Source organism: Schistocerca nitens, unplaced genomic scaffold, assembly GCF_023898315.1.
Source record: "Schistocerca nitens isolate TAMUIC-IGC-003100 unplaced genomic scaffold, iqSchNite1.1 HiC_scaffold_376, whole genome shotgun sequence".
Classification (NCBI taxonomy): Eukaryota; Metazoa; Arthropoda; class Insecta; order Orthoptera; family Acrididae; genus Schistocerca; species Schistocerca nitens.
This window is the reverse complement of record NW_026045910.1, coordinates 3183166-3323099: the sequence shown is the minus strand read 5'-3', so window position 1 is coordinate 3323099 and position 139934 is coordinate 3183166. Positions and strand designations below refer to the sequence as shown.

Sequence of the window (139934 nt, the reverse complement as noted above, 5' to 3'; positions counted from 1 at the left end):
CATCGTCACCGGACTTAAAGAAGAATCAAGAACGGATTTTTATTCTTATTTGAGTTAATATATATATATGTTTATGTGGTTGATAGGTTAAGAGACAGTGAGATTACTCCTGTGATAGTTTAGTATAATCTTTAGAATAGGTATCAGATTGTAGCATTTGCTAGTGTGTGTATGTATTGACTATAAGTAACAGCCATAAGGAGTGTTAATGTGTAGTTAAAGTGCACCTATATTCTCTCAAGACATAACAATCATATGAACATGGCGTGTGAAACTTTAAATGTAGTAATTATGTATGGAAGTACGTTGAAGGCAGGATGTGTGTTGTTCGCGGTAAAAACAAGTGAAGTGTGAAGTGAAACTACAGTCAATTATATCACGAACAGTTAAAGACACTCACTGGTCGTGCGAGAGAAAATTTGCTATATTTAAAAGTTCTCATTATGCATTCTTTTTCAGTTGAATTAATTTAATAGTTTTAATTGAATTTTTAAGAGTTGGGTTTCTTGCGTTTTCATATTATTAACATGATAGTTGAAAATATGTTTTCCATTAATGTTCATGAGAGAATGACAAAGATTCTGTGAGTGGATGATGAGCCAAATGAGCATACATTACCATTAATGCTATTTAATTGCCAGTGGATTTGCAGGTCAAATAACGATAGTAACAAAGATCAAAATTTTTAGATATTTGTACTGGAAGAATATAATTTTATGTGTATTCGATGTCACATGCCTATATTTTAAAATTTTCTTCATGTATGAACTTGAATTTTATCCGTAATTTCGTACTTGAAAAGAAAATTCGGACAGTTTCAGTGCCTTACTTCCACCTGAACTATATCAAATCAAAGATTAGATTAAGAAAATTTTTGGGAGGAATACATTCAGTATGTGCTACAGCAAAATTAAATTAACAGTTTCTTTTGCCATACTTTGGATGATCTGCAGTTGTGATTCTGAACAACTTCAGAATTGAGGACGACAATAAAATTCGCGATTTTCAGGACTGATGGATATTCCAGTCTAGTACAGATGGAAGAGTAAATGAATCAATTTAACTTCGAATTCAGCGATGAAATATGGACTTCAGAGCCTTAATCCACTCTATTCCAGGGATTTATGCAGTCAGAACCTTTTCTCATTCTACTTTAAAACTGTTCCATGTTCACGTCCCTGACCATCTGTTCCTAAGACCATCTTGCTGTTTCTTCGGCACATTACCAGCTTCTTTCCTGTACCGCTAGTCATAGCCTGTCCTCCGTACCACCACCACCAAATGCTGTACGTCGCCTACCCGCTGTCCGTATCCAGTGTTCCTGTTTCATCAGCTCCCTTACGAGATCTCCGCCTACACCATCGAAAGAAGAAATTTAAAAAAAATTTTTTGAAACACTGTTGTAAAGATTTTTTTTGGCTATAAGGCACTTTTCTATCTACCTCATCTATCAAGTTTTTATAAGTTTCAGAATCACTTTGTTTAGGCTTTCCTATCGTATTTAGTACCTGAGCTGGGGTCTATTCTTCCATTCTACCGGGTTCTCCAGGGTTTCCCTGTGAAGGCCAGCTCCCAAATGGGTAGACCTTTTCTGCAATCATACTGATTTATATCTTCCCTGGTTATGTATGTGGGATGCGGATGTACCGCGGTGCATGTAAAAGTCACAGCCTAGGTATTCTGGTAACATACAGTCTTAACATGTTACCCATACACTCTATGGTAGATTTCTAAAAAACTAATCTTCAAAATATTTCTCTTTTGAATAAAGCTGTGAGGGGCAATTGTAATATCTCTTTATATTCTACTAATTATCCCTGCACAATTCTATGAGTGAATTACGTTTCCTACTTGACCATCTATATACTTGCATAATCGATGCGAAGAGTAGTACGGTACTATTACTATTCCATGAGTGCATAATTACTCTTGTAATATTCTCTCTGGTGTGAGTTGAGAGGACTTCTAGGATTTTCTCCATGGTGAATAGCTGCATTGAATGATTGTGATCCTGCTATAGAGATTACTGGAAGAAAGAGATTGGAAATATATTGTATACTAATCAAGAGAATATATACTGAGCATTTACATCACAGGTGTGTAAGGAAATTAATTATATATGTATTCTCTAATTGGAAATTTGCATGGAGGTGTCGTTTCGTTGGTAATCAGAAGGGAACTTCTGATGAATTGGAAACGAACCTGCAATTATTAGATCCAAGAGCTCCATTATTTCATCAGATAATTAAACTCTATCAAAGCAAACTTTCCGCTTGATCTGAGGTTTCCCAACTGACTACGCAACGCAAGAAAACCAGGACATTTTATTTACACAGAATTGCAGATCGCTTCGAATCATTGAGACTGCGGACATGGAGAGTCATCGTCCGATTCTGATTAAACAAGTAAAGCTTAATTATAACTTTCTTGAGTGCCTGTGATGGATGTGATATGGCTGCTTATGAATAGATCATCTATAAAATAATAATAACCAAATTTCCTCCTCACCAGCAATTAGTATAAGCACAATATTAATTAAAATTATAAGTTGTTTATGATTTTATTAATTGCATAAGGAGAAAATACTAGATAAAGTAAAGAGGCTCTATTTTTTCCATATAAAGTTTGGTTTATGTGTTTGGATCAATAGTGTTTCCCAAGCAAACAAATATTGAAGGTCTGAAACGTTTTCTCACTTCTCAGCACTTTACCGTACAAAACCGATCAAGAACATTGTTTGAAGAAGATCACTATTGAGCTTTAACAGCGTTTTTTGGTAGTTCCTTAGTTCAGATACTATACATCGACTTTTTGTATCATGGATAATAATGCATAACCTCACTTTCACCTTTCAGTACTGAGCAAACTGATGTGATGTGACGTGGCAGACAAAAAAATGGTTCAAATGGCTCTGAGCACTATGGGACTCAACATCTTAGGTCATAAGTCCCCTAGAACTTAGAACTACTTAAACCTAACTAACCTAAGGACATCACACACACCAATGCCCGAGGCAGGATTCGAACCTGCGACCGTAGCAGTCCCGCGGTTCCGGACTGCAGCGCCAGAACCGATAGATCACCGCGGCCGGCGTGGCAGACAGTGTGAATAAACCCTTACATGATGATGTCGTGACATGAGAGCCAGTGTCAATTGCCCTTAATAGTGTAGTATCTTGTCAAATTTCGACTTTCCATATTATGTGTGTCTATAAATAGGCACGCTGCATAAAGTCTCAGTCAGCCAGTAACCAGTAATGGAAATAGCAACTACTACACTATGTGATCGAAAGTATCCGGACACCCCCCAAAACATACTTTTTTCATATTAGGTACATTGTGCTGCCACCTACTACCAGGTACTCCACATCAGCGACCTCAGTAGTCATTAGACATCTTGAGAGAGCAGACTGTGGCGCTCCGCAGGACTCATGGACTTCGAACGTGATCAGGTGAGTGGGTGTCACTTGTGTCAAACGTCCATACACGAGATTTCCACACTCCTAAACATCCCGAGGTCCACTGTTTCCGATGTGACAATGGTGTGGCAACGTGAAGGGACATTTACAACACAAAAGTGTACACACTGACTTCGTATGTTGACTGATAGAGAGCGCCGACAGTTGAAGAGGGTCATAATGTGTAATAGGCAGACATCTATCCAGACCATCACACAGGAATTCCAAACTGCATCAGAGTCCACTGCAAGTACTATGAGAGTTAGGGGGGAGGTGAGAAAAACTTGGATATCATGGTCGAGCGACTGTTCATAAGCTACACATCACGCCGGTAAATGCCAAACGACGCCTCCCTTGGTGTAAGGAGCATAAACATTGGAGGGATTCAGGTAGTGCCAAACTGTTAGCATGTGAAGCCTCTGTGTTTCTGAGAGTTGGATAATTAATTTGTCACTAGTGAACTTAGTGAATGTTTGCTAATTGATGCATCTTACTGATCTGTTTTCAATACTGAGACTACTGCTCGCTACAATGATCATACAAAAGAGAACATTATGTGTCAATGAATGTGCTACTGTGTTGTGTATTTTCCTTATCAAATGTTTATCAACTCGATTAATAGCAGGAGATCGATTTAAAGAAGACTTGTTATGAGAGGTTCAAGGTGGACTTCCAGGCCGATTAGCTACATTTGTTGTCCTGGACTGACGATGATGTGTACAGTAAAAGAACTTATGTTTTTTAAAGAAATGAAGACAGTCTAACTAGTAGAATATTATACAAAGAGGCGACGTAAGAAAAAGGTGAGACTGAATGGTCAGTTCCTACAAATAGTGGCAGAAATTGGAATTCGATGAATAGAACACAAGCCAGAGGGGAGCCAATGGAAAACCAGGGATGTCTGCCCCATGTTGGAGAGGTGTCAGCCAGTAGGAAGCTTTTGAGGTGGTCACTGTATTCAATAGGCAAAAACAGTTGGGGCCCTGTTAAACGTAAGCATATTAACTTGATGAACTTAGAGATACAAAAACTTCAAAGATAGAAATCAACACAAACAGAACTAACAGGAAGATAAAAGAGTTTATTTTGTTATATGTCTAACAGCGAAGGCTAAAATGCATGACAAGAAAGTTCAGAATCGTACGTAGAGCAATGAAGAATTTGAATTAATTGGTATTATATATATGGACAAGAGTCTGGCCATGATGGTAGTCTTATAATAATACAAAAATTTGTGGAAAAGGTACTTAATAATATTAAAAGTGACATGTTTAAATAAAAAATTAGACACATTTAGCAGTGACATCGACAGTTTCAGCACATAAACGAAAGAAACCAATCACAAAAGGGTTAATGATCTTAAAAGGGATATCAAAGGTTTAAATATAGAATTGGATCTAACTAGCACTGACAGTAGTAAATTAGAATATGATTGGAGCAATTGTCTTCATGACTTAAGAATTGAATTGCTTCCAAAAATGAATTTATTTCATCGCAAAATAGATGGTAACATAGATTCAGTTTGTTTAGGAAGTTTGATTAGGAAGCGAAATATGATATGTAAAATAAAATTTGTAATCTAAATTTTCAGAACTGATATGGTGTACAGAGGAGAGGAAATCATAAAACAATTTTAACTAGCAGATGACCCTTGTTGGTCATTCCTGTCAGAGTAAATCAGAGATGGTAGTAGGACAATCATATTCTGGTAATAATAATAATGAAATGATGTACCAAACAGAGCAGTTAGAGAATGACTGTAAGGAAAGTGAAAGAAAGTGAAGGAACTGTAAATGCAAGTATTGCTACAGACAGATCAACATGTTACAGACGAATGTAAAATTTTCAAAACTGACACTAAAATAAATCAATCACAGCTAGATGAGACATGTAAACAGGGTTGAAAGAGCGCACATGCAGGCAGGGTATTAAGTTTTGCAAGGTTCACAGAAGAGCTTCTGTAAAATTTGGAACGTAGGAGACGAGGTACTGGCAGAAGTTAAGCTGTGAGGACGGATTGTAAGTCGTGCTTGGGTAGCTTAGTTGGTGGAGCTCTTGCCCGCGAAAGGCAAAGGTCCCGAGGTCGAATCTCGGTCCAGCACACAGTTTTAATCTGCCAGGAAGTTTCATAGCAGCGCACAATCCGCTGCAGAGTGAAAATCTCATTCAGGGGATTAAGAGGCTGAAAAACTAGAAGCTGTCAAAGTAAATGAAACTGTTACCAAATTTCCTTTAGTAAATATACAAAAAATTTTCGAAATTGACAGTAGAGTAACCGTTGCGCAAAAGATACTTTCAGTGTGAATACCGTATATGGAATGGTATTTGTAATTGTAAAATGTTCAAAGATTTTGTTGTATGTGCAATTGATTTGGAAAACGAAAGTAGGATATCAACCAACAACCACAGACTAGGTTGGAAAGTAGAGTGTCAGATGAATCTTAAGTAAATTGATAAGTAGGGGTTCAATGAAGTTTATTGAACACACTATCTGGTAATTAGTGCTTCTCCAGCTGGGTGAATCCTTTCTTAATTTCCTATTTCATTTGCTTCTCCCACTGTCCTGCCTGTAGATTATAAGTGACTGTAATTATCTTCTACTGTTTTCAGCTACTCTCAGTGTTATAACGTAAATGGACTTTTTGAGTGCCAGTGAGTACTGTCATTGCCTTTTCCAGCCTTGCACTTTGGTTTTTGATAACTCGATGAAGCAGATTAGGACTTTTTTCGGAATGGGCCCGTCATTTATTTCCATTATAACAGCACTCTTAGAACTTTGTGGTACGATACAAATTTGTAACTTACCACGCAACCACGAAATAACAATTAACAAGGAGTAGGCTATTCAGCTCGAATGATTTCTGGGCGGTACTTATGAGTAATGACAAGCCACAATACAAAACAAAATACAACAAAACAAACTTTTGCATGTTCACCCCCACACAAATTTCGTGCTGTAACCTTGCCTTGTCAGAACTTTCTTTCAATCGCTGGGCTTCTACAGTACCTCATAGCAGAATCTGACTGACAGTAGCTCAGCCAGCCAACTGCCTTCTCAGGTAAACAAACATGAAAGTGTAAACCGATTGAAAATAACCAACAAGTGAACATTTTTGACTGCAATGTTTTCCTAATGCTCTAAAAGGCAAAAATAGCTTTGAAATTATGAAAGGCATGAAGTATCAAATATAAAAATTCTACTGTATATTCAATTAATTAAACTTTTTGTATATTTTACATTTTTATTTGAAGGTAAAGTAAAACATACCCAACACAAAAATCGTTTTAAACACTTGTCTCTGTTACTAATGGATATGCTTTGAATTATTATAGTATTATACTATGAAAATAAACAAGAAACGTTTGAAACTTACCAAAATGAGTGAAATAGCTCACCCAGTATGCAAAACAAAAAGTTGGTGAGGGGTCTGGAGTTTAAAATTTGTACTTGGATATGTGTACATATCATGGAACATGCATGTTTGATGTGGCTAAAATAGACTTATTTGCTAATTAAAACATTGGTCTCACTTTGATTTAAATTTTTTAATTATACTTCCATCAAAATTCTGTATCTGTTGATAGAAATTAAAATACATTCATAAATACTGAGAGACACCTGGTGGATCTCTCTCATTACTTTATGTTACATTTAGTGTACCTCCTGACTAATTCTGACAGTTTGAGAATATAAACAAATTCGAGGAAGGGAAAAGTTGTCATCTATCCAATTATTTTTTAATAAGGTATAGCCAACTTCATTCTCCTGTAGTACTCCTTGTAACCACAGTGTCTGTGGTGTTTGGGATACTCTGCATAGCAAAGACATCTCTGGTGGTAGGCTGTAGCACCTCCTATGGAGGTGTGCCAAAAGTGAGTGGAGCACTGCTCCAAAGAGGCTGACAGGTGCCACAGGAAACTATTCGCTGGTCAATTCATGGTGAATTAGGTTGGTAAGACAAACAGCACTTTGGAAGGAAGCCAGGTTTGACAGACGTCCATGGCGCACAAAGGAGAGTAATGGTCAGCTGTGTTTCCAGCATTCAAGGCGTAGCAGCTAATGATAGGCGACTTGGTTGCAATGCACAACCCAAGGTACAGTGAGATACCTCGATCCACCTTCAGTGAACCATTGGTAGGAATTAGCATGTTAAGTAATAGTGGGATTTAAAACATGTGTGTGTGGAAAAATTATGGATGTTAAATCTTAAGTTCATTTTCATGAAAAACTTTATGTTAGATCATGCTCACAATCACGCTGAACAATGGCACAAAAGGATTGTAAATTATGATGTCTCACAGGTGGAGATTGTTAGCTTCAATTGCAATAAAATCCACATGTGAAATAAGTAAACATGTTGTTGATTAAGACCGATTTTACGTGTGAAGCTTTGGGTGAGTCCATGATCTCACTGGTGCCGAGCGAGGTCACAAAAGGTCTGTAAATTATGGTCTCTTTCAGGTGGAATATATTAAGCTCTACTGCTATAACACGTGTGTGTGTGATAATATTTTGCATGTGGTAACTTTAGAAAGGATCTCGTGTAACTTATAATCAAATACAGCAAGGATGAGTTCAGAAAGTGATTTCTAAGTCAAAAAGTGGGGTACTGGATATTGAAAGGTGAATTTCTGTTGTAGGCGGACCGCTTTGTAAGACTTGATATGCCACTTGGTATGTGATAGAAAAGTGTTCTCTTGATGGACCTCCCTCTAAATTTGGTGTCATGCTGGTGCATTCCCTCAGGAAAATCAAACTGAGATGACATGGTAGAACTTCTGTCGATAATGTGTGGAAGGTGGCACATAGACAAATACTTGTAGACTGCACTGTGGAAAACCATCCAGCACAATAGAGCTTAGTCAGTTAAGGGGCTCCGGAACGCCCTATACTTGCAATGTTAAAATAACGCTTATAAATTACATCTTTCCTCACAAAGTATTTGAGGTAGGAAGTTGAACTTTTTACAGATTATTTATTGGAATATGGGCTACAACTTAACACAGGGATTTTACAAAATTTTAGTTCAGTTATTAAAGATGATTTTTTTTCAATTGTAATAAACATTCACAACATTTTTTTGCAATTTTTTATTTATATATTCAAAAATATACAGTTTTTTGGAAAAAGGCTGTGTTAAATTATGCAGAAGGTACTGTGTAACATCTACTGAAAGTTTGAAACAAATATGTTTGGAAGATCCTTAGAAAACATGTAATTAGTATGAGAAAATAAAAGTTTTGGGAATCGAGCGACAAAGATTGGATTAACTTTTTAGTGCATTCCAGGTCCATAGGATGGATTATCTTCATCCTCTGCAAACTCCTCCTCCAGCTTCCTCTTGTTCCTCCTCCTGTTTACTCTTGCTTGTATTTCTAGACTCTTTACAGCCCTGTCTGCAGCCTGAAGGCGTTCCTTGTCTAAAGCAAGCATTGCTCATACCATGTTACAACCTATCTTCATTCCCATATTTCTAAATACCTTGCACTTTACAATGTTGCCATCATTGAAAGTCGCAACAGCATCATACACACCAAAGTGAAGTGTTTCTATTCCAACAAATACAGTCTTGGGGATTCTCGACCATATAACACTATTTACACTTTCATTGGGGTTTTGAGTTTTTCCGTGAATACACTTTTTCAACAGTTCAGGTGCTGCTAAGTCTCTGAAAATAGGTTTTATCACCTCCATTATTGCATGAGGCAGACTGTGCTTATGAGTGTACACTTCACCAGTTAGCAATCCTTTGTTATATTTACACCAACTGTCTTCTTCTTTGGGACACAAGCTATGTTGGGGATTGTTAAAGAAGTATGAAAAAAAAAAGAGCCCAAACAGCCTTCTTCATTTCATCGACACTTTGTGTATTTTGCCTAATAGCCATTCCATAATAGTTCTGTATTTTGTCAATTACACTGTCAGTTAACCTTCCCTTCCCATCCAACCCTTTACCATCACTGAGTTTTTGTTTTTTGTACGAAGCTTTCAGTCGCCGAAGTCTTGTTCCCATTCGCTTCTGTACGTGTCCAATACACTCAAATTTCTGCACTACAACATCATCACCATAGGGCTTCAGTCCTTGAACATGTTTGAAACTTTTAGAATCACCGTCACCAAGGTAATTAACATATCGCACTTTATCACATGCCTCAGAACGCTGGAATATTCTGGCAACACCAGCCACTTCCATTCCTCCACTACTGCCACTATAGTTAGCTTTGCAATTATTTTCATGTGTACCTTTATATTTTTGTGGACATCTACAATACTTTGATATTACTGCTACATCTAAAACTTTCCCTGTATACATACTGGTGGCAGATACTACACCATGAAGAGATGTGTGTCCCCGTTTATGCCAGGTACCATCGAACGCTGCAGTTAAATCTCGGTTACAATTATTTTCCATTACTGCCTCTTCCACAGCGTTCTTCATAGATTCTATACAGACATCTTCTACTTTAGACCCTATTAATTTACTATAGGTCGTAAACTTGGTTGGGGGATTTGGAAGATTCATGATGCCACAGAAAATTGCACCTGCAGTAGCAACCTTACCAACTGAATGCAAGGAATAAACAAATCTAATGTTGTGTTCGTAGATTTTGCTACCATTTTCTTCAGTTGCAGTTATTGCAACACTGTTCCAAAAGGTGGTCATGTATGAACACTTATCACATTTCAGTTGTATTTCACTAGCAAGTCCTACGTGCTTTATTATGGAGAGTTCCAGACCAACTTCACTACAATGAATACATCTTACACAGTTTGAAAAAATTCCTTTGAGAACCGACATATCAAATATTTCATTCACATCCGATTCGCCCATAAAACATTCATAGTTTTCACTCATTGAACCAAGCTTCTTCTGTGAAGTATTTTCTTTCCCACTTTGACTGCTATGGGCAGGTGTACTTGAGAGGTTAGGTTCACTCACTTGGTTATCGTCTTTATTGTTTACAGTAATAACACATACCTTTGGCTTTCCAACATTTCTCCTTTTCTTAAAAGCATTCAGAGGATTTCTAATAACTTTACTTTTACTCATTATTATACTTCAACAAAACAGAGACTCAAGAAACAGATTTAATTACGAATATTTTCGAGATAACGACAGAGTAAATAAACATGAAACAATCGACAATCACACCAGCGATATATATTGAACCATCACAGGTTAGCCACAACACATACTTTATCTCACATCACTAAAATGTACCTGATGAACATGGACGTTAATAATAACACCATTTGACAGCAGTTTAACAGCGCCACAGTGGGTCACGCCCATGTAGAACACATTTCAAAAAAAATTTAAAAATAGTTGTAGTCTTCGGAATTGAATAAATTATATATCTATTAAAAGGTAATAGTCTGCAGATTCAGAAAACGCAAAAAAGTAATAATTGAACTTTTCATGATTTTGAGCCTTTCTGGAGCCCCTTAACCTGTTTCTGGTCTAAATTACGTTAACAGTAGTACTCTCTTCTGGAAATTGTGTTTAAACGACGTGTAAAGAAACAAAGCACTGTCCCTTTTCGTGAAATCTGTTCAAATTTAGTATCCATGTGCAGATTCTCTGTACTGGACGTATTTGTATCTAGTGTTCTTTTCTTGTAAATTAATTCACAGTAGAAATATTTCCAGCGAAGTTAAGAAAAACTAGGAACTTTGCTGGCACATTCTCCTCTTTATCCACTTCCCAGTTCTTGGTTTTCAGTGAGAATGCTCTGTTGATTTGCCAGTAGAGTATCCATTGCATCTGGACACTGTCTTTAAATGTGCAAGCTGTTTAGGAAAACTATCTGCATCTGACACTGTATAGGCTCTATGTACAGGGTTTTAAGCACACTCATTGTTTGGGATGTGTGATGGAAATTTGATGAGTGTAGGTACAAATCAGTATGAGTGGACTTACAACATTTCCTTCAAAATAGCAGGAATCCTTAGTAATTTTCAGGTGAAAGTGATTTTCCGCGCACCATCTAAAGTGTCAGACCTTCTGAGATTGGTGAAGGTTAATTTGTTATTGTGGGAGACTGGAATTTACAAAATACCTTGCCTGTCTGGTATGGCCTATATAGGATAAACCACATGCACAGTGGAAGAATGTTACACACAACACCAACGCTACACTCGCCTTTTGCAACCCTGCAAGTCTGCAATTGTTGAACATTGTGTGCCCAACAGACATTCAATGGAGTATGACAAAACATTAATTTTGGCCACAGCAACATCTTTTTGGGACTCCATTATAAATGAATTCGTTGAAGTAAACATCGTGTAAAATCTAATGAACCTTCACAGCGACTACCAGCTGGATAATGCGTGGAATTCCGTCATCTCCGAAATTTGTCCAGACGAAGACGCCAGAATACCCCAGTGGCTGCAGCGAGTGGCAATGTCGAAGACAGCTGATCTTCGCAGATCCACCAGAGATGGCGCTGCTGCCTGGAGGTGTGGTGTATCTGTCATCGTGACTGACGCATGTGAGGCAATACTATCAGCACGCTATATAGGGAGAGCGTAGAACGTCTTCATCAGTCGTTGATGGCTCACCTGAAGATGACTGGCGAGTGTTCAGTCGAAATACCGTGGAGTGAAGTTTACGGCGAAACGTTTCAATCCCGAAATCTCTTCGAACATGTACTTTGCTGTGAAAATTTTAAATTTCACAAGAAATAGATGATTTTACAGGAAGAAGTTAAAAGAGCATCGCTCCTTCATTTATTCTTTGTGGCTTTGTATTCAGACCTTTACAACTTCTGTAAGTTTTGCTGTGTTAAATATAGTCTTTGCACATTTTTGAAATACGTTTATCACCCATTGGCTTTTTACAAATGCGTCACACTTTTCTTATTATGCATCATTACCTTATGAATTATGAGAATAGAAATTAGAGCACAAAAAGAAGTAATGATATGAAATGCTTTAAAGGTCATATACACAAATCTGCTCCAACACTGTAGCCAGCTCTTGCACTAGAACGTCGGCCAATTCCACATTATATGTTGCAGTCACAGAATGTCTATATTTGTCTGAAATGATATTCAACGCTTCCGCGCCGATGTCTTCCAATATTTGTCTTGTCATCACATTGTCTTTCCCATACAGGAGAAACGGTAGCTTTGCCTTGACACCATGTCTCACAGTGACGAACTTGGAGAATTTACTACATGGATAATACTTAAATTAACCACGCATCTCCTTCTTTAACATTACTGACCGTATTTTTTTTATTCACTTCTGACAGTCCACTTGACCACACATTTTAGCTAGTGTAATGTTTTTGCAAATCGTTTCTGTGTTGGTGTAAGCTCATTTAAATTCTTCTGGCAAAGAATCATATCATTTTCGGTGTAATTTATGCAGCCAGTGTTACTAACAACATTGCCCAAGCTATTCAGTAATAATTACAACCAAAGCATTTGTCGGTTGGTCCCGTCTTCCTCCCTACTAGGTGAGGGATGTTCATTAATTTGGAGGAGTCCATGTCGACACATTCCACTACCACAGAAGACATTGCTTGCAGCTGTAATGTATCATTTTATTCTCTAAACAGCCAAGATGGCGGCACTCTGGTGACTTACACCATGCCACAGCTGTTCCATACGTTATTTGTTAACTGATACTGCATAGAAGTGAACGGTGCAGAACACAGCGGAGCGCAATGTAAATACTGATTGTTAGCGTTTAGTACACTTCAACAGTGCTGCAAACGGACAATTACATGATCCATTCTGTTCCTAGCTATAATATTCTATTGCGGCGTAAACTTGTAGTCACTCATTCACTTAATAAAGTGTTACTTCTATACATACGAATATAGGGAGAAGAAAGATTGCTGACATGCACTCTATCCACTTACCTCGACCTGTGTTCTTACTAGTACACTATGAGTTCTAAGATACTCTTTATTTGGGTTCTAAATGCTGTGGAGCGTGAGGCGCCTGTGTATGTGTGCCGGTCGTGTGGCTGCCTGCTTCAAGAATAACCACATTGTAATTTGTTATTACTGCTTCCACATAATAATGCCCACACAGGTTAAAAGTTAAGCCGGATGTTATTAAAAGTACACCGAGCAAAAAGAAAGGAGGAGTCGTTTCTGTGTGCATAAATCTATAGGTAAAATTTAATAAAGACATTGGCACAAAAATATTTTTTATTGTATACTCTACCTTACCAAAAAATCTTAAAAAATCTCCTATTTACAATGAGCTGCATGTATGAAACTGGGTAGTTGGATGATCTTGAAAAGTAGTTGCAACTAGGTAGCTGAACTTACGATATAACGCTAGTGTCTATCCTGTGTAAATACTTAATGATAGACTCCTTCTTCCGAGCTGACCTCTGGTGCCACTGCTGCTGATTCAGACAGAGGCGCTTCGTACTGGTGACATATACAGATGGTAAATGACTGCATTCAGTCAATAATGCTTTCCCAGAAAATTATATTGAACAATTAGTTCATGAGCCCACTCGAAGTGTAAATGATGCGAAAGCATACTTGACCTCTTAGCAACAAATTATCCTGGGCAAATAGTGAGTATCGTGACGAATACAGGGATTAGCAACCACAAGGCAGTTGCTGCTAGGCTGACTACGGTAACACCTACAACCATCAAAAAGAAACGCAAAAACATGTCTCTAAAATGCATATAAAAATGCTCTTAACGCATTTTTGGGAGACAGTTTTCACTCCTTCCGATCTGATCACGTAAACGTAGAAAGGTTGTGGAATTATTTAAAAGAGATTGTATCGACAGCAATTGAGAGATAAAAATGGCTCTGAGCACTATGGGACTTAACTGCTGAGGTCATCAGGCCCCTAGAACTTAGAACTACTTAAACCTAACTAACCTAAGGACATCACACACATCCATGCCCGAGGCAGGATTCGAACCTGCGACCGTAGCGAGCGCGCGGTTCCAAACTGCAGCGCCTAGAACCGCTCGGCCACTCTGGCCGGCAATTGAGAGATACATACCACATAACTTAATAAGTGATGGTACTGATCCCCCATGGTACACAAAACTGGTCAGATCGCTGTTGCAGGAGCAGCGAAAAAAGCATGTCAAATTTACAAGAACGCAAAATCACCAAGACCGGCATAGTTTTGCAGAAGTTCGAAAGAGAGAGCGTACTTCAATGCGAGATGCTTTTAATAGTTTCCACATTGAAAATCTGTCTCGAAATCTAGCAGAAAACTCAAAGAGATTCTGGTCGTACATAAAGCACACCAGTGGCAAGACGCAATCAATACCTTCAATGCGCGATCACAAGGGTGAAGTCACTGATTACAGTGCCACTAAAGCAGAGTTATTAAACACGGTTTTTCGAAACTACTTCACCAAATAAGACGAAGTAAATATCCCTGAATTCCAATCAATTACAACTGCCAAGACGAGAAACATGGAAGTAAATATCATCGGCGTAACAAAGCAGCTTAAATCACTTAATAAAGACAAGGCTTCCGGTCGAGATTGCATACCAATCAGGTTCCTCTCAGAGTATGCTGATACAATAGCTCCATATTTAGCTATTATATACAGCCGCTCGTCCACAGAAAGTTCCGTGCCTAAAGACTAGAAAATTGCTCAAGTCATACCAATACACAAAAAGGGAAATAAGAGTAATCCGCTGAATTACAGGCTCACATCACTGACGTCGATTTGCAGTAGGGTTTTGGAACATATACTGTATTCGAAAGTTATGAATTAGCTCGAAGAAAACGATTTATTGATTCATAGTTAACACTGATTCAGAAAATATCGTTCTTGCGAAACACAACTGGCTCTCTATACTCATGAAGTAATGAGCGCTATCGACAGGGGATGTCAAATTGATTCCATATTTTTAGATTTCCAGAAGGCTTTCGACACCGTTCGTCACAAGCGTCTTCTAATCAAACTGCATGCCTATAGAATGTCGCCTCAGTTGTGCGACTGGATTCGTGATTTCCTGTCAGAAAGGTCACAGTTCGTAGTAATAGACAGAAAATCATCGAGTACAACAAAAGTAATATCCGGTGTTCCCCAAGGAACACTGTTGAAGTCCTGATCTATATTAACGACCTAGGAGACAATCTGAGTAGCCATCTTAGATTGTTTGCAGATGATGCTGTCATCTACCGCCTTTTAAAGTTATCAGATGACCAAAACGAATTGCAAAATGATTTTGAAAAGATATCTGTATGGTGCGAAAAGTGGAAATTGACCTTGTATGAAGAAACGTGTAACGTTGTTCGCACGAGTACTAAAAGAAATCCGCAAAATTTAGATTATGCAATAAACCATACAAATCTGAATGCTGTAAATTCAACTAAATACTTAGGGATTACGCCGGCCGGTGTGGCCGTGCGGTTCTAGGCGCTTCAGTCTGGAACCGCGTGACCGCTACGGTCGCAGGTTCGAATCCTGCCTCGGGCATGGATGTGTGTGATGTCCTTAGGTTAATCAGGTTTAAGTAGTTCTAAGTTCTAGGGGACTGATGACCACAGATGTTAAGTCCCATAGTGCTCAGAGCCATTTGAACCAGCCAACTTATGGATTACAATTACAAATAACCTAAATTGGAACGATCACATAGACAATGTTGTGAGTAGAGCAAATCAAAGACTGCGGTTCATTAGCAGAACACTTAGAAGGTGCAACAGGTCTACTAAAGAGAATGCTTACACCACGCTTGTCCATCCTATTCTGGAGTATCGATGTGCAGTGTGGGATCCACATCTGGTGGGACTGACAGATGACATCGAAAAAGTGCAAAGAAGGGCAGGTCGTTTTGTATTATCGTGGAGATAGTGCCACGATACGTGAATTGGAGTGGCAATCATTAAAACAAAGGCATTTGGTTGTGATGGGATCTTCTCATGAAATTTTAAACACCAGTTTTCTCCTCTGATTGCGAAAACATTCTGTTGGCATCCACCTACAGAGGGAGAAATGATCATCACGATAAAATAAGAGAAATCAGGGCTCGCACAGAAAAATTTAAGTGCTCGTTTTTCCCGTGCTCCGTTCAAGAGAGGAACGGTAGAGAGACAGCTTGAAGGTGTGATCGGAGGCTTTCCCAGCGTATGTGTTGTTTCCAGGGCTCTTGGGTGTCCAGCCGGATGCGACTGTTGAAGTCCCACAATATTTTGGCGAAGAATTCCATCAGAACCACCTGATGATGGCGAAAAGGTTATTCCCCGAAATATCGTGGGACTTCAACGATCGCATCCGGTTGGACACCCGAGAGCCCTGGAAACAAGAAACAGCTTGAAAGTGGCTCATTGAACCCTCGGTCAGACACTTTATTGTTAATACCAGAGTAATCACGTAGATGTAGATGAATCATACTATCAAGATTAAAATTTCTCGAAAGGGGGTGGGGTGGGGGTGGGGGAGGGGGAGAGTATGCACACCATTGGTGCCGCAAGGGCCCATCAGACTAACCCCAATGTCTACAGGGAGAGGGGGAGGGATTTTGTGAACATGAATTATTATGAAGATATTTGTAATGGTATCATTGAGAACCTTCACTAACATTACTAAGATCAACTGTTTGTTTCGTATAAATGGGTTTACTGACAGTTTCCTGCAAGTGTCTATAAATTTCATTGGAGTACTAGGTCGCAAAATATTCTGAATTTGCTGATACATTAACGAACTATCAAGAATTACTTTTGTGACACACACGTGTAATCAACCACTATGGTATGTACAGTACAACAGATTATTTTACAGAAGAAGTTTCAGAGAATGCAGGAGTGTATTTTTGAGCTTCCGGTACATTATTCGAATCTCGCCTTGTTGCCTCTTAATCATAACATTCAGATGCAGTCTGTTTCACTGTGGATGCGGAATGGTTGCAGTGTATGTACCATCAAACGTTGAATGACCAACGTAAACTTTATTGTGCTCTGGTTGGCCATTAGTGACTATACAAATGCAGCATACACATTTTATTTTGTAATGCACCATGTGCAGGTATAGGCAATGTGGTCAAATATAGCAACAAAACAAAGTACCGATACACAATTAAGTATGAGAGATGATCACAACATGTGCTCATCACATTGCTGTATATCTCATAATGAGGATGATTTACAATTTCTTAGAGCAAATCTAAGAAATGATATATATTGTACAAGTTTTAATTTGAATAAAGATGCAAAAATATACTTTATCTTACCTTGTATCCATCACATAATAGTGTACAGCAAATTAAAAGCCCAGGGAATTTCATTACTTTAGGATCCCGTTAACCTCTGATAAGCCAGAAAATTTGAAACAGAACCATGAATTTAAGGGGCAAACCAATATTACTCTTGTCTTAAGATAGTTCTGAAAAGCAAATTACTTGCTTGGAAATCGAAACTGTACATTTTCAAATAATTAACTGCACCAATTTTAACCTATGAATCCAAAACTTGAACTTTCAGGAGAAAGAAGACAACAAATTAAGGATATTTTAACCAAATATCTTAAGAAAGATATTTAGACCCATATGAGACAGTGCTAATAACGAATGCAGAATATTATATAATGATAAAATTTACAACATACAAAGAAGCATGTACAATAGCCAATATTAAATCCAAAAGATTGTAATTGATAGAGCACAGAACCATCAAGTAAAACCATAATGAATGTGACAGAAGAATTTGTAATTGGAAGTTGACATTTTTTAAGATGCATGTACAAGATTCTAGGACAATATTCAAAGTGGTGAAAAATACTGGAAAATTATTTTCAGGAGAAAGCAAAATGGCTTAACATTATTCATAGCAAAGGAACTTCAGGTCTCGTGAAGCTTAATAATAATAATAATGATAATAATAATAGTAATGAATACCTGTATTCTGTATTATATATTTAGTGTAGTGTGGTCTCATTTGTGTCCTAATTATTTTAAATACTTGCTGTGATACAACAGAGACAACCCTTATATTTTTCTGTTTTAATGTGTCCATTACTTCTGTATAATGTTCTTAGTGAATAGACCATTGTCATTTGCTAATGACACCAGAAATTGCACTAATAGATTTTAAGGAGTTACATTTCAACACCATTTCCAAATATTAAAAACTCATTTATTAAGTCTGCTGTGAATATACAATATAAGAAATAAAATACATTACTGTCTTCATTGTTGAAGTTGAAGTCAAAACTGCATTGTGGCTACTAAATCCAGTAGGCTTACAAAAGTGAGAAAATAACAACTCATAATGATGTTGGGCTCTTAAGATCTTTGCTGATGAACTACAGTCTGATGTCCTCAGCCAAAGGTGAAGGTTGTCCTATAAGACTCATAGAGATTACTTGAATTTAAAGTTTACGTTATCTCAGTACATGCTAGGGATAGCGTGTATAGGAGACAAATAGGGTGTAGCAAAATTAATTTCTTTTTCCAAGAATGGAAAGAGAAATGATACTAATACTGGTAAAAGTATTAACGTACTTTTTCAAATACCGATTGCAACATGCATTGGAAAAATTACTGAAGAACAAACAGGTTTCTGAAAAGGAGAATTCATAGTGACAATATTTTTACTGTTGAATTCAGCTCTACTTCTGGCTAACCAACGTTTGCTTGACGTGTTTGTAGCGACTAAGTGAACGACGCTTCAACTGATTCTTTGTAACATTATTAGGAGCGCACGTCAGACATCCCTCTTAAATGTAGACAGAACAGAAATGCCATAATTCTAACTCTAATCATTGTCATAAAAAGGAGTTGATTACAGCCTACAACTCGGTACTATGTAACAGAAAGTTGGCAAGGAGCATATACGACCAACAAGTTCACAAAAACAGAGAATAAACAGAACGCATAGAAAACATATAAAGGCATAAAGAACACAGCACGCCTGGCGGCTGGGCGTGGAACTGCTCAGAGAGCTGTGATTTGCATGTTAAGAACACTGCACCATACCATACACTACACAACACTGAACTTCGCGTTGGCGCATGGCAGCTAATGAGCAGGTCACAACACTATAATGAAACAGGTAATTTAAAGAAAAGAGATTTCAACGTGGAGACATACCCAGAACATCGACAGACACGTATGTTCCTTTGGGAAGCAATGATACACGAGCAATTAATGCTGAAGACTAAGTAATCATTCAAGAAAGTGAAGACAAACTGAAGAGGGCCAAATGTAAGCTACATGCCTTACCTCTACGTATAATTAAAAGATCTGAACAAATGAAATTAAGTTTATGGCATTCGTAGGCAGAAAATTAGTGAGATCAAAAACCTGCATCAAGAGGCAGAATATTGGAACATATGTATGATTTCCAGTACTTCGGCTGCGACATAACCAATGAAGAGGAAAAATCAAACAAACACCTATCAGATAATACGAGAAACAATTGCAAGAATCCTCAAAGGGAAAGGTAAGAACGAGATACGAATGAAATTTTTTAAAGTAATAGCAGTTTGCACCCTGTATGGAGCAAAATGTTGGGCTCCAAGAAAAGAAAGTTTGCAATTGGAAATATCAGAAATGATATTCCTTAGATCAGGAGTTGGTTGTAGCAGAGAAGGTAAATTATTTACTTAGGGGCAGAATTAGATGTAGAATTTACAATAGGGAAAGCTGCACAGCACAAAAACTAAGGAAGCGAGGTGTTTTGCGTTAGTCGGAGAGCAGGATTCCAATGAGTTGCATACTATACAGCTTTGGGAAGACGATCAGTGTGTAGGATGAAGATGTATTAATAATACCAAAATCTCCTAAACCTAAAAAGCATAAGTTTAGAATAATGTGAAAGACACAGATTACACAAATACCACTACATCTAAAGTACCCTTGACACTCTTCTGTCAGACAGAATACTGAACAGTAAAGTGTTCTCTAGCCGAGCCCGCCTAGGCACCTTGGTGCCTTTGTTCGTCAGTTTTCACGGCGTGCGCTACCAACACGCTGAAATTCCATCGATGCAGGTCTGCTTCCCCGGTACCTATCCCAGGTTTGACGCTGAGTGACCCGTTGGCGTAGCAAGCACTGACTATCCCCTGGAGGTAGTTCTCTCGTACTGCTGCAGGCATTCTCACCGTGAACGGGATCACCGCCTTCAAGGAGTCTGTCAACATAAACGGCATACTGTCATCACACCGAGAGCCTCTGTGGCCAAGGCACGTAAGTCGTGCTAGTCTTAGATGTATATGCGCGGGTATACAGGGCGACTTTCTAACATGCGCAGAAAATTAGATATCATACAGATAATGTGACTGTAGGCTTACTAAGCCTAATAATTGTTGGTAGTCTCGTAAAGTTTGCTGTCGGACCCTAGAAACAACATGACTCGATATTCCGACGCTCCATGTGTCCGCCATCTGCGACGTCTATTCTGAACGTCACATGCTGCCAATGACTTCGATTTTGTGTCTGCTAGAATCGGTCTGTCAGTTATGCCTCTGTCTAGTACATACACCAATATTCAAGGTAGTAGGAGTAAGCCACTAAATTACAGGCCCATATCATTAACGTCAATAAGCAGCAGAAATTCCGGAACAAACATTGTTTTTGAACATTATGAATTACCTCGAAGAAAATGGTCTGTTGACATACGGTCAACACGATTCAGAAAACATTGTCCTTGTGAAACACAAGCTCTTCACTCGCACGAAATGTTGAGTGTTACTGACAAGGGATTTTAAATGGATTCCGTAGTTCTGGATTTCCGAAAGGATTTTGACACTGTACCACACAAGAGGCTTGTAGTGAAATTGCGTGCTTATGAAATATCGTCTCAGTTATGTGAATGGATTCGTGATTTCCTATCAGACAGGTCGCAGTTGGTAGTAACTGACGGAAAGTCATCGAGTAAAACAGAAGTGATTTCTGGCGTTCCCCAAGGTAGTGTTATAGGCCCTTTGATGTTCCTTATCTATATAAACAATTTGGGAGACAATCTGAGCAGCCGTCTTAGGCTGTTTGCAGATGACACTGTCGTTTACCGACTAGTAAAGTCATCAGAAGATCAAAACAAATTGCAAAACCATTTAAAAAAGGTATCTGTATGGAGCGAAAATTGGCAATTGACTCTAAATAACGGAAAGTGTGAGGCCATCCACATGGGTGCTAAAAGGAACCCGCTAAACTAAATCTAAAGGACGCAAATTTAACCAAATATCTCGGAACTACAATTACAAACACCTTAAATTGGAAGGAAGACATAGGCAATGTTGACCAAAGACTGCGTTTTATTGGCAGGGCACTTAGAAAATGTGACAGATCTATTAAAGAGGCTGTCTACATTAAGCTTGTTCATTCCTTTTTTAGAACACTGCTGTGCGGTGTGGGGTTCTTACTAGATAGGACTGATGGGGTATATCGGTAAAGTTCAAAGAAGGGCAACACGTTTTGTATTATCGCGAAATAGGGGAGAAAGTGTCACTGAAATGATACGGGGTTTGTACATCTACATCATCGTGATTACTCTGCTATTCACAACAAAGTGCCTGGCAGAAGGTTTAATGAACCACCTTCAAGCTGTCTCTCTGCCGTTCCACTCTCGAACGGCGCGCGGGAAAAACGAGCACTTATATTTTTCTGTGCGAGCCCTGATTTCTCTTATTTTATCGTGCTTATCATTTCTCCCTTCGTAGGTGGGTGCCAACAGAATGTTTTCGCAATCGGAGGAGAAAACTGGTGATTGTAATTTCATGACAAGATCCCGTCCCAACGAAAAACGCCTTTGTTTTAATGATTACCACTCAAGTTCACATATCATGTCTCCCATATTTCGCGATAATAGAATACGAGGACATCATTAAAACAAAGGCGTTTTTCATTGAGGAGGAACCTTCTCACCAAATTTCAGTCACCAACCAACATTTTGTTGACGCCGGCCTATATAGGGAGAAACGGTCACTATTATAAAATAAGAGAAATCAGAGCTCGCACGGAAGGATATAGATGTTTGTTCCTTCCGCGCGCTATACGAGATTGGAATAATAGAGAACTGTGAAGGTGGTTCGAAGAACCCTCTGCCAGGCACTTAAATGTGACTTGTAGAGTATCCATGTAGATGCAGATGTAGATATAGATATAGTCTGCTCACTCTATGGTGTGAAAGTTGTTACTGTTTGACGGCTGGGCGCCACTAGCGCTCCAGGCGATGGGAAAACAGTCATATGCGCCGTAATATAATGTTTGTTTATAATTATTTTTTACTTAATTAACGAATTAGTTCTTATATTTATGTGTCCCATGCGTTAGTAAATTACGAAGAGACATGGATTATCACGAAATACATTTAAAAACAGCCGAACCACACTGATTCAATGTCAAAAGCTGCAACTTATTCGTGAAAAAATACTTTCGAATATGTATTTGCTGTTTATTCCGCTGAAAGCAAGAGAATATAAACATGTATTTTAAGCACGAGGAGCATATATTTCTGTTGTTGTCTGTTGTTATTAACATAGGTACTTTCCTTAACACTTAAAATTTTTATGGAGTCTAATAATTCGCCCTTTCTTACATTTTACTCGACCATCTAATTCTCCAGTATTTTCGTATATGATATGACCTCTGCTTCAAAAGCGAAGGTGTTGAAGATTCTTGCCGTTTGTGGTCAGATTCAGCAACAATTGTGGAATTGATTTCTTATGTGCTAGGAAACAGTTTTATTCCCTTTGGCAATTTATTATCTCGTCTGCGTGATTTTTCCTTAAGATACATCTGTGGAGGCTTGTTTGGTACGTTAAATAAGGTTCCACATGCACTGTTTTGGCTGAAAGGGCAGCGAACAAAACACCGCTTTGTTTGGTAGATATTCGGCACGTTTCTGCAAATGGTCGGGTCCTCTTGTAATTACTAGAAATTTTTTCTTATTAAAGGAAAACAGCATTATTCAGCAAATGTCTGTACGTTATAAGAGAATCCTAAGTAAGCTGTCCTCTAACGTGTCGTTTTGTATCTCCCAGGATCCTGAAGAAACTAAATAATGACAATTGTGGTTTAATTTTTTACTTATTTTAGTTTTCCATGGCATTACACACACTCCTTGTTGTAAATACAACGTTACAATTCAATTTAAATGTTAGTGTTCGCACTCATCCGATATCCTATTTAGAATTGTCATTTTCTGGCAGCTTGGGGCGCTACTATCGCTGTGTGTAACAAAAAAGACAGAAAGTACCGGACTGTTATGGTTTATAAGAACGAAATTAAGAATAATTATTTTGAGTATCCGTCAACCTAGTATGTGAACTTGTTATTTACTTGCTTTCGTTTTTTCGTAAGCAAGTTCTAAAGTAAAGAAATACCTAAAGGAAAAGGCATTGAAAGGTGTATGGGAAATTCCATCAACTACGTCACAAGCTGAAATTTTCAGGATCATAGATCTATAGATCGTTTACGAATACAAGTGCATTGATTTGTTGCATTTGCCGCATCTGGTATGAATTTAAAGAAATTCCTTAAGATCGTGGGTACTTGTTGGGAATGTTAGTAGTGGCAGAATCGGATCCGCAGCTCGATCGTCCAAATTTCGTGAGTCCAACCACCACGTTGTAAATTTTCATCTCAGTTACTCTGTATGATCATTTTCCAATATAGCTTTAAGTTTATTTTCTTCCTGTCCTTTCTTGGAATAATTTAAAAAGACTGTTTGGTTTAATGTCAGACGAACTAAAGTCAAAACAAAGATATCTTTTTCAGTTACATGTTTCAACAAATATACCTTTTGTTATGAGGGTAGTCAACTGTGTTATAATAAATACAGTGTGAGTCCGGAGGAAAGGTACATGCTTCGAGGGGTGATAGTATAAGATTAGTGATTGTGAACAAAGAACTTCATATGGACCTATGCCCTATTCCGAATGGTTTTAGAGACAGAACACATTTTATATAACTTTTTTACGTTTTCCTTGAATAACTGTAAAATCACACCCTCCAGTGAAAACTATATTAAATTTCTTACAAAAAAGATCCTATTCATTTTTTTCTCTAGATCTAATGGTTTGTGCGAAGAGAGCTCGAGAATGTTGAAAAACTCGCTCGGCGCGCAAATGCTGTAGTTTACGTAGTTTTTGTAGGCCAATTTGAGATAGCTTCCCGACTCACGTATCAAACTGTTCGTCTCAACTTGCTCTACACTACTGTGGTACATTGTAAACAGTGACAAAGGTTTGATAGTAGAGAAAATAAATAACAATGAATATTAAGTGAGTTCTATCTCGGAAACCATTCGGAGTGTAGCTTAAGTTCATATGAAGCTTTTGATTCAGTATCACTAATACTATCACCCCTCAAAGCATGAACTTTTCCTCCTGACTCACCCTGTATATTTCAGACTATCTTTTCTTTGCTTAATCCGTTATCCTATTTCTGTGTTATCGTGTGTATCAACAGACACACGTTAAAAGTTGTTGTTTAACGTGAGAACAGATCATTACACATCTGTAATATGTACTCAAAATTGCGCCATTGTTAAGGAACACCGCAGAATTATCACATTCAGCCGCGATATTCCATCTCTTTTTTGTTACCCATTACGCCAGGAAGTTTATCATTGAGTTCGGCGAGATCTTGTGAAAGCGAAAGCGAATCGTAATTGTTTATATTGGTTCGTAGAATGGTTTTTACAAACAGGAGCGTCTGTAGCGCAATAAACTGCAGCATCAAGAAGAAGAAGGCACTACGTTTGCTTTTTTTAGGTTTCCTAACGACACTAAGATAGTTTATCTACTATTTTCTTGTAACCTACAGATATTTACTGGAGAATGTCATGTTCTTTAAGAACAAAAAATGTGCTAATAAACAGGAGAGGACCTGACCTTTTGCAGAAAGGCGTCGTGGATCCACTCAAAACCGTGAAATTTCCTTCGCTACGCTTCCAGCCAAATCAGTGAATATGGAATATAGGTAACGTGTATGGAATGCAATACCTACATTATTTAACGTAGCCGGCCGGAGTGGCCGTGCGGTTCTAGGCGCTACAGTCTGGAGCCGAGCGACCGCTACGGTCGCAGGTTCGAATCCTGCCTCGGGCATGGATGTGTGTGATGTCCTTAGGTTAGTTAGGTTTAATTAGTTCTAAGTTGTAGGCGACTGATGACCACAGAAGTTAAGTCGCATAGTGCTCAGAGCCAGCCATTTACTATAACTGTAGCTGAAGAAAAAAGCCACAGTCGTGATAATAAAAGAACAAAAGCAATAAAACTATTTCCCAACGCAGAAGAAACCATTTCCCCAATTTTTGGTGCATTTGAGCGACAAAAGGCAAGAATCTTCAACACATTCGCTTTTGAAACAAAAGTAATAACATTTACAAAAATATTTATGTATTAGAAAGTCGAGTGAAGTGCAAGACTGTGCGAAACGCCACCTCCCAAAAAGTTATTGCATGTCAAGGAAAATGCCTGTCATACTGAGAACAGACAACAAAAGAAATATATTCCTGTCACGCGTGAAATATGTTTTTTATATTTTTTGTTGTCAGTGGAGTAAGCTGCAGTTATACACATATTCGAAAGTATTGCTTCATAATTAAGTTGTTGCTAACATCACTGAGTCAGGGATATTAGGCTGTCTTTACATGTATTTCGTGATCATTCATGTCTCTTGATAATTTAATAATGCTTGGAACGAAAAAATTTAATAACTATTTCACTCATTCACTAGAAAAATGATTAAGAACAAACTTTAATTTTATGGCTGCTTTCTCGCCGCTTGGGGCGCTAGTGTCGCATCAACTGTCAGATGAAAACAATTTTCACAGCAGTGGCGCAACAGTATATGTTACACTGTGTTGCTACCGTGGAGGTACCTCAAACACGGAAGTAAAGAAAGAAGGGAGATGACACTATAGACTTACGTTGCATGTTGTTTTTAAGTCAGAGTGGGCGAGGCCTACCACCATTTTAAGTATCCCTAAACATTAGCAGATTACTATTTATGTTCACCTCTTGTTCATTATTTTTGTCGTTTACGTGCAACAACTGTTTTAAATCCTAAAAATTGCTGTGGTTTCATGAATAGGATAGCGTCAGAAAGGCGATTTCGAACGTCTTTCTGTTCTTGAATGCCTCTTTGTACTGGTAATACGACACATTTGGCCTCGTTATTGTAACTTGTTTTTGGTTGATACATTGATATATTTCGAAAAACCAAGAACAGAAGGAAGTGATGTAAGAAGATACTTTCGTAATGCATTTAATTCCGCTTCTGCCGTATCTGTACTGTCTTCAAATAAAGGTGAACTCCGAAAACAATGCTTGTCTGCTTACTGGTACTGCTTCTTCTTTGTTACATTTTCAGCTTTCAACTCTAGTGCACAACATTTTTAATGTCCACGTTTGCAAAAAACTTACCAACGTGTGTTTTGTTAGCCTATAAACGAGTGAAATGAGGAAAGAAACAAGGGACGCAATCGTACCTTGTGCATGTCATCAAACTGAACGATTATTGAAATGTGAAAGAAACAGAACCTCCAAGCAGAATATTTTTATTTTATTAGATTGTCACTGCATTAGTCTCAATTTGAAATCTTACCCATAACGAGTCATTCAAGACGTGGCCAATAAAAGCAGTTTACAGGGTAAAAAAAAGATATAATTTTTTAAACTTCTTTCAGCTTTGTGATTAAGGAAATGGTCTCAAACGCTTAAGACCCCGTAAAATGGGTATTTTGTTTTCATATCTATGTAAGTATTTTTTTGGTAATGATAGCCTAACCTTTGTAAGATGTAGGCCTACCTTCCAACAGTAACTCTGTCAGTTTTTCAGGAGTAACCAGATGTAGCGCAATTGGAATGTATGTCTACTATGATCATCTGGTTGATTTTACATTTGAACTGCATTTTGAGGTTTCCAAAGTATATAAGCCTATACCATGCTTTTTGGTATACCAGTAGTTAGTTAGTTATTTAGTTAGTTTTATGTTTCATGTATCATATACACGCTGAATCGTAATGATGGCTCGTTATATACTGACATCAATTTCTTTTGTAAACATGCCTCCAGGTTGGTCATTTATCGTTTTTTTCGTTTTTTAATTAAAGACAGACAGATATTAGTCAGTAATTACTAGCCACCACCACTTACACATTACTGTAATAGATGACCTTCTGCAGAAGAAAAGGTTTTTAATTTCAAATTTTACTTTGCTGTCTGTCTGGCATTTTATATCAATGGGTAAGTGATCATAACTTTTGATTGCAGCGTGTCGAACCTCTGTTTGTGCTGCAGAAAATCTTGATGTGGTGTAATGAATGTCATTTTGTCTTCTTCTGCTGTTGTAATTATGTACTTCATTGTTACTGTTGAAGTGTAGTGGAGTTACAACAAACTACATGAGTGAATAACTGAACTTTGAAATGGGTAGACTTCTACTCACATGCGGAGTAGATTGCAGGCACGTCGAAAAGAATGCTTACATAAGTTTCCAGCAAAGTCTTCTTCAGCACACATACACGTTCACACAATCATAGACACAAAACTTACACACACATGAACGCTGTCTCCTGACGTTCTAGCCAGACTCTTTTCTAAAGGGGGAGGAAAGGTGAACAACGAAGAGTTATCAAAAATGGTTCAAATGGCTCTGAGCACTATGGGACTTAACATCTATGGTCATCAGTCCCCTAGAACTTAGAACTACTTAAACCTAACTAACCTAAGGACAACACACAACACCCAGTCATCTCGAGGCAGAGAAAATCCCTGACCCCGCCGGGAATCGAACCCGGGCGTGGGAAGCGAGAACGCTACCGCACGACCACGAGCTGCGGACGAAGAGTTATCGGCTGGAGGACTTTAGGGTATGAGATACTGCCCCGACAATCAACACGGTTACGTAGCCGTGCAGGGACGAGACCGTTGATATTATGCAGTGTGGTTCGGACGTCGGAGGGTTTGCGATTTGGAAGACGATGAAAAACACAGAGCAGAAGAGAAAGAATGGACACTGAGTAAAGGAATGCAAAGCTAAGGTCAAATTTCAGAAATAAAACCACTACAGTAAAAGTAAAGAGAGCAGCTACAATTCATGAACACAAAAGAAAATATTGCTTGAACGGCTCCACTTACTTAAATTTTAGATTACAATCGGATCGGTTAGTACAAAGGTAAACAACGCAAGGTGGCAATTTTGATGAAGCAACTACGTTTCCATACATTCAAAGCCCCCAACACGGTCGAAACTGGGCTGGGCACGTTAGAGTACCGTCACGGAGAAGTATCACCGCCGTGAACTTAATGTTTTGGTCTACTCAAGATGGCGGACGTTGGCTTCACGTTTGTGACGTAATGACAACTCCCTTCTTTTTTTACCTCCATGAGTATCGTCTATGAATATTATCTTTGGCGTGTGAATTTCACTTGTCCAGAATCACACGGAAGTAGCCAGTAATAAAGAAGCCACAAACCATTTACTGCAAGACTTACCAACTGGATTAAGATTAAGATTTAACAGTCATTATTCGTTATGCTGGTTCTGACGCTGCTATTAATGTACCTTCCTACACACGATTATGAGGAATGATGTACATACCGATATAAATGTCTTGTGTATTCACTATTATTAGAGCTAAAGACGGAGACATAATAAAAATTCATCACTTAAGGCTACTTCATTCATATTTCTACCAAAGATACGCATGAAATAGTCCCCAGAAAATAAGTAATAGAATTTTTTATTAACCTGGCACTTCCACATTCTCAGAAGAGACGCTGTTACTGACAAGTCCCGCCGAGAACTGATACCACAGAACACCATATTATGGGAAGTCCAAGGGCTATGTTAAGATGTGGAAACGGAACAACAGCTGCGCTCGTAGTGGGCCGGCAGTGAACTTTGAATAGAGGAAAAAAGGTGCGAAAATCTGTATTCTTGCTTTGCGAAATTGGAGTATTAGATGACAATATTTTCCACTTATACTTTGTGGATGGGGCTGGTAGTCAGGCGCTAACGTGTGTTCCTAGAAACGTACTTGTTACCTTGCAAAGTAATAGCTTCGAGAAATATTAATCAAAAAATGAAATTAACTTTTCTTAGCTGGGGTTAACAGTGGCGTAAAATTTTGTAAATGAAATCGTGGGCACATTTCGACTGAAGAAATTATTTATTTGTAAAACTCAGTATTCAGTTTCGCACATGTGGCCATTATCATGTGAAAATAATTGTGCTTTTCCATACGTCAAAACTTAAAATTCATCTGACAAGCCGTGACGCCGAAGTTGCTTTCATTGCATTGTGTTCCCGATGACAGCCTTTTTACGTACATTGGACCCTTTGATTATTTGCATTGCAAATTTTGCTCGTATTGTGCCTAATTTTTGCTTACACCCGTAATATTGCGTGGGGTAAAATATTCCATATTTGTTTTTGTTCCATATAAAGTAGCTGCTGTTTTCGTCGCATGGTAGTCTGCGGACTCATGCATATTTGTTATTGCTTTCGAATACGTATGTGAACTGCTAGATTTAAATGCATTATAAGTATGTTGCTCATATTGTACGTTATTTTTATTCGAATCTGTTTTCATACTTAATCATATTTCTGCAGCTATATACAATATCTGCAAGCCACTGTATAGTGTATGGCGGAGGGTGCCCTGTACAACTACTATTCATTTCCTTTCCTGTTCCACTCACACAATGAGGAAGGATAAAATGACTGTCTGTATGACTCCCTATAGTCCCTAATTTCTCTTATGTTCGTGGTCATTTCGCGAAACGTACATTGGCGGCAGTAGGATATTTGTGTAGCAATTTTAAAATGGCAATTCCTAAATTTTTTCAACAGTGTTTCACAAAAAGAACGTCGTTTTCCCTCTACTGATTCCCATTTGAATTCACAAAGCATCTCCGTAATACTCGTGTGTCGATCGAAGCTACCAGTACCGAATCTAGCACCCCGCCTCTGAATTGCTTCGATGTCTTCCTTCAACCTGACCTGCTGGAAATCCCAAACACTTCCATTTGGCTTTGTAATGTTACGTCTAGATATTTAATCGATGGCATTGTGTCAAGCAGCATACATCTAATGCTGTATTCGAATATTACGAGATTTTTTCTCCTACTCATCTGCATTGACGTACATTTGTCTTCATTTAAAGCAAGCTGCCATTCATTACAGAACTAGAAATTCTGCCTAAGTCATCTTGTATCCTCCCACAGTCACTATATGTCGACCTCTTCCCGTATACCACAGCGTGATAAGAAGACTGCTGCTCACATGGTCCGCCAGATGATTTATGTACCAGGTGCAGAAGTATGAACCTGAAATTTGGTTGCAATAATTACACATCTGCTGTTTGAAACTGACAAACAATATTTTATTCAAAATAATCTCCAGTGCTATTTATACATTTATACATTTCTCCCACCTCTCCGGCAGGCTATGAATGCCACGCCAAGAAAACAGTTCTTCTTTTGCAGCGAACAAGTCCGCGAGCCATTTTCATACATTTTCATACTATTGAAGCGTTGTTCAGCGAGAGCGTGTCCCAGCGGTGCAAATAGATGATAATCGGACGGAGTCTGGAGAATAAGCCGCATGCCTTAGTACTTCCCAATCTAACGCCTCGATCTATATCTGACGCGTTTTGCTGTGTGTGATGGCTCGTTGTCATGGTGCAATATGGCTTTGTGTTGCCTTTTTCCTTATTCCGGTCGTTTTTCACGAAATGCTCGATTTAAATCGATTATTATTTGCTGTTGGAAGAGATCAGTGTTAACGATTTCACCAAATTTTAGCAGCTCATAATAGATGACGTCCTTCTGATACCACCAAACACAGAGCATATTCTTCTTTCCAAAGTGATTTGGTCTTGCAGTAGATATCGATGGTTTTCCTGGATTCGCCCATAATTTACCACGCTTAGGCTCCTCAAAAGATTTTCATCATCTGTCATTATTCGATGGAGAAACGACTTTTTTTTTTGTATCTGGCGAGCAGCATTTCACAAGTGGTCTTTCGATTTCAAAAATGGTTCAAATGGCTCTGAGCACTATGCGACTTAACTTCTGTGGTCATCAGTCGCCTAGAACTTAGAACTAATTAAACCTAACTAACCTAAGGACATCACACACACCCATGCCCGAGGCAGGATTCGAACCTGCGACCGTAGCGGTCACGCGGTTCCAGACTGAAGCGCCTTTAACCGCACGGCCACACCGGCCGGCAGGTCTTTCGATTTGCTAGCTGTCCTTCATTCAGTTCTTGTGGAGCCCATTTTCTCACTTTCTGCACCTTTCCCATAGGTTTCAACCGAAGAGAAACGGCTTTCTGCGCCACATTCAATTGTTCCGCGAGTTCCTATTGAGTTTGAGTATCATCTTCATCCAATAAAGCCTGCAATTCGTTGTCTTCGAACTTCGGCAGTTTCCCGCGCTCTTCGTTTCTCACATTAAAATCACCATTTTTGAATTTTTTGAACCACTCGAAACACTATGTTATCCCAAGAGCATGTTCGCCGAAAGCTTCGACAAGCATTCGATGGGTTTCTGCAGTGTTTTTCTTCAGATGATAACAGAAGACTAATGCTGTCTACAAATCGTAGTTCATAGGTACAAAACTCGACGTGTTTACGGGCTTGAAACAGATATTGATATGTGGAACTTGGGTTACTGTGTGTTGACATTCGTCGTCAGCCGTTACAGGAAGCAGATGGCGCTGCAGACGCGGTCTCACGGACCCTACACCAGGGCCGGCCAGAAATTCTGCACGCGTGCGGTGCTCCTGCACATGTGCAACTTCCGGGTCACAGCGTGCACGCCGCAGCCGTCAGCGTTCATGTAGTGCATGTTTCTACGCACAGATGTCGCTTTATCCACTTGCTGAGGTACTCTGTACCGGCGCATTCTAGTCCTCTTTCCACAGCTTGCAAGCCAACCATGGGAAGGTATTTCGCTTATTAAACATTTAAAATACTGTCACAGTCTACTCCTTGAGGCGTCTACTTTTATGTTAACAGTTTAACCCAGTAAGACAGTTAACAACCGTGGGTTTTTATTAAGGCAGCTTGACTGACGGCACGTAAATACGCGTAATGTTTTTGATCTAGTATTTAAGAAGGAGCGCACTTAGCGACTTCCAACGAACCTTAGTCATGATTTCAAATAACATTAAACCAATGCAATTACACCCACATAATTTCTGTCTCGCTGACCTCTGAACAGAATGACAACCGCAGACCTCTCGATGATCACCTGTACCATTATTGCTATATCTTTCATCAGTTCCGTCTGAAATCTGCGTAATAACCGACAATTAGATGAATGTTGTTTTATCGACTTCAACTGAGCGTAGCCCTTCACACATTTAAAAAAAAAACCCTAAATGTATGTATACAACAATCGGTTTAATGACCAATTTTCCTGATAATAATGTAACATGGAGCAGAATGAGGCAATAATGCACAGTTAGTAAACACTAATTTTTAATTATGAAAGGAATAAATCCAAACACGTTTATCACTGATCATGCGAAATGATATAGTTAATGTCGGGCACAAAAGCGCGGCTCATTGACAAACGCAAGTAATTGCGGGAGATTTTCATCACTGATGCTTGATTGAAACGACCGAGAGCATAGATCCGCCGTCCTTTGCTTTTTCACAGTACCTGCCATTTCTCAGTTCTTCTCTGTTAAGGTTACGGTCACCAGGGGTAAACGAGACTGGGTATGTTGCGCTCGTGCTTGTACCACATAAACAGGGATGAGGAGCCGACGACGTTCATTTAGGACACATGTCTAATAACAGATGTCGCTGTCGCTCGCTGTCGCACACGTGCGCACATGTGCAGCACTTCTGCACGTCTGCACACTGTGCAGCGTTTGGCCGGCCCTGCCCTACACTAACGGCTAGCACCGTCTATAGGGAAATTCCGGATTCACACCTCTACAATTGTTACACATAGATTAATAGCACTCCTGACGATACTCTTGTCTCTCATTGATACTTGCTGTCGAGGACAACGTACTGGGTTCCATTACTTAACGAGTCTTCGATCCGGTAACATATCTGGGAGCCTATTCCGTATGCTCGTACCTTTGTTAACAGTCTGCTATGGGGCACTATGTCAAACGCTTCTCTGAAATCTATGAATATGCTATCTTCTTGTTGCCCTTCATCCAAGCTTCGCAGGATATCCCGTGAGAAAAGGACAAACTGAGTTTCTCAATTGAAGACATAAAGTCTGCAAATGAGTCCGCAATCATTTTATTGCACTTTATTTGTAAAGGTCCGTGTTGGCCACATAACTTTTATAATTCACAGTACCGGTTTCGGCAAGTACTATCTTTAAATCATAAAATATTCTGATCTAGGTATCAATGTCAAAATCTATACATGTAGGTACACAGTAAGTGTTCCTACTATATGCCTACATACACTGATTTTGACGTCCATACCTACATCAGAATATTTTATGATCTGAAGATGTCAGTACCTGACACCGGCAATTGTGAGCTGTAAAAGTTGTGCGATCAAGACAGACCTTCACAAATAAAGCTGAGTTTCACTCGATTGATGCTTTGACAGTCCGTGCTCATTTGTGGACAGGAACTTTTCTGTGTCAAGGGTATTTATTATATTAAGACTGAAGATGTGTTCAACAATTCTGCAGCAAAACCATGTTAAAGATATTGGTCAGTAATTTTGCAGGTCTGTTCTTTTACCATTCTATTATACAGGAGTCACCTGACTATTCCCTAGTTGGTTGGGTCTTGCAATGAGCGATTGATTCACGATAAAAACACTGTGCAACCCAGTTAAAATATCACTTTTTGTGTCCCGTTGCGACGCATACGTTTGGCATTTGGCTCAAAAGTGACAATAGCCTTCTTCTGTGATGGTGGACGAGTTACACTATTGGAAGGTCGTCATACCCCTCCTACCCACATTTCACCCCTTCTTTTGAGGCATCTGCGATGGAGGTGAGAATAGCGACACCCAGGGTTGAAATCAGTCGCTTTTCTTGTGGGTAGACGAGAAAAACATTTCAGACACACTGCCGCTCAGAATCCACACGAAAAGGCCCCAGGAGGTGGCACCAGTGTTTAAGAAGGGTAGCAGGAGTAATCCATCTAACTACAGACCTATATCATTGACGTCGGTTTGCAGTAGGGTTTTGGAGCATATACTGTATTCAAACATTATGAATCACCTCGAAGGGAACGATCTATTGATACGTAATCAGCATGGTTTCAGAAAACATCGTTCTTGTGCAACGCAGTTAGCTCTTTATTCGCACGAAGTAATGGCCGCTATCGACAGGGGATCTCAAGTTGATTCCGTATTTCTAGATTTCCGGAAAGCTTTTGACACCGTTCCTCACAAGCGACTTCTAATCAAGCTGAGGGCCTATGGGGTATCGTCTCAGTTGTGCGACTGGATTCGTGATTTCCTGTCAGGGAGGTCGCAGTTCGTAGTAATAGACGGCAAATCATCGAGTAAAACTGAAGTGATATCAAGTGTTCCCCAGGGAAGCGTCCTGGGACCTCTGCTGTTCTTGATCTATATAAATGACCTGGGTGACAATCTGAGCAGTTCTCTTAGGTTGTTCGCAGATGATGCTGTAATTTACCGTCTAGTAAGGTCATCCGAAGACCAGTATCAGTTGCAAAGCGATTTAGAAAAGATTGCTGTATGGTGTGGCAGGTGGCAGTTGACGCTAAATAACGAAAAGTGTGAGGTGATCCACATGAGTTCCAAAAGAAATCCGTTGGAATTCGATTACTCGATAAATAGTACAATTCTCAAGGCTGTCAATTCAACTAAGTACCTGGGTGTTAAAATTACGAACAACTTCAGTTGGAAAGACCACATAGATAATATTGTGGGGAAGGCGAGCCAAAGGTTGCGTTTCATTGGCAGGACACTTAGAAGATGCAACAAGTCCACTAAAGAGACAGCTTACACTACACTCGTTCGTCCTCTGTTAGAATATTGCTGCGCGGTGTGGGATTCTTACCAGGTGAGATTGACGGAGGACATCAAAAGGGTGCAGAAAAGGGCAGCTCGTTTTGTATTATCACGTAGTAGGGGAGAGAGTGTGGCAAATATGATACGCGAATTGGGATGGAAGTCATTACAGCAAAGACGTTTCTCGTCGCGGCGAGATCTATTTACGAAATTTCAGTCACCAACTTTCTCTTCCGAATGCGAAAATATTTTGTTGAGCCCAACCTACACAGGTAGGAATGATCATCAAAATAAAATAAGAGAAATCAGAGCTCGAACAGAAAGGTTTAGGTGTTCGTTTTTCCCGCGCGCTGTTCGGGAGTGGAATGGTAGAGAGATAGTATGATTGTGGTTCGACGAACCCTCTGCCAAGCACTTAAATGTGAATTGCAGAGTATTCATGTAGATGTAGATGTAGATAGTATGATTGTGGTTCGATGAACCCTCTGCCAAGCACTTAAATGTGAATTGCAGAGTAGTCATGTAGATGTAGATGTAGATGTAGATGTAGAGGTGGCATACAGGGCATCAGTGAAACACCTGTTCACTCGAGGCATTGACTCCCAGAGATATCGCGGTCGAAAACGACAGTTTGCAGTGTGATGAGCAACAGAAGGGTGTTCTTGACAAATTTGACATTGCTGACCATCCCTGCCCTCCCCCCAGGATGATTCAATCCTACTCTAAGGACATCTTGGGGGCTGCAACCCCATTGAACGTCATCTAACTGCTTTGGAGTGTAGTGCGATTGCAGTGTTTGCTCTGGCATACAGGATGGAACCACTAGGGACAGTTCAAAACAATTCAACGAAATTCGGACATGATCCGAAGCAGTGTAGGGTGTTTAAGCTTTTTCAGACGTATTTCGAGACCTCCAGCGGCGTTATCACAGGGGGATGCAGTATCAACAAATGCGTGAATAAAGCAGCAAAGACTCCCTCAAAGACGCCCCCCCCCCCTCCAATTCAGAACAGAAACACCCTCAGTAACACCCATACACATTTGTTGAGTGTTTTAAAAATGTACCTGTCAGAGCCTTCGACCACTGTTCAGCAGAGTGGTGCTGCTTTGCTGTTCTATCGCCTGAGGGCAGACAACCCTTTCGTCACATCTCAGGTGGGGTTGCCGGCCCCCAGGCGCTAAAACAGCAGTGTAGCACCACTCTGCTGAATGGTTGTCGACCAACCGAGGTGGCAGAGTGGTTAGCACACTGTACTCGTATTTGGGAAGATGACAGTTCAAACCTGGGTTCAGCCATCCTGATTTAGGATTGCCATGACTTCCCTAAATCGCTTCAGGCAAATGCCGGCATGGTTCCTTTGAAAGTTTCATAGCGGCCCCTTATCAGTTAGATGGTCCGCACAACAGACAAGCAAGGTGGGCTGCTGACCTCCCTTCAAGATGGTTCAAATGGCTCTGAGCACTATGGGACTTAACATCTGCGGTCATCAGTCCCCTAGAACTTAGAACTACTTAAGGGGCTCCGGAAAGGCTCAAAATCATGAAAAGTTCAATTTTTACTTTTTTGCGTTTTCTGAATCTGCAGACTATTACCTTTTAATAGATATATAATTTATTCAATTCCGAAGACTACAACTATTTTTAAATTTTTTTTGAAATGTGTTCTACATGGGCGGACCCACTGTGGCGCTGTTAAACTGCTGTCAAATGGTTTTATTATTAACGTCCGTGTTCATCAGGTACATTTTAGTGATGTGAGATAAAGTATGTGTTTTGGCTAACCTGTGATGGTTCAATATATATCGCTGGTGTGATTGTCGATTGTTTCATGTTTATTTACTCTGTCGTTATCTCGAAAATATTCGTAATTAAATCTGTTTCTTGAGTCTCTGTTTTGTTGAAGTATAATAATGAGTAAAAGTAAAGTTATTAGAAATCCTCTGAAGGCTTTTAAGAAAAGGAGAAATGTTGGAAAGCCAAAGGTATGTGTTATTACTGTAAACAATAAAGACGATAACCAAGTGAGTGAACCTAACATGGTACGAGCGATGCTTGCTTTAGACAAGGAACGCCTTCGGGCTGCAGACAGGGCTGTAAAGAGTCTAGAAATACAAGCAAGAGTAAACAGGAGGAGGAACAAGAGGAAGCTGGAGGAGGAGTTTGCAGAGGATGAAGATAATCCATCCTATGGACCTGGAATGCACTAAAAAGTTAATCCAATCTTTGTAGCTCGATTCCCAAAACTTTTATTTTCTCATACTAATCACACGTTTTCTAAGGATCTTCCAAACATATTTGTTTCAAACTTTCAGTAAATGTTACACAGTACCTTCCGCATAATTTAACACAGCCTTTTTCCAAAAAACTGTATATTTTTGAATATATAAATAAAAAATTGCAAAAAAATGTTGTGAATTTTCATTACAATTGAAAAAAAATCATCTTTAATAACTGAACTAAAATTTTGTAAAATCCCTGTGTTAAGTTGTAGCCCATATTCCAATAAATAATCTGTAAAAAGTTCAACTTCCTACCTCAAATACTTTGTGAGGAAAGATGTAATTTATAAGCGTTATTTTAACATTGCAAGTATAGGGCGTTCCGGAGCCCCTTAAACCTAACTAACATAAGGACATCACACACATACATGCCCGAGGTAGGATTCGAACCTGCGACCGTAGCAGTCGCGCATTTCCGGACTGAAGCGCCTAGAACCGCTCGGCCACCACTACCGGCTCCCTTCAAGAGCTCAGATCAGAATATCACCAGTGGATGTAAACCTCAACAGACTTTCCGCATAAACATGGCACTACTTCGTGCAAAGGCATGTGACAGAGATCAACCAATTGGAACTAATGTGAATAAGTGTAGCACTCCGCAGAATCGGTGATGTAAGCACGCCAGCAGAGTCAGATCGGCAGTGTGTACATAGAGTTAGAACAGCTACGGTCAATAACTACGCCAGCTCTAGCTCAGTAGACACTCACCACAGTGTTCCGTAGAAAGTTGTATCTTGTTGGGCGTAACGCTACTCTGTAAATTGTTTAGCGTAGTATTGTGGTTATTATTTCTTTTCATTGCTCTTAGTTGGCTTTTACCACCACCAGAATTATTGTGTTTCTTGCTGTTCTTGAGTTTGGAAATTAGTGCTCGCCCAGAAGGCGTTTTAGTTAAATAAAGTGTCCTCAAACTTGATCGTTAGTTCCTTCCTGCTGACCGAGGACACTACAGAAAGGGCACAGCTGACTTCCTTCCCCATCCTTCTCTAATCCGAAGGAACCAATTGAGGCGTAGCGCCTTCGCATCGCTCGTGTCACTTGTTAGGACGATATCGTTATAGGCATGAGTCATCGACAGATGTCACCAGCTGACATGACCTGAGTTACAGAGCTGCACATAGTTGTTGTACTAGTAGGCGGCAGAGGTCAGCAGTTGACGGACAGTGCTAGCAGTCGTAGTCAAAACAATGTTGTAAAGTTATGTTTGATTAATATTTAATGTATTTGCATAATTATAATTGTTTTATATGCGTAGTAATTAGCAGTGTGAGTGTTGTATGAGAAAAGAAGAAGAGAAGTAAGTGAAAATTGTTTTGTTTATTCACGAAGTACCAGTTAAACTATACAGGGGATTTACTATAACTGAATGTGTAGTCAGTTTATGGTACTAATAAATCGTGAGTAGAACACAAATTAATCGGTAATTTCAGTAGGAGTAATTTTATATTTGATACTTTTCTACATTTATTTATTTAGCAATTGCCATAGAAGGAAATGTTTTACTATGATTGGTCATTGAAGTAAAGCGCGGGTTAGCCCGGAATAATACTGCAACCTGATTTGCTGTTTATATCAGCCAATCAGAAAAATGCAGGCTCGCGCCAATCTATGCTGGGAACAAAGCCTTTGGTGTGATCTGGGGGGGAGGGGGTGGGGGTCGTGGCTGAGGGTTCGAACTAGTAACATCTCATTGAAAGTACTGTAAAATCGCGGAAAAATGCTAATTACGAGTTCACGAAGTAGTACAAAGTGTATTTAAGTGAATGGTATAGTGGAAGTCGTGTGGAATTTCGGATGGAATATCAAAATTATTGCTTTTGACTGTTAGTTAAAACCGCGTGGCGTGTTGTGCGATCTAAGACTGGAACAGGTATTACGTATAGAGCAGAGTGCACAACATTTGAGCGAGCATTTTCATAACTAAACGATCTGGTGGACTCTATTAACTTCAGTAACGGGTGTAAATACCATAAACTGGCTACGTGTGTGATTGTGGTGTGTGTGTGAACTTTACATTGTGTTGCCACTTAGTGCGGACATGGCAGTATTAACTGTGATCTTTATCGTAAAAATACACCTGAAAATTTACATCGCCAAGTTAAAACTTTTATTTCAGTAGCTAGCCACATCCCGTTTACTGGACAATTCTATGTATGTTGCGACCTGCAATAGACAGTAGTGGTCTAGTATTTTCTACTACAGCTTTTAGCTAGACAAATGAACATTGCTGGACACTGGCAGGGCGGTAAAAAGTAACATGCCGCACTGCACAATGACCTCGCTGTCTGGTCGCCTCCCCCAGATCAACTAACCAACGAACGGTTGTCGAAGACTGACTGGTAGATTTTCAAAGCGCTCAGCAAAGATACTAGAGTGATACCGAGGTTGTTGCCAAACTCGCGGTTCTTAGACGGACCCTTTGATGATTTATTCACGCATGTGTCAGATCGGGCCGGAGGAGGGTGCGCGCGATAAGGGAGGGCCGAAAAATCATAAACATCCGTTGTCGCTGTGTTCATGTTCCAATTTCGTCGAATGCTTTCGAACTGTCTCTAGTGGTTACACCCACTACTGTCGCATGTTCGAATCCTGCGTCGGGCGTGGATGTGTTTGATGTCCTTAGGTTAGTTAGACAGCTGCCACCACCCTTCACAGAGGAATGGGGTACTTAAAACTCTAGTACATAGGGCGCGCACTATCTCTGACGCAGAGAGTCTACCCCAGGAATTGGAACATCTGAGAACTGTTTTTCGAAAAAATGGGTACTCAGAGTGGCAGATTCAACGTGCTCTCCGCCCAACCACTGCAGCACAACCTGTTGAGATGGATGAAGTCACGAGGGAGGAGGTAGGCACTGCATTTATTCCATACACAGGCGCACTCTCGGGGAAAATCGCCCGCATTCTGAAGAAATACCGGGTCGGAACTGTGTTTTGTCCTCCAAATAAAACTCGTGCACTGGTGGGGAGCGCCAAGGATGACCTCGGTTTGAGGAAGGCCGGCGTGTACCACATTCCGTGTCAATGTGGCAAGTCGTATATTGGTCAGACGATGCGTACCGTCGAGGATCGATGCCGTGAACACCAGAGGCACACTCGACTGATGTATCCGAGCAAGTCGGCGGTCGCTGAACATTGTTTGTCGGAAAATCACGCCATGGAGTATGACCGCACGAGGATTCTGGTACAGACGTCGAGATACTGGGACAGCGTTGTTAGAGAGGCCATCGAAATTCGCACCAATGACGACCTCATAAACCGCGACTGTGGCTATAATCTTAGCAAGGCTTGGGAACCAGCGATCGGGTTAATCAAGAGTACATCGAGCAAACGTATAGTTGTGACGACCACGGCGGACAGAGCCATCACACCGACGTCATCTCAGACGCCGTCGCAATCTGTTCCACCGCGCGACCGTGGCGCGGGGCGCGGACGGCGGAGGGAGCGCGCCACGGGGGCGGAGGGTATTGAAATCGGCCGCCGCCGCGACCGAACCCAGTTCCCTCTGAGAAGCCTTAGCGTACGGATCTCCGTGCCGGCACGTTCACAGGAGCTCAGTCCGTCAGTTCAACTGATGATGGCGACATGTATGATCGCCGAAATATTGTGCCCGTTGGACACTATAGACCGGCAGCACACCCGTGGATATTTTGATTAGGTTTAAGTAGTTCTAAGTTCTAGGGGACTGATGACCTCAGATGTTAAGCCCCATAGTGCTCAGAGCCATTTGAAGCATTTGTAGATGAAGACTCGTGCAGTGCAATTGTCTTTGCGGTTTGTGCGATCTGAATCTAAGTATCGAAGTAAATGAATTTTTAAACCCTAAAAATCATCGGTGAAATTACACAGATGGCCGATCTGTAGTCGTTGCTGCCGGCAGAACTACTTTCAGAAACCAGCTGCAACAGCAGTACTTAGCGTGGAGCTGAAAATATTACGTAGCACAAAGCGTAGTGAGTGGCGGTAAAAAAGAGCGCACATTACGTGTGGCAAATGTAGCAAGAAAGCCGTCAATTGGAACAAAGTGTCATGAGTTACTCACTACTGATTCGAGAATAAGCAAAACCACATTGTTTCATGCTCGCACAAAGGGTACCTTAAACATAGTGAGTAGACAAATGCTGACATTTCCTATAAAGACGATCTAATATGCAAGTATTTTGGTCACATGCAAGGCAAATCTCAATCAATGAGTGCAAACTTCAGAAGTTACTCAAAATCCATCAAGTTAGTAATTTTACTGCACTAGCAAAGAAATAGTATGAGCAAGATAATTTGGTTATTAACAGCTGAGAGAGAAAGAGGGACTGATTTGCACAGGGGCTCACGTATGTGAGATCCACAGCTGGGTATCTTTATCCACGTGGGCCCATTTTTCCGATCCTAAGACAAAGGAATACTGTGGTCCATTGGAATTTAAATAAACATGCAAGGCTAGAAATTGCTCCAAGTGAAACATAATTCAAAATTAATATATTCTGCAAGAAATGTAAGCTAAGTTTGAGTCGAAAACGTGGTTCAAGCAAGGAGCATGTAGCCACGTCACCTAAATAAGTGCAACACCAGACCAATGTCCGTAAAACACAAAAAGTTAGCTCAGAATGGCGTCCCTTCGACACACTAATCTCTCTCAAACTGTAATCTGCGCTAAGGTCCCTGATTGACTCTGAGGAGGCAAAGTCCTCGTCCTCCGAGAGACATACTATGTGCGGCTACACAGAATTAATGTGGCAAAGAGCTAGGCAGAGTCCTTTTAAAAGTACATTTTGAAAGAAAATAGAAGACTGGCGAGTTGAACGTTTGCACACTTCTGAAACAAGTTGGCACAGATAACTGATGGGTTGCATTGTCGTGGTACAACGGTAAGTACCATCCAGAATCCACACAAAAAGAAACTGGAATGTAAGATGTGATTATGACTGTGAGCAGCATGTAGTGAGGCGAGTTATGGTAGGCAGACCAAGGTTAATCATGCTTAATTGCAAGATCTACAAAAATTCCGATGTGAAAACCTAATCGAAGGCGAATAGATGACATCAGAAAAAATGCAGGAGTGACGTTATGCGCTAGCAGACGAAGATTGTGATGTGTGGGTAACCCTAGAGTAGCCCGCCATTCAGCTGTAGGTCTCAGATGGTTGCTGTTAGGAATTCATTTTCAAAAAAAAAAAATTAGTTGGAAGTAAACTTTTTGGGTGAGAAAAGCAAGGGCAGGCCAGGAAAGAAAATACTTGATGATCGACTAGCGTTAATGCAATGTCACAGCTATCAAGAAATGAAGAGGAAAAAACAATATAGAGAAGAGTGCATGCAGCGCCAAGGAAAAACGTTTAGAAATAGACTGATCGACACAAGCAGGTGTAGATGGTACCTATAATCTCGTGCTGGTGTGGGGAAGAGAAGGCGAAGTCATTCTCCTCACGACACGTCTTCACTGTGAGGCCGCTCTCAACCAGCAAGCTCCTCAGGTGTTGCACGCGGTCGAGCTGGAGATGGTACGGCGACACGAAATTCTTGTAGTCCTGCAAACGTAACGAAACAGGCGTGTTGAAAAAGCGCTGTTTGTAACCGGGCTTTCAGTAAGTCCACGCACTAGTCACGTCTTCGTCATGAAACTGTCTTACTTACAGCTGGTAGAAGTCACGCATCTTCACATTGTGGCTGGTGGTGGGGGTTTACGAAGGTCAATGAACAATGATTGAGTAATTAATTTGGTTGTCCGTTTTTCTTATGCCCCTCTGAACTGGCGAAATTAAATCTCACCTGTGATTCTTCTGTTGTCCCGGCCGCGGCCGCTGTCAGGCTCCATCACGTCTGGCTTGGTTTTAGTGATTAACTGATCAAGAAAGAGACAACAGGGGAAGCCACAAACCAAGAAAACAAAGAGGCAAATCTGATACGCTGTTGCACATAGTGTTTGAAGGCAACACGTTAAATGACAGGTAGGCTGTTACACGTGAATAACGGTTACTCCTCGCCGAAAAAGTTAAGAAACTAAGTTAAGAAACTGCGAAGACTCGTCTTGCTGCAGATCAAGACACAATAATAATCAAATACACTATTGGCCATTAAAATTGCTACTCCAAGAAGAAATGCAGATGATAAACGCGTATTCACTGGACAAATATATTGTACTAGAACTGACATGTGATTACATTTTCACGCAATTTGGGTGCATAGATCCTGAGAAATCAGTACCCGGAACAACCACCTCTGGCCGTAATAACGGCCTTGATACGCCTGGGCATTGAGGCAAACAGAGCTTGGATGGCGTGTACAAGTACAGCTGCCCATGCTGCTTCAACACGATACCACAGTTCATCAAGAGTAGTGACTGGCGTATTGTGACGAGCCAGTTGCTCCTCCACCATTGACCACACGTTTTCAATTGGTGAGAGATCTGGAGAATGTGCTGGCCAGGGCAGCAGTTGAACATTTTCTGTAGCCAGAAAGGTCCGTACAGGATCTGCAACATGCGGTCGTGCATTATCCTGCTGAAATGTAGGGTTTCGCAGGGATCGAATGAAGGGTAAAGCCACGGGTCGTAACACATCTGAAATGTAGCGTCTACTGTTCAAAGTGCCGTCAATGCGAACAAGAGGTGACCGAGAAGTGTAACCAATGGCACCCCATTCCATCAGGCCAAGTGATACGCCAGTATGGCGATGACGAATACACGCTCCCAATGTGCGTTCACCGCGATGTCGCCAAACACGGATGCGACCATCATGATGGTGTAAACAGAACCTGGATTCATCCGAAAAAAATGACCTTTTGCCATTCGTGCACCTGGGTTTGTCGCTGAGTACACCATCGCAGGCGCTCCTGTGTGTGATGCAGCGTCAAGGGTAACCGCAGCCATGGTCTCCGAGCTGATAGTCCATGCTGCTGCAAAAGTCATCGAACTGTTCGTGCAGATGGTTGTTGTCTTGCAAACGTCCCCATCTGTTGACTCAGGGATCGAGACGTGGCTGCACGATCCGTTACAGGTATGCGGACAAGATGCCTGTCATCTCGACTGCTAGTGATACGAGGCCGTTGGGATCCAGCACGGCGTTCCGTATTACCCTCCTGAACCCACCGATTCCATATTCTACTAACAGTCATTGGATCTCGACCAACGCGAGCAACAATGTCGCGATACGATAAACCGCAATCGCGATAGGATACAATCCGACCTTTATCAAAGTCGGAGTCGTGATGGTACGCATTTCTCCTCCTTACACGAGGCATCACAACAACGTTTCACCAGGCAACGCCGGTCAACTGGTGTTTGTGTTTGAGAAATCTGTTGGAAACTTTCCTCATGTCAGCACGTTATAGGTGTCGCCACCGGCGCCAGCCTTGTGTGAATGCTGTGAAAAGCTAATCATTTTCATATCACAGCATCTTCTTCCTGTCGGTTAAATTTCGCGTCTGTAGCACGTCATCTTCGTGGTGTAGCAATTGTAATGGCCAGTAGTGTAATACAAATTACAGAGAAAGTATTGAATGTTCCAACTCCTGAATTAAGACAGAGTGGACCGAGATGTGGCTGAATTACTAATAGTCATGAGAATTGATGAGACCAGCCTGCGCTGGGGTCACTGAAATTGCTTTCAAGGAAACATGATATGATTTCTGCAACAGTCGTTTGGTGTACACGTTATCGTGTCGCGTCGAAATTACTACCGATTAGCACGCGGGAACTGTTCACTGACTGTGCTGGACTGTGTCGCGCGATCAATGGCGCTTATGGATGTAAGCAACATGTATATTTGTACATTATGACGGCAATACGCTCGCGGACGGTGGTCACGAACTTCCACCTACTAACAAGGTACCGCCTGAGTGCGAGGTTGCAAAAGGCCAACGATATTTACGGCATTCGACGCCCCACATATTGTCTACCACGCAACAGCAACAATGGTTGGTATTGGAAGCAGGGGGCAGGACTGGAGGTACCCAGTGGAGAGCACAGCATGAGACTATGGAGCTTCGTTGAACTGCTTAATCGACAAGTAGCTCACAGCAGTGCTAATCGTGTTGATACAAAGCAGAGCAATGGCAACGGTAAACAAAGAAGAGGAATGGCAACGATAAACAAAGCAAACGTTGCATTATATCTACAACAACGGTTGCCGAAGTTGAAATTTCGTGAGAAAGGAAGCCCAGGAATTTTGCAGAACGAGAAAGAAGTGGCACATGAAATATTAGCGTTTCTGCGTGATCAGTCAGTGGAATGTTTGGTATCGTATATACTCGACAGTGCGTACATGTACATGGGGAGTACAATGATGACGACACGTCCTGAGCAAGTGGAAGTGGTACTGAAACAGGTTTCGAGTCATGTAATTCGTCATCCTTGTCCGACAGGGATCCACAAATACCGTCCGCAGTGAAACGTAGTAAAGGACAATCGTTGTCCAACGAGCAGGTACTAAACATAATTATATGCATGGAAGATCACCCGCAGCATAGTAAAGGAACAATTATGAACAGATTTCGATTAAGTCTGCAGCAACACGATAGTGTAGTGCATAAGAAAAACTACGGGTAGTCAAGAAACGACAAGGCGCACTTGTTACAGAAACTGGTGTTTGTGCGTTTCGAGTGTCCTCGACACAATTTACAGGATGTGTATGACAGTGACCTACTACGTTATGCACTTCAAAAAAATTGGAAGACGTAAGATAACGAAATTCCAAACAAAGCGCCAACTTGACGATGCACAGGAAACTGTGAAATCGGTCAGAAAATTTGTAGATGTGATAAACTTATCGTATCGCCCAGTAACGAATTTGTTTTAAACTCCGATCAATTGGGATTTGAAGAGGAAAGTTGTATCAAAGGAACCCTGGAAATTAGAGGTACCATGAGTTGTATGATGATCAAGTACCCTCAGTGCCTTAACGCATTCGCATACAATTATGCCGACTGTTAAACTGGATGGTAAATTGGCTGCAAATTATTTACTGTGCTGCGAGAAGTCTGAACATTATCGCACTACCTGCAGCTACGCCTTAAAGGATAGCCAGTTTCATGATAACCTTCACGACATACTGTTTTTCATTCGGCTGCATGCCAACACATTCCGTATTTTGTGACGGGCTTCGTAGCGACAACACTTCGCTGTAGAAACGGCCTACGAAGTCACCGCCACACTTTTAATAGCGGGCCGACCGGTCCGCTGGAACAGTGAACAGAAAGATGAAAACCCAAACACTCGGATTAAACGAAAGTCGGTACTTATCTTTATTAACGACGATACAGAACACAGTGGTGAACATGGTCTACAGAAATCTGTCTAGTTCGAGTCGGAGCGGCTTGGTCAGCGTCGGCTGACGACAAACAACAACTCTGCTGCGATGAACACACAACTGACTAGCAGGTACACAATTCGGTGGCGAGTATACAACTGAGCGGCGAATCCAGAACTGTCCTAGCGCTCGCGACTCCAGCGCTTAAGAAGCCAGAAGCCAGCGGTGGCGCGCGCAGACTTGCGGCGATTTCCTGAATCGCTGGCGCTGCTTATGCGGACGGCGTCCGGACTTTGATGCTGCCAACCTTTTTGGCAGCGGGCTCGGTTGGCATTACTGGCTAGGATATAACACTCCTCCCCCCCAAATCGCCGCACCGTCGTTGAATAATGACGTGGTGAGCGTCGACGGCGGGGGAGGGGTCTGGCCGCAGACGTAGCAGAAGAGACCGGGGCGGAGACTGTTGTCGGTGGCAGTCCCCGGTCTGCACCCCAGCATTGGCTGCGCGGGGCCTCGGGAAACACCGACTGAAAACCGAGGTCAGGGTGCACGCCTGTGACCACGGGCACAGCTTCTGGTACTGGACGCGACGGGGCGTCGGGACCCACGAAGAGAGGCAGCGTCTCCTGACGCTGCGTCGACGGCTGCTGAGTGGGCGCCGGACAAGGCGCTGTGGTGTCAGACTCCTTGGGGGTGCCCAAGGAAAGCGGCTGCAGTACAGTCTGCACAGCCACCGCTTGGGAAGGCGGCCGGGCTGAGGGGTCGACGTCCATCAGCTCCGAAGGTGGTGGCGACTGAAGAGGGTCCGCAGGCGCCGGAGCGACCACCCGGGGCGCTCCCGCATGAAGCTGCGCGGGAGGCATCAACAGGACGGGCTGTCGGCGTGGTAGCGGCGACGGCGGCTGCTGCTGCCCTGGGGGTGGCAGCGAAGTCGGAAGGCGCGGCTGGAACCCGCCGCGGACCAAATCTGTGGACAAAGAACGAGCGGCAGAATCCGGGCGGCCAGCGCGGCGCAACTGGTTCTGATGCCTCCTGTGCACCCAGTAGCACCTTGAACAGTATAAAAACCGCGACCCTGGACACTTATCACGGTACCACGTTCCCAACGACGGCGACCGTGATAAACTCTGAAAAAAACGGCGTCGTTGCGCTGAAAACGCGTGCGATGCTCAGAAGCGGCGGGTCGATCCGGGGGGTGCAACAACCGTAGTAGGGTGCGATGACGACGGCCGTGGAGAAGCTCCGCAGGCGAAGGGCCGTCGCGTGGCGTGGTCCGGTACGACGACAGGAACGTGATGAGGGCCTGCTGACGAGAGTGCGTAGCATGAAGGCGGTCCATATGATCCTTGAATGTGCGTACAAAACGTTCCACTGCACCATTCGATTGAGGGTGGAACGGCGGAGTAAGAACATGGCGAATGCCATTGGCAGAACAAAAACTTTCAAATTCAGCAGAGGTAAATTGTGGACCATTGTCAGACACTAAAACTTCTGGAAGACCCTCAATACAAAAAATTGAAGTCAACGCCTGTATAGTTTGTGCAGACGTTGTAGACTGCATGGGCACAACAAACGGAAAATTACTAAATGCATCTATCACGATGAGCTAACGAGAATGCCAATATGGACCAGCGAAATCAATATGTACTCGCTGCCAGGGACCGGCAGGGCGTGCCCACTCAAAATAGCGTTGAGGCGGAGCAGCTTGGTGTTCGGCACACGTCGAACAATCTGTAGACATCTGCGTAATCTGCTTATCAATACCGATCCATGTACAATGACGGCGGGCAAGCTGCTTGGTGCGGACCACTCCCCAATGACCTTGATGCAACAAGTCGAGGACCTTGGATTGGAGCACTTGGGGAACCACTACACGAAGCTGGTCATTCTCGGTGCGTAACAGCAAAACTCCGTGCGAAACAGACAACAGATGACGTTACGGATAATAGCGACGAACCACAGGATCCGATATGTCCTTTGCCTTGGACGGCCAACCACGTTGAACAAAACGTAATAGTAAACTCAGATGAGGATCCGTAGCTGTCTCACGTGCCACCTGACGATAATCAATCGGAAAATCCCGGAGGGATTGATGCTCATCGGCGTCAATCTGATGCAAGAGTCGTCAGAGGAATCGAAGACATCATCCGCAGCAATCGGCAATGTAGAAAGCGCGTCAGCGTTTGCATGCTGAGCTGTAGGGCGATACAGTATCTCATACTGGTATTGTGATAACAAAAGAGCCCAACGTTGTAGTCTCTGAGCTGTCCGCTGAGGAACTGGTTTAGACGGATGAAACAGCGACGTCAGGGGCTTGTGATCTGTGACTAAATAGAATGGTCTACCATAGAGGTAGTGATGGAATTTTGTGACACCGAACACAATAGCCAACGCTTCCTTGTCCAATTGGCTATAATTACACTGAGCTTTGTTTAACAATTTAGATGCGAACGCAATAGGACGTTCGGTGTTACCGACTCGGTGAGACAACACAGCACCGAGACCGAAAGAAGAAGCATCACAAGCTAACACCAGAGGCTTGTTAGGGTCGTAATGGACCAGACAACGATCATTCAATAAAGCCTCTTGAAGCTGCTGAAAGGCTGATTGGCAATCAGCTGACCACACAAACGGAACATTCTTATGGCGGAGACGATGCAACGGTGCAGCAATCTGTGATGCATTAGGTATAAACCTAATATAATATGTCAATTTGCCAAGAACTGCTTGCAATTCATGCAGATTGCGAGGGGCGGGCAAATCACGAATAGCTGCTAAATGTGACTGGGAGGGATGAATGCCTTGAGCATTAATAACATGTCCCAGATACTCCAACTCCGTAAGGAAAAATGAACATTTATCGATGTTGCAACGTAGGCCTGCCTGAGACAACACTGTAAACAAACACTCCAAATTACGGAAATGTTCAGCAGGCGTCCGACCGGACACAACAATATCGTCTAAATAGTTGCAACACGATGGCACATTAGCCAAAAGTTGGGACAAAAAACGCTGAAAAACAGCTGGAGCTGACGCACAACCAAAAGGCAAACGCAGAAAACGGAACAACCCCAACGACGTGTTTATGACAAAATACTGTTGTGATTGCTCGTCGAGGGGCAATTGCAAATATGCTTCACGGAGATCAATTTTGGAAAAGAAACGAGCTTCCCCTAACTTATCCATCAGCTCGTCCGGTCTAGGTAAAGGAAAAGAATCAATGACAGTCTGAGGATTAACTGTCGACTTAAAATCAGCACACAAACGTAACTTGCCAGACGGTTTCTTTATAATAACTAAGGGAGAAGCCCACTGGCTCGCTGAAACGGGTTGAATAACACCGATGTTTTGCCAACGACGAAGTTCATCTTCTACAGGTGCCCGAAGGGCGTGAGGCACTGGACGAGCACGAAAAAATCGAGGCTGAGCATTATCTTTTAACGTAATATGAGCGGCAAAGTTCGCAGCACAACCGAGTTCGTCTTTAAATATGTCACTGTATCGGTTACACAAATCGGTTATGCTGTCTTGAGGAACAACAAAAGAATTAAGTTGCAACACATTGTCTTGGATAGACAGGCCAAACAAGTCAAAACAGTCTAATCCGAAAATGTTTACACTGTCTGTAGCGCGGAGCACTGTGAATGAAACTGTTTTTGTGTTGCCCCGGAATGTGGCTGGCACGCTATAGTCTGTCTGTAAACTCAAGAGCGAGCAGCGCTTTTGGTGGGGGAAGTGGCCTTTCCCGGAAGAACGCTGCCACAGGCCTACAGGGGCACCCAAAAGCTGTTGCCCGTTATCTGTCTAGAGGTGTAGATCGGCGTGAAGTGATATACCTCGTTTCTGTTCGTATGATCTTAGTTGCCAGTGTCAGTCAGTTAACTTTGTATAATTGCTGATATACTTCGATTTCCGGAAGTGATGGATAATCGTCTAGCATTGCAAGAAAATGTGCAGAATATGAGGAAGAGGAGGTATTTGCGGAGTAACGAGCGTTCAAATCGTCTCTAATGTTATTACATCGTGTATTAAAGAGGCGGCCAAAGAAGAACTGTTGGCTAATATTACCAGTCCCAATCAAAGGGCTGCAATTTATGCAAACGTTAGCCTTGTCCAATAGGACGCATAAGGAAGGAACGCGAAAATCAGCCGCATGGTTTAGTGGAATCGCCACGATGGAAAACTAATAATCTTGGGAGGCCGGCCGAAGTGGCCGTGCGGTTAACGGCGCTGCAGCCTGGAACCGCAAGACCGCTACGGTCGCAGGTTCGAATCCTGCCTCGGGCATGGATGTTTGTGATGTCCTTAGGTTAGTTAGGTTTAACTAGTTCTAAGTTCTAGGGGACTAATGACCTCAGCAGTTGAGTCCCATAGTGCTCAGAGCCATTTGAACCATTTTGAATCTTGGGAGGAAACTGATCTTTATAGACAGTTTCAAAATCACGTAAAACCTTTGATGCTTATGGAACATTAAATCTCTATCTCGGTCACTATTCACCTGATACTGAGACATATTGCTTGAAATTTGTGCGCAATAGCTATTGTAAACACTGCTGAAATTTTCTTCGAAACATGTACATCGATTCTGGACTTCTAAGCAAAAAGCTTGACATACGAGATGCGTCCACGTATTTTTTGGTAAGAACTTTATTTGTTAGTCTACAGCAATGTTACCCTCTTCAAAATATTCCCCATTACATACTATATACTTGTGCCAGTGCATTTTCCAATTCCCGAAATTCTTTAGGAACTGTTTCTTCGGGGTAGTTAATAGGTCTCTTAACTGTGCTTTTTTAATCTCATCCATGCTTGTGAAACCGCTGTTTTTTAAGGCCTGCTTTGAAATGTTTATATCACTTGTATACCCTTGGTTCACTTATAACAGGCTCACCAAAAGCAACATTTAACATTTCTAAAAATTTCATACACTTCCTTCCATTCCTATAACAAAATTTAATACAGATATTCTAATCTATTTTCATACAAAACAAATAATCGTTGATGCTACCAAAACACATGTAACCTTTTTGACAGCTGACAACGGAGTAAATACCCAATATGCATAACATTGTACACATACTTTAGAGACATGTTTACGAAGACAGTGACAAAAAAGTAGTGCAAATTGTACTAATACAACACGTTAAATTATAAATTTCTGCTTACTTCTTAAACACTCTCCGTGTTGCAAAAATTGTTAAGTTTCAATGCAGTCCTTCAAAGAAAACTTCTATGTTTTAGTAGAAGCACAAAGTAAGAACACGCCTCAAATTCTACAGATTGATTGCATTATATGGGGTTCGTTTTACGAATAGCAATAGAGGAACATGCAATACATTCACATGAACAGGCGTTCGGTTCTATGTTTGTCGTATAATCGTGACTTCCATTCTTATCTTAATATTATTTACTCTATAATGTTGTGTTTCGGAAGAAGATATCGTTTTTTGTATTCCTTATGGCCTTAATACATTTGTCTGAAACTGAACGCAGCCGAGACGTATCTGTACCCGGCACCGCCACAGATTTAAAGCGCGCGCCGCGGCAGGGGCGGTATTACGTTGTGAAACAGCCTGTAGAAGCGCCCTGTGACGTAGTCGGGTAGGCAGAGTGGGGACTCGCTCGCTCGCTCTTCAGTTTACCGACAGACTATACATACACCTAACACAGGAATGTGTTCGCCAATATAAGTAGCCAAAGAATGTTTTGCCGCTGAAAGTTTAGGGCGGCCGATAGCCGCATACGTAGCACTATTTATGAGAGTCACAGACGCACCAGTGTCTAATTGAAAATTGAAGGTCTTATCCTGGATGCGTAGCTTCACAAATAGTTTATTACACTGTCTCTGGATCGGTGCAGCGGAGGCGGAAGACACAAAATCAGCGCGTTTAGCGCGTGTTCGCTGCCTACGACAACTCGTGGGTTGGGCGGGTGGAACAACAACTCCCGCTTCACTTGCAGTCTGTACATTACTTTTTACAGCGTTTGAATTACGCTTGGGTCGCATAGCAGAGGGCTGGGTGGGTGGCTTATTGCGAACAAGTTTATTACCCACACGAACCGTGGAAGAGTCTTTAAACGCGACCTTCTGGGCGGGCTGGCTTTGAAGAACATGAATATCCATAGGCTGGGCAGCACTAGAATTGTTCTTGCGTTTACGCAAACAAACAGTCTGGATGTGTCCTTTCCTTTGACAAAAGTGACAAATCGCGTTTCTTAACGGGCAACGTTCACGAGGATGAGCAAGAACACACTTAGGGCAAGACTTAACTCTATCACTTTGCACACGCGGCTGACGAATGTGTTTAACATGACGCGGCCGGCTAGTGTTTACAGTCTGACTCTGCCGGTGGGGCCGCGGGCGTGACATAACTTGCTTAGCACAGGCAATTTGAGAAATACATGGCTGATCTAACTCACACTCAGCATAGTCAAAAGTATCTTGGGCTTCAATAATGTTCATCACAGTCTCTAATGACGGGTCAGGCAACTTTAAGATAGCAGCACGAATACGAGAATCTGCAATGTTTTGAGTAATAGCGTCTCGTAACATGACATCACTGTAGGAAGCTCCACACACACAATTAAATCGGCACTGACGGGTGAGGCCCCGTAAATCTGTTAACCACTGTTTATTAGATTGATGTGGCAGTTTCTTTAATCTGAAGAACTTGAATCTGGCCGCTGCCACATGAACTCGCGACTCGAAATACTCAGCAAGCTTGGTAACAACAACGTCATAGTCTAAAGCTTCTGGCTTGGATTCCGGGAACAACTTACAAAGTAGTCTATAGACTTCCACGCCTGCAGTGGAAATTAAATAAAGCTGCCGCTCATTACCTGTGATTTTGTAGACTGACATGTGCGCCTGCAACTGCGCGAAATATTCTTGCCATTCTTCTCGTGATGCCTCAAAAGCACGAAAAGGCGGTGCTGCCTGTGCTTGTTCCTTGTGTGGTGGTGGATTAACCGCTTGTTTGGCGATTGCTTCCACCAGACTTTGTATTTGCTGACTCTGTAACAAGATCAACTGTTGTAATTCGGCAGACATAGTGAACACAAATTAAACCAGCCCCCAAAATTCTATCTCAAGAAACAAGTTGAACCAGCCCTGCACACGAGTTCGGAAGTCCTCGTCGCCAGTTTTGTGACGGGCTTCGTAGCGACAACACTTCGCTGTAGAAACGGCCTACGAAGTCACCGCCACACTTTTAATAGCGGGCCGACCGGTCCGCTGGAACAGTGAACAGAAAGATGAAAACCCAAACACTCGGATTAAATGAAAGTCGGTACTTATCTTTATTAACGACGATACAGAACACAGTGGTGAACATGGTCTACAGAAATCTGTCTAGTTCGAGTCGGAGCGGCTTGGTCAGCGTCGGCTGACGACAAACAACAACTCTGCTGCGATGAACACACAACTGACTAGCAGGTACACAATTCGGTGGCGAGTATACAACTGAGCGGCGAATCCAGAACTGTCCTAGCGCTCGCGACTCCAGCGCTTAAGAAGCCAGAAGCCAGTGGTGGCGCGCGCAGACTTGCGGCGATTTCCTGAATCGCTGGCGCTGCTTATGCGGACGGCGTCCGGACTTTGATGCTGCCAACCTTTTTGGCAGCGGGCTCGGTTGGCATTACTGGCTAGGATATAACACCGTAATTTCTCATCACCCCGTTACATGCAGTCATTAAGAGTGGATACCTAGCTGAACGTCCTGCACGGTTTGTAACTCCAAGGAATTCGCCTTCGATCTTGATATGAAGATGGTATTTGTTCTTTCGGACATGTCCGAAAGAACAGATACCATTGGTGACTATGTAGCTCTTTTAGAACGAAATGAGAATTAAATCAAGACCCTAAGCTGTCGACAAACGTTGATATACATCAACGGGGACAGTTGAAAGTGTGTGCCTCGACCGGGACTCGAACCCGGGATCTCCTGCTTACATGGCAGATGGTCTGTCCATCTGAGCTACCGAGGACACCCCTTGTACGCTCCCCGTGAGACCCACGTTCCCAACTTAATGTCCACACACTACATTCGTAGTGCCCCTGCCCATTACACTCATGTCCTAAAGAACAGATACCATTTTCATATAGTTAAGGCTAACCGTCCATTGACCTTCTTATGTGCTGGATGCACTTGCATTGCCCGAACTCTTACGAGACTCGGTAAGATTGTCTGCCGCGAGTAATGAGTGTAATGGGCAGGGGCACTACGAATGTAGTGTGTGGACATTAAGTTGGGCATGGGGGTTTCACGGGGAGCGTGCAAGGGACAGATCCCTGCAGTGTCTCACTATCCTGTGTGTCCTCCGTGGCTCAGATGGCTATAACGAATAAAATAAAAAAAAATGCCGGCACGGTAGCTCAGCATACTCGGTCAGAGGTTTAGCTACCCTCTGTAATAAAAAACTGAGTGAACGGATAAACGAAGAACCTGAACGGGTGTCATCGGACGTCCGCACCGAACAAATTGAACTAACAATATAGAACAAAATGAGATAAAAAAAGATGGATAGAGTGTCTACCATGTAAGCAGGAGATCCCAGGTTCGAATCCCGGTCGGGACACACATTTTTAACTGTCCCCGCTGATGTGTATCAACGCCTATCGACAGCTTAGGGTCTTGACTTAATTATCATTTCGATCTTGATGGAGCGAATCTTTGAGATCACTGCGGCGCTCCATTGTTTGACCAGTGTTCATGGTGCAAATTAATGGTTTGTTTTGAAGATTTCTTGAATGTCGACGATGTCCATTTTGTGTAGTGTAACACATACATTCCGTGGAAGGTTAATCTCTTCGCCTCTCGGACACTCATTTTGTGTCGCTCTCATGACGCACGAGGTGAGTCACTAGCAGCTAATATTTTTCCTCGCATGATCATTAACACAACTCTTTCAAATGAGCCTTAGTAAAGATTGAACTTGCGACCTCGCACTTAAAGGGTTTCCTTGTAAGAACTGGCTTCGACTGGGGTGTCGAGAGCGCCTCCCGTCATTTTAGTGTTCCAAGACCTACGGCACCGTCCACCTCCGCCGACAAGGAGAGATGCTCCTTGACCAACCTAAAAGGTGTGCCTCTCGCGTATTCGTTCAGACCCGTGAAAGCACTCTTGGCGCCCTCACAGTTGGTGCACCTGGAATAGAAGGTCTTCCGCAAAAACGGCGTGTGCCCCTGCCGGCGGCGAGGAAGATCTGAGATTCGAACTAACGACTACTTTAGCCTTCTAGAAATATGCCATGTTGTACCAATTTTATATTAATTAAACTAGGGGTCAGAAAATTATTATATATTCACGAGCCCGGAGTCATGTTGTTAGGCAAGGCCACGGAGGTACCTAATTGCTGGGGAAAATTCATTTGATATGATTTGATCGGCAGTTAATTAACTCGACTTGTAATCTACTGGGCCGATCAGCTCGTGACTAATATCAGTCGACTCGTAATCTAAAGACGAAGCTAATGTGGTACCAAAAGTAATGGTTAAATTTTATTAGGGCGCGCTTCCTTTGTCAGAGGGCTGGACTGGTTGCTGCTTTGCCTCCACGTGTTCTGTGGAAGGATATCACAATATATCGGTGCTACAACGTGTCTCATTGATGTGCCTTGGGAGTCTCCACTATGCATCTACACATACATCTACACCTCCGTCTATACCCTGCAAATCACAGTGGAATGCATGGAACAGGATACCTACCGTTGTGCCACTTATTGGGGCTCCATCCCATTCCGTAATGTATGGAGTGTGTGAAGAATGACTGCTTAAATTACTCTGTGAGCACCGTAGTTTGTCTGATCTTGTACCCGCAGTCCTTACGGGATCGACACGTGCGGGATTGTAGTATACTCCTATATTCCTCACTTTATACTGGCTCTTGAAACACCAACTATCGGCTTCCCAGGATTCTTGACATCTACCTTGAAGCGCGTGCCATTCTGTGTTTTTCAGCACCTCCATCTCGCTGTCCCGTATGTCAAACCAACCAGAGACAATACGCGCTGCCCTTATCCGTATACAGTCAGTATACCCTACTAGCCCTATCTGGTATGGGTGCCACACACCTGAGCGATATTCTATGATGGATCACTCAGTTGTTTTGTAATCCATCTCTACTGTGGATGCTCTGCATATTTTTCTCTATCCTACCAATGATTCTGTAGAAATGTAGGAACACGCGAGGCAATACTGACCCTACGACTTCTCATAAGAGATAGGTTAAGCAAAGGCAACCTACGTTTCTAGCATTTGTAGATTTAGAGAAAGCTTTGACAATGTTTACTGGAATACTCTCTTTCAAACTCTAAAGGTGAAGGTGTTAAATAAAGGAAGCGAAAGGCTATTTACAATTTGTGCAGAAACCAGATGGCAATTACTCGTATAAGAGTCGAGGAGTACGAAAGGGAAGCAGTGGTTGAGAAGGGAGTGAGACAGGTTTGTAGCCTATCGCCTGTGTTATTCAATCTGTATATTGAGCAAGCAATAAAGGAAACAAAAGGAAAATTTGGAGCAGGAATTAAACTCCACGGAGAAAAAATAAAAACTCTGACGTTTGCAGATGACATTGTAATTGAGAAGATGAACGGAATGGACAGTGTCTTGAAAGGACGATATGAAATGAACTTCAACAATATCAAAACGAGAATAATGGAACGTAGTCGAATTAAATCTCGTGATTCCAAGGGAATTAGATTAGGAAATGAGACACTTAAACTAACAGATGATTTTTTTACTATTTGGAACGCAAAATAACTGACGATGGTCGAAGTAGGGAGGACATAAAATGCAGATTGGCAACGTCAAGGAAAGGGTTTCTGAAGAAGACAAAGTTGTTAATATCGAGTATAAATTTTAGTGTCAGGGAGTCCTTTCTGAAAGTGTTTGTGTGGAGTTGTAGCCATATAAGGAAGAGAAACCTAGACGATAAACGCTTTAGACAAGAGGAGAATAGACGCTTTTGAAATGTGGTGCTACAGAAGAATGCTGAAGATTAGATGGGTAGATCACGTAACTAATGAGGAGGTACTGTATAGAATTGGGGAGGATAGAAAGTTTTGGTACAACCTGACTGAAAGAAGGGATCGGTTGGTAGGACACATTCTGAGGCATCAAGCGATCACCTAGTCAGTAGCGGAAAGAGGCATGGGAGGGGGAGGGGGTAAAAATCGTAGAGAGAGAGAGAGCAAATGATGAATACAGTAAACAGATTCAGAGGGATGTAGGTTGCAGTGGTTTCCCGGAGACGAAGAGGCTTAGCTGCATCAAACCAGTCTTTGGACTGAAGAACACAACAACAACAACAGCAACAGCAACACCAATGAACAGAAGTCTGGTACCGGCATTACCTACGAGCGGGAGTCTCTGATCGTTCTATAGCATGTCTCCCCGTATTGTTATATTTAGGAGTTTTCTTGAATTAAATGATTTTAATTACTACTTACTGGTATAGTTAGCGTATACATTTTCCTCCTACTTTTGTGGAGTACACAGTTATAGGTTTGACTACACTTGAAGCAAGTTTCCAATCTTTGGACCACTTTGAAATCTCATAGAGATGTAATATTTGTACAGCTCCTTTTAGGTAGTGTTTCATTACAGATAACAACGTAATTTACGAAATATCTGAGGTTACTATTGATGTAGAATGCCATGTTACTAACATTGAGCAGATGAAGTGATATCGGACGTTCCCCAAGGAAATGTTGTAGGTCCAACACTATTCCTAATGTTCCTAAATGATTTAGGAGACAATCTGAGCAGCTGTCTTAGATCATTTACTGTCCAGAAAAGTCATCAGGAGAGCAAAAGCAACAAGAAAAGTATTTAGGAAAGATATCTGTAAGGTGCGGAAAGTGGCAATTAACTCTAAGTACTGAAAAGTGTGGGGTCATCCACATGAGTACTGAAAGGCACCAGCCAAAGTTCGGTTACACAATAAATCTCACAAACTTAAAGGCCGTCAATTAAACTATAGATGTCAATTACGAACAACTTAAATTGGAACGATCATTTAGATAATGTCGTAGGAAAGATGGACCAAAGAGGGAGTTTTGTTGGCAGAACGCTTAGAAGACGTATCAAATCTACTAAAGAGACAACGCTTCTCCTTCCTTTTCTGTAGTATTTCTGCGAGATATGCGATCCTTGCCGATAAAATTGACAGATGACATCGAAAAACTTCAAAGAAGGGCAGCTCGTTTCGTGTTATCGTAAAACAGGGGAGAGTGTGTTACAGATAAGATACGCGAATTGGGGTGGCAATCATTAAAACAAAGGCTTTTTTCCTTCTGCCGGGATACTGTAACGGAATTTCGGTCTCCAACTTTCTCCTTCAACTGTAAAAATATATTTTTTTTCATCCAGTACATAGGGAGAAATTATCATCGTAAAAAGTAAGAGAAAACAGAACTCGCACGGAAAGAATTAACTGTTGTTTTCACCAGCGTGCTCTTCGAGAGTTTAACGGTAGACAAATTCTGTGAAAGTGGTTCGATGAACCCTGTGCCAGGCACTTAATGGAGGATTGTAGAGTAGTAATGTAGATGTAGATGAACAACAAGAGTCCCAACACAAATTCCTGGAGCACGCCTGAAGTTGTCTGTACATCTGTGGATGATTTCCTATTCAAGACAGCACGTTGTGTCCTCCCTGTCCATGAAATATCCAATCCAGTCACGAATTTCTTTTGGTACTCCATATAATAGTAATATCGTTAATGAACGTAACTGTGGTACTGAGTCAAATACTTCTGCGAGATCAAGAAATTTTGCATCCGCCTGACTCCCTTGATCAGTGGCTTTCCAGACGTCTTCTGAGAAAATCACGAGTTGTGTTTCACATTGTAGACTTTTCGCAATCCATGCTGGTTGACATGGGGAATACCTGATTACGTTTCAGCTCAGAATATGTCAAATGGATGTCAAGTATATTAGATGGTAGTTTAGTGGATCACTCCTGTTACCCTTCCTGTAGACAGACGTGACATGCGTTTCGTTCCAATCACTAAGCGTTGTTTTTCGTTATTGAGATCTACTGTATATCATGACTAAAAGAGAAGCTAACTAGCCGCAAATTCCTTATAGAATTTAATGGGTTTCTTATCAAAATCAGAAGCTTTTTCAGTTGTTTCTCAACGCCACTGAAACATACATCGATATCACTCATTTTTGATTGGAATTAAACTGAAGCATTGCTCCTGGATTTTCCTTTGCAAAGAAATTTTTGAAAGCGGAGTTCAGCCTTCCTGCTTTTGCTTTGTTACACTCAATTTCAGTTCATGTGTGCCACTGAGAATCTTTAGATATGAATGTGACTGGAATTTCTTTTGTTTTCCAAGATATCTTTCGATAAAATTCTACTACGTTCGTCATTGAAGGCTTCAGAGATTGCTCTTTTCTAACAGTCGAACGTGTTGCAACTAACATTTCTGTATCTACAGTTCTACACTTTGTTTTACACTATTGTGTATTAGTCCGTTTCTTCAGAAGTTTCTTTACAGAGACTGTGTGTCATGGACGGTTCCTCCCATAACGAAGTGTACTGCTAGGTACATGTGTATCCAGTGTTTGGCCAAGTATTCTTCGTAACTTCAGTTGCAGTTCCTCTTTATGGTCCTACCCACAACTAAATGTTTCAAGTTTCTCACTGGGATGTGACACAGCTCCTTTTTTATCTAGTTTACTGAACAGGTGAATCTTCATGTTTGTTTTAGCTGTTTTCTGTACTTTGTAATCTTTATTCTAACAGCCGCCTCATGGTCACTGACATCAGTTTCAACATGGACATCCTGAGCCTGATTAAGTTTATTTCATGCCGTTAACTCAAACACATTTCCCCCATGAGAGGGCTCCAGAACTATCTGCTCTAGCTAGTTTTCGAAGAAAGAATACAGTAACTGTTTCACAAAACTGTGATGCCAGATAATTGTCGGACGACTAAAGCCTTCTTTGGTGATGACAGTACGATTGTGGAACGTACGAGTTGACGAAGTGAGTTTTCTCTCAAGTTTTCGGTTACACCTGGGACATATCTTGGCGTTAACTGTGAATCTGTCGATTTGTAGCGCACCTCCTAATTCGCGTCGACAAATGCGATGTGATTCCATGTTTTTACCGCTCTAATAGGCTTTTTAATTGTCCGTGCATTGTGTAGGCAATCGGGTAACGGCGTTAAAGAAATAGAATGCAAACACACATGCAACATCCCAGTCGATCGTAGAAAACCGGTGGGGGACGTCTGCAAGCGCAGTAAAAACTTGAATGTACGGATACACAACAGTGGAAATCTCAGAACGTGTCAAAACAGTAATTTAGAATTCGGTTCTGTTGACAGCCTCGTGTGGAAGGTGGTCCGTAATGAAGTAACAACACAAATCTGCCATTTTTCTCAAGCACGGTAATTGCGACATGAGAGAAATTCCGTCCAGTGCTGTAAATATTCTTTTTTACACTTGGAACTAGTTGAAACACGGTTAGATGAGTCTGAAACACACAGAGAAGGTTTAACTAAGATCGAGAAGTACCGTGTGAAAAAAACTCAAACTATTACCTATTAGGCGACTGTGTTTTAAGTGTTCACAAATGCGTATTTACGCACGTAGTATCCTATGACTGCAATATCAAAAAGTCATAGTACGGTTAAGTCGACTTATACAAATAGCTAAATGTAACAATTTGAAGGGATATGAAATGGGATGATCATGCAGGCTCAGTCACAGCTAAACCAGGACACAAAATTTGGTTCATTGACCCGATACTGGAAAAACGCAGTCAGGCGGGAAGGCAGATTGCTCACAAGTAGAGTAGCGCTCTACCAAAACTGCGATTCGATAGTTTTGGTACAGGACATAAATGACGTAATTAATGTTAGCATTACCGGTAGTATTGGTAGCACTAGTAGCATAGAAACGTAAATGTATGTGTAAGAGAGGAACTGGGAGCCGACGATTTCTCTTTGGCTTTTTGTTTGTTGGCTAATTGTTTTGCACATAATCAGAACCGCATAAAATCAGTGTTAGTCCATTCTGTATATTATATCCTCACAGGATATAAATTGCAATTTATAAATAATAAAATGAAATTGATCGCCTAACTTTTGCGTTTTTATGTAACCAAAGCAAATACGTTTGACGCAAATACAGTTTAAATGCACAAACAAACAAAATGTATATAATTATTGTTGTCATTTTGTACTTAATAGAATGTTTTACATTACGATCAAAGGCAAGAGTTTCCTGTTATTATTGATAAATGCGGAAGTTCATTATGGGTAACAGAAACATGTTTTATATAAACTCGACTAAAAACATTACAAATAAAGCCTCTATTAAACATTGGCAATTTTCATTTTGCTATAAATACTGTTTGTTTGTAAGTAACAGACGGTAGGATAACTATGTAGAACAAAAATGTTCTCTACGTTGTATAGCCCTTTATATATCCTCAATCCGTTTCTAGCCCCCCCCCCCCTCCTCTAAACTATTGACCTTGCCGTTGGTTGGGAGGCTTGCGTGCCTCAGCGATACAGATAGCTGTACCGTAGGTGCAACCACAACGGAGGGCTATATGTTGAGAAACCAGACAAACGTGTGGTTCCTGATGAGGAGCACCAGCCTTTTCAGTAGTTGCAGGGGCAACGGTCTGGATGATTGACTGATCTGGTCTTGCAACATCAACCAAAACGGCCTTGCTGTGCTGGTACTGCGAACGGCTGAAAGCAAGGGGAAACTACAGCTGTAATTTTTCCCGAGAGCGTGAAACTTAACTGTATGGTTAAATGATGATGGCATCCTCTTGGGTAAAATATTCCGGAAGTAAAATAGTCCCCCATTCGGATCTCCGAGCGGGCGTTCTACGGATCGGAGAGTGGAATGTCAGATCCCTTAATCGTGCAGGTAGATTAGAAAATTTAAAAAGGGGAATACAAAGAAAAGGACGTCTGGTCAGGTGAATACAGTTTTATAAATACAAAATGAAATAGGGGTGATGCAGGAGTGGGTTTAACATTGAATAAGGAACTAGGAACGCCGCTAAGCTACCATGAAGAACATACTGAACGCATTATCATATCCAAAATAAATACCAAGCCCACGCCTATCACAGTATTACAAGTTTATATGGCAACTAACTCTGCAGATGATGGAGAGACTGAAGAAATGTATGATGCGATAAAATAAGTTATTCAGATAGTTGAAGGAGTCGAAAATGTAATTGTGATGGGGGATTGGAATTCGATAGTAGGAAAAGGAAGAGAGGGAAAAATAATAGGTCAATATGGACTCCGGAAAAGGAATGAAAGAAGGAGCCGCCTGGTAGAGTTTTGCACAGAGCATAATTTAATCACTGCTAACGCCTGGTTTAACAATCATAAAAGGAGACTGAATACATGGAAGAGGCCAGGAGATACCGAAAGATTTCAGATTCATTATACGATGGTAAGACAGAGATTTCGAAATCAGATTTTAAATTGTACGACATTTCCAGGAACAGACGTGGACTCTGACCACAATTCATTGGTAATGAACTGTAGATTAGAACTGAATAAATTGGAAAACGCAGGAAGTTAAGGAGGTTGTACCTGGATAAGTTGAAAGAACGAGAGATTGCTGAGGGTTTCAGAGGGGGCGTTAACAATGGTTGACTAGAACAGGGAAAAAGAATGCAGTAAATGATGAGCGGCTAGCTTTAAGAGATGAAATAGCGAAGGCAGCAGAAGATTAATAGGTTAAAAAAAAAAACAAGGCCCAGTAGAAACCCTTGGATAGGACAAGAGGTAATGAATTTAACTGATGAAAGAAGAAAATATAAAAATGCAGCAAATGAAGCAGACGAAAGGGAATACAAACGTTTAAAACTGAGATTGACAGGTAGTGCAAAGTGGCTAAGCAGGACTGGCTAGAGGGCAAATGTAACGATTTAGAAGTACGTATCTCTCAACGAAAGAGAGATACTGGTTACAGAAAAATTAAAGAGACATTTGCGGAAAAGAGAAGCAGCTGCATTGACATCAAAAGGTCGGATGGGAAAGCGGTCCAAAGCAAAGAAGGGAAAGCTGGAAGTTGGAACTATATATAGAGCGTCTGTACAAGGGAGATGAACTTGATGGTAATATTATAGAAAGGAAAGTGGACGTAGATGAAGATGAGATGAGAGACGACACTGCGAGATGAACTTGACAGAGCACTGAAAGACCTAAGTCGAAACAAGGCCCCGGGAGTAGACAATTTTCCGTCAGTACTATCGATAGTCTTGTGAGATCCAGCCGTGACAAAACTCTTCCAGGTGAAATGCAAGATGTAAGATGCAGGCGAAATACCCTCAGGCTTTAAGAATAGCTAATAATTCCAATTCGGAGGAAAGCAGTTGCTGACAAGTCTGAAAATTACCGAACTATCGGTTTGATAAGACACGGCTGCAAAATACTGACAGGAAGTTTTTACAGAAGAAATCTGGTAGAAGCCGACCTCTGGGAAGAACAGTTTGGATTCCGAGAAAGATAGGGATACATGAGGCAATACTGACCCTACTACTCATCTTAGAAGACAGGTTAAGGAAAGACAAACATACGTTTACAGTATTTGTAGACTTAGATAAAGCTTTTGACAATGTTGACTGGAATACTCGCTTTCAAATTCTAAAAATAGCAGGAGTAAAATACAGGGAGCGAAAGGCTATTTACAACTTGTACAGAAATCAGACGGCAGTTATAAGAGTCGAGGGGCATGAAAGAGAAGCAGTGGTTCGGAAGGGAGTGAGACAGGGTTGTCGCCTATCCACGATGTTATTCAATCTGTATATTGAGCAAGCACTAAAGGAAACAAAAGAAAAATTCGGACTAGGAATTAAAGTTCAGTGAAAAGAAATAAAAAGTTTCAGATTTGCCGATGACGTAATTTTATCAGGGACAGCAAAGGACTTGGAAGAGCAGTTAAACGGAATGGGCAGTGTCTTGAAAGAAAGATATAAGATGAACATCTACAAAAGCAAAACAAGGATAATGAAATGTAGCCGAATTAAATCAGATGATGCTAAGGGAATCAGATTAGGAAACGAGACACTTAAAGTGGTAGATAAGTTTTGTTATTTGGGCAGCAAAATAACTGATGATGGCCGAAGTAGAGAGGATATAAAATGTAGATTGGCAATGGAGAGAAAAACATTTCTGATGAACAGAAGTCTGTTAAGATCGAGTATGGATTTAAGTTTTAGGAAGTCTTCCTGAAGGTATTTGTCTGGAGTGTAGCTATGAATGGAAGTAAAATATGGACGATAAACAGTTTAGGCAAGAAGAGAATAGAAGCTTTCGAAATGTGGTGCTACAGAAGAATGTTGAAGATTACGTGGGTAATCACATAACTAAGGGGGAGGCAAGAAATTTTTGGCAACTCGGCTCTTGCAGCATCCGGAATTGTCTGGATAATGCTTTTTCGAAAGTCCGATGGTATTTCACCAGTCTCATCATTTTGTTGCCACTTCCGCCAATGATTTTAGATATTCTTACGGAATGTTATCTATCCTTCTGCCTCTCTAATATTGGATCCACTATCTTTTACCTATCGGCTCCTTTTTCTTCTTGTATCACGCCACCACTCACAGAGGTCTTCAATGTACTCTCTCCACCTATCTGCTCTATCTTCTGAAAACTGTAGAATTCCCAGTGCACTCTGAATGTTACCGACCTTGCTTTTAATTTCACCAGTGGTTGTTTCGACTTTTCTGTATGCCGAGTCAGTCCTTTCGACAGTCATTTCCTTCTAGATTTCTTCAAGCTATGGGGGACATTGACCTGGGCTTCCATTGAACCTGTGGCACAGTAATCGGAGGCACAGTGACCGGTATGGACTACGTGAACATCATTAGGGACCACCTGACCGCTTCATGCTTTATTCTTCCCGTTGCCGATGGCATCTTACAACAGGACAGTTATCCATATCAAAAAGATAAATTGTGTTACAGTGGTTTGAGGAGACCGTTAGTGAATGTGTTTCGTCTAATACAGGGCCGGCCAGAAATTCTGCACGCGTGCGGTGCTCCTGCACATGTGCAACTTCCGGGTCACAGCGTGCACGCCGCAGCCGTCAGTGTTCATGTAGTGCATGTTTCTACGCACAGATGTCGCTTTATCCACTTGCTGAGGTACTCTGTACCGGCGCATTCTAGTGCTCTTTCCACAGCTTGCAAGCCAACCATGGGAAGGTATTTCGCATATTAAACATTTAAAATACTGTCACAGTCTACTCCTTGAGGCGTCTACTTTTATGTTAACAGTTTAACCCAGTAAGAAAGTTAACAACCGAGGGTTTTTATTAAGGCAGCTTGACTGACGGCACGTAAATACGCGTAATGTTTTTGATCTAGTATTTAAGAAGGAGCGCACTTAGCGACTTCCAACGAACCTTAGTCATGATTTCAAATAACATTAAACCGACGCAATTACACCCACATAATTTCTGTCTCGCTGACCTCTGAACAGAATGACAACCGCAGACCTCTCGATGATCACCTGTACATTATTGCTATATCTTTCATCAGCTCCGTCTGAAATCTGCGTAATAACCGACAATTAGATGAATGTTACGTTTTATCGACTTCAACTGAGCGTAGCCCTTCACACATTTAAAAGAAAACCCCAAATGTATGTATACAACAATCGGTTTAATGACCAATTCTCCTGATAATAATGTAACAAGGAGCAGAATGAAGCAATAATGCACAGTTAGTAAACACTAATTTTTAATTATGAAAGGAATAAATCCAAACACGTTTATCACTGATCATGCGAAATGATATAGTTAATGTCGGGCACAAAAGCGCGGCTCATTGACAAACGCAAGTAATTGCGGGAGATTTTCATCACTGATGCTTGATTGAAACGACCGAGAGCATATAACTGTCGTCCTTTGCTTTTTCACAGTACCTGCCATTTCTCAGTTCTCTGTTAAGGTTGCGGTCACCAGGGGTAAACGAGACTGGGTATGTTGCGCTCTTGCTTGTACCACATAAACAGGGAAGAGGAGCCGACGCCGTTCATTTAGGCCACATGCCTAATAACAGATGTCGCTGTCGCACACGTGCGCACATGTGCAGCACTTCCGCACGTCTGCACACTGTGCAGCGTTGGGCCGGCCCCGGTCTAATACGAGGCTGGGGGAAAATGTTTACTGCTGCTACGTACTGACGGAGTCACCGGCTAGGAGGTAATTATTGAAATCGAGGGAGGTATCGATACCATTCTAGCCAATAAACAGTATTCATTAGACAATTGACGGGTAATCTTTGTAGTCAAATTTAGTGTGCTCTACGCCGACATCATGGCAAATATGAACAAATATGCAGGGGAATATGGAAAAGAAAGACTCATGTGGGTTCGGGAAGAGCAGTAGTAAGAAAAACAATGGTCTGTCCGTACAAAGATAGCCAGTGATGGAACTGCAAGCGACTGAAAGCAAGCGAAAGATACAGCTCTTATTCCTCTCGAAGGCATGCCGCTCATTCGTACGCTCATTCGTAGGGTTATATAACCGGACTATCAGCTTAATAAGTCATGGTTGTCAAATACTGACCCGTATTATTCGCAGAAGAATCGAAAAGCTGTTAGAAGCCGACATCGGGGAAGGTCAGTTTTGGTTCCGCAGAAATGTAGGAACAAGCGAGGCAATACTGAAGTTACATCTTATCTTAGAAGACAGACTAAAGAAAGGCAAACTTACATTTATAGCATTTGTAGATTTAGAGAGAGCATTTGAAATGTTCCGTGGACTACCCTGTTTGAAATGTTGAAGGTAACACGGATAAAATATAGGAAGATGGCAGTTACAAGAGTCAAGGGAAATGAAAGAAAAGCAGCAATTTAGAAGGGAACGAGGTAGGGTTGTAGCCTATCCACGGTGTTAGGCAGTCTGTACGTTCACCAAGCAGTATAGGAAACCATAGAATTTTTTTTTTTTTTTTTTTTTAGAATGAATTAGAGTTTAGGGAGAAGCAGTAAAAGCTTCCAGGTTTGCCGACCGCATTGTAATACTGGCAGAGACAGTAAAGGACTTGGAAGAGGAGTTGAATGGAATGGCAAATGTCTTGAATGGAGGATATAACATGTGCATCAACAAAAGTAAAATAAGAGTAATGAAATGTAGTTGAACTAAATCAGATCATAATGTGGGGATCAGACTAGGTTATGAGACACTAAAAGAAATAGATGAGTACACTAAAAGAAATAGATGAGTTTTGGTATTTGGACGATATAGAGAGGATAAAAAATGTAAACTGTCTACAGCAAGAGAAGCATTTCTGAAAAAAGAGGCATCTGTTAACATCACGTATAAATTTAAGTTTCAGGAAGTCTTTTCTGAAAGTACGAGGGTGATTTGATAAGTCTAGTAAAAAAAAACTGTTTGTTTCGTAAACAGCTCATATTAGTTCTCGACTTACTCTCCTTTCAGGGATATACACTTACTCTGTTGACCCTCCACATTTTTCATCCCATCGGAAAAAAAAAGGTTCTGTCAAACTCTGTAAAATGCTTTTTGACTACAACTATCGCTTCCTCATTTGATGACAACTTCTTCCCAGTAAGCCAAAGTTTCATGGTAGGGAACAGGAAGAAGTCATTTTAGGCTAAGTCAGCAGAGTAGGATGGATGAGTAACCAATTCAAAGCCAATTTCATGCATTTTCGCCATTGTTATCGCTGATGTGTGAGATGGTGCATTATCCTGGCGAAAGAGTACTTTTTTGCGTGCCAAACTTGATCTTCTTTTCAGCTAATGCAAATTTCAAACGTTCCAACAATGAAGCACAACAGGGTCAAGTCACGGTTCTGCCTTTTTGCAAGTAATCCATGAGGATTAGTCCTTGGGAATCCCAAAAAATATTGGCCATCACCTTACCAGCTTACGAAATGGTCTTTTCCTTCTTCGGCATCCTTTCACCAGACTTGTCCATTCTTTTGACTGCCGTTTTGACTCTGGTGTGTAATGATGGATCCATGTATCATCAACAGTCACATATCGACGCAGAATATCTTGCACATTGCGACCAAACATCGAAAGACATTGTATTGAAATGTTGTGGCTAATGCGCTTTTGGTCGACTGCCAGTAATCGCGGAATCCACCTCTCACGCAGCTTCTTCGTAGCCAGTTTTCCGTGCAGGATGTTACGCACTAGCTCATTTGAGATGCCTACAGTCTCAGCAGTCTCACGAATTTATATTCGGCCGTCTTGCATTACCATCTCATGCATTTTGTCAACGGCTTCCCTTGTGGTGACCTGGATTAGACTTCCGGACCGCGCTCCTTCTTCGGTGCTTGTCCGACCACGTTTAAATTCATTAATCCAAAAGTAAATGGCCTTCAATGAACTTCATCCAGTTGTGTTTTGATTCGTTCAGTACTCGAACCCTATAAATTAAAAAGTTTCATAACAGCATGAAACTCGGTTTTCTCCATTTTCAATTGCAGTCGACTCACTGACAAAGCCAAATGGCTGTCTGTACATTGTACGTCGTACATTGTTGTAATTCTTTACACGATCCTTGGAATAATCAAGCTTACCAGCCATGAAAGCGAAACAGAAATGTTCCATTCCTTTATGGAAACGTAACAGACTTATCAAACCAACCTCTTATTTTTTGTACGTCCGTCCTCGTGATTGGAGGTTTTGTGGAGTTTGGCCGTTCACTTATGTAATGAAGTGGAACACGTACAGCCGTACTTACGATGTTATTTATTGTATGGCTACCAGTTTCGGTGTTTCAGTGCATCATCTTCAGGCCGTAACTGACACTGAGGGGGTTAGCTCCAAGTGCGAGAATTATCGCACAATCATCTTAATGGGAGCCGGAGGTGGTCAAATCGAAAAAATTACGATTTTTTTTTGCTACCGAAAATTAATTGGAACATTCCTCTTTAATGTAAACTTTGAATTATTGTTCTACTCGCCCTAGAAGTGGAGTTATTACCATTTTCCCCCACGCCTGCAGAGGAAATGGGCGGCCGCTGAATGCGTCTAACACCCTCTCGTGACTTCCTGGCAAACTGCTTGGGATTTTCTCGGCCTGTTACGCATACAGCGCCTTATGTTACGCATACAGCGAGTGTGCAAGGGTTGGCTACATTGTTTTCTGTGACAAATATTACCCGTATTTCCTTACTGCTTACTCCTATTTTCCTCAGAATTTCGAACACTTTGCTCTATTTAATATTGTCGTACACTTTTGTTCTGGTTACGATGCCACGTTTTAGTAACCGTGTATATAAGAAGAGGAAGAACATAGGGAAAAGAAAATTAACACTAATACCAAGTTGCGATACTACAATGAATAAGAGCGCGGAACATCGCCTCTTTGCTGTTTACCGTTTCGAATTAGTTCAGTGTTGCGCCTGTAGTTGGTAGTATTATACTTCTTGTGTAAACCGGGTAATATGCAGTATGTACAAGAATCAGGAGGGAACAATAAAACCAATTTTTCATGACTTAGCACAGCCAGAATTGTTACACAAATGTCTACACGGAAAGACGCAGAATCCTAATGAGAGCGTAAACAATTTGATTTGGAAAGTGATTCCTAAAAGGGTGTTTGTAAGCATAAAAACACTGCACTTTGGCATTTATGATGCAATAGCAATCTACAACCAAGGGAACAGTGTGAAGTGTGAAGTGTGAAATTCTGAAGACATTAGGATTTACAGCTGGGGTGAACACTGTACGAGCACTAAGAAATATTGACAGAGAAAGGATAAGAGGAGCAGAAAGAAGAGAAAGGCATATGAAGTATGATGGAACAACAGGCCAGACAAGAAGACAGAAGAGGAAGCTTTTGGAGGATGAAGAAGAAGACCCTGATAATCCATCCTATAGTGCAGGAATCTATTGAGAAACTTTGATAGCCATTTCCTGTAAATTAGAATTTTTCGAATATAAGGAACATTTTCTCAAAATCCACTCAAGCTAGAGAGACGAAATTTTTATACAGCACTCCTAGTGGTCAAACTTACATTGTAACACAGCCATTTGGCAATATGTTCAGTAGTTTCATTTCAGTTTAATTATAAAGCAATTTTTTTAAAAAAAATTGGGTCATTAATAAAAAAATAATTGGAAGGAAACTAGAAAAGATACTCCAAAATACCTCTGTCATAGCTGCAATACTAAACCACTCTATATGTAAAAAAAAATTCAAATTTTTCTATTTGGTAGTTTATTCATAAATGTTCCTCAAACTTAGTGATTTTAACATGGGCAGCATAGGCACCTGCAGCTCCCCTTAACAGCTTATGCACCCAAGATGCTGAGAAAAATAACATAACACAAGAATGGAAAAGAAAATCGAGGCTCTGTTAGATGACCATCAGTTTGAGTTTAGGAAAGGTAAAGGCACCAGAGAGGCAGTTCTGACGTTGCGGCTGATAATGGAAACAAGAATGAAGGTAAATCAAGACACGTTTATAGGACTTCTCACCTGGAAAGAGCGTCTGACAATGTGAGATGGTACAAGATGGTAGAAATTCTGAGAAAAATAGGGACAAGCAATAGGGAAAGGCGGATAAATACAATATTTGCAAGAACCAGGAGGCAACAATAAGAGTGGAAGACCACTATCTGATCCCTCCAACCCTGTTCCAGTTGCGAATAGTGCGTACGAAGAATGATTGTCGGTAAGCCTCTGTATTGGTCCTATTTCCCGAATTTTCTCCTGGTGCTCAATACGCGAGATGTATGTGGGGGGAAGTAATAAGTTGTCCGACTCCTCCTGAAAAGTGCTGTCCCGAAATTTTAATAGTAAATCTCTACGTGACGCACAACACCTCTCTTGTAATGTCTGCCAGTGGAATTTGTTTAGCATCTCCGTAACGCTCTCTCGTCAGCTAAACGATCCCGTGACGAAACACACCACTCTTCGTTGGATCTTCTCTATCTCCTCTGTCAGTCCTACCTCATAGGGATCCCAGATAGATGAACAATACTCAAGAATCGGGCGAACAAGCGTCTTCTAAACCACTTCTTTCGTGGATGAGTTACATTTCCTTAAGAGTCTTCCTATGAATCTGAATCTGGCATCTGCTTTTCCCACTACATGTTTTATGTGGTCATTCCACATAATGGCGCTCTGGATAGTTACGCCTAGATATTTTACGGCAGACGCTGTCTCCAGCTGTTTGTCACGAACAGTGTAGCTGTATAGTAGTGGATTTCTTTTCCTATGTACGCGCAATATGTTACATTTATTTACGTTCAGGGTCAACTGCCAGAGCCTGCACCAGTCATCAATTCTCTGCAGGTCGTTCTGCAAATTCTAGCTGTCTTCTGGCGTTGCTACTTCGGTGTAGACAACTGCGTCATCTGCGAATAGCCTTAAAGAGCATCCGGCGCTTTCTGCTAGATCATTTATAAATACTGTGAACAGCAACGGTCCTATCACACTTCCCTGTGGTACTCCGGATATTACCTTTACATCTGTCGATTTAGTTCCGTTAAGATCGACGTGTTGAGTTCTATCAGCGAGAAAGTCTTGAATCCAATCACAAATCAGCTCCGATACTCCGTAAGCTCGTATTTTTTCATTAAACGGCAATGCGGGACGGTGTCAAATGCCTTACTGAAATCAAGGAGCACGGCATCAGCCTGAGCGCCGTTGTCCACTGCGCTGTGGATCTCATGGATGAACAGAGCGAGCTGAGTTTCGCAGCATCTCTATCTGGGGAATCCATGTTGATTTTTATAGAGGAGATGTTCATTTTCCAAAAACGTCATAATTCTTGAGCATAAAACATGTTGCCTAATTCTACAACAGATAGACGCCAACGATATAGGTCGGTAATTGTGCGGACCAGTCTTAAAGCCTTTCTTAAAAACTGGAATGACCTGCGCTCTTTTCCAGTCATTAGGTACCTTTCCGAAAAAGAAATTGAACTACACTAACAGAGCTCGCATGTCCTGTATATAGAGACTGTTTTTATAATGATTCTGGAGAGACTGATTGTTACCTGTAACTATAAAGTGTTCTAAAGGTTGCAAATTAGCAAATTGTCTTGATGCAAAATGAAGTAATTGAAACTTGTCGTTACTTAGCAATTATATCTTATGACATGCCAGAAAACTGTTTCCTGTTTAAGCTCAGAAGACCTATATAGAAGATCCCAAGTACAGTCTCACCACGAAAGATAACCGGTAGATGTGATGTACGTGTACAGACAAACAAGTGATAACAATTTCAGAAACATTCGACTGAGTAAGTCAATAACGCCCTTAAGCAAGCAGTTAATTTGCTTTGCTCTTACTGATGTATTTACTGGATGTTCTCCTGAAGGATATCGTGAAAAATTCAACCCAATTGGCGCGTTAGATCGTCAAATTGCCAAGCTGGTTTGAGAGCCCTGCTCATAATACTCAAAAGGTTCTCAGTTGGGGAGAGATCCGGTGATCTCGCTGTCTGAGATAGGGTTTGGCAAGCACGAAGACAACCAGCTGAAACTCGCGTCATTATCTTACTGAAATTTAAGCCCGAGATGGCTTGCTGTGATGGCCAACAAAACGGGGCGAAGAATATCGTCGACGTACCGCTGTGCTGTAAGGGTGACGCGGATGACAGCCAAATGGGTCCTGCTATGGAATGAAATGACACCCCAGACCATCACTACTGCATGTTGGGCACTGGGCCGTATGATGGACGACACTCAGATTGGCATGCCACTGCTGTTTGGGGTGTCTTCATACACATCTTCCCTGGTCATTGGGGCTCAGTTCCAAGTGGAACTCATTACTGGAGATAATTCTACTCCAGTCAATGAGATTGCGCTCCGCCCCCTATCTGTGAACCACGTGCTAATGGCCCTTCTGGTCACTCGAGCACCAGTTGTACATCGGATCGATGATGGTGATGAATCCAGGGCCCTGAGTGCCTCTCTGATGAGATCTCGGTCTTCAAATTCTTTCGTCTCCGTAGGCCGACTGCTTCCTTCCTGACCATGTGTTTGGCTATGGTTCATCCATTCCCGCCAACACCATTAAATAGTCACATCGCTCCTATTCAAATGTCGACTGATTTGCCGATTACTTCAAATGGCTTCTTTGAGCCCACCTACACGCCCTCTCTCAAATACTGACATCTGCGTGTATTTTCACGCATCTGTCTGTGAGGCATAGTTACTGTCCAACTGTGTACACAGAATGACGTTCGCTAATATTTGATTAGGAAATGAGAGGCTTAAAGTAGTAAATGAGTTTTGCTATTTTGGGGAGCAAAATAACTGATGATGGCCGAAGTAGAGAGGATATAAAATGTAGACTGGCAATGGCAAGGAAACCGTTTCTGAAGAAGAGAAATTTGTTAACATCGAGTGTAAATTTAAGTGTCTGGAAGTCGTTTCTGAAAGTATTTGTATGGAGTGTAGCCATGTATGGAAGTGAAACGTGGACGATAAATAGTTTAGACAAGAAGAGAATAGAAGCTTTCGAAATGTGGTGCTACAGAAGAATGCTGAAGATTAGATGGGTAGATCACATAACTAATGGGGAGGTATTGAATAGAATTGGAGAGAAGAGAAATTTGTGGCACAACTTGACTAGAAGAAGGGAGCGGTTGGTAGGGCATATTCTGAGGCATCAAGGGATCACCAATTTAGTATTGGAGGGCAGCGTGGAAGGTAAAAATCGTAGAGGGAGACCAAGAGATGAATACACTAAACAGATTCAGAAGGATGTAGGTTGCAGTAGGTACTGGGAAGAAGCTTGCACAGAATAGAGTAGCATGGAGAGCTGCATCAAACCAGTCTCTGTACTGAAGACCACAACAACAACAATGCCATCACCGACAACGATAGTTCAGGTGTACACGCCGACGTCGCAAGCTGAAGATGAAGAGAAAAGAAAGTGTATGAGGATATTGAAAGGATAATACAGTATGTAAAGGGGAATGAAAATCTAATAGTCATTCGCGACTGGAATGCAGATGTAGGGGAAGGAGTAGAAGAAAAGGTTACAGGAGAATATGGGCTTGGGACAAGGAATGAGAGAGGAGAAAGAATAATTGAGTTCTGTAATAAATTTCAGCTAGTAATAGCGAATACTCTGTTCAAGGAGCACGAGAGGAGGAGGTCTACTTGGAAAAGACAGGGTGATACGGGAAGATTTCAGTTAGATTACATCATGGTCAGACAGTGATCCTGAAATCAGATACTGGATTGTAAGGCGTACCCAGGAGCAGATATAGACTCAGATCACAATATAGTAGTGATAAACAGAAGGCTGAAGTTTAAGACATTAGTCAGGAAAAATCAATACGCAAAGAAGTGGGATACGGAAGCACTAAGGAATGACGAGATACGGTTGAAGTTCTCTAAGGATATAGATAAGAAGTTGGGAAGGAAAATGTAGGTACAAAGAATGTAAGTGCGAAGAATCCATGGGTAACAGAAGAAATACTTCAATTGATCGATGAAAGGAGGAAATACAAAAAAGTTCCGGGAAACTCAGGAATGCCGGCCGAAGTGGCCGTGCGGTTAAAGGCGCTGCAGTCTGGAACCGCAAGACCACTACGGTCGCAGGTTCGAATCCTGCCTCGGGCATGGATGTTTGTGATGTCCTTAGGTTAGTTAGGTTTAACTAGTTCTAAGTTCTAGGGGACTAATGACCTCAGCAGTTGAGTCCCATAGGGCTCAGAGCCATTTGAGCCAAACTCAGGAATACAGAAATACAAATCGCTGAGGAATGAAATAAATAGGAAGTGCAGGGATACTAAGACGAAATGTCTGCTGGAAAATGTGAAGACATCGGAAAAGAAATGACTAGCGGAAGGACAAAACAACATTCGGTGACATTAAAAGTTAGGATGATAACATTAAGAGTGCAACAGAAATTTGGCTGTTAAATGCTGAGGAGAGAGCGGATAGGTGGAAAGAATACATTGAAAGCCTCTATGAGGGGGAAGATTTGTCTGATGTGATAGAAGAAGAAACAGGAGTCGATTTGGAAGAGATAGGGGATCCAGTATTAGAATCAGAATTTAAAAGCGCTTTGGAGGACTTAATATCAAATAAGGCAGAAGCGAAAAATAACATTCCATCAGAATTTCTAAAATCATTGGGAGAATTAGCAGCAAAACGACTATTGACGTTGATGTGTAGAATGTATGACTCTGGCGATATACCATCTGACTTTCGGAAAAGCATCATCCACGCAATTCCGAAGACGGCTAGAGCTGACAAGTGCGAGAATTATCATACAATCAGCTTAACAGCTCATGCATCCAAGTTGATTACAAGAATAATATATAGAAGAATGGGAAAGAAAATTGAGGATACGCTAGATGACGATCAGTTTGGCTTTAGGAAAGTTAAAGGCACGAGAGAGGCAATTTTGACGTTGCGGTTAATAATGGAAGCAAGACTAAAGAAAAATCAAGACACGTTCATAGGATTTGCCAACCTGGAAAAAGCATTCGACAATGTAAAATGGTGCAAGATGTTCTAAATTCTGAAAAAAGTAGGAGTAAGCTATAGGGAGAAGTGGGTCATATACAATATGTACAACGGCCAAGAGGGAATAATAAGAGTGGACGACCAAGAACGAAGCGCTCGTACTAAAAAGGGTGTAAGATAGGGATGTAGTCTTTCGCCCGTACTGCTCAATCTATACATCGAAGAAGCAATGACGGAAATAATAGAAAGATTCAAGAGTGGGCTTAAAATTCATGCTGAAAGGGATAAGAATCGCTGATGAGATTGCTGTCCTGAGTGAAAGTAAACAAGATTTACAGGACAGAGTAAATCGAAAAAAGGCGAAAGTGATGAGAAGTAGCAGAAATGAGAACAGCGAGAAGCTTAACATCATAATCAGTGATCACGGCGCTGTTGAAGTTAACGTATTCTGCTACCTAGGCAGCAAAATAACCAATGACGGACGGAGCAAGGAGGACATAAAAAAGCAGACTAGCACCGGCAAAAAGGGCATTCCTGGCCAAGAGACGTCTACTAATATCAAACATGGGCCTTAATTAGAGGAAGTAATTTCTGAGAATGCATGTCCGGAGCACAGCATTGTATGGTAGTGAAACATGGACTGTGGGAATGCCGGAACAGAGGAGAAACGAAGTGCTTGAGATGTGGTGCTACAGACGAAGGTTGAAAGTTAGGTTCTGAGCAGAATCAGAGAAGAAAGGAATGTGTGGAAAACATGACAAGGAGAAATGGTGAAACACGTATGTTGTGTGGCGGCGATGGCGAGGCATTGCAGAGTCTCTGACCAGAGAGCTATTTGTCGTTCCTAGTCTGCGCTTGACCGCGCGAGTGTTCAGTTGGAGAGTAGTAGCGCGTGTGAGATGATGCAGTTACGGTCGAGTCGCAGTAGAGTGCAGTGGCGGTCTAGTTGCGAGAGAGTTCAGTTGCATGTAGTTGTGTGTGTGGAGTCGGCAGTCGTCGACATGGCACTCTGGTCAAGATTCGGGACAAGGTATATATTTTAAATAAGGTAATGAAGCAGCATTGCGCACATTTGATAATGTAATGTAAATTAACTGTAACTAATTTGTTCAAGAATCGCCCCAATAATAATTTGTTTTCAAACCAAGCATTTTAACAAAACAAACATTTTATTGAAAGAAATATTTCCCTTGGTATTCCTTAAAGAAAAGTTTCCCTTAAATTCAAAATTTTTGCAATGCATTTCCTTCGAGATATGGCGAAAAATAAGAGCAGATGCAGTTTTACTGACGTAAGAATTTGAGTTTGATTATTGAACAGGGCCTAAGATCGACATTTCGGTCTATTTGCGTTTTCATTGTCACTGAGATTTTATTATCACTGAATTGACTTTCATTTTGTGGGGAGCTTATACTTGGGTCAGATTGCTAATTTTTATTTAATTGTCATTGTCATTAAATTTATTTTGTTGGGAGGTTACACTAGGTTCTATTCTCGTTAACATTTAAAAATTTTGTCTTTACAAAATTATATTGGCCTTTTCAGATTACTGTGGGGAGGTTACAATGGTTCAAATGGCTCTGAGCACCATGGGACTTAACTTCTGAGGTCATCAGTCCCTAGAACTTAGAACTACTTAAACCTAACTAACCTAAGGACATCACACACATCCATGCCCGAGCAGGATTCGAACCTGCGACTGTAGCGGTCGCGCGGTTCCAGACTGTAGCGCCTAGAACCACTCGGCCACCCCGGCCGACGACAAGGAGAAGGGAAAGGGTGATAGCACATCTGTTAAAACATCAGGGAGTGACTTCCATGGTACTGGAAAGGCCGTAGAGGGCAAAAACTTTAGTGAAAGACAGAGATTGGAAAACATCCAGAAAATAATTGAGGACGTAGGCTGCAGGTGCTACTCTGAGATGAAGAGGCTGCCACAGGAGAGGCATTAGTGACGGGGCGCATCATGCCGGTCACAACATTGACGACTCAAAAACAACAAAAATTGGGCATCACCATGCGTCACATGACGTAAAAAGTACAGTATTGCCTCCACCAGCTTGCATTCGTGACACGACGCATGTTTCTAGCAGCCGTTCGCTTGAATTACAGCGTATCCAGACACTACCATGAACCATGGGCAAGAAACGTGATTCATTCGATCGCGCGACGCGATTCCTTCAGTCCACGGTCCAGTCTCGATCATCCCGAGCCCTCAGGACTCGTAATTGACGCTGTCGCTCGGTCAATGTGAGAACACGCAAGAGTCCCGTTTTAAGCAGAGCGTGCTCCGAATCACTTGTGCCTGCCCCAGCAGTGCACTCTGTCATCAGGTTGGTTGGTTGGTTGGTTTGGGGAAGGAGACCAGACAGCGAGGTCATCGGTCTCATCGGATTAGGGAAGGACGGGGGAGGAAGTCGGCCGTGCCCTTTGAAAGGAACCATCCCGGCATTTGCCTGGAGCGATTTAGGGAAATCACGGAAAACCTAAATCAGGATGGCCGGACGCGGGATTGAACCGTCGTCCTCCCGAATGCGAGTCCAGTGTCTAACCACTGCGCCACCTCGCTCGGTCTGTCATCAGGTCTGCCACAGATCGCCGCCTATCTTGCTTCAAAGAGCAGGCAAGCCTTCGACCTCCACATTCCCTATCGTATATGGGTGCAGAAGTGAAAGAGACTGGACAAGACAGATCAGTTGCTGGCCGCATACACAAATTGAAATCACTGCAAACAAGGGCAATTCCAGCATTGGTTGTATAAATTTGAAACCTATTTCTTTTATTGTTGGATATAGATTTCAATGACACAGTGATTATTTTCAGTACACGACTAAGTCCAATGGATTCACATAATTATCCACAAAATATGACTTCAAACATAGCTGCTCAAACTGAGGAACATGCCAACTAGCTTAATTGCTGGGTATTTCCAATAGTAGAATTATCCATTCTTTGCAATGATTGTTGTGCGGTCGTGGTGCTCAAACTTCCCAATGGAATCCAATCTCAAAATAAATCATATTTATTATTTTATGGCATGTATCGTATTGTGTATTTTACTGCTGGGTCGATTATCTGGTTGTGTGTGAGCCGCGGCGCCATTGAGTTGGTACACTGTTCTGTCTGGTGCCACTGGCTCAAAGGTAGTATCGACTGTCCCTCCTGCAGCCCCATTGCCAACAACATCTACGAGGAAGATTTGGTAACTGTGGGTTGTGTCCTTAGAACGTCTCTGCTTGCCGATATACACAGGATGGTCCATTGATCGGGACCGGGTCAAATATCTCACGTAATAAGCGTCAAACGAAAAAACCACAAAGAACGAAACTTGTCTAACTTGAACGGAGAAACCAGATGGCGCTATGGTTGGCCCGCTAGATGGCGCTGCCATAGGTACAACGGATATCAACTGCGTTTGTTTAAGGAGGAACCCTCATTTTTTATTACATATTCGTGTAGTACGTAAAGAAATACGAATGTTTCAGTTGGACCACTTTTTTCGCTTTGTGATAGATGGCGTTGTAATAGTCACAAACATACGGCTCACAATTTTAGACGAACAGTTGGTAACAGGTAGGTTTTTTAAAATAAAATACAGAACGTAGGTACGTTTGAACATTTTATTTCGGCTGGTCCAATGTGATACATGTAACTTTGCAGCGTGGTTACCTATAAATACCACATTAATGCAATAAATGCTCAAAATGATGTCCGTCAACCTCAGTGCATTTGGCAATACGTGTAACGACATTCTTCTCAACAGCGAGTAGTTCGGCTTCCGTACTGTTCGCACACGCATTGACAATGCGCTGACGCATGTTTTCGGGCGTCGTCGGTGGATCACAATAGCAAATATCCTTCAACTTTCCCCACAGAAAGAAATCCGGGGACCTCAGATCCGGTGAAAGTGCGGGCAATGGTATGGTGCTTAGACGACCAATCCACCTGTCATGAAAAATGCTATTCAATACTGCTTTAACCGCACGCGAGCTATGTGCCGGACATCCATCATGTTGGAAGTACATCGCCATTCTGTCATGCAGTGAAACATCTTGTAGTAACATCGGTAGAACATTACGTAGGAAATCAGCATACATTGCACCATTTAGATTGCCATCGATAAAATGGGGGCCAATTATCCTTCCTCCCATAATGCCGCACCATACATTAACCCGCGAAGGCCGATGATGTTCCACTTGTCGCAGCCATCGTGGATTTTCCGTTGACCAATAGTGCATATTATGCCGGTTTACGTTACCGCTGTTGGTCGAATGACGCTTCGTCGCTAAATAGAACGCGTGCAAAAAATCTGTCATCGTCCCGTAATTTCTCTTGTGCCCAGTGGCAGAACTGTACACGACGTTCAGAGTCGTCGCCATGCAATTCCTGGTGCATAGAAATATGGTACGGTTGGAATCGATGTTGATGTAACATTCTCAACACCGACGATTTTGAGATTCTCGATTCTCGCGCAATTTGTCTGCCACTGATGTGCGGATTAGCCGCGACAGCAGCTAAAACACCTACTTGAGCACCATCATTCGTTGCAGGTCGTGGTTGACGTTTCACATGTGGCTGAACACTTCCTGTTTCCTTAAATAACGTAACTATCCGGCGAACGGTCCGGACACTTGGATGATGTCGTCAGGGTACCGAGCAGCATACATAGCACACGCCCGTAGGGCATTTTGGTCACAATAGCCATACATCAACACGATATCGACCTTATCCGCAATTGGTGAACGGTCCATTTTAACGCGGGTAATGTATCACGAACCAAATATCGTCCGCACTGGCGGGATGCTACGTGATACCACGTACTTATACGTTTGTGACTACTACAGCGCCATATATCACATAGCGAAAAAAGTGGTCCAACTGAAACACTCATATTTCATGACGTACTACACGAATATGTAATAAAAAATGAGGGTTCTTCCTTAAAGAAACGCAGTTGATATCCGTTTGACCTATGGCAGCGCCATCTAACGGGCCAACCATAGCGCCATCTGGTTTCCCCCTTCAAGCTAGACGAGTTTCGTTCTTTGTAGTTTTTTCGTTTGACGCTTATTTCGTGAGATATTTGGCCCGGTCACGATCAATGGACCACCCTGTATATACGGGTTCTCTGACCCGAGAGTGAGGCACGAGTTTGCGGATTGGCGGTAGCATCGCTACAAGAGGTGGTCATGAGGTCCGAGCGGCCGAAGCCACGAGCTGTGCAAGGAGGGCCAGCGCACAGCGAAGATACCGGAGTACTTCACCCGGTCAGCGTCGACTATAAGCAGCAGGCCGACATCCCGTCGGTTGGTTGGCAATACTCGTGTCGGATGACCGCTCGTGGCCTGGCGGGCCCCTTCTAATTGGCTTTCATCGGCACCACTCAGTAACCGCTACGACGCACCGTGGATCCATGGAACTGTTTGCTGATAAAAGGGAGTAACATTCTGTAATCCTCGTGGTGATTTGTTTCATTTTCAACCTGCCCTCCTTATTATTTTCTCGTTTGTACCCAACCCTCAGGGTTTTACTCAGTCGGCTCTTTGGGCATAAATATAGGCAGTAGTATTGTACTAAGACAATAGCTGTCGTTTGAAAATTTGCCCCGCTTTTGCATGGCCTTTCCTTTCTAGTTTGTATCCGATCATTATTGCCCTAATTAACCAGCTCTTGGTCGTAAATAAAGCCGGAGCAATTGTACTAAGGCAGAACTGGGGAGCAAAGAAATTTGTTGTACAACTTGACTAACAGAAGGGATTCGAAGATAGAAGACATTCTGAGACATCAAAATATCATCGATTTAGAACTGGACAGAAGTGTGGGAGGTGAAAACTGTAGAGGGAGACGGAGAGACGAGTACAGCAAGCAGGTTCAAACACTTGCATATTGTAGCGGTTAGTTAGAGATGAAGAGGCTCACACAGGATATGGTAGTATGGAGAATGGCACATCACCAATCTTCAGACTGAGGATCACAGCAACAAAAAAGTCTGTAGATGGAAGCTCCATTTGTAGTCGGGTCAATCGGTAAGAGTGTTGCCCATGAGAAGCAAGAGTATGAAGAGATTTCTGGAATGCAGCCGGTCGACGTAAACTTCACTCCACGATATTTCAACCGGACACCTGCCAATCATCTTCAGGTGAGCCATCGAAGACTGATGGCTCACCTGCAGATGAGTGGCAGGTGTCCAGATGAAATATTGAAGACTGATAGCTCACCTGAAGATGACTGTCAGGTGTTCAGTTGAAATATCGAAGACTGATGGCTCAGCTGAAGATGACTGTCAGGTGTCCGGTTCAAATATTGAAGACTGATAGCTCACCTGAAGATGACTGTCAGGTGTCCAGTTGAAATATCGAAGACTGACAGCTCACCTGAAGATGACTGTCAGGTGTCCAATTGAAATATCGAAGACTGATGGCTCACCTGAAGATGACTGTCAGATGTCCAGTTGAAATATCGAAGACTGATGGCTCACCTGAAGATGACTGTCAGGTGTCCAGTTGAAATATCGAAGACTGATGGCTCACCCGAAGATGACTGGCAGGTGTTCAGTTGAAATACGTAAGACTGATGGCTCACCTGAAGATGACTGTCAGGTGTTCAAAAAATTTTCAAATGTGTGTGAAATCGTATGAGCCTTAAGAAACTGCTAACGTCATCAGTCCCTAAGCTTACACACTACTTAACCTAAATTATCCTAAGGACAAATACACACACCCATGCTCGAGGGAGGACTCGAACCTCCGCCGGGATCAGCAGCACAGTCCATGACTGCAGCGCCCTCAGACCGCTCGGCTAATCCCGCGCGGCTCTGTCAGGTGTCCAGTTGAAATATTGAAGACTGACGGCTCACCTGAAGATGACTGGCAGGTGTCCACTCGAAAAATCGTGTAATGAAGTTTACGACCATCGATTGCAATCCTGAAGTCTCTTCGAACATTTGATTCGCCGGGAGAATTTTAAATTTCACAGAAGCAACAGTTTTGGTCTGGGACTGTGTGAGGCCCACAGTTCCAGTACCCTAACAGAGAGAGTAATGCTCAGTGTCGTTTACGGCTCACCTGCATGTATTCGGCCCACTGCGGCATCTTGGAGAACTGCTCGTACGCGTCGAAGATCGGGCAACGGCCGACCATGACCAGCACGGCGTCACCTCCAGGGGCAAGCAGGTCGCAAATGTTGGACAGCGCAGTCCTACGGAGAGATTAGAAACTACACCAGCAGGCGACGAGGGTTGCAGAGCAGTAGCTCCACGTTAGTAGCACGCACTTCTCACTTACCCCCACTACAGAAGATGTTTTAAAACAGTAGTTCTGCTTAAGAGCCAATATTAATACTGAAGGGCGACACCTCTGGTCTCTTACGAAAAGGGGTGGGGGTGGTAAAGCGATCACTCAAAGAAAGAAATTCAATTTTCGCCAACCCATGGCTACTGATAGACACTTACCGCTTACACGCTTTGATTCAACATATTATAAAGTATCACACGAAATATTTTTAAGTGAAAAAGAAAACAATATACTGGAACTACATGCATTTTCATGAAGGCTTACGAAGTGACTCATTTTCGGTGCCTAGGCGGGTACTGTGGCCAGTGCCATCACAACAGGATCCCATATTCGGTTTTCTGGCTTCGGGGCACGCCCTACTGTCTGAAAGAATACCAAGAGCCTGCAGCAGACCGTTTACAATCGGCCGTTTGTACTGGGCCAGATATGACAGAGATGGTAAAAATAATTGAACTTAATTAACTCAAATTTGTCACAAAGGGGACAGACAGGTGGATGCTAGCTTTGTATATAAAAGGGTTTAGATGTCAGTTTTATATGTTGTAAAGCATGTGTTTTTCGGAGGTAAATCTTCTTGGGGTAAACACTTTGGCCAGTTGTCCCGATCGGACGACATGTCCGCATTAGTGAGCCAACTATATTCGTAGGCCAAAGGACATTGTTTGAACATTGCATGGTAAAAAAAAATTATTACTCTCCTTGCAAGTCACGTAACAAGAATAAATGACTTACCTGACGTCAGACACTCAAAAACAACAAGGATTTTACTAAAAACTAACGGACCACACCTCGTCTGCCTGTCTCACTAATGACGATGGCGACGTACACTCAAACGCCAAAGAAACTGGTATAGACGTGAGTATTCAAATACAGAGATATGTAAACAGGCAGAATACGGCTCTGCTGTCGGCAACGCCTACTGTATATAAGACAAAGAGTGTCTGGCGCAGTTGTTTGATCGGTTACTGCTCCTACAATGGCAGGTTATCAAGGATTAAATGAGTTTGAACGTGATGTTATAGTCGGCGCACGTGCGATGAGACACAGCATTTCCGAGGTAGCGATGAAGTGGGAATTTTCCCGTACGACCATTTCACGAGTGTAGTGTGAATATCAGGAATCCGGTAAAACATCAAATCTCTGACATCGCTGCTACCGGAAAAAGATCCTGCAAGAAAGAGACCAACGACGACTGTAGAGAATCGTTCGACGTGACGAAAGTACAACCCTTCCTCAAATTGCTGCAGATTTCAATGTTGGGCCATCAATAAGTGTCAGCGTGTGAACCATTCAACGAAACACCATCGGTTTGGGCATTTGGAGCAGAAGGTCCAGCCGTGTACCCTTGATGACTGCGCGACGCAAAGCTTTACGCCTCGTCTGGGCTCGTCAACACTGACACTCGACTGTTGATGACTGGAAACATGTTTGCTGATCGGTCGAGTCTCGTTTCAAATTGTACCGAGCGGATGGATGTGTACGTGTACAGAGACGACCTCATGAATCCAAGGGCCTTGCATATCAGCAAGGGACTATTCAAGGTGGTGGAGTCTCTGTAATCTTGTAGGGCGTGTGGAGTTCAAGCGATATGGGACTCGTTATACGTCTAGATACGACTATGACACGTAGCACGTACGTGAGCATCCTGTCTGATCACCTGCATCCATTCGTGTCCACTGTGCTTTTCGACGGTCTTGGGCAATTCCAGCAGGACAATGCCACACCCCACACGTACAGAATTGGTACAGAGTGGCACCAGGAACACTGTTCTCAGTTTAAACACTTCCGCTGACCACCAAACTTGCCAGGCATGAACATTATTGACATATGAGGGATGCCTTGCAACATACTGTTCAGAAGGGATCTCCAGTCCCTCGTAGTCTTACGGATTTATGGTCAGCCCTGCAGGATTCGTGGCGTCAGTTCCCTTCAGTACAGACATTAGTCGAGTCCATGCCACGTCGTGTTGCAGCACTTCTGCGTACTCGCGGTGGCCCTACACGATGTTAGGCAGGTGTACAGTTTCTTTGGCTCTTCTTTGTATATATCAAAATTTTATAAGCAGTAATGAGGTTGACCAAGTTGGCATGAAGGGATGGAATTCTCTGCATGACGCTTTCCCTTTTTTTAGCACCAACGTTAATGCTGTCTGATTGGTTCTACATTGAGTAACAGCAAGTGCAAAGCACTAAACTGTAAAGAGTACGGTACATAAATTAAACAAATGGCTACTGCTGCTGTAGATCGAAAGAACCAGCTTTGGAGAGTGATGCAAAATCTGGAAACTTCCTCGCGTGCGAGGCAACATAGATGATCACCATATACTACTGTCTCCCGTGAACAGTTCCGTGCTCGCCACCCCAAATCTGAAACTGTGAGACTAGTGTGGCATTGGGTGGTCTCGAACGACGGACTCCGCCGCGACGTCTGCTATTTCCATCCTCTCTCCCATCTCCGAAACGAACTCCCCTCAAAATTATCCCGGAAAATCTACTCACCCAAAATACGCTCCACGAGTAAGTACCACAGAAAATGCTCACTACCGACTGACGTGCGACAGGCACACTCTTCGCTAATCGGATAAACATATTCCAACACGCAGCCTGCCTCCGTGAGGAGGAGAAAGCATTTTCCTCAAGAGAGAGGCTTGCCGCCTAAAGTTACAGTCGCCCACGGTACGTCTACTGACGTCATCGCCTCATTTCCTATCACGGTGCTTTTTTTTTTGCGCACAGAAGAAACCGCTTGGCATGGGAAAAACTAAAGAGCTCTCAAAAACACTCCGAGTGTGCTGGCGGCACTGCGTATGGCACCCAGAAGTGCGGTGCTATTTCAGACTCTGAGGAGATACATTGTACAAGGCGATCAGGTACACTTGTCTCAAAGAAAGTTGATTATAAGGCCTTCCCGGAAACACGTGGAAATTCTTATGACATTTTTTTCTGCTCACAGAAATCAATTTCATGGTCGCCGGCTCGTCGTGCGCCATGGCCTGAAAGACGTAAAAAAACAAAAGGCGTGCGGCAATGGGAAAAATGCGCCATGGTGGGGTATTGTGTTAGCCGCCCCGTGATGCGAAAACAGCGACCGGTTCCCGCACAGCCCCCCCCCCCCCTCTCCTACTCAGCAGCTGTACCAGTGTCTCCTCGTTTCCGCCTGCCCAGAACTGCAGCCTGCTAACAGAGGCACTCTCCGAGCAGCGTGTTTGTTCCCGCATGGTGCCAATACAAACAGTTCTCAAAATTGCTCGACAGAGAGAAAGAGCCGTCACTTCTAATGACCCAGGAAAACTAGATTCTGAGGCAAGCGCTTTACTACCACCTTCGACCACTTTATTAAATATCATACTGTCCTTCTGCCTTCATATTTCGATAATCCTGCATTAGACTCGTATGTACTGATGACTGATTTAATTAAAAATGATAGGACGCAAGCCTCCTTGAGTTGCAGTCTTGCAAGAAGCATAATGTCGTACGGGCGTACTGACCTACGAATCTTTAAACACGGCAAGAAATCAACGTTATTGTCACACTGTACTCCTTCCTCGTGCGCGTTTGGGGGGGGGGGGGGGGTGCATTCCACCATGACTTTATTTTGATGGATGGCAGTGCGCTACCGGCTCCAACAGAGCACGTCAAGGAACTCTCGGAAAATATATTTGGCGAGTGAACTGGCCCGCCCGTTCCACCGACTGAAATCCCATCGAGCACGTGTCGAATGAGTTGGAGAGACGGGTTGCAGCACGTCCACAGGCACCAAAGACCACCCAGCAGTTGAGGGAATGGATCGCCCTACCACAGGAACTGCTAACCAACCTCGTGACCCACATGGGAGCACGCTGCAGTTGCCATCTGTGACGATCACACAGCCTCTTAAAAATTATGTCCCGCCTTTTGCAAAGTCCAGGGGACCGTAACAAATCGCGGTGACTTCAGTGTGTAACTCCCTCTCACGTGAAAGATAAATTGTTATAATTTTACTGAGATGGAATGATTCATGAGAGGAGTCATTATTTCGCCCTTAACCCAGTTATTGTATGAAGATCTGTGTTGAAAATTTCCTTTCAGAGACAAAAAGTAACCTCGGTGAACTGCTATTATTATTATTATTATTATTTTTATTATTATTATTATTATTAATTACTGCTTTCATTTTATTATTATTATTATTATTATTAATGATTCAAGGAATTAGGTCTTTAGTATTCAGTCTCTCTAAGAAAAAAGTTTAGGTCCTTGCAATGAATAAATAACCCAACAGATCTCACTAGACGACGTTCATGTTCAGGGGATTGTCGACAGTAGACTAGAGATCTGCCACTGCACGCCGACTGTAAGCGGTACTCGATGTCTCTGCCAGTCGTCGAACTGTGTGCTGAATCTGTAGGAATCTTTCTCTACGTTAACTACGGTCCTATTCTCCTTTCTATGGAAGCGTGTCCGTCGAAGTGGATTTGTTTAAGAGTCTTTACATGTAGAATTTGCAGGTTAGAGCTTCCACAGTCCAAAGAAATGTCTCGTAGGCATGCACAAATATTTGAAAATGTGAAATCATAAGATGGAGAATAATTTACGCAATACACACCTTGTTTATGCTGCCGACAAATTGTTTTATTGGCTTATTATTCTCGCACGAAATCAGAAAATGCCTTCCAATTAAAGATGGCGGTCTCGCAACAATACCTTCTCTCTTAAGCCGTAATAAATTCGTCCGTACTCAAAGATCAGAAGCTAGGCTATATATTTTCACAATAGTTAACATCGAAGCAAAGCTCTTCTAGTTCAAGGAATAGAGGGAGCGTCAGCGATAATGCTGCTTTCTCGCAGTCACTTTCACGCGAGTACGCTTTAAATATTGTCTTGTGCTGCCTTAAATACTTTACTCTCGCGTCCTACTAATCTCTACCAATGTGGTTATAGTCTATGAAGAAATGCTTTTGTACTTGTCACGCCGCGTGTTTCATCCCGGTTCCGTATATCCTATACAGTAGTTTCTCTCTATGTGTGCTCCAAGTTTCATCGAGCTTTGTTGGTTGCCAGTGACGCGTCATGCGAAGATTATTTTCGTCCTGAAGTTTTGCACAACAGTGTACGAGGGGGGTGAGAGGTGTAATGTTTCTAACCTAACAAATAAAGAATGACAGAAATTTCATAACACCAGTTTATTTTTCAGAATAATACCCGCGTACACTAATATACTCGCGGGCACGCTCACTTAACTTCTGGAAACCATTCAGCTAAAAGGTCTTCGATTTTGAGTCCGAAAATGTGTTCACTGCATCACCACTGTCAAATCGTGGTCCTTTGAGGTCTTTTTCTTTAGGTTTGGGAAAAGAGAAAAGTCTGATGGACCCAAGTCTGGAGAATATGGCGGATGACATAACAATTCGAACCCGCAATCACGCAGAGTTTCCAGCGCTGCGAGGGTTTGTGCGCCGGTGTGTTGTCCTGATGCAAAAGAACTCCGCGCGCCAATTTTCCGCGACTTTTTTTCTTTATCTCTTCTGTCAAACGGGGCAGGAGGGTACAATAGTATGATGCATTGTTAGTTACGCCCTTTTCCAAGTAATCCACCATAATTACCCCTTCTGCAACCCAGAAGACCGATGCCATCACCTTACCGGCAGATTTTTGCACCCGCAACTTGTTTCGGGCAGGGGATGAAGAATGTTTCCATTGTTGTGACTATTGTTTTGTCGCAGGATCAAAGAGGGGAGCCCAAGTTTCGTCCACTGTCACATACCTTGCAAGAAAGCCGTCTTCATCCGCTTCAAATTGGAGGAGTATTTCTTCACAACACAGCACACGCTCCAGTCTCTGATCTGCTTTCGATTCTTTCGGAACGTACCGAGATGAAACTTTACACATTCCCAAAATACCAACAACAATGTCATGAGCACGCCCATGGGAGATTCCAGATATGGTTTCAATGTGATGCAACATTGTTAGACGATCCTGAAATATCGTATTGTGAATTGCAGTCACTGATACATCAGTGGCAACGGTGACAGGCCTTCCGTTCCTTGGCGCATCTTCCACACTCGTTCTTCCACGTTTGAAGTCGGACACCCAGTTTTTTACTGTTGCATAAGACTTAACACTGTCCTCAAGTGTATTCCGCATGTCCTCCGAAACTTCCTTGCGCGTTATTCCCTTCAAATGAAGATATTCAATTATATCATGGTTCTTGACTCTCTCGATATTCGCCATTTTGCTTACACTACGGTATACAACGCATCCTAGCGGCAAAAACTACGAAACTGGAGCCGCGAAATTTGACTTGCATACCCACGAAGGGTCACCATAAAAGTAGGTGGTGCTGTTTATGCGAGACATTACGGTAACTATCTCGGGCTAGAAACTTTCCGACTGCCCCTCGTATAGAGGAATGTAAGTAATTTGGAAAAAGAAATAAAAGTGTATTCTCACCTCCACAAGCACATTTATAAACTGTATCGGAATAAGAACTAAGGACCCATTATAGTCCAGCAGCCTCTCTCAATAGCCGGCGAAGTTTGTCTATGATGAATGTAGTAAATCTGTATTGAAAGACATTCAGGATCTATGTGCATATTCCAGCAACATTCACTTTACTGTGAAAGCCAAAGACGACTCTGCACCGTGTTAGCCTGATGTTCACTTATTTTGTCTAAACCTTGCACTGTTCGCGCAAACCACGTCGTCAGAGTGGTGACTGATGAGATCGACCGTAAATATGAAACGCGTTCATGGTCGTTGCCATCGGCTACCGCATCGAGTGCCGACTTGGATTTCGCGAGTGGTAATTACAACCAGTAAGCCTCAGATTCATTGAAGAATCCAACTACCATGTATAAAACTGGTTTAAATTTCTGATTACTTTACTTTATGAGTTAATGTGTTAAAAATTTGAAGTTACAGGTGTAAGAGAGAAGAAGCTTCGAAAACGTCTAAATTATTGTATGTTTAAATTTTGTTGGAAGGCACTAAGTGCTCTCATTACCAAACGCAAAGTGAGTCTAGTCTGGATAAATTGCGCTCCGTTTTAAACGACAGCTAGTTTTTAACGCATCTCAGTATTTATGAAGTCACATGTGCTGAAGTGTGTGTCATACAATGATTCAGTTTTGTAGGCACATTCAGTAATATATGTGGATACCGTATACAAAATCTTCCCCGAATAGAGTTTTAAGATAAGAACTAATAAATTAAAACATCATGCCTCATGCACAAATTTTACTTCATGAACATCAAAATGTAGTAAGCGATTAACTCATATACTTTCATCATTTTGTATAGGGGAAAGGGGGCTCAAAGAGGAAAAATTTCGTAAATGTTTGAAGTTATTGTAAATTTATATGAAAATGGATAACAGAGAAAGAAAGGGAAAGGATGGGTGGGCATTCGTGACTTCCCGCTGCAGAGGGCATTGTGGTAACTGTCCTACACAATATTTTCAGCATTCGGTATTGCATTACCACAATGCCCTGTCCGGCTGGAAGTCACGAATCCCAATCCATCCCTTCCCTTTCTTTCCCGATTCTGTATTTTCATATAAACTTAACCACAGTTTCAATCATTTAATACTGTTGACCCCGGAAACTATTAACATGGTTCAAATGGTTCACACACATCCATGCCCGAGGCAGGATTCGAACCTGCGACCGTAGCGATCGCGCGGTTCCAGACTGTAGAGCCTAGAACCGCTCGCCCATCCCGGCCGGGAAACTATTAACATCCTGAATCATTAAACAGATTAGCCACTTAGTAATACAGTGAGGTGAATGTCATGGGATAGCTACATGAATGTACACAGATGGTGTTAGCATCGCTTGCACAAGATATACTCTGAAGAGCCAAAGAAACCTGGTACACCCGCCTAATGTCGTGTAGGGCCCCCGCGAGCACGCAGAAGCGCCGCAACGCGACGTGACAACGACTCGACTAATAAGTAGTGCTGGAGGGAACTGACACCACGAATCCTGCAGGGCTGTCCATAAACCAGTAACTGTGCGAGGGGGTGGAGTTCTTTTCTGAACAGCACGTAGAAAGGCATCCCAGATATGCTCAGCAAAGTTCCTGTCTGGGCAGTTTGGTGGACAGCGGAAGTGTTTAAACTCAAAACAGTGTTCCTGGAGCCACTCTGTAGCAATTCTAGGCGTGTGGGGTGTCGCATTGTCCTGCTGGAATTGCCCAAATCCGTGGGAATGCGCGATGGACACGAATGGATGCAGGTGATTAGACAGGATGCTTACCTACGTGTCACCTGTCAGAGTCATGTCTAGACTTATTAGGGGTCCCATATCACTCCAACTGCACACGCCCCACACCATTACATAGCCTCCACTAGCTTGTATAGTCCCCTGCTGGTATGCAGGGTCCATGGATTCATGAGGTTGTCTCCGTACTCGAATACGTCCATCCGCTCGACACAATTTTAAACGAGACTCGTCCGATCAGACAACATGTTTCCAGTCATCAACAGTCTGATGTCAGTGTAGACATGCCCAGGCGAGGCGTAAAGTTTTGTGTCGTGCAGTTTTAAAGCGTACGCGAGTGGGCCTTCGGCTGGGAAAGCCCATATCGATGATGTTTCGTTGAATGGTGTGGTGAGCGTACTGTAAGACCTTCAGTACACACACCATCAGATTATTTGACTTGTCGCTCTAACGAAGTAGGCGAGTGTCAGCAATATGTCTCGTGGTCTTATTGTGGCGTGTTTATCTTCTGCCGTTAGGTCAGACGATAGAAATGGCACTTGCATGCTTAGAGTAGCAGATTGACGGTGACCAACTTTAAACAGAACTTGATTAATTTTCACACACATTTATTAAAATAATAACAAGCATGAAAATTACTTAACTTGGTTCTGGATGCTATTTACAATTGACAATCTGAAGTTCCTTTGGTATTGGTACGTTAATCTTATTCTCTCATATATCTCTGATACTTGGCAAAAGTGTCTAAACATTTATCTTCATGGCTATGTACAGTAATATGGTAATCTTATTAGGCGCAGACTGAAACTTGACTGTAGACTGGTACAGACAAATGTAGAACTCGTACAGACTGGTACAGACAAATGCAGACTGGTACAGATAAATGCAGACTGACTAATCGGAGGTCAGTACACTCGTTATAATACCTTGCACGTTCATGTATCACTGCGTGAGTGTGATCTGCGAGGAGAAAAGGTTCTACATAAGCAGCAATCTCATTGGCTGCGTTACATATTAATACGCGGATCGGCGGAAGCAGAATTTGGTCCGTCTCTATGGCAGCGCCATCTCGTAGTGTGGAGATGGACGAGCGCTGCGCCTGAGCTGTTGTGCTTAGCGGGGCGCGCTCTAGTGGGAAAGTTGTGTACTCGCTGACTACGCGGAACTATGTAAACAACAAATGGTTCACACGCTGATACTTGTTGATGGCCCAGCATTGATACCTGAAGCAATCGGCGGAAGGGTTGCACTTCTGTCACGTTGAACGATTCTCTTCAGTCGTCGTTGGTACCGTTCTTGCAGGATCTTTTTCTGGCCGCAGTGATGTCGGAGATTTGATGTTTTACCGGATTCCTGACGTTCGCTGTACACTCGTGAAATGGTCGTGTGGGAAAATCCCCACTCCATCGCTTCCTCGGAGATGCTGTGTCCTGTCGCTCGTGCGCCGACTATGACATCACTTTCAAACTCATTTAAATCTTGATAACCTACCATTGTAGTAGCAGCAACCGATCTAACAACTGCACCAAGCACTTGTTGTCTTATATAGCTGCCATTTATGCTCAGGTGATTCGTGTGAAAAGGTTTCTCACAAGATTATGGGCGCACGACGAGAATGGTAGTTGGAGCTAGACGCACAGAACATTCCATTCCGGAGATCGTTAGAGAATTCAGTATTCTGAGATCCACAACTTTAAGTGTGTGCCGAAGATACGAAATTTCAGGCATAATTCTCACCACGGACAACGTAGTGGCCGACGACTTTCAGGTAACGACCGAGAGCCGTGGCGTCTACGTATACTTGTCAGTCCTAACAGAAAAACAACACATCGTGAAACAGCTGCAGGAAGCAATGTGGGACGTAAGACAAGCATATCCGTTAGGACAGGGCTTAACAACTGGCCGGTTTTGAGCGCGAGTACTCACGTCTGCTCAGGCACGTGCTCGCAAGCAGGTGCAAGGTTGCGGAGTAGGGAGGGAGGGGAGGGAGGGGAAATGCGCGCGCACGTTTGAATGTGATCTCGCGTTCTTAGCAGATTTAACTAGCCATCTGAATGCTTTGAACATTTTACTACAAGGTAAAGATCTGCTAATTACTCATTTCATAGATCGAATACAAGCTTTTAAAATGAAATTGACACTTTGGGTGAGTCAGCTGGTAACAGGAAATCTAGCTCATTTTCCTAAATTATCATCCATGCAAAATGTTCACAAAGACTGTGAACGTTATTAAAATAGTTTAGTTGCCCTTAAGGAAGAATTTGATCAACGCTTTCAAGATCCGACAGCACTAGACAGTGATTTTGATCTGTTCTCCTCTCCATATTCGGCGAATATTGAAGAGATTCGTCCTGAGCTGGAACTAGAAATTATTGACCTGAAGTGTGACAGAGAATATAGAGACAAATTTCAGAACAAGAAAAAAACTTGGAATTCTACAGACACTTCCCTCAGGATAGATTTCCTCGTTTGCACAAACTGGTGGCTACAATAATATCAATGTTCGGTTTCACGCATGTTTGTGAACAACTGTTCTCTGCAATGAAATGTAACAAGACGCGCCTGAGCAACGCATTGCCTGATCTAAATTTAAACTGCACGCTGCGCCTACAATGCACAACAATTACTCCGAACGCAGACGCAATTGTAAAGGGCAAAAAGTACAAGATAACCGAGAATCCCACACTTCAGTGACACCTTTTATTGTGCAACAGTTCACAAATTAATACGAATGCAGAGGTATACACTAAGCTAATAAAATTATGTGGCACGTGTACATTCTCCTTTACTTGTCTCATTTGTCGAAGTAATAATTCGTGAGTGATATCCCTGCAGGTGGCCGCGGATTTACATTGACTGGCGGCAGCTGTTGTGTGCCCCACGTGACTCTCCCCACTCTCCGCTCTGGTCCGGTAGTGGGGGTAGCGTGCTCGCGCTGCTCCGTGCTCGCTCCTTGCTGCTCACAGTTTACTCCGCGAGCACGTATGTTGTGAAGCCCTGTGTTAGGACAATGTGGCGAAATTTAGCGTTACTGAGCTATGGCAGCAGTGCCTTTGCTGACAGTACGACATCGCCTGCAATACCTCTCCTGGGCCCGTCACCAGATTGGCTGGAGCCTAGACAAGTAGAAAACCGTGGCCTGGTCAGATGAGTCCCGATTTCAGTAGATCAAAACAGATGGTAGTGTTCGAGCGTGACGCAGATTCCACGAAACCAAGGACTCAAGTTGTAAACAAGGCACTGTGCAAGTTGGTAGTGGCTTCATGATGGTGTGGGCTATGTTTACATCAAATGGACAGTGTCCTACGGCCCAACTGAACCAATCATTGACTGGAAACGGTTATGTTCGGCAATTCATGTTCCCAAATAAGGGTGTCAAGTCACTTGGTCACGAGTGTCTTCCACAGATCGTCCAACATGAATCGCATTGAAGATTTACGGAACGCAATCGAGAGGTCAGTTTGTGCGCAACATCCTGCACCGACAACGCTTTCGTAATTACGGACAGCTATGGATGCATCATGGCTCGACATTTCTGAAGGATACTTCCAGCGACTTCTACATCTACACCTACATCCATACTCCGCAAGCCACCTGACGGTGTGTGGCGGAGGGTACCTTGAGTACCTCTATCGGTTCTCCCTTCTATTCCAGTCTCGTATTGTTCGTGGAAAGAAGGATTGTCGGTATGCCTCTGTGTGGGATCTAATCTCTCTGATTTTATCCTCATGGTCTCTTCGCGAGATATACGTAGGAGGGAGCAATATACTGCTTGACTCCTCGGCGAAGGTATGTTCTCGAAACTTCAACAAAAGCCCGTACCGAGCTACTGAGCATCTCTCCTACAGAGTCTTCCACTGGAGGTTATCTATCATCTCCGTAACGCTTTCGCGATTACTAAATGATCCTGTAACGAAGCGCGCTGCTCTCCGTTGGATCTTCTCTATCTCTTCTATCAACCCTATCTGGTACGGATCCCACACTGCTGAGCAGTATTCAAGCAGTGGGCGAACAAGCGTTCTGTAACCTACTTCCTTTGTTTTCGGATTGCATTTCCTTAGGATTCTTCCAATGAATCTCAGTCTGGCATCTGCTTTGCTGATGATCAACTTGATATAATCATTCCACTTTAAATCACTCCTAATGCGTACTCCCAGATAATTTATGGAATTAACTGCTTCCAGTTGCTGACCTGCTATATTGTAGCTAAATGATAAGGAATCTTTCTTTCTATGTATTCGCAGCACATTACACTTGTCTACATTGAGATTCAATTGCCATTCCCTGCACCATGCGTCAATTCGCTGCAGATCCTCCTGCATTTCAGTACAATTTTCCATTGTTACAACCTCTCGATATACCACAGCATCATCCGCAAAAAGCCTCAGTGAACTTTCGATGTCATCCACAAGGTCATTCATGTATATTGTGAATAGCAACGGTCCTACGACACTCCCCTGCGGCACACCTGAAATCACTCTTACTTCGGAAGACTTCTCTCCATTGAGAATGACATGCTGCGTTCTGTTATCTAGGAACTCTTCAATCCAATCACACAATTGGTCTGATAGTCCATATGCTCTTACTTTGTTCATTAAACGACTGTGGGGAACTGTATCGAACGCCTTGCGGAAGTCAAGAAACACGGCATCTACCTGTGAACCCGTGTCTATGGCCCTCTGAGTCTCGTGGACGAATAGCGCGAGCTCGGTTTCACACGGTCGTCTTTTTTGACGTCATGTCACGTGGAGTTACTGCACTACGCCAGGGAAAAGGAGGTCCGGCACGATATTAAGAGGTATCCGATGACTTCTATCACCTTAGTGTGTAGATGCGTACCTCTGATCTGGCACCCAGTGCAGGCAGAAGAATGAGAAGAGCTTGGAGTAGGGGCCCACTCGCCACACCTCGGACTCCCGGAGGTACGGCGTGCCGATGTCGAGAAGCTGGAAGTCGACTGTTGACTCGGGGAACCTCGAAGCGGCTTTGCGCAGCATGTCAGGGGAGGAGTCCGCGGCGACGACTCGGACGCCGGAGGGCAGGCGTGGCAGCAGCTCCAGCACCGTGGTGTCTCCAGGGCCGCAGCCCACGTCCAGCACAGGGAGGCTCCTGGACTCTGGACGCTCCAGCCGGTAGGACCATTCCAGGCTGGAGCAGAGCTCGTCCAGCACCTGGGCTGCGAACTGGCGCTGTCCGGCGCTCGCCGACACGTACTGCTCCGCGTCGGTCATGTCACAGGGTGACCTGGAGAAGGAAGAAACAGACTTGGGTGTTATTCAGGATGAGCGCACAGCACCAGTTCCGTTCATACTGACACGATAGCCAGCTAGCATCTGGAGAGCGCCATGTATGCGGGACAGAATACAGTGGGGTACTGCCGAAGCTCTTAAGACTTGCGAAACATGGTGCCACAGTACCTTCACAATATTTTTTTAGGCACTGGAGCTGGAGCATATTTTTTTTTGAGAATTATGAATCCTTTGCACATCTACACTTCCAGAGCGATCATCATAAAAGTTCTACTGTCATCTATGCAAACAGAGGTAGCTGTTATCAAGGATTCCCTGATGTGGGTCTGCGATGCTGTCCACAAGCCGTGTGCGTACACTCGTTGATGCGGTATCAGCTACGAAATAGTAGAGAGAAAGCTTTTAAAGCGCAACGGTTTAGGGCAGAGAAAGGAAAGATCCATGACAAATCGTGGAAAAAACTCTCTGCGAGAGTGTGGGTAGGTACAGCGGGAGTGGATTATGCTTGGCAATAGCGCACAGTTTACTGATGTATGCAAGAACTGGTTAGTGTTTGGATAGCTAACGATCTTGAGAATGGCCGACAGCTGTGGCCGAGCGGTTCTAGGCGCTTCGGTCCGGAACCGCGCTGCTGCTACGGTCGCAGTTTCGAATCCTGCCTCGGGCTTGGATGTGTGTGATGTCTTTAGGTTATTTAGGTTTAAGTAGTTCTAAGTCTAGGGGACTGATGACCTCAGATGTTAAGTCCCATAGTGCTCATAGCCACTTCCATTTCTTGACAATGTCTCCAGAGGCAACTATAGCGGTCTCGTTCCTGGGTCATCAGAGACGACAAAAAAGTGGGTTGGGATCCAACTCGGTGCAACTATTTTTTGCCTTGCAGGTCCCCACGTGGCTGGAAAATGCAAAAGTATACAGATGAAAGACTAAATGGGAATTATGAGGGTTGTTCAATATGTAATGCCCCACATTTTATTCTCAGAACATATTTACTGTTAAGAATCAGAATTTGGTGAAATATATATCAACATGTCTTGTTCATGTCCTATTTTTCTACGTAGTCTACATCACGTTCTATGTCCATACGCCAACATTGTTGAAGAGCACTTATTCCCTGCTGGTAAAAGTTCTTGTTTTCGCTGCATGACTGACACTCTCGCCATCGTCAAAGTGTGTATCACTGTAGAGAATCTTTAAGCGGCCCAAAGAGATGGAAGTCCGAGGGTGCCAGGTCTGGACTGTAGTGTGGATGAGACAATTATGTCCAACCCATTTTGGCGATGTGTTACCGGGTTCTCAGACTTGTGTATGGGCGTGCATTATCATGTTGGAGCAAAATTTCTGCTGGTTCCGATAGAACACGTCAGAAACGATTCTTCAGTTTGAGTCTTCACGTATGCCTCTGAATTGATGGTTGACCCTCTTGACATCACAACCACGAGAATGACGCCATCACAATCCCAGAAGACTGTCACCGTGACTTTTCCGGCAGAGGGGGTTGCCTTGAATTTCTTCTTTTGTGGTGAATGAGGATGATGCCACTCCAGGGACTGCCTTTTTGTTTCCGGCGTAAAGTGGTGCACCCAGTTTCGTCCCCCGTAACGATATGTGACAGTAAATTTGGAAGTTTGTGCTAAGTTCCTATGGGACGAAACTGCTGAGGTCATTAGTCCCTAGGCTTACACACTTAAATCTAACTTAAACTACCTTATGCTAAGGACAACACACATACCCATGACGGAGGGAAGACTCGAACCTCCGACGGGGAGAGCAGCGCGATCCGTGGCAAGACGCCCTAGACCGTCCGGCTACCCCGCGCTGCTCCGTGACAGAGAGGTCTCTCCGTTGGTCTCAAAACGCTCCTACAACTCAGATGGAATGTCGTTTCTTTTAATCTTGTGGTCCCCTGCGAGTATTCCTGGAAACCATTGTGAGCACCTCTTTGAATACCCGAGAGTCTCGATCATTGGAGACGCACTTGGGAAAAAAGGCAGTCCAGAGGTGGATGAGCAACAATATGGTGAGCAGGCGAGGTTGGAGCTGCAAGAAACTTACAAGCCTGGCGCAGCAGCAGGAGCTGCCGCCGGATGGTAAGTGGCGGTTCCCCAGCCTCAGCACAGAGGCTGGGTATGGGATTGGTCCGATAAGCACCCGTGGCCAGTCGAATCCCAGCATGGTGGACAGCGTCAAGGATCTGCAAATAAGACGGCCTCACTGACCCATACACTGTGCACCAGTAGTCCAGCCGTCAGCGCACAAAAACCCGATAAAACTGAAGGAGACGCGCCCTGTCCGCTCCCCAAGACCTGTGGCTGAGGCACTTGAGGATGTTCAGTGCCTTCAGGGTTCTGGCTTTCAAGTCTCGTAGGTGTGGCAGCCATGACAACCTGGAGTCAAAAATTAGGCCCAGAAACCGCATTGAGTCTCTAAAATGTAGGACAGTATTCCCCATATGCAAGGCAGGCAAAGAAAAAAGACGACGAGAACGATTAAAATGAATACACTTACCAGGAGAAAACCGAAAACCCGTCTTTGAAGCCCACTCCTCTAACCGCCGCACTGTTAGCTGAAACTGACGGCTCACGGTTATAAAACTGGAGGAGGAACAGAAAACAGCAAAATCGTCCACAAATAAGGAGCACTGTACTGGACTCCTCACAGTAGACAATATACTGTTGATGGCTATGGCAAAGAGGGTAACGCTTAAAACACTGCCCTGGGGGACACCGTTCTCTTGCTCAAAGCGATCAGACAGTGTGTTACCAACTCGTGTCCGAAAAAAACCACTGAGACAGGAAAGACCGAATGAAAATGGGGAGGCGGCTACGAAAGCCCCATTGATGCAGTTGTGCTAGAATACAGTGTGTGCTATGCACTCACTCACCTCGCTGTTGAGCTCACGAGGATGGGAGGATGAGTGGCTGGAAGTGACTGACAATAAGCTCCGTATAGTCAAGCCCACAACGCTTGCTTGGTGTACTTCCTTTCAGGCCCATCGACGGGACGAGGTTCTCCTCACTCGGCTTCGGATAGGCCACAGCCCTATGACGCATGGCTTCCTGCTCCGGCGAGAGGACCCTCCAATGTGTGGTGCTTGTAGCGTCCAGGTCTCTGTGCGCCACGTTTTATTGGATTGCGTTTTATTTTCTGACCAGCGGGCCGCGACTGACTTGCCGGCGGACCTGCCATCTCTTTTAGGCAATACTCGGACGAATGTGGCTAAAGTTTTAAAGTTCTGTGCCATGTCAAATGTTTTTACAAAGATTTTAGGGAGATGATCTTAATTTGCTCACTGTGTGAAAAGCTCGCCCATATTTTATGTAAGTGGCCAGCCAATGACAATTTCCTGTGACATTCTTGTTGCTACGTTTTCTCTTTCCTTACGTTTTACTTTCTTATGTAGCATTTTCCTTCTTTTCCTGATTTCTTTGCGTGTGTGCTTCAGTTTTATTAGGTCTGTCCACATTCGTTCCTTTTATTGTGTGTCAGGGCGCTGATGACCTCGACGTTGAGCGCCCATAAGCCCCAACACACACACACACACTCACACACACACACACACACACACACACACACACACACACACACACGCACTTCCAGTGCTGACCGACAGCTCTACAGCCAATTGTCGAGTTCTGATGCGCCGGTCGGCAGGATAATGGCATCAGCACGATTCAGCATATCTGGAGCAGTGGCTGTGACAGGACGTCCAGAGTGTTGCTGATCATGGAGCTCTGTTTGTGCATTTCCTGAGGCTGTAACTTACTTTACGAATCGCCCAACTGTACGCCTATCAACTGCAACATCGCCATACACTGCACACATATGTTTATGGATGTTCACCACGCTTTCTTTTTCTGCACATTTAGTATTTAGACGCGATATTGACGCTGTACTACGGCTCTGCCATCTGCCAGAACGGTTCGAAACTTCACCGGCGCAAAGAACAAACATCAAATGTGAAGCATCAACAAGTACGATTGTCTATGTAAATTAATGGCTTTTTTTTTTAAGTTGGGGCGTTGCTTATTGAACGCAGAGGAATACGCGAACATTGTGCTTCACATTACTACTACGGTAGTGTGCAGGACAAATCTGGTTTCATTGTGGAAAATGGTTATTGCGCGGCAGACATACAGCTGACATGACAAAGCTCGGTCTAAAGGACATCGAAGTGTTCCCCTGGAACATTCACCACACACTGCCAAAGATGTGGGAGGCGCTAAGTACCATCTCCGTCTCCACTTGGTGCACATCTCTGAATTGAGTCATGTGTTGTCGGGCAGCACTGGCAATGTCCTATCGTGTCGTAAACTGCCTACTACGTAGTGGTTCCCTTGCCTCTCGTATGAAATAAACGTCACAGGGCGAATAGTCAGGAGAGTGCGATAGGGGTGCTCCAGTTCTCTGCGGCCCCAGCGCCGGAGTAGCCGCCGCAAGCATTCTGCTCTGCGTGGTTTTGCGTTTTCGTGCAGTAAGGTTGCGCTATCCACAAGACGCGCACGTTTCTCCCTAACGCCACGAGATAGCTGTCGCACCAGAACGTCCCTGTAGTAGTCTGCGCTCACCGTTCTGCCATGTGGCACGAAGTACACTACTGGCCATTAAAATTGCTACACCAAGAAAAAATGCAGATGATAAACGGGGCCGGCCGGTGTGGCCGTGCGGTCTAGGCGCTTCAGTCTGGAACCGCGTGACCGCTCCGGTCGCAGGTTCGAATCCTGCCTCGGGCATGGGTGTGTGTGATGTCCTTAGGTTAGTTAGGTTTAAGTAGTTCTAAGTTCTAGGGGACTGATGACCACAGATGTTAAGTCCCATAGTGCTCAGAGCCATTTGAACCATTTGAACCATGATAAACGGGTATTCATTGGACAAATATATTATACTAGAACTGACATATGATTACATTTTCACGCAACTTGGGTGCATAGATCCTGAGAAATCAGTACCCAGAACAACCATCTCTGGCCGCAATAATGGCATCGATACGCCTGGGCATTGAGTCAAACAGAGCTTGGATGGCGTGTACAGGTACAGCTGCACATGCAGCTTCAACACGATACCACAGTTTATCAAGAGTAGTCACTGGCGTATTGTGACGATCCAGTTGCTCGACCGCCATTGACCAGACGTTTTCAATTGACGAGAGATCTGGAGAATGTGCTGGCAGCAGTTGAACATTTTCTGTATCCAGAAAGGCCCGAGCAGGACCTGCAACATGCGGTCGTGCATTATCCTGCTGAAATGTAGGGTTTCGCAGGGATCGAAAGAAGGGCAGAGCCACGGGTCGTAACACATCGAAATGTAACGTCCACTGTTCAAAGTGCCGTCAATGTGAACAAGAGGTGGCCGAGACGTGTAACCAATGGCACCCTATAACGTCACACGGAGTGATAGGCCACTATGACGATGACGAAAACACGCTTCCAATGTGCGTTCACCGCGATGTCGCCAAACACGGATGCGACCATCATGATGCTGTAAACAGAACCTGGATTCATCCGAAAAAATGACGTTTTGCCATTCGTGCAACCAGGTTCGTCGTTGAGTACACCATCGCAGGCGCTCCTGTGTGTGATGCAGCGTCAAGGGTAACCGCACCCATGGTCTCCGAGCTGATAGTCCATGCTGCTGGAAACGTCGTCGAACTGTTCGTGCAGATGGTTGTTGTCTTGCAAACGTCCCCATCTGTTGACTCAGGGATCGAGACGTGGCTGCACGATCCGTTACAGCCATGCGGATAAGATGCCTGTCATCTCGACTGCTAGTTATACGAGGCCGTTGGGATCCAGCACGGCGTTCCGTATTACCCTCCTGAACCCACCGATTCCATATTCTGCTAACAGTCATTGGATCTCGACCAACGCGAGCAGCAATGTCGCGATACGATAAACCGCAATCGCGATAGGATACAATCCGACCTTTATCAAAGTCGGAAACGTGATGGTACGCATTTCTCCTCGTTACACGAGGCATCACAACAACGTTTCACCAGGCAGTGCCGGTCAACTGCTGTTTGTGTATGAAAGTCGGTTGGAAACTTTCCTCATGTCAGCACGTTGTAGGTGTCGCCAACCTTGTGTGAATGCTCTGAAAAGCTAATCATTTGCATATCACAGCATCTTCTTCCTGTCGGCTAAATTTCGCGTCTGTAGCACGTCATCTTCGGGGTGTAGGAATTTTAATGGCCAGATGTGTAACATCCAGATAGCTACCACAGCCTCCATTATACCACGAAGGTGTTATTGTGCCCATTCCTTTGAACATAGTGATGTCGTAGGGACCTATAGTGTGATTTATTGCTTGAGAAGCTGAATATCAAATCTTACGTAATATCGTTGTGTGAATAGAAACGATTATTTCACGTCACTCAGATTACGTCGTTGATTTTAGGTAAGGTCTTGTCAGTACAACTTATGTAGTATTCCGAGAGTAAGCTACGTTGTCTGAAGTTGCTTTTGACTTACATGTTTCAGTACTGTTGGATCCTGTTCATATGGGATATCTCTGGCCAGTCAGCGGTATCTAAAGGGTGGCACAGTACAACTGGCTTCCAGTACAAAACATTTTTACTACTTGCCGATCCCACAAGTGAAATTTCGCTTTCGTGATCCAGCTAGAAGCCCCAACGCTGCAATAATTGCAAGGCTCCATCACTGCACCACGATGAAAAGAGATGAGGATTAATTATGCTTGCAGTTCACATGCACCGTTAGAGATTTGACTTGATTTACCAGACGGATATGTACACTATGTGATGAAAAGTATCCGGACACCTGGCTGAAAATTTCTTACAACTTCGTGGCGACCTCCATCGTTAATGCTGGAATTCAATATGGTGTTGGCCCACCATTAGCCTTGATGACAGCTTCCACTCTCGTAGGCATAAGTTCAGTCATGTTGAAACGTCCCCTTTGAATAGTTTTACAAGACTGCCATATGAAATGTCCCCTTTTGAACAATTTTACAAAACTGTGCTTTAACTGACACACAATATTTTTTTTAGCGCAACGCAATCTGACTTTAAATAATCTCTACAAGATAATGGCCCTGACTAACATTAACCTGTACTTTTCACAAATCACTTACCTCACAAAAATCTTGGTTACTCCCACTACTGCAATACAAAAAAGCGCCACTACTGCCAGCTAAATAAAAGATTCAAACTATGGAAGGCACTAACTACTGATAGGGATAGTTAGCAAATGATAGATATTAATAGAGAACAAACAATGTATTTACCTTAATAGTCATAATGTATATAGCAGTTCATGACAAATTACAAAACTCCGCCATCTCTCTCCCCACATCCACCACTGCTGGCGGCTCACCTCCAACTGCCCAACGCTACGCGCTGTTCACAGCCAGCTGCCTAACACTACAATGGCGAGTATTACAACAATGCAAACTGGCCACAGGCTGAACACAGCACAGCCAGTGATTTTCATACAGAGGTGGCATTACCAATAAAAAACCTAAACAGCCTACTTACAAGGTGCTGGAATTTTTCTTGGGGAACGGCAGCCATTTCCTCACGAAGAGCTTCAGTCATGGGTGGTATAGATGTCGGTCGGTGAGGCCTGGCAGGAAGTCGGCATTCCAAAACATCCCAAAGGTGTTCTATAGGATTCAGGTCAGCACTCTGTGCAGGCTAATCCATTACAGGGATGTTACTGTCGTGTAACCACAGGTGCTCGATCGTGTTGAAACATGTAATCGCCATCCTCGAATTGCTCTTCAACAGAGGGAAGCAAGAAGGTGCTTAAAACATCAATGTAGGTCTGTGCTGTGATAGTGCCACGCAAAACAAACCACAGCTGCACCATAACACCACAGCCTCCGAATTTTACTGTTGGCGCTACACACGCTGGCAGATGACTTTCACCGGGCATTCGCCATACCCACACCCCGTCATCGGATCGCCACATTGTGTACCGTGATGCGTCACTCAACACAACATTTTTTTCACTGTTCAATCGTCCAATGTTTACGCTTCTTACACCAAGTGAAGCGTCGTCTGGCATTTACCGGCGTGATGTGTGGCTTATGAGCAACCGCTCGACCATGAAATCCAAGTTTTGTCATCTCCTGCCTAACTGTCATAGTACTAGCAACTGTCCCTTCACGTTTCCACTTCACTATCACATCGGAAACAGTGGACCTAGGGATGTTTAGAAGTGTGGAAAACACGCGTACAGACGTATGACACAAGTGACACCCAATCATCTGACCACGTTCGAAGTCCGTGAGTTCCACGGAGCGCCCCATTCTGCTCTCTCGCGATGTCTAATGGCTACTGAAGTCGCTGATATGGAGTACCTGGCAGTAGATGGCAGCACAATGCACCTTTATGAAAAACGTGTTTTGGGGGGTTTCCAGATACTTTTGATCACATAGTGTATGTAGGATTGATAAACACGTTACGCGACAGTGTTTTGAAAAAAGCTGCCATGTAACAATTTTGCAGCACTGTGTGCTGTGCACAGTAGAGGAACAGTTGAGATAGGATGACTGTTTGTATCAGCATGACAATGCACCCTGTCATGAAGCAGCATCTATGATGCAATGGTTCCTGAATAACAACGTTCCTGAATTGGACTGATGTGCCCAGAGTCCCGGCGTGAACGCGATGTAACAGAAAGTCGACTTCGCCCCGAACCCCAGTGTCGATCAGCAGTACATTGTCCGGTTTCGGCTCTTGAAGAAGAGTGGACTGCTGTTCCTCCACACACATTCAGACACGTAATCGAAAATGTCTCCAGCAGAGGTCAAGCCGTCATAGAGGCCAAGTGTGAACACGACCCATATTAACACTCTGCCGTCCGGCGACACCGGAGTGGTGTCGTGAGCATAGTATCGCGCAGTGGCCGGCGACAGCACTTCAGCATCTTTTGCATTCTGTTGGTGTTTTGTTTAGGTAACAATAAGTTACACACGTCAACAAGTGTTTTGTTTTTATAAGTACTTGTGCCCTTTCATAATGTAGGACGAAAGAGACAATAGGATTATTTACGATGAATGCGTGGACGTCTTGTCTGACTTTCCGGACGACGTGGCTGATTGGGAAGAAGACACTGGATATCAAAAAAATAAAAGTGAAGAAGAATCATAAGAAGATAGTGAAATACGTCCAAGAAGAATTCGGCGAACGCTACGATTGCTAACTCATTCGGCTGAATCAGACGAAGAAGACAGTACACAGTGGCCAGACTTTGATTCATTGAGGACCAATAATAAATTTGAAGGATCCCCGGGTCCAAACATATTTCCCAAATATACACAGAGCGTCGAGGATATCGTACAATAATAAATTGGGACGATCTATTTGAATGTATTAGCAACACAACCACGAAGTACTACGGTCAAATTTGCAGTAGAAGGAAACGATTGAAAAAATGCCAAATTTGTCGACGTTACGGGACCCGAACTTAGAAAATGGTTTGGGCTTGCTATCGTTATGGGAATTGTAAGAAAAACAGGGATCGATGGTTATTGGTCAACTAATCCGTTGATAGACACACCGATGTTTCGCAAAACGATGTCCCGCAACCGATTCAAACAAATATTATCATTTTTACATTTTTTCGACAGCAATAATAAACTCGATAGTGCCGACCGGCTTGTCAAAGTGCAATTCGTAATTGATTATTTTTCCAAAAAGTTTAAAGAAACGTTTAATCCAAGTCAAAACATCTCAATTGATGAAGGAATGTTACCGTGGCGTGGACGGTTAAATTTTAAAGTTCACAATCCGTCGAAAATTGTGAAATACGGCATACTCATTTGGATGCTGTGTGATTCGAGTACGGAATACATTTCCTCATTCAAGATATATTCCGGCGCTGGACAGCCTTTAGCAAAAACAGTGACGGAACTGTTGACACCTTCTGGTGGAAAGTGGCATCACCTCTACGTGGATAATTATTATAACAGTGTAGAACTTGCAGAGAAGTTACTTGAAAAGAAAATTCGAGTTAGTGCAACGATACGGCAAAATAGGGGATTTCCGGAAAATTAAAGCGCGCAAAACTCCATGTGTTTGAAGCTTGTCATCAACGGAAAGGTGAAAAGCGGCCGGTTACAAGCCAAGTAATCCGACTTGGCGCTGCCGGCGCCAAGCGAATAAATTTGTACGAGACGTGCGGACGGCAGAGTGTTAATGTCCAGTAATAGGTGTCTGCATTCTTTTGATCAGATAGTGTGTGAGAACCTACGCACAGTTGTTCTACACCTATGTGTGCTCAACTGCACAGATCAAGGTCCACATCATTAGGTGCAGTATTCAGAACACTTGGGCACTAACTACACTCTAACCGAATGTTAGCTACAATAATAAACTCGTGCAAGTACCTGAGATGTGGCCCCAAGCAGACCCGATCGCCAAAGGCGCTTGTACTGTGCAAAATTCTACTACTGCCTGTTTTCACGAGGTTTCACGACATCTTCGACTTGTTCTGGGTTCGCAAAATGCCACCGATAGTTCTGTAAAATACCAGTGTCTTGGTAATTACGAGGACGTGCTTAAAAAGTAAAATCTCTACATTTTTTATTTTGTTCTCCTTACCGTTTGAGGTATTACATGTCATGCATATTACTCGGTGGATTTTCCTGGCCCGTTGTAAGTGTGTGGGTTTTATTTTGTCAAGTTGCGCAATGGATTGATCCAACAAGTACGCTTTGGCTCCTGCAAGAAACAATTTCCACCTCACACTACTACAGAAGTCAGACAGACGCTCCTAATGTACCAACTAGAACTGCTTGAAAAACATTCAGCAACAAATATCTTGTAGAGTCATCCACTGTAAGGAAAAGACACAAAAATATTCTATATTCTTCCGTAACTAGTGGAATACTTGGGTACTGGGGTATTGATAGTTAGTGTAAGAAAAACATTAAACAAACGAAAAATATTATTTATTGCAAAAAATTCTGAGAAATCAAGTGAAACTTTTTCTTATAAAATAATAAATTTCCAGGTTCTTTTCAGAACAGTAGATTGCCTCTTATGGATAGGAATGCTATTATTTTACAAAGTATGGAAAGGTTCTTTTCTTCCTTTCCTTTAAGAAATTTATTTATTCAGCAGAATTCCTGAGAGCCACACCTACACAACTTGAATAACTTTTCTAGGTACAGTCAAGGCTTCGCATGAGAAATGTAATGGACTGTACTGTTATGGAGGACAGATGGGGCTCGCATATGCTGTAGCGCACAATACTGTGAGTTGTGTCGACTGCTGCCTTCATTGCTCGCTGCCAACAAAATAACACAACTGTCTCTTTCTGTCTGAGTTGACCTTCGCCAATCAAACTCTCCCTATGCCTTGATGAAGTCAAGGACTCCTATCCGCCCCTAGACTAACTATTGGCGTGGTAGACCGGTCAGATAACCAGTCCACTGCGATGCCACTCAATATTCCCCCGCAGGCATTTACCTAGTACTCTGTCCGTGTTCACACACCGCACAATAAGTGTGGCAGCCAACACAGTGAACAACGCTTAATCCAAGCAACTAAATATAGAGTATCACTCTGATTCACTAACGACTGAGGTGCTCTCCCAGTGAAGTACTGAGGAGAGACTTTGTTCCTTGCTCTTTGCGTACACATACGAACACACTCGCTCTCGTTACGTGTTCCTGCTCCAAGAGTGACAATGGAATGACCCCTTTTTCTGGAAAAATTGCAAGGGTATATCATTCGCTGTCTTCCCTCACTCCTCTGGCTCTTTGTATCAGAAATATTCTGCCAATCAGGGTTGCTCTTTTAAACGGGAGAATGACGTATCGTTTTAGTCGACCACTGCGGAAATATGTAGCATCTCCGTTAGGGATATGCTGTCCTCCTGTGAGAACATAACTACGCTCTCAGTCTGTCAAAAAATGCATCTTCTGGGTGCTCCCACACAATGTAGCGGAATTTGCTTCTAAGTTGAACACAGGGGTCGTTATCCCTTCGCTCTGGCAAAAGCTGTCCTCTCTCTGGGCGGTCGCTCCAGAACGAAGTAGGTATGTTGACTCACCCCTCTGTAGGGACGGGCCTCCCAGTGGGCTGGGTGCCTCTTTAGAACGAAAAGTCCTGTGGCCGTCATGTTGTATACGCCAGCCTTGACTTTTTCAACCTTGGTGCGCACTTGCGATTTACTTATTAGATTTGCATATTGCTTACATGAATTCATACAAAATTGACTCTACCTTATCGAGTTTGGGTTCGAATGAAGCGTCTTGATGTGCAGAATACGATTGTGAGGACGGAATATGTAAGAAATGATGGTCAGGAGACCACGCCACCTTACACCGTGACACAAGCTGTGATCGAGCTTCAGCCGTCCACACACGGCGCGCCCTCTCCTTCAGCATGACAATGCGAGGCCAGACACGAGCACTGCGACATCTGCAACAATCCGACGTCCTGGGTTCACTGTCACCGACAATACTCCATACAGTCCCAGTTTGCCCTAGCTGATTTTCATCTATTTCCTGAACTTAAAGAATACCTTCGAGGACTTCACTTTGATAGTGACAAAGCGGTGCAAGCAGAGGTGAGGTTGTGGCTCTGTCAACAATGTCAAACATTCTACAGTGACGGTATCAACAAACTGGTCTCTCGGTGGGAGAAAAGTGTTCATCGTCAAAGTGACTGTATTGAGAAATAAATATGTAGACATGAAGGCTAAAGATGTAGCATGTTAATTAAGTTTGTTGTATTTAAAAATTCTAAGAGTTTTCTCATAAAGAATCCGGAGGCATTACATTTCAGCACGCCCACTTAGAATTAGTGGTAATATACCCAAGTACAGGGTGTATTAAAAAGAATCATCCGATTCAAAAAAATCATAACTATTGTTATTTCAGATTTGTGGGTGAACAACGTACTGTTAGAAAGAGCAAACTCTTGAGTTTTACATGGTACATCAAAAAGAATCATCCGACTTTTTAAAAAAATCTTAACTATCATGTTATTTGAGTTAAGGTGTATGGTCCATTTTTCTTTTCCGAGAACACGGTTACAGGAAGCAGATATCTCGACATGCTTGACAACTTTTCTTTTCCCATAGTTGGAGAGTGATTCGAATGACAGCATTTACCAGCAGGGTGGGGCACCAGCACACTGGCATCTGGAAATGCAGAAATTTTTAAATCAAAGTATTACTGAATGATGGATCGGTCGCACTGGACCAAATGACTCAGCTTTACATTACCGTTCTCTGAAGTTACCGGACCTGACTGTATGTGATTATTTCTTGTGGGGGTTTATAAAAGACTCTGTTAATGTGTCTCCGTTACCAGCAACAATGAATAAACTGAGCCGTCACATAACAGCAGCTGTGGAAGCTGTAACTCAAGACATGCTCGCTGCAGTGCGGGAACAAATTGAATACCGCATTGACATATGCCGTGCATCTCAAGGGAGGCATACTGAAGACCTATGAAAAGATATGAAAAAAAGCGTTTTGATTTTCCCGTTTATCAAACAACAAAATCCATTGCATACGATTATGATTTTCAGAAATACAGACGTGCCAAATCGGATGATTCTTTTTGATAAACCCTGTATTATGATATAGAAATCTCAGACATTGCACGCGGCCGTTGTCTGATGTGATGGTAATTTGTTTGTAAAATATGACAGTTCGCCGCCTATATGAGAAGCATTTCCCGCCACGTACTGAGCCAACCCTACAGCCTTTCCTACGAGCTGTTTATTCAGTCATCCCACGACTGCCTGTAGCAGCGTACGACGCACGTTTTCTTCTGTACCAGTACTGCCTGTCGACTGAAGCCAAGGTCCCGCAGCGCATCGAGAAATCCTGAGAAAACACGTCGCTTGAAATGAAATGTGCAAAATGAATAAAATATCCAACGCAATGTGAATGGAAACAAACTATCGTTTTGCTTTTACTTGCTTATAAAGAGACACACGCACTATATATTTCCCTGCCTCTCTCTCGCTCTTTCTCTCTCTCCCTCTCTTTCTCTCATTTCCCTCTGTTTGATTTTCAAAATATCTGCGCAACAAAATATAAATTAATTTTACTTTGGTTTTATAAATATTCCTGTTGCTATCTTTCACGTTAGTTCAAATTTTGGCAGGTTCGGATTACACACACATCCGACCAGAATAAATTAATCGTGAAATAATAACATAATTGTCTTGTGAAGAACAGTATTTCAGAACGTCAATCTCATTTTCGAAGTAGAGTGAGTTGTTAGGGACCGATCTGACAAAGAATATACTTGAGGGACAGTGTTTAAATCTCTTTTCTAAATTAAATCGAAGTGTTAATATGTTCAAATACATGCGGTGAAAATATAAATGATAGATTCGTGTATGGCATAACACTATAGGCGCATGTGCACATTCCTTGTAACGTTCACCCGACAGTTCAAAAAAATAACTTGTATACTGATAGTGCTTGTTCTTTTACCTAACTTACAATATGAGCATGCTTACCTAGCATGAGGAATATTTCTGCAGTTGTTAGTATTCCTCTTTGGATGCAGTAGATGAGTACGAAGTGTGATGTGATACATGTTTGTACAGTAGCTCTTTTCTAAAATGTATATCAAGTTTTGTACAATATACAACAGAAAATATGTGCTGTGATTTCTTGCATACCGTTCAGGCCTATATCACTCAAGAACGTGCAAATTACAGGACAGCGCCATACGAATGAACAACAAATATAGGGAACTCGTTGCTTGTTCATCGACGCGCAAGTCGCCGAAGTGTCGTCAAATCGAGAGACTTGCACCCGGCGAACGATCTACCCGACGGGAGGCCCTAGTCAAACGACATTTATATTTTTGTTGTTGCTTCTTCAACCATAAAAATTTTACAATCTTAACCTCTTAAATAAAACTTCCGAGTTATAGTAAAAGTATAAAGAAAACATTTGGTCATTATTCCACATTTGTAATAGCTGTTGCGGCAAAACTAGTTGAATTTACAATTAGGAAGAGAAAATATCAGAATTCTATAAAAATTGCAAAATCTGTGTTATAAAAAGAAAAAAACCGATTGGCACATTGGTTTCTGAACGATTGTTGTTAAACAGTACAACATATGAATGAATTTTATTACTGTTTTAAACACCATAAAACACGAATGAAATACGACAGTGCAGTGTAATATACACTGAAGAGCAAAAGAAACTGCTGCACCTGCCTAATATCGTGTAGGGCCCTCGCGAGCACGTCGTCGCATGGACTCGACTAACGTCTGAAGTAGTGCTGGAGGAAAATGACACCACGAATCCTGCAGGGCTGTCCATAAATGCGTAAGAGTACGAGGGGGTGGAGATCTCTTCTGAACAGCACGTTGCAAGGCATCCCAGATATGCTCAAATATGTTCATGTCTGGGGAGTTTGGTGGCAAGCTGTAGTGTTGAAGCTCAGAAGAGTGTTCCTGGAGCCACTCTGTAGCAATTCTGGACGTGTGGGGTGTCGCATTGTCCTGCTGAAAATCCCGTCCGTTGGAATGCACAATGGGCATGAATAGATTCAGGTGATCAGACAGGGTGCTTACATACGTCTCATCTGTCAGAGTCTTATCTAAACATATCGGGGGTCCCATATCACTTCAACTGCACCCGCCTCACACCATTACAGAGTCTCCACCAGCTTGAACAGTCCCTTGCTGACATGCAGGTTCCATGGATTCATGAGGTTGTCTCCATACCCATACACGTCCATCCACTTGATACAAATTGAAACGAGACTCGTCCGGTCAGGCAACATGTTTCTACTCATCAACAGTCCAATGTCGGTGTTGACGGGCCCACGCGTGGCGTAAAGCTTCGTGTCATGCAGTCATCAAGGGTACACGAGTGGGCCTTCGGCTCCGAAAGCCCATATGGACGAGGTTTTTTGAATAGTTCGCACGCTGACACTCGTTGACGGCCCAGCATTGAAATCTGCAGCAGTTTCCGGAAGGGTCGCACTTCTGTCACGCTGAAAGATTCTCTTCAGTCGTCGTTGGTGCCGGTCTTGCAGGATCTTTTACGGTCCGCAGCGATGTCGGAGATTTGATGTTTTACTGGATTCCTGATACTCACGGTACAGAAAATCGCTGCTTCATCGCTACCTCGGAGATGCTATGTGACATAGCTCGTGCGCCGACTGTAACACCCCGTCCAGACTCATTTAATCCTTGATAACCTGCCATTGTAGGAGCAGTAACCGATCTAACAACTGCGGCAGACGTCTTATATAGGCGTTGCCGACAGCAGCGCCGCATTCTGCATGTTTACATATCTCTGTATCTGAATAAGCATGGCTATACCAGTTTCTTTATCAAATATCAGTAGAATTATACTCTTGTTACTTTACTGACACCATCACTGAATTAACCTTCCTTCTCATAAGTTTATGACCTGTTTTCCCACCTCGGGCAATACTGATCAGATGCTTTATTGCTGGTTATCTAAAACTACATTTCTACTCCGCAAGCCATCTTAACCTGTGTGGCGGAGGCTACTTCGTGCAGCATCGTTGTCACTTCCTTCCTTCCCTGTTCCAGTCATGAAAGGTTCGCGGGAAGAACGATCGTTGGTAAACGTCATTGTGGGCTCGACTCTGTCTAATTTTACCTTCGTGGTCTTTTCGCGAGGTATATGCGAGAGGAAGCAATATATTGGGCGAATTTCAGTTTCTTCTATCAATCTCACCTCATACGGATCCCTGACTGATGAACGGGATTAATGAATAGGACGAACGAGGGTGTTGTTAGGAACTTCCTTCGTGGGGGCACTACACTTCCAAGGAATCTCAGTTCGGCACCTGACATAACTACGATTAGTTTTATGTGGCCATTCCAGTTTAAACCGCCCCGTACGGATACTCCCAGATGTTTAATGGATGTAACTGCTTCCAGTGCTGGTTCGCCAAACGTGTAATCATACAATAATGGGTCTTTCTGCCAATGTATTCGCAATACGTTACATTTGTTTACGTTGAGGGCCAATATTGTCACTTCCTGCACCAAGGGTATGTCCTCTGGAGGTCTTTCTGCATTTCTCTACAATTTCCTAGCGTCGCGACTTCACTGTATACAACGGCATCATCCGCGAAATCCTTATGGAACCTCCGGCATTTTTCACTATTTCGTTTGTATGTACTGCCAAAAGTAATGGTCCAACAATATTTCATTGGGGTCGCCCGATATTTGTTTTACGTCTGAACACTTTTCTCCATTGAGAATGATGTGCCGAGTTCAGTTTGTTAGAAGCTCCTCAGTCCAGTAGTATAGTTCGTCTGATATTCTGAACGCTCGTACTCTGTCCACTAGGCGGCAGTGCAGAACTGTACCAAATGCCTTACAGAAGTCAAGGAACACGGCATCTACATGGGCGTCTGTGTTTACTGTTTTGTGGTTCTCCTGGACGAACAGACCGTGCTGGGTTCCACACGATCGTTTTTTCCAGAACCCATATTGATTCCTACAGATTAGTTTTTCGGTCCTCTTAAATGCCATGATAAGCAAGAATATAACATGTTCCAAAATTCTACAACAGATCACATCAGAGATATGGGTCTACAGTTTTGTGCGTATGTTCTACCAACTTTCTCGAAAACAAGAATGACCTGCGATTTTTTGCAGGCTTATCTTTATCAGTTTACAAGAGGTTATGTTCTGTTTCGGATTTTTAATTCTCAGTATCTACTTAACATTATTGGTATATCAATAAATATGTCTTTTGCAAATGTTATCTAGTTTTATTTCTTAACTCGTTGTATAGTCTGGATGTAGTGACATCAGATTTCAATTTCAAATTTTTTTACAAGAAAGGTGAAATCAGTATTCATATTAATAACACCAAAAGATGTTGCCTCCTTTGTATATACTCGATGTCTAAGTAAGCTTGTCTTCGAAAAGAAACTGAGTGGAAAATAGTGATATGACAAGTTATGTGTATTTTCTGTCAAATTAATTTTTGTGGTACAAGACGTACTAATATTTCGCGAATCAGTTACACAAAAAATGGCGATTTAAGACTCTTGCCACAAGATGGAGACATTTATGCGGATGCTGAAGAATTATCCGCAGTTTGCCCCTTATCTCGAGCCTGTATGATCATTCCATTGCTACATGCAGGTATTCGCACTAGTTGACTGATTCCAGTTGCTGCTCACTTACACTGTAGTCACAAAATACCACATTTCTGCGTTTTGTAAAGTGCACAATTTTAAACTTCGCTTAATTTCTTATCATTAATTTGTCTTTGTAAAAATTGTGATTAGTATTTTTTATTTCTTACTGAAGTTGTAGATCATAGTTTGCTATACGACAAATAAACAAATGTGGATGGAACCGATGAGAATGAATTGTAACAAATGCAATGTTGTGAAATAATACGAACTAAATTAGGTCATATACTCGTATATTCTAAGATGGTATCTGTTCTTTCGGACATGTCCGAAAGAACAGATACCATCTTCGTAAATATATAGTTAAGGCTCACCGGCCACTTGACCATCTTCTTCTTCTGCGCGAATGCACAAACAGTGCCCGAACTCTTACGGGAATCGGCAACGCGCCGCGAGTAATGAGTATAATGGGCGGGGGCACTACGAATGTAGTGCGGGACAATACGTTGAGAATCTGGGTTTCGCTGGAGGCGTGCCAGAGATAAATCCCTGCAGTCGCGCTATCCTCTATGTCCTCGGTGGCTCAGATGGATGCCGGCACGGTGAGCCACAATACGTTCACACTTATCGATTCGATACATTTCATGTCAGCGAATTTAATTCAACTGACAAAGTAACTCTGAAAATTCTTTTCTCGCTGTGAAATAATTATTTAGCTTTTTTCAAAAATTTGAGTCCATGTATTCAGTTGTAGGGGCCAAATATGCACTCTATTTGCAAAAATTGATGGTAGTAGGCATTCATCATTGAATTTTCCTGTCTGATACCACTGATTGTTGCAAGTAGACCACACAACCGGTGTTCCTAAGTGAATACATAGACTTAGATAAACACGTCGTGGTCGAGACGACGAAACAATTGTTTCTTAGGCGGTACAACAATAAAAGACACAGAAGTTAACACAGGGATGGGAAAACCTAATGCCTAATGCCATGTAGGAAACCCGTTCAGAACAGCTTCCAGTCTTCGTGGAAGGGATAAATACAGATCCTGTATGGTGTTACTCTCTTTCAAATTCTGAAGGTAGCAGGGGTAAAATACAGGGAGCGAAAGACTATTTACAATTTGTACAGAAAGCAGATGGCAGTTACAAGAGTCGAGGGACATGAAAGGGAAGCAGTGGTTGGGAAGGGAATGAGACAGGGTTGTAGCCTCTCCCCGTTGCTATTCAATCTGTATATTGAGCAAGCAGTAAAGGAAACGAAAGAAAAGTTTGGAGTAGGTATTAAAATCCATGGAGAAGAAATAAAAACTTTGAGGTTCGCCGATGACATTGTAATTCTGTCAGAGAGAGCAAAGGACTTGGAAGAGCAGTTGAACGGAATGGACAGTGTCTTGAAAGGAGGGTACAAGATGAACATCAACAAAAGCAAAACGAGGGTAATGGAATGTAGTCAAATTAAGTCGGGTGATGCTAAGGGAATTAGATTAGGAAATGAGACACTTAAAGTAGCAAAGGAGTTTTGCTATTTGGGGAGCAAAATAACTGATGATGGTCGAAGTAGAGAGGATATAAAATGTAGACTGGCAATGGCAAGGAAAGCTTTTCCGAAGAAGATAAATTTGTTAACATCCAGTATTGATTTAAGTGTCAGGAAGTCGTTTCTGAAAGTATTTGTATGGAGTGTAGCCATGTATGGAAGTGAAACATGGACGATAAATAGTTTAGACAAGAAGAGAATAGAAGCTTTCGAAATGTGGTGCTACAGAAGAATGCTGAAGATTAGATGGGTAGATCACATAACTAATGAGGATGTATTGAATAGAATTGGGGCGGAGTTTGTGGCACAACTTGACTAGAAGAAGGGATCGGTTGGTAGGACATGTTCTGAGGCATCAAGGGATCACCAATTTAGTACTGGAGGGCAGCGTGGAGGGTAAAAATCGTAAAGGGAGACCGAGAGATGAATACACTAAGCAGATTCATAAGGATGTAGGCTGCAGTAGGTACTGGGAGATGAAGAAGCTTGCACAGGATAGAGTAGCATGGAGAGCTGCATCAAACCAGTCTCAGGACTGAGGACCACAACAACAACATGGTGTTCATGGTAATCACATAACGTTCTTCCTGCAAAATAGTGGCAAGTTCAGTTGGAGGTGGAGGATAGCGGTCATGCACCTTTCTGTGCAAAATAGAGGATAAGGGCTGAATAATATTGAGATACGGTGAGTGTGTGGCCAGGGGAAATGCGACAGGCCATCCTCGTGTTCATAAAACCAGCCTGGACACAGGGGGCCCTGTCGTCTGGGAATACAGTGTCACCATTGGAAAACAAACATTGTACCACGGGATGGATGTGATCCACCAAAATGGTCACACACATCTTGACTGTAACACAACCTTGCAGAGTAGAAAAGCAACTGAAATCACTCAACAGAGGAACGTCCACTGGACCTGGCGGGATACCAATTCGATTCTACACAGAGTACGCGAAAGAACTTGCCCCCTTCTAACAGCCGTGTACTGCCAAGTCTCTAGGGGGACGGAAGGTTCCAAATGATTGGAAAAGAGCACAGGTAGTTCCAGTTTTCAACAAGGGTCGTCGAGAAGATGCGCAAAACTATAGGCCTATATCTCTGACATCGATCTGTTGTTGAATTTTAGACCATGATTTTTGCTCGCGTATCATGTCGTTTCTGGAAACCCAGAATCTACTCTGTAGGAATCAACATGGATTCAGGAAACAGCGATCGTGTGAGACCCAACTCGCTTTATTTGTTCATGAGACCCAGAAAATATTAGATACAGGCTCCCAGGTAGATGCCATTTTCCTTGACTTCCGGAAGGCGTTCGATACTGTTCCGCACTTACGCCTGATAAACAAAGTAAGAGCCTACGGAATATCAGACCAGCTCTGTGGCTGGATTGAAGAGTTTTTAGCAAACAGAACACAGTAAATGGAGAGACGTCTACAGACGTTAAAGTAACCTCTGGCGTGCCACAGGGGAGGGTAATGGGACCATTGCTTTTCACAATATATATAAATGACCTAGTAGATAGTGTCGGAAGTTCCATGCGGCTTTTCGCGGACGATGCTGCAGTATACAGAGAAGTTGCAGCATTAGAAAACTGCAGCGAAATGCAGGAAGATCTGCAGCGGATAGGCACTTGGTGCAGGGAGTGGCAACTGACCCTTAACATAGACAAATGTAATGTATTGCGAATACATAGAAAGAAAGATCCTTTATTGTATGATTATATGATAGCGGAACAAACACTGGCAGCAGTTACTTCAGTAAAATATCTGGGAGTATGCGTGCGGAACGATTTGAAGTGGAATGATCATATAAAATTAATTGTTGGTAAGGTGGGTGCCAGGTTGAGATTCATTGGGAGAGTCCTTAGAAAATGTAGTCCATCAAAAAAGGAGGTGGCTTACAAAATACTCGTTCGACCTATACTTGAGTATTGCTCATCAGTGTGGGATCCGTGCCAGGTCGGGTTGACAGAGGAGATAGAGAAGGTCCAAAGAAGAGCGGCGCGTTTCGTCACAGGGTTATCTGGTATGCGTGATAGCGTTACGGAGATGTTTAGGAAAGTCAAGTGGCAGACTCTGCAAGAGAGGCGCTCTGCATCGCGGTGTAGCTTGCTGTCCAGGTTTCGAGAGGGTGCGTTTCTGGATGAGGTATCGAATATATTGCTTCCCACTACTTATACCTCTCGAGGAGATCACGAATGTAAAATTAGAGAGATTCGAGCACGCACGGAGGCTTTCCGGCAGTCGTTCTTCCCGCGAACCATACGCGACTGGAACAGGAAAGGGAGGTAATAACAGTGGCACATAAAGTGCCCTCCGCCACACACCGTTGGGTGGCTTGCGGAGTATAAATGTAGATGTACGAGGGCGGTTCAGAAAGTAACCTCCGATTGGTCACAGTGCGGGTTGTGGGGGGAGTAGCGACGCCATCTGTGCGTTCACGCACTCAACAGGTCAGTCGGCATCAAGCCGTGGTCGAGTGAACGTCGTACCTGCGCTAGTTTAGTTTTTGTGGCAGTTTGAAATGTGTGCTGCAATAGAAAACCCCGCCAAATGTGAAGTGCGTGCTGTCATAAGGTTTTTTACAGCCAAAGGATATTCTGCAGCAGCTATTCATCGTGAGCTTTGTGCCGTGTACGGACCAAGAGTTATGAGTGAAGGAGTTGTCCGTGAATGGGTACGTTTATTTAAAAGTAGACGAGAAAACGTTCATGATGAAGAGAGGAGTGGTAGACCATCATTGGTGACTGACGAACTCGTTCAGACAGTTGATGCAAAAGTTCGTGAAAATCGACGTTTCTCAATGTCGGAGTTGTCTACTGGTTTTCCACAGATTTCTAAGACTCTCTTGTACGAGATAGTGACAGAAAGATTGGGTTACCGTAAGTTCTGTGCACGATGGGTGCCCAAAATTCTTACCGACCACCACAAAACTCAAAGAATGGCCTCTGCATTAGACTTTCTGTCACGTTATGAGGACGAAGGAGAACCATTGTTAAACAGAATCGTGACCGGTGACGAAACCTGGATTAAGTACGTGAACCCTGAGACAAAAGAACAATCAAAGATGTGGGCACATTCAAATTCGCCTACCAAACCAAGAAAAGCCTCGCAAGATTTTTCTGCCAGAAAACTGATGGCAACGGTGTTTTGGGATGCCAAAGGGGTGTTGTTGGTTGAATTCATGGAACGTGGTACGACCATTAATCAAGACGTGTACTGTGAAACAATAAAAAAGTTACGACGGGCTATACAGAACAAACGCCGTGGTATGCTGACTTCCGGTATCGTTTTTTTGCACGATAACGCCCGTCCTCACTCTGCTCGCAGAACAACGGCCCTTCTTGAGTCATTCAAGTGGGACGTTATCAACCATCCACCTTATAGCCCAGACCTGGCGCCAAGTGATTATCACCTCTTCATGCATTTGAAGAAATGGCTCGGGTCACAGCGGTTTGATGACGACGAAGAGCTCAAAGATGCGGTCACAGGCTGGCTCCAGGCACAAGCGGGTGATTTTTATGCAGAAGGAATTTCAAAGCTTGTGAAGAGATACGATAAGTGCCTCAATCGCTATGGAGACTATGTAGAAAAATAGTGCAAAGATGTAGTTGTAAGATGTATATATTAAAATATTTTTATTTAACTTGGTGTATTTTTTTAAAACAACCGGAGGTTACTTTCTGAACGGCCCTCGTAGATGTAGTATCCTGGGGCGCATGGAATACCACTAAATGGCCGCCCATGTCATCACTGAACCCCCGCAATGTTTCACTCTTGGGACGTAAACTCGGCCAGAAGTTGGAAACAGTGTGAGACAAGACTAGTCCGACCAAATGACTTCCCTCCACTGCTCCATAGTCCAGATTTGATAGCTTCGGCACCACGTTTTCCTCTTACCGACATTTTGATCACCGATGAGTGGTTTTGGAATTCCTGCTCGCGCCGGATCCCCAGCTTCTTGAGCTCCCTTCAAGTTGTTTTGGTGGTGATAGGGTTCAGTTCTGCAGTGACTTTTGTACCTGTCGTCGTCTTATTTCCCGCGACAATCCTTTTCAATGGCCGTCTGTTACGATCGTTCAACGCAGACTTTCGTCCACATTCTGAGTTAGCGGAACACGTTTTTCCGCTTTCTCTCTACGCGGTATAAATCTTCAATATGGTGCCCCTTGAACACCAAACAGTTCAGCTACGTTGGTTACGGAAGCATCCACCATATGAGTACCACCAATTTGCCCAAGTTTCGAATTATCTTAGCTCTGACATAGTGTACGCACAAGTACAGACAATACTGTTCCCACTACGACTGACCCTTGCAGTGTAGCGGGAACATAGCACAGGTACCGTTTGTAGTGAAATACAACAGCGCTATAAGCAGCCTTGGCTAACATCTACATCTACATCTACATCCATACTCCGCAAGCCACCTGACGGTGTGTGGCGGAGGGTACCTTGAGTACCTCTATCGGTTCTCCCTTCTATTCCAGTCTCGTATTGTTCGTGGAAAGAAGGATTGACGGTATGCCTCTGTGTGGGCTCTAATCTCTCTGATTTTATCCTCATGTCCTCTTCGCGAGATATACGTAGGAGGGAGCAATATACTACTTGACTCCTCGGTGAAGGTACGTTCTCGAAACTTCAACAAAAGCCCGTACCGAGCTACTGACCGTCTCTCCTGCAGAGCCTTCCACTGGAGTTTATCTATCATCTCCGTAACGCTTTTGCGGTTACTAAATGATCCTGCAACAAAGCGCGCTGCTCTCCGTTGGATCTTCTGTATCTCTTCTATCAACCCTATCTGGTACGGATCCCACACTGCTGGGCGAACAAGCGTACTGTAACCTACTTCCTTTGTTTTCGGATTGCATTTCCTTAGGATTCTTCAAATGAATCTCAGTCTGGCGTCTGCTTTACCGACGATCAACTTTATATGATCATTCCATTTTAAATCACTCCTAATGCGTACTCCCAGATAATTTATGGAATTAACTGCTTCCAGTTGCTGACCTGCTATATTGTAGCTAAATGGGAAGGGATCTGCATTTGCGTTCAAGCGTTCACTTCTCACTGTGTTTTCTATATTTTTGTCCGATTAGTGTATGTGATTGTCGATGTCTGAAGCTCGACATGTAAGCCTGGAAACGGTTATGGCTCGAATACAGACATAAAAATTACATTGTAGTAACTGTCAGTTTTCTGCCATTGTAAGGTGTAACCAAAGCCTATTAAGAATGTGCTCCAGACAGTGCGCCTTTTATAAAGTAGCCAGCTGCGTCAGACCTACCTGGGGTGAAGTCGTCTGCGCCGGGTGTTGAGCGACGACTAACTCGATCAGTCGCGACAGCAGACCTCTAATGGAGTCTCGTTAAAGCTGCCGGCGGTGCGAGGTCATCTCAGACGGTGCAGAGTAACAGCACGAGCAGCGTCCAGCTAATCTTATCGCTGCGCTCCTTTCTTCAGATGTGTAAATCTAGATATCCTGTCTTTTGTTCTGGATTCCTTGTTGACTCGTGGAGATATTTTTGATCGGTACCAGCAAACGGAAAACATCCACTCAAACTCTGCTGTTATCACTGTAGGATATTCCCCATGTATCTGACACTTCTGTTTCCCTTCAAAATGGTTCAAATGGCTCTGAGCACTATGGGACTTAACATCTGTGGTCATCAGTCCCCTAGAACTTAGAACGACTTAAACCTAACTAACCTAAGGACATCACACACATCCATGCCCGAGGCAGGATTCGAACCTGCGACCGTAGCAGTCGCGCGGTTGTTTCCCTTCTGTAGGCTGTAGAATTTGTTTATTCCTTTCATTTTTCTCGTTTGTAGTGGGACCATGTGAGTACAAGATACTCGTTCAGGGACCGAGTTGTAAGGGAACAGTATCCTTACTTGACGGTGTGTAATATTGCCGACGCCAACAATTTTTGATATACAGAGATAGAGAATCTTCTTTGTAACTATGACTATGTCAGGCAGCTACTGTCGTTGCATTAATCCACTTAACACAGTGCGGGGTGGTCTTACATAAGGGTTCTAATGAAGTGCCTACGGGACCAGATGTTTGATGATTTTTATAGTAAGATTGCATTGGTTTAATTCGTGATTTCAATTGGGTTTTAAGACAAACTCCTTTAGGCTTTTTATCGTTAATATTACGGCAGCTATTTATCGTACCACACATAATACGACCTAGGCTACACATATGTAACTCATGTATTCTAACATGGTTATGGCACATTTTCTTGTATTTTAATTTATTTTATTATTTATTTATATTAGTTAATTATTTTTTAAAAAATATTCTTACACTGGACATATGATTGTATGCAGTACATTTGATTGTTGTGTTGCATGGACTATTACAACTGTGTGGTACGGATTTATGAAGAATAGCGTATACATACGTTCATCTGTTATGCTATATTCGAGTAAAACAGTGAAAACTATTAACAACAGCATGACATAGGCAGAAGCATATTTGCCCTAATGTTACATATAGTTTTAATGATATACGATATGTCTTTTTGAGCCACTTACATAGTTAACATGATACCTGTCAATTGTTAACGTATGTTCTATATTTTTTATAATAGTACATTTATTCTACTCATTGTATAGGGGCCTGAAGATGGCATCAATGTAATGCTGAAACTGGTAACACATAAGAAGTTCATAAAATAAATTTCTACAATACATACGGCTGTTGGTAAATTATTGCATCAAGAAATACATGCCAGCCGTTGTCCCATCGTCCATAATGGATCAACTAGGAACTGTAACAGTCCCAGTAACCTTCTGCTCGCAGGTTACAAAAAAATGTTCAAATGTGTGTGAAATCTTATGGGACAACTACTAAGGCCATCAGTCCCTAAGCTTATACACTACTTAACCTAAATTATCCTAAGGACAAACACACACACACCCATGCCCGAGGGAGGACTCGAACCTCCGCCGGGACCAGCCGCACAGTCCATGACTGCAGCGCCCTAGACCGCTCGGCGCAGTTTACAACTCTGCACGGACTACTACATTGGTTCCGCACGATTGGCTGTCGCTGTCGTGGATATTGATGAGCTTCTCGCTCGCTGGTTCTCCTAACCGCATGACGCCATCGTAGTCTCCAGCTGGCATCCGTGATCGGTGTGGCCAAGTAGTCCATTCACTGAAGACGGTCTCTGTGAAAAGCTGCCGAGACTTGTGCAGCTCACGCCATCGCCTTCCAGGGATGCAACCTGGAACACAAATGAGCTGGGACGAGTAGCCGGAGGACTCAACATTATCAGAGTTGTTGTTGAGGTCTTCAGTCCGAAGGCTTTGTTTGATGCAGCTCTCTGTGCTACTCTATCCTGTGCAAACCTCCTCATCTCCGAATAACTAGTGCAACCTGAATCTGGGCACTGTATTCATCACTTTGTCTCCCTGTACATTTTTTACCCCTCACACTTTTCTCTAACACTAAATTGGTGATCCCTTGATGTCTCTGAATGTGTCCTACCAACCGATCCCTTCTTCTAGCCAAATTGTGCCACAAACTCCTCTTCTCCGCAATTCTACAATTCTATTCAGTACCTCCTCATTAGTTACGTGATCTACCCATTTAATCTTCAGCATTCTTCTGTAGCACCACATTTGAAAAGCTTCTGTTCTCCTCTTGTCTAAAGTGTTTACCGTCTACGTTTCACTTCCATACATGGCTACACTCCATATAAATACTTTCAGAAAAAAATGTTCCTAAGACATAAATCCGTATTCGACGTCAACAAATTTCTCTTCTTCAGAATCGTTTTTTGCCATTGCCAGCCTGCATTTTATACCCTCTCTGCTTCGGCCATCGTCAGTTATTTTGCTGCCCAAATAGCAAAATTCATCTACTGTCTGGTTTCCTAATCTAAGTCCCTCAACATCGACTACATTCCTTTATCGTTGTTTTCCTTACAGAAAAGAACTAGACAGGAAATTCTGGGGAGACGTAGCCTGTTTGTAAACTGAAAACCGAGCAGCACTCGTGCTGGGGACATTGTCTTTCCCAGAGGAACACTAAAACTGCCGTACAAGATGACTAAGAATCAGTTCGCTATTAGCAGTGTAGAACAGTGTGCGGAGATTTACATAGTTTCTTTTATATGCGTTACTTATGTTGGTATTTTTAGTAATTCATGTCTGTATTCCATGTGGTGTCGACAGACTTTGTGGAAAATAAACAGTGCTGGATATGTCTGCGCACTGCATCACCAGACATTCATAAGCCGAGCTACGGGTAGTCGGTGTAACTTTGTGAAATACCCTGTAGTCGCTTTTTCTGACAGAGCGATGGAGAGAATTGGGAATCGCCTGATCGCTCTTCAGTTTGCAGACCTATGAAGGAGGGAAGTGCATGATCGCAACCCTGCGACCTGCCTTACGCCATACTACTAACCTCTACTCCTGCCTTCCTACCGTGTTACACCCCCAGAGTACAATTTGTCCCGCAATACCGCTCTACTGCACTTTAGCACACACATTTAAAATTTGTTCTCATCCCACTTCATTTTAACAGTAAAAATTAATTTTATACCGTTAACTACAATTTTTAGAAATCTACGATTCTTCAATCCTCTACGATACGGAAACTATTGGTCCTGGAGAAAAAATGAGTGACACATTTCTACATTTTTGTAGGAAATTTAATGTAGTTTAATTTTATGCCTGGAAACGTTTTCACTAAGTCCAGCAAGTTTCGAGATATTTAAGAAAAACCTAAAAATTGACTTTTGCACAGCCCCCCCGTCCCAACCCATATGTTCACACATCAACCGTCAGAATTTTTAGTGTATCGTTCATGATATTGTCCCGTACCAAAATAACGAAAAATTGTGACTACACGAATTTCTTCCTCCAGACGACAATCTTTTGCCCTTCGTTGACTGAGCTATAATAGCACTTAAAGAAGTAGGTATGAGAAATGTGAAACAGAGCGGATTATAAACATCTAAACCCTCGCAATAATGTCCTTCCACGTCAGCAGGATCCTAAACTCGTAGGACGTAGTGAACGACATATGGGTACGACAGCCTGTCTTGTACTGCCATCTCTGGGCAGAGATATTCGACCATCGCAGCCATAGAGTTTGCTGTGCTACAGCAAAGCGATACAGAGGCCCTGCAGAACGAAGATGCATGACTTCAACTCCAGGCTGGTTTATGACTCTACTAAGAGGACGGTACTTTTAAGTCCCGCCGGGAAGGAAAGGGGTTGAAGGCGGAAGGAATATATATAAGGGGCGATCAAGAAGTTTCCGTTTGAGGGCGTCACTTCAGCGTAAACGCAACGTGACGCGACACCGATGCGGGTATATAAGCACCGACATACAGGCAAGGTATTAGTGTGGCATTCATGTCATTCCGACATACGTGCGGTAAATGTGGAAACGTGAACTGTGGAGATGTTATTACCAACTGCTTCCAAATAGGACCAACGTGACGCTATTTTCTTGACTGGTGAACGACAAACATCGGTAGACATCCATCGGAGAATGGAGAATGTGTATGGGGCAGCATGTCTGTCGAAAACCACCTTCGTGGAACTCTGTGACAAGAGATGCTGGAGTTTCATGATCTCGCATGTCCCCATATCGCAAATATCGTAATGCAGAAGGTACGCCCAGCTCAATTGGAAGACACTCGAACACCTGCCCTATAGTCATGATCTCTCCCCATGCGGTTATCATGCCTTCGGTTCGTAAAAAAAAAAAAAGAAAGTGCTTTGAATGGTCGATGATTCCTGTGGTACGAGTATGTGCAGCAGACAGTTACAGACTTCTTTACGCGGCAGGACCCGAGGACCCGGCGTTTTACCAAATTGGTAATTTCAACTTCGTGCGTGGATGAGATAATTGCCTCAACACTCACATTGATTTAGCCTGAAGTAAATGACATTCCACTAGAACTACTGATATCCTGGTGTATAAAATATATGAGACAGGAAAAATATCGCCAGACTTTAAGAAAAATGCAGTCATTGCAATTCCAAAGACGGCACAGTGCTGATAGATATAAATATTATCGAACCATCAGTTAAAAAAAGGTTTTGGCTGCAAAATACTAACACGAATTACAAGGTGCGCTCTATAAGTAATGCGACCAAATTCATAAAAAACCATTTATTGAATACATTCGTACAAATAATCAAAAATTTTCAAAATAGCACCCTCTTGCGTCGATACACACCTGGAGGCAGTATTTCCATGCCTGGAAGGCATCCTGGAATGCCTTTTCCGGAATGTCCTTTAGAGCTGATATGACATGCGCCTGGATACTTTCAATCGTGTCCCAGTGTTTTCCTTTCGTGACTCCTTTTAACCAAGGAAACAAAGAAAGGCAGCAGGAGCCAGGTCAGGACTGTAGGGAGGCAGGGGAACCAATGGAATCTTGGTCCTGGCCAGGAAGTCGTGGACAATGAAGGGGCTGTGACGGCGCGTTGTCGTGATGAACTATCCACGTGTCCTTGATGTCGCTTCGGCAGCGCGAGACCCTCCTTTTCAGTCTTTTGAGCACTTCCAAGTAGAAATCTGAGTTCACTGTAGTCCCGGTAGGTACGAATTAGTGGTGGACAACGCTTCTGACGTCAAAGAAGACAGTGAGTATGGTTTTGATCCTGGACTTGCTCATGCGTGTCTTCTTAGGACAGGGCGATGATGGGATGTGCCACTCTGAACTCTGCCTTTTTGTCTCAGGGCTGTACTAAAAAATCCTCGACTCATCATCAGTGATAACTGAGTTTAAAAAATGAGGATCATTTTCACACATTTCCAACACTTCTCGGCACCAAAGCTCTCGCATGTGCTTGTGTCGGTTGGTCAACACTTTTGGGACGAGTTTGGCACACACCTTTCTCATGTTCAAATCATCGGTCACAATGCGGAAAACGGTTGTTTTTGACATGTTTACAGTTTGTGCTATCAATTGAACGCTCAGCCATCTGTCAGAGTTCAAACAATCGATCACATGCGATACATTTTCGTCGACTCGTGCGGTTGATGACCGTCCACTGCGAGGTTCGCCGGTAATCTCCTCTCGGCCCTCCATGAACGACTTGTGCCATGGGAAAATTTGGACAAGCAATCACTCCCAAAGGTATGCTGAAGTAATGGAAACGTTTCGGTGGTGGACTTCCCAAGTTTAACGCCAAATTTGATACCGTACCGTTGCTCTACAGAATGATCCATTGTGCCGTGTTACATAAATTCAAAACGGGGTTGACGGAAACGCACGTCCTGAGTCTCCGGCAGCTCGCAGCCGAATGGGACAATGATCGTTTTGAAACTGACACCCCCCTCCACTTAGCCCAGCCGGTTACAACACGCTGTGGTGTACCGTTGCGTCAGAAAAAAATTGGTCGCATTACTTATGGAACGCTCTCTGTATTTAAAGGAGAAAGGAGAAATTGATGTAAGATGACATGGGGGGGGGGAGATCAATTTGAGTTCTGGTGAAATGAAGGAACACTTGATACAGTACTGGTGCTGCGACTTATCTTAGAAAAAAGGCTGAAGGAAGACCAACCAACGTTGATAGCGTTTATACACTACTGGCCATTAAAATTGCTACACCACGAAGATGACATGCTACAGACGCGAAATTTAACCGACAGGAAGAAGATGCTGTGTGTGCAAATGTTCAGTTTTTCAGAGCATTCACACAAGGTTGGCGCCGGTGGTGACACCTGCAACGTGCTGACATGACGAAAGTTTCCAACCGATTTCTCACCCACAAACATTTGCCTGGTGAAACGTTGTTGAGATGCCTCGTGTGAGGAGGAGAAATTCGTACCATCACATTTCCGACTTTGATAAATGTCGGATTGTAGCCTATCGCGATTGCGGTTTATCGTATCGCGACAATGCTGCTCGCGTTGGTTGAGATCCAATGACTGTTAGCAGGATATGGAATCAGTGAGTTCAGGACGGTAATACGGAACGCCGTGCTGGATCCGAACGGCCTCGTATCACTAGCAGTCGAGATGACAGGCATCTTATCTGCATGGCTGTAACGGATCGTGCAGCCACGTCTCGATCCCTGAGTCAACAGATGGGGGCGTTTGCAAGACAACAAACATCTGAACGAACAGTTCGACGACGTTTGCAGCAGCATGGACTATCAGCTCGGAGACCATGGCTGCGGTTACCCTTGACGCTGCGTCACAGACAGGAGCGCCTGCGATGGTGTACTCGACGACGAACCTGGGTACACGAATGGCAAAATGCCTTTTTTTCGGAGGACTCCAGGTTCTGTTTACAGCATCATGATGGTCGCATCCGTGTTTGGCGACATCGTGGTTAACGCACATTGGAAACGTGTATTCGTCATCGCCATACTGGTGTATCACCCGGCTTGATGGTATGGGGTGCCATTGGTTACACGTCTCGGTCACGTGTTGTTCGCATTGACGGCACTTTGAACAGTGGACGTTGCATTTCAGATGTGTTATGACCCGTGGCTCTACCCTTCATTCGATCCTTGCGAAACCCTACATTTCAGCAGGATAATGCGCGACCGCATGTTGCAGGTCCTGTATGGCCCTTTCTGGATACAGAAAATGTTCGACTGCAGCCCTGGCCAACACATTCTCCAGATCTCTCACCAATTGAAAACATCTGGTCAATGGTGGCCTAGCAACTGGCTCGTCACAATACGCCAGTCACTACTCTTGATGAACTGTGTTATCGTGTTGAAGGTGCATGGGCAGCTGTACCTGTACACGCCACCGAAGCTGTGTTTGACTCAATGCCCAGGCGTATCAAGGCCGTTATTATGGCCAGAGTTGGTTGTTCTGGGTACTGATTTCCCAGGATCTATGCACCCAAATTGCGTGAAAATGTAATCACAAGTCCGTCCTAGTATAATATATTTGTCCAATGAATAACCGTTTATCATCTGCATTTCTTCTTGGTGAAGTAATTTTAATGGCCAGTAGTGTAGATTCTGAGCAGTCTGTTCCAAGGTCTGGAAAACCCATAAAGGGGGAGGGGGGGGGGGGGGCGGTGTGCTAACTCCGTATCCCTCAATACCGCGTCCGAATAACGTCATCTCGGAGAGGGTGACACGGTGGTGTGTCGGCATCACGTAGTTCTCCGTGCTAGATAGTGGAATTTAATTTTTATTAGATTTAGGGAACTCCTGAAAATGTTGATTGGAATATATTCTTAGAAATTCTGAAAGTAGCAAGGATTAAAGGCGGGGAACGAAAGGTTTTCTACAACTTCTACGGAAAGTAGACGGTAGTAGTAAGAATGGAAGAAGGAGAAGAAGAAGAAAGGGAAGCAGTAGTCGAGAAGGGAGTGAGGCAGCGTTGTAGACTTCGCCCGATGTTACTGAATTTGCATCTTGAGTAAGCAATAAGGAAAAGGAATTAAAATGAAGGGAGAGCAATTTAAACTTTGAGATTCGTCGATGACATTCTGCCAGAGACGGCCAAGGATCCAGAACCTCGGTTGACCGTTATAGATAGTGACTCGAAACGAGAATGTAAGATTAATATTAACAAATGCCAAAAAGGGCGTGAAAGAACGTAGTCGAATTAAACCAGGCGATTCTGTGAGAAATAAAGCAGAAAAATAGGCTCAGTACGTAGTAGAGTTTTCTTTTGTGTGGGCTATAAAATAATTAAAGTAGAAAGGACGTAAAATGCAACATGGTAATAACAAGAAAATCATCACCACATTATTAAAAAAGAGAAATTTGTTAACATCTAACAATTTTGTTTGTGTAGTCATGATCTGCAGCAAGCACAGAAATACGAGGGCCGTTCAGAAAGTAACGTCCGGTTGATTTAAAAAAATACACCAAGTTAAATAAAAATATTTTAATATATACATCTTACAACTACATCTTTGCACTATTTTTCTACATAGTCTCCATAGCGATTGAGGCACTTATCGTATCTCTTCACAAGCTTTGAAATTCCTTCTACATAAAAATCACCCGCTTGTGCCTGGAGCCAGCCTGTGACCGCATCTTTGAGCTCTTTGTCGTCATCAAACCGCTGTGACCCGAGCCATGTCTTCAAATGCATGAAGAGGTGATAATCACTTGGCACCAGGTCTGGGCTGTAAGGTGGATGGTTGATAACGTCCCACTTGAAGGACTCAAGAAGGGCCGTTGTTCTGCGAGCAGAGTGAGGACGGGCGTTATCGTGCAAAAAAAACGATACCGGAAGTCAGCATACCACGGCGTTTGTTCTGTATAGCCCGTCGTAACTTTTTTATTGTTTCACAGTACACGTCTTGATTAATGGTCGTACCACGTTCCATGAATTCAACCAACAACACCCCTTTGGCATCCCAAAACACCGTTGCCATCAGATTTCTGGCAGAAAAATCTTGCGAGGCTTTTCTTGGTTTGGTAGGCGAATTTGAATGTGCCCACATCTTTGATTGTTCTTTTGTCTCAGGGTTCACGTACTTAATCCAGGTTTCGTCACCGGTCACGATTCTGTTTGACAATGGTTCTCCTTCGTCCTCATAACGTGACAGAAAGTCTAATGCAGAGGCCATTCTTTGAGTTTTGTGGTGGTCGGTAAGAATTTTGGGCACCCATCGTGCACAGAACTTACGGTAACCCAATCTTGCTGTCACTATCTCGTACAAGAGAGTCTTAGAAATCTGTGGAAAACCAGTAGACAACTCCGACATTGAGAAACGTCGATTTTCACGAACTTTTGCATCAACTGTCTGAACGAGTTCGTCAGTCACCAATGATGGTCTACCACTCCTCTCTTCATCATGAACGTTTTCTCGTCCACTTTTAAATAAACGTACCCATTCACGGACAACTCCTTCACTCATAACTCTTGGTCCGTACACGGCACAAAGCTCACGATGAATAGCTGCTGCAGAATATCCTTTGGCTGTAAAAAACCTTATGACAGCACGCACTTCACATTTGGCGGGGTTTTCTATTGCAGCACACATTTCAAACTGCCACAAAAACTAAACTAGCGCAGGTACGACGTTCACTCGACCACGGCTTGATGCCGACTGACCTGTTGAGTGCGTGAACGCACAGATGGCGTCGCTACTCCCCCCACAGCCCGCACGGTGACCAGTCGGAGGTTACTTTCTGAACCGCCCTCGTATTCGTTTTGTGACTACAAACCTTCTTTTCTTGCTGCAATGTATTTTATTTCTTTCCGACACCTTTCACCTTTTACTTTAAGTCCTCGTCAGTTGAATCTAGAAAGACACAGTTTTCTTTTAATATGCAATATTTGCAGATTATAAAACAGTGCACGTCTTGTTTTTTTAACGTAAATATGTGATTACTTACAGTTATTCACGGTTTTGGCTTGCATCTGCATTTCCTCTCATCTGCTCGTATGTTGGAAGTTGCACTATAACTTCAATTGCTAAACATAAGCATGTTTTCATGTTATGATCTTTTTTCTTCATGGTTTTTATATTGTTCGCCCTAATTGCTGTTGAACACTATTAGTCTTCTGTCATTAGTTGTAGATTTTTTTTTTCAGAAACTGTCCCTTACATTCGAACCAAAAAATGGTTCAAATGGCTCTGAGCACTATGGGACTTAACATCTGAGGTCATCAGTCCCCTAGAACTTAGAACTACTTAAACCTAACTAACCTAAGGACATCACACACCTCCATGCCCGAGGCAGGATTCGAACCTGCGACCGTAGCGGTCGCGCGGTTCCAGACTGAAGTGCCTAGAACCGCTCGGACACTCCGGCCGGCACATTCGAATCATTGTGTTCAGTTTGTCTCACGTACATGTTGCCAACCTAACGAATTATATCCTGAAAACTAACGTCTATTCATTTGTTTTCGGTTTATATCTTTGTATGTGTGTATACGTATGTACTATAATTTTTGTGTGTAACAGAGATAAAGAGTGTATATGTACGTATTTTGATGTGTGATTGTTTGTTTGTGTTTGTGTGTGTGTCCGTTGTTGTTCAGGACAAGTTTTGCTGTAAGTGAAGTTGTAGTGGGACCTCCACCATGTGACCAGATGAAAGGAAAAGCAGATTCCAACCAAAAACGCGAAGAACTGTAAGAAATCATATATCTACATAACAAAACGAGATGTGAAGTGTTTTATAATCTAAAAACATCGCATATTAAAAGAAAGCTGTATCATTCTAGATTCCAGTAACGATGCCTTAAAGGTTTTTGTGAATGTATGTATCTGGAGTAAAGTCTTGCACGAAACAGAAACGTGGACGATAAACAGTTCAGACAAGAAGAGAACAGAAGCTTTTGAAATGTGGAGGAAGAGGAGAATGATGAAGATTAGGCGGTTTGATCAGAACTGGCACAATTTTATTAAAGGAAGGTTTGATAAGAGACATCCTGAGGCATCAAGGGGTCACCAGTTTGGTACTGGACGTAATTGCAGGAGGTAAAAATTATAGATGGAGACCAAGAGATGAATACATTAAGCAGGTTCAAATGGATAAATTTGACTGCACTAGTTATTGGAAGACGAACAGGCTTCTACAGGACAGAATAGCCTAGACTGAAGACAGCAGTAGCAGCAGCGGCAATAACAACAATAACAGCAACAGCAAAGAATCGCAGCTCTCATGTCACAGGTTTTCTGAAAAACTTGAACTGGCAGACGTTTCAAGATAGATGTGAACCACACTATACAATGGAAATGAGCGTTTGGCGCCATTGGCCGGGAGTCCCCTTGCGGGGCAGGTCCGGCCGCCTTGGTGCAGGTCTTATTACATTCGACGCCACATTGGGCGACCTGCGCGCCGGATGGGGATGAAATGATGACGAAGACAACACAACACCCAGTCCCTGAGCGGAGAAAATCTCCGACCCAGCCGGGAATCGAACCCGGGCCCGTAGGACGGCAATCCGTCACGCTGACCACTCAGCTATCGTGGCGGACACCCAGTACAAAAAAACTTAGAAAGCTTCAATAACGAATGTTAAGTGTTGGTGTGACGAATGGCAGCTAGATCTAAATGTGGAAAAATGTAAATTATGCGGATGAGTAGGAAGATCAAACCTATAATATTCGGACACAGTATTCTGCTTGACAAAGTCAAGTCGTTTAAATATCTGGGCGTAGCGTTGCAAAGCGATATGAGATGGAACGAGCACATGAGAACTGTGGTAGGGAAGGTGGACTGATCACCTACGGTTTATTGGGAGAAATTTAGGGAAGAGTGGTTCACCTGTAAAGGAAATCGCATATAGGACGCTGGTGCGAGTTATTCTTGACTACTGCTCGAGTGTTTGGAGCCCATACCACGTCGAATTGAAGGAAGACATCGAGGCAATTCGGAGGCGGGCCGCTATATTTGTTACCCGTAGGTTCGAACAACACATAAGTACAAACAATCCTGTTGGAAGAACATCCGCAACTGAGCATTATACCAGAAACCTCTGGCAACACATTAGTGGTATGGAGATGTTTCGGGAACACAAATGGGAATCCTTGGAGGGAATGCGAATTTCGTTTCGAGAAACCCTGTTGCGAAAATTTAGAGAACCGGCATTTGAAGCTGGCTGCCGAACGATTCCCGCCGCCAACACGAAAGATAAGATACGAGAAAATAGGGCTCCTACAGAGGCATACATACAGTCGTTTTTCAATCTCTCTATTTGCGACCGGAACAGGAATGGAAATGACAAGTAGTGATGCAGAGTGCCGTCCGCCACGCACCGCCGCGCGTGGTTAGCCGAGCGGTCTAGGCGCTGCAGTCATGGACTGTGCGGCTGGTCTCGGCGGAGGTTCGAGTCCTCCCTCGGGCATGGATGTGTGTGTGTTTGTCCTTAGGATAATTTAGATTAAGTAGTGTTTAAGGTTAGAGACTGATGACCTTAGCAGTTAAGTCCCATAAGATTTCACACACATTTGAACACGGTGGCCTGCGGGGTATCTGTGTAGCTGCAGTTGTAGGCCTAGGGGGAATATACTACAACCTCATACGTGTCGCTCCTGAGGTGACCGTGAAGACAATATAAGACTAATTATAGCTCAAAAAATGGTTCAAATGGCTCTGAGCACTATGCGACTTAACTTCTAAGGTCATCAGTCGCCTAGAACTAATTAAACCTAACTAGCCTAAGGACATCACACACATCCATGCCCGAGGCAGGATTAGAACCTGCGACCGTAGCGGTCGCTCGGCTCCAGACTGTAGCGCCTAGAACCGCACGGCCACTCCCGCCGGCTATAGCTCACATGGAGTCATTTAAGTAGTTTTTCTTCTCTTGTTGCATACATCAATGGAACGGAAAGAAACCCTGAACGTAGTGCCGTCTGGCATTTACGTCACAGTGGTCTGCTTAGTATATAGGGTGAGTCCGGTGTTTCACATGCGGAGGGTAAATGCTTTCAGGGGTGATAGTGATTCTGAACAAAAACCATGAGATGACAGTATGTCCTGTTCTTAACAGTTTCGGAGGAAATTCATGAAAGCAACGGGGAGCAGAACAAATGCCGGTAATAGTAAACGAATCACTGTGACATAATGTTTTGTTTAATTGTGAACGTTTCCTAACAAAAGATGTTCAAAAAGTCACCGTCAACTGATTGCATTTTGCAGCTCTTGTAGACAGTTCTGTGTTGCTGATCTTAGCTCATTCCCACGGCCCTTCACTTCAGCACATGGGCGTCGGTCGCATATCCTCCTTCTGCAGCACTCAGATACAACCAAAGCGACATCAGGCTGCCTACTGTCGTCTGTAGTGATCATTTCAGTGTTTGCTCACGGGTGGGGGGGGGGGGGGGGGCGGACGCAAGTTCCCTCTGTGTGTCCATTCTCCACGTGTAGACTTCGTTCTTAAGCCAACCCCACAAACAATAATGTAATGGAGTAACATCGGGTGACTTCGGTGGTCCAAGAAGTGACTCCACACGGACCTATCCAACTACCAGGACAAGCTTCACTGAGGTTCTGTGTCACTGGTCGTACGGATTTTGAAACAGCTGTATGTCAGATACGGTGAAGAAAAGGGCATACTTTCATTTCAAGTTTTTTGTTCAGAGTCACCAATACCATCACGGCTCGAAGCATGTACCTTTCTTCATGACTCATCATGTGGTTGTACGCGTCGGAGAGAAGAGAAAGGGGAGGAGAGGGAGAAATGGGAGTTGGGGAGTTGGTGAGGTGTTAGAGGATTTCGCTGAAGTGGTAAAAATTTTGGTGAAGTGGAAATGAGGCGACTATGGAGTGAGAGAGAGGTAGAGAGGCAGAGATTGTTCGACAGCTTTCCATGTTGGGTTACGGTCGAGGGTTAGTCACACATTTTTAGTGTGTTAATTAATTGAATGGAACGATTGTTAACAGTGACACAGAACTGATAAAGCGCTTTTTGAAATGATTCATCTTCAGGGGCCACTGGACGATGCAGTAGCTTAGGGAGATTTAATAAAACACTGCGTTTACATGCGACACAACTTCCAGATGCCGTTTCTCGCTCTCGTGTTTCCATGTTAACACCTGAAGCAGTTTTGCTAGACCTGTCAAATACCGGTTTTCTTATCGTCACTTGTTTTACACGAATGGCGTCTGGTTCAAATGGCTCTGAGCACTATGGGACTTAACTTCTAAGGTCATCAGTCCCGTAGAACTTAGAACTACTTAAACCTAACTAACCTAAGGACATCACACACATCCATGCCCGAGGCATGATTCGAACCTGCAACCGTAGCGGTCGCGCGGTTCCAGACTGTAGCGCCTAGAACCGCTCGACCACCCTGGCCAGCAATGGCGTCTGGAAATCAGCTGATTTGTAGTCTAGACGGCGTTAAGAAGATGCCTGACAGCTCACAGCACTGTTGCCACCTTTCAACTGCGATGCCCCTAATGGCTGCAAGAGAAAGCAGTAGCCCCATACAGAGCTATGACAACACTGGGGCGTTGCCATAGAGACGTTTACAAAATCACGTTACGACACTGGTTGAAGCAAGCCTACCCCAACTGTCGGGGTCAACTTAACGCCGACTCAGCTACAATCAGTATAGCAGCTGTTTGTCTCAACTTAATAACTGAATAGATAATTTAACGGCCACTCTAATTATTTGTACTTCTCCTTCACTGCACAAATAAAGTCTAGATTAGCCGGAAATTTTTCAAAACCGACAAATGGTTCAAATGGCTCTGAGCACTATGCGACTTAACTTCTGAGGTCATCAGTCGCCTAGAACTTAGAACTACTTAAACCTAACTAACCGAAGGACATCACACACATCCATGCCCGAGGCAGGATTCGAACCTGCGACCGTAGCGTTCGCTCGGTTCCAGAATGTAGCGCCTAGAACCGCACGGCCACTCCGGCCGACCTCAAAACCGACAACTATGGCCCATTTCCAAAACGGTTATATGTCTACGATGGAGCGAAAATCGATTGTAGAAGTGGAGATCCGGCAGCTATAACCGCATTTCCAGAATCGATATTGGCGTGTTTACATAACCAATCATAAGCGATATTGGGATACTGATTTACGAAATCCTGTTTTGGGAGCCTCATGTAAACACTCTGACTAAGAGATAGCACCCTGCTATCTGGAAAGCCGCTTAAACACTTTATAATTTTTATGAATTCTTCTTCATTGACCATAAGTGTGATGGCAACATTTCATTCGTATTTTTCTTCTCCACACAGCCGCTGTTTAGAGAAGTGTGATAACGATGAGGAACAGGTGTTCAGGTCCCTAAGCCGCACCAATTTATCGGACAACGGAACGATCGATGAATTTCGTTGCAGCATACACACATCCCGACCGATATCACTCAGCCATTACTTTCATTAACATTTATGATCTGCGCGGTGCCGCTTGCAAAGAAATGACTAATGCAGAAAAAGAAATTCACCCACGCTCTGTTACGTAAGGAGCTGGGAACAGTGGAGGAGGAGGAGATTAGTGTTTAACGTCCCGTCGACAACGAGGTCATTAGAGACGGAGCGCAAGCTCGGGTGAGGGAAGGATGGGGAAGGAAATCGGCCGTGCCCTTTCAAAGGAACCATCCCGGCATTTGCCTCAAGCGATTTAGGGAAATCACGGAAAACCTAAATCAGGATGGCTGGATACGGGATTGAACCGTCGTCCTCCCGAATGCGAGTCCAGTGTGCTAACCACTGCGCCACCTCGCTCGGTCTGGGAACAGTCTTACTTAAGAATGTTTGGAACATGTTTTTTCGGATTTGCGGAATATCGTCAAACTATATTTGACGAAGAAGAATGCACTTATGACACAAACTGTAAGCTGCGAGGAGAGGCTGTCAGACAGATTACGATTGCCAGACATTGCTAGAAGTTACGAGTACCTCAAATTCAGTGCAGTTACATCCCAACAGTTATTGTCTAGAATGATTCCAGAAACCTTCAACGTGATTTATAGTTGTCTGAGGCAATTGTCACATTAAAGCAAAATAAATAAAGCAAACGATGTTCATGTAAACTTAATTAATCCATTAGTCTGTGTACGAATAGCATAAATGTCGTGCCCTATAAGTATAAGAAATTTCAAATTAGAAGAAGAAAGATGGTGGCGCACATCATCTAATAAATACAGCAACAGATATGTATGAAATGAAGCATTTACCAACTAACAGAACTGTAAAAAAAAGTCCTGCGTTTTGCGCTTCAAAGCAGAAAAAAAAGTTGCACTATAACTTCACTTGCTAAACATAAGCATGTTTTCATGTTATGATCTTTTTTCTTCATGGTTTTTATATTGTTCGCCCTAATTGCTGTTGAACACTATTAGTCTTCTGTCATTAGTTGTGGATTTTTTTTTTCAGAAACTGTCCCTTACATTCGAACCAAAAAATGGTTCAAATGGCTCTGAGCACTATGGGACTTAACATCTCAGGTCATCAGTCCTCTAGAACTTAGAACTACTTAAACCTAACTAACCTAAGGAAATCGCACACATCCATGCCAGAGGCAGGATTCGAACCTGCGACCGTAGCGGTCGCGCGGTTCCAGACTGAAGCGCCTAGAACCGCTCGGCAACTCCGGCCGGCTCAAAGCAGAAAGCACGACGACTTTTTCTAATGTGTCTAATAATAAAGCAAGTATATTTTATGAATAAAAGTCCGCCAACAGTCTGTATTTTCAGGTTTCAGGTTATGTTTCCAATACGCATCTGCCGGCCGGTGTGGCCGCGCGGTTCTAGGCGCTTCAGTCTGGAACCGCGCTTCCGCTACGGTCGCAGGTTCGAATCCTGCCTGGGCATGGATGTGTGTGATGTCCTTACGTTAGTTAGGTTTAAATAGTTCTACGTTCTAGGGGACTGGTGACCTCAGATGTTAAGTCCCATAGTTCTCAGAGCAATTTGAACCAATACGCATCGCAAATTTAATCTAAAATCTTATCTGTCTGTATTTTGGTTTTTAGATTTCATTTCCAGTAAACCTAAAATGTAATCTATTTCGGCTTTTAGATTTTGTAATAAAACCTAAAAATCGAAATACAGAAGGTCGACGGACATTTAGTCATAAAACATGCATCTTTTACTGTCTGTGTGTGCAGCATGGAAGCATTATGGATTCGTTAAAAAATGAAACAAGTGCTTCATTTATTGCGTCTCTATTTCTATACTCCACAAACGACATATTCCCCCAACCTGTGCAGTCTTTAAAGTTCCCCAGAAACTCTGTCATCAAAGTTGCGTCCACTTCGCATTCTGTCGTGATGACCATATTTGAACAGTATTTAGTCCCGTGCACAGTGACGGAAGACGAACTTTCGTTTGTCGTGCGGTTGCAGGCCCCCACTACCGCGCGAGTGGTCGACTGTGAAGAGCGGACAAATTGAATAGCTGGCCGGCGGCCATTAGAGTGGTAAACTGACGCGCGGTGTTCGAATGTTTATACATCGCTTTTGGTTATAAAATGCCTTCCCTTGAGTTAGGTCACAAACATAATGCCTCATTTAAATACGTTACTACAATATACTTTTTAATTTATGAACAAACAGCAACTAGTCACTGTTTATGAATTTATTCTACGTACTACATGGAATCTGCCGTAGCTACAAGTTATGTACGGGACCCCTAGCATTTTTCGTAGTTTATTTACGATAAATATAGGCAAAATGCATCAAAATACTCGAAGATTTCCCCACTATATTAATAGATATTTTCTGACTCTACCTTGCTTTAGATTTTATGACGAGAAGTGCGTTATATATGGCATAGTGCTTCGGCAACTCACGACCAAATTATCAAGTTTCAACCTAATCTAGACCATGAAAACAGTACCGATCATCCAACTTTCTTCAAAATGATCAGAACATATAAAATGGTATTCTGTTGGTCGGAAATCTTGCC

The 139934-nt window shown here is 42.9% G+C and overlaps 2 protein-coding genes across 2 annotated transcripts; both read right to left on the bottom strand.

Moving 5' to 3' along the window:
- Window positions 1-20320: 20320 nt before the first annotated feature.
- LOC126229625 (juvenile hormone acid O-methyltransferase-like) lies at window positions 20321-83399 on the bottom strand. Its single transcript, XM_049942368.1, has 3 exons — window positions 83337-83399; window positions 42987-43137; window positions 20321-20538 (listed from the first exon to the last, which is right to left on the bottom strand). The coding sequence occupies exons 1-3, from the start codon at window positions 83361-83363 to the stop codon at window positions 20324-20326; spliced, it is 393 nt and encodes a 130-aa protein (XP_049798325.1). The 5' UTR covers window positions 83364-83399; the 3' UTR covers window positions 20321-20323.
- Window positions 83400-96581: 13182 nt separating this feature from the next.
- LOC126229632 (juvenile hormone acid O-methyltransferase-like) lies at window positions 96582-96992 on the bottom strand. Its single transcript, XM_049942373.1, has one exon. The coding sequence runs from the start codon at window positions 96990-96992 to the stop codon at window positions 96582-96584; it is 411 nt and encodes a 136-aa protein (XP_049798330.1).
- Window positions 96993-139934: the final 42942 nt, after the last annotated feature.

What these genes read in the sequence shown, in the direction of transcription:
- LOC126229632 (XM_049942373.1), bottom strand. Translation starts at nt 96,992, where the DNA reads ATGACCGACGCGGAGCAGTACGTGTCGGCGAGCGCCGGACAGCGCCAG.
- LOC126229625 (XM_049942368.1), bottom strand. Translation starts at nt 83,363, where the DNA reads ATGCCGCAGTGGGCCGAATACATGCAG. An exon ending in AGTGGGCCGAATACATGCAG is followed by an intron (nt 43,138 to 83,336) that starts GTGAGCCGTAAA and finishes TTACGTTTGCAG; the next exon opens with GACTACAAGAATTTCGTGTC. An exon ending in ACACCAGCACGAGATTATAG is followed by an intron (nt 20,539 to 42,986) that starts GTACCATCTACA and finishes TTATGTTGACAG; the next exon opens with ACTCCTTGAAGGCGGTGATC.